This window comes from Indicator indicator, chromosome 1 (assembly GCF_027791375.1).
Source record: "Indicator indicator isolate 239-I01 chromosome 1, UM_Iind_1.1, whole genome shotgun sequence".
NCBI lineage: Eukaryota > Metazoa > Chordata > Aves > Piciformes > Indicatoridae > Indicator > Indicator indicator.
Genome location: NC_072010.1, coordinates 20,890,441 through 21,012,336, shown reverse-complemented (window position 1 = coordinate 21,012,336; position 121,896 = coordinate 20,890,441). Strand labels below are relative to the sequence as shown.

At 39.4% G+C, this 121,896-nt stretch overlaps 1 protein-coding gene across 1 annotated transcript; it reads right to left on the bottom strand.

The window, feature by feature from the left end:
- Positions 1-20,233: 20,233 nt before the first annotated feature.
- Positions 20,234-64,271, bottom strand: TNFRSF19 (TNF receptor superfamily member 19). Its single transcript, XM_054388797.1, has 8 exons — positions 64,206-64,271; positions 62,655-62,765; positions 51,797-51,975; positions 48,588-48,673; positions 25,095-25,259; positions 24,010-24,135; positions 23,172-23,274; positions 20,234-20,627 (listed from the first exon to the last, which is right to left on the bottom strand). The coding sequence occupies exons 1-8, from the start codon at positions 64,269-64,271 to the stop codon at positions 20,234-20,236; spliced, it is 1,230 nt and encodes a 409-aa protein (XP_054244772.1).
- Positions 64,272-121,896: the final 57,625 nt, after the last annotated feature.

Here is a 121,896-nt window from a genome sequence, read left to right as displayed (position 1 = left end):
CTAAATATTAGGGCAAATGATGGGGTGGATGAATAGCTTTGGTTTTCTGCATGTGGGAGAAAAGTCCTCCTTATACCAAATCATCTGAGCCAGCTTTAGGCCCTCACTTTTAGACTGCTGCTACTTCTCACCACCATCCACTGACCTGTAAACTTTAAGTAATTAATCTTTTAGATTAGATTTGGCTTAGTTTTCTTTCTTTGCTTTCAGAACCCCTTCAGGAAAGGCATATGTCAGTTGTTGGAAATCCCCCAGATAATTTAACCCCACTTATGTTAACTTACCCTACAGAGGAATCACAGAATGTTAGGGGTTGGAAGGAACCTCAAAAGATATTGAGACCAAGCCCCCTGCCAGAGCAGGATCACCTATAGAAGATCATACAGGGACACATCCAGACAGGTCTTGAATATCTCCAGAGAGGGAGACTCCTCAACCTCCCTGGGCAAGCCTGTTCCAGTGTTCTGTTACCCTCTCAGTGAAAAAAATGTTTCCATGGAACTTCCTATGCCTCAACTTCCATCCCTTGCCCCTTGTGCTGTCCTTGGGCATCACCAAGAAGAGCCTGGCTCCATCCTCTTGGCACTCACCCTTTACAAATTTATAAACATGAATGAGGTTATCCCTTAGTCTCCTCTTCTCCAAGCTGAAGAGCCTCAGCTCCCTCAGTCTCTCCTCATACAGAAGATGTTTCACTCCATTAATCCTTTTTTGTGGCTCTGTGGTGGACTTTCTCAAGCAGTTCCCTGTCCTTCTTGAACTGAGGGGCCCAGAACTGGCCTCACCAGGGCAGAGTAGAGGGGGAGAAGAACCTCTCTTGACCTACTAACCATATGCCTTCTAATACACCCCGTAACGGCATTGGCCTTCTTGGCCACAAGAGCACATGGCTGGCTCATAGTCTGCCTTCCATCCACTAAAACCCCCAGGTCCTTTCCCCCTTCACTGCTCTCCAACAGCTCAGTCCTCAACCTCTACTGATACATGGGGTTGTTCTTTCCCAGGTGCAAGAATCCCGTCTGGATTCAGGACACTGCTCTCCAGCCCTGCCATCCTGTTAGTGAGGCTAATGCTGGGAGAGAAAAAAAACCTGTCTCTGTGTGCAACTCATCCTCCTGCCTCTTATTTGCCTTTTTTCTACCCATGCCACTAATACCACAGCCTCCTGTGCATTGCTTTATACAGATGCTAACAGAAAGATAGGCAGGACTCTGGCAGGAACCACATGCATCTGTCTGTCACCTTCTGCATGCATTAGTACTGCTCTAATGCTGTAATTGCTATTAAAAACACTGAACAAGCAATGTAGAGAATAAAAAAGACATTTTAACTGGGAATCTGATTTCCAGAAATACTGGGGACATTCAGTTCAGAAGTACTGCGGAGAACCAGGAGATGAGTGTCTTAGGTATTGTAATGGGACTCCAGAATGCCCTAGCTTTCACTTGGGTTTTAATGATGAGGATTATAATTGATGCACAATTGTGAAGATATTGCAGGTGCTGTTATATAACTGTTTGATTTTTTTTTAATTAAGATCTATGGTTGATGGAATGAAATATAGTCTCATTTTTATTTCAAAGTATCTTCTCTCTCCCCTCTGTCTCTCCCCTCTGTTTCTCCCCGCCGTCTCTTCCCTCTCCCCCCCCGCCGTCTCTTTCCTCTCCCCCCCCGCCGTCTCTTCCCTCTCCCCCCCGCCGTCTCTTCCCTCTCCCCCCCCGCCGTCTCTTCCCTCTCCCCCCCGCCGTCTCTTCCCTCTCCCCCCCGCCGTCTCTTTCCTCTCCCCCCCGCCGTCTCTTTCCTCTCCCCCCCCGCCGTCTCTTTCCTCTCCCCCCCCGCCGTCTCTTTCCTCTCCCCCCCCGCCGTCTCCTCCCTCTCCCCCCCCGCCGTCTCCTCCCTCTCCCCCCCCGCCGTCTCCTCCCTCTCTCCCCCCCCGCCGTCTCTTCCCTCTCTCCCCCCCCGCCGTCTCTTCCCTCTCTCCCCCCCCGCCGTCTCTTCCCTCTCTCCCCCCCCCGCCGTCTCTTCCCTCTCTCCCCCCCCCGCCGTCTCTTCCCTCTCTCCCCCCCCGCCGTCTCTTCCCTCTCTCCCCCCCCCGCCGTCTCTTCCCTCTCTCCCCCCCCGCCGTCTCTTCCCTCTCCCCCCCCCGCCGTCTCTTCCCTCTCCCCGCCCTGTCTCTTCCCTCTCCCCCCCTTCCCTCTCTCCCTGCCCCGTCTCTTCCCTCTCTCCCCCCCTTCCCTCTCTCCCCCTCTCTCTCTCTCCTCATGTGCTTGTGGTACTATGCATTTTAAAAATTCGTTTTGATAGATGTTTGATTACATTATATTTGGAGAATAAATCTTATGAGGAGGGACTGAAGGAACTGGGGCTGTTTAGTTTGGGAAAGAGGAGGCTGAGGGGAGACCTCATTGCTGTCTACAGCTACCTGAAAGGACATTGTGGAGAGGCTGGTGCTGGTCTACGCTCACAGGTAGTTAGTGATAGAACAAGAGGGAACAGCCTCAAGCTACAACTGGATAGGTTTAGACTGCACATTAGGAATTTTTTTTTTCTTTCACAGAAAGAGTGGTCAGGCATTGGAATGTGCTGCCCAGGGAGGTGGTTGAGTCACCAACCCTGGATGTGTGTAAAGGTCATTTAAATGTGGTGCTTGGGGATAGGGTTCAGGGGTGGGTGAACTTAGTAGAGTAGGGTTACCAGTTGCAGTTGGTGATCCTGAGGGTCTTTTCCAACTTGAATGTTTCTGTGATTCCCTTCTTAACTTCTGTTAAATACTGAGGAGTGCTTGAGTGACTTCAGAGCCCAAGGAGCTGCTAATGCCTGAGCTAGGTCTACAGGTGGGACTTTGAAAATGCTACCCAAAGTGACAAACTTGAGTATGTCTTAGAAGTCAAAATGTATGAGCATTTGCCCCTTAGGACAGACCCAGTGTTGACACAGCTGCCATCACACCCTTATTATTTTTGCTGCTCTTGTAGCACCACTCTGTGCCTTGTTGACAGTCCCAAGGGATTCACAAACTCCAAACTTGTCTTGATAGTTGCTTGCCCTTCTCCCACTTTGCTTGGCTGTTGTGTACATGTGATCTCCTAAACACAGAGAAGAATGTAAAGGATAAGGTGTTGCAGACATGCCTTGTAGACGCAGCCTGAATGAGCAGCTTGGCTGGCTGCAGTATGCTGCTAGCATGCTGTGGTCCACATCAGACCAGGAGGTGTCCCATCTGTTAGACTGCACACAGCAGATGAGTACAAATGTGTCTAATAGTATTTCTGTAGGGGCAATATACGCAGGCAATGAGATGCAGTGGCTAAGCCAAGTTTTTCTCCTCCAATCCCCAGTGAAGGCAGCATTTTCCTGCAGATCTGCATCATTTGTCCAAAGGCTGTCTGCTAGACCACTGCCAACAGGCTGACAGCACCTGCCTGTGGGATCGAGATGTGGTTTCAGCTGCACAGGTGGCCAACAAATTACTGTCCATGGATGAATCTTTGAGCAACTGAACTGTGAATAAAATAGTTTGCAGTGAAAGGAGGCACTGGTTCTGGCAGTGACCACTGCTTGGATAAAGGTAGGTGTTAATATGCCTGGAGGTCATTTGGGGCTATTAGTAGTCCTGGAACAACCTTTTGCAGGGCACGTGGCAGCCAAACTGCTATTTTCCCACTGTTCAGGAGCACTGAGGTGTTTGGCAGCAGCTGTGGCCTCTACATCTTGCTCCACTTCGAGAGTCATCATCAGTGGGGCTGCTGAAACACTATCCCTCCTACAGGGACTGGAAGATGATCATAAGAAGCTGGGTACTGGCGATGTGGAGGGCCAAACAGCAATAATCAGTGGATTTTCTAAGAGAGAGCTGTACCTGGCAGATTGATTTGTGTCCAGCATGGTAGAGGCTGGACCTGTTCTCAGTGCTCAGCAGTGCACCTGTAGTGTTAATGCCCCAAGTCTGTTAATGTCTTCCATGGCATTTCCTGTTGGCCAGAGTCTGGTCTGCCTCTTCTCTGTCTCCCAAAATCCACACACAGGAGAGACACCCAGTGTGAGTGCTCTGACCTCCTGTGTCCTGACCTGCAGTAGTGAGTGGCACTCCAAAACAGCCCTTCCCCAATCTTGCCTTCAGGATATGCACAGATGTGTTTGGTGGTCCTGTAGCTTGTCACTTGGTCCAACATGGCAGAAACCCAGGGGACCAAATGGTAAAAGGTGTGGAAGACCAGTAGGGAGCTGGAGGGGAAGTGACTGGAGCAGCGGTGTGCTGGAAGCCCTGAATATGGGAGAGTGAGGGAACAGGATAACTAAACCACATCAATGTTTTAGGGCCAAATGGGCTAAGTCAGGGTGAGTGACTGGCTTCGCAGAAGCAAGTGTAGCAGGGAGGGAGGCTGTGTGTTGGAGTAAGGACAGAAGCAAAGGGAGAAGAGTGTATCAAAAGCTTGTGTCATGACATGGCCTTGAAACAAGAGCTAGGAAGGTGGGGCAAGTGCTGGAAACCAAAGTATTGAGGGCAGGAGATTTGCAGTAGTGCCCAGAATGAGTAAGGACTCTTGGAAATGATGACTGCAGGAGGAAATGAGAATTAACAGTCCTGGGCTGCTGCTCCTGGTTACTGGAAGGTCTCTACTTTTATGTTTTAATGCATGCAAAATCTTCTGTGCCTGTACAGAACAGTGTCCAACAAAATGTATTCATTTTAAGATAACGTCTTTTCTTCTGTTTAAGGCATGGTCTAGGTGGGTCAAGGCCAAAGAACAACTGTCTAGGATCACGTGAGATAAAGCTAGGAAAGTCCCCATCCCAAGCTTTTCCTTTGAGTGTGTCCTACCACAGCTTCATTACCTTCAAGGCAGATCTGCAAAGTGCTTCTGTGAAGCCCCATGCAAAGTCTATATGTATCTGTAATCCGTGGCTGGCAGTTGGAAATCTGGGCTAATTTACTAAGAGGTGTGTGTCTTTGAGGGGGTTTCCTAGCTTCTGCATATCCTTTTGAGCTGGTCAAAGGTGTAGGGAAAGCATCCAAACATTTCTAGTAGGAAAGGTAGTAACTGGGATTGACTTAAATTTGTTATAATGTCCAATAAAAATATATCTGCTTAGTGCAAAAAAGCATAGGGAAAATGGTGCATGATTCTGAAGTGAGCGTGCTTCTTCACAGTAACCCTGACATCCCGAATGATAAATGTTGTTGGCTTGCATAGCTGGAAGTTTGCAGTATTTAAATTGTAATTACAAGCCTGAACTGTTTGCTACAGAGTGGTGTAGTGAGATCAGGCAGCAAAGGAGTAGGCAATTAGAGGTCCATTACAGCAAGCTGATCCTGGTAGAGATGTAGTGGTCACGATGAACATGCTTGTTGCAGGCAGGCACTCTATCAGCTGTCATTCTGAATTCAGAAATGAAGTGTGTCTCATGGTTGGTTTGAACTAAAACTTACACAGCACAGCTGTGTTCATTCAAGAAGGACGTGTGTCTTAGCCTCAAAGGAAGGAGTTTAACCCTGCTGAGGCCAGCCAGGAATATGTTGAGATCTTTTATTTTGACTGGAGGCATGCAAATCACCTGCATACCTGAGTCAGAGTTACTGAAAAACTGCTTTTGGAAGGATTTTTAGAGAGTGAACCCTCTGACATTGTCCTCATGTGTTCCTAGATGGCATGATACAAATTTTACTGTTTTCTAGGATCTGTTTACCTTCTTTAGCTCTTGTTTGAGCAGTGTTGTACGTTCTGCATCACAACTTGTCTGCTCCTCCTCTTTGTATTCGCTGATGCATCTATTTCAGTTTCCCATGCCTTCCACTCCTCAGTGCTGCGCTCAGTTGGGCACCAGCTCCCAGGCTGCACCAGCTGAGCTTGTCCTGCTCTCTGCCTAGTGGGAATCCCCACCCTTCCCTCATTCAGATCAAACACCCTCCCTACCATCTGCTTCTCTGCAGCAATGTGGCTCTTGGCTGAGGTCTATGCCAGTACCCTCACAAGTGCAGAGCAGCATCTCCTGCCTGCCAACAGCTTCCTTGGGTGCCTGAACCCATGCTGAGCCATGGCACAACTCCTGGTGGACTAATTCAGTCTCTGAACAAATGCCATGGAGCTGTCTGGGGAAAAGGGAATCTATGCTGTGACAGAGAAAAGCAGAAGCTCAGGCCTTGCTTTGTGCTGATGGACCCCGCACCACCTCGGTTTTCATGTGCAGCAATGCTGCATGCAGCCACGGTGCAGCCAGGAGGTGAGGCTGTGCTCTTCACTCAGATCTGCATCAAACATGTATGAAAAATGAAGAGAGGACTGAGGCATGTGGGTCTGCAGACCACACCTGGGATGCATGCTGCAATCAGTAGGTTAAGGGGCAGGTAGCATCATTTGATTTCTCTGTTCAGCACACTGATTGACAGATGTGCTCTTCTTCAGCCTTTGAAGGTGCCTTGGTTAGAAAAGTGTTCACTATCCTGCCCATTAGTGCTCCCTGTGCTCACAAATATTTAAAAGGAAAGGGAACATGACAGATACATAGTGAGTCCCAGGACCAGTTCTAGCAAAACCAGAACTAGGTTTTGACTTGCTCATGTCCCAGCCCTCCTAGGACAGATGTGCTCTCCAGTACAGACCACTTACTGCAGCAAGTTACTGCAAAAGTTTTTGTTCTTTAGCATTGCTGAAACCAAACATGGCAAATTAGTCTCTAGTTGCAGCAAATTCAGGGGTGAGGCTAAGCTCAAGTGATTTATACATCCTTAGAGACTCTGTAAAGTTCTTCCTATTTCACCAGTATTTAGACCCACACTTGCTCTATATGCATCTGTGCCCTTCCTCTACTCATCAGCTCTAAATTTAGCCCACTCCATCTAGTCCATTTAGTCCACTCACGAGGCTGGTGAGAGGCCTCGAACACAAACCCTATGAGGAGAGGCTGAGGGAGCTGGGGTTGTTTAGCCTGGAGAAGAGGAGGCTCAGGGGAGACCTCATTGCTGTCTACAACTACCTGAAGGGAGGTTGCAGCCAGGAGGGGGTTGGTCTCTTCTCCCAGGCAACCAGCACCAGAACAAGAGGACACAGTCTCAAGCTGCACCAGGGGAGGTTTAGGCTGGAGGTGAGGAGAAAGTTCTTCACAGAGAGAGTTGTTAGCCATTGGAATGTGCTGCCCAGGGAGGTGGTGGAGTCACCATCCCTGGAGGTGTTCAAGAGGGGATTGGACATGGCACTTGGTGACATGGTTTAGTAGTCATGAGGTCTTGGGTGACAGGTTGGACTTTGATGATCCTTGAGGTCTTTTCCAACCTTATTGATTCTGTGATTCTGTAAATGAGAATATAGGATTTACAAGGCCAGTCTCAGCATCATCTTCTCCTCTTCATACATCATCTTCTCCTCTTGGGTCTTTTCCGGGGCACTCTTCAGTTTCTCCATTGGGCAATGTACCAGCAGGGACTTCTTTAGCCTGGCTTGAGCTCAGGGCTCTGCAGAAAGCTGTCTCAGCCAGTGTAAGCATGTCGGCACCCTCTGTGGATCTTACAAAGAGATGATGGGTCCTCTGCTGTGATCCTGCAACAAAAAGCTGTTACCAAAAAATTCCTATCGAGAATGGTATTGGAAGATCTTGCAGCATGATGGTTGCAGCATTTTTGAAAGCCCCTTGTAGGCCCTTGTAATTTTCCCTCTCCTCTACTTCCTTTGCTTATATACAAGAACAGAGATATTCTTGGATACATTTGCATATGTTGTGTTACATCTTCCAGGTTCCTGGTATTAAATCCACAATTGTATTTTCATGTGGCAATGGGGGAGCAGGTCAGCTAGTGGAGGCAGAAGAATGGAGGTTAAAAAAAAAAAAGGCAAAGGAATCCCTGAAAATCACAGCAGGGATAAATAAGGCAGAAGAGCAGAGAAGACCATAAACCAGGAGGAGATGGGGCAAGAGCTAGAGATACTCCTTTCCTGATTGGAAAGAGCCTTTGGTGCCAGTTGGGTGTTACTATTTGTGACACTGTGCAGGGGGTGGGGAGGGCAAACCCTTCTGCACTGTAATGAGGGGTAAGCACTGAATGTCTACCTCACCAAATCAAAATGTTGTGCATACTAAGAAGGTAAAATGCCTGGTATGCTTGAGGGGCAGGGCCATGAGAAGAGTTTTCCTTCCTACTTGTCTTCCTGTGCAGCCCTAGATGATTTAGCTAACCTTTTCATACACAAATGGAAAGTTTTCTGGATGGCTCTCCTGTGTAATTCTTTATGCAGTTGGGTTTTTTTTTTCCTCTTGTTTCTGTCTCCTTTTAATGTGTGTGTTTTGTTTGATCTACCCATAAGCTGTGATTTCATAACAGATTTGTAAAGAGTGGGTTGCTGGTGTGGGTTGGGGTTGCTCTGGTCAAAGAGGTGGTTTGATTTTTTTTTTTTTTGTTTTGTTTTGTTTTCCTGGCTCACTTCCTGGGCTGGAGGACAGAGCAGCAAATAGAAACACTGGAAATGTCATGAATCAGCATCTGAATCCTGGGCTGTCTTCTGGGTGGCATTAGGGGAACTGCAGGGGAACTGCATTTCTTTTCCATGAGAAAATTAAATTAGAGTCTTAATGGGCAGTTCTGAAAAATGCAACGTAAGCAAAACTGTAACAGTTTTTTGGTGGTTGTGCTCTTTTGATTGTTGTTTTTAGTTGGTTGGTTGGGTTTTGTTGTTTTTTGGTTTTGTTTGGTTTGGGTTTTTTGGTTTTGTTTTGCTTTGTTTGCTTCTTTGCTGTTTGTTTGTTTTGGTGGAAAAAAAAGAAAAAAGAGAAAGAAAAAAGGAAAAAAGAGGTAATTGGGATAAGAACAGAGATTATCTTACACTTAAACCCTCCACCTCTTGAAGCATGAAGTATAACAAGGCCAAACTGCAAGGTAAAGTCTGCTCCCCAAGATCAGGTAAGAATTACAGGAGAGCTTACTTCAGAGCTGCAGCAGCTGTAGACCTTTTACTAGATGCAGCTTGTGCAAGCAAACATTAGAAAGCTGATCCAAGAAGGTCTTGAGCCTTAAATTTTTAGTTATTTTTGGTTTCTCTGTTGCATGATAGTTTCTTGTTACTTAACGCTTTCAGTTCCCACGGTCACAACACTGATACGTCTGCAGAAGGTGCAGTATTGTCATCTTTAGGTGGGTTTAGGCTTCAGATTACTTTTACAGCTAACCTTTGCACAGCTGGGAGGCTTGCAGAGGGAAGGCAGCTGTAACAGGCTGCAGTGTGCTGGACATATCAGCGATGCCCCCTGCTCTCCTCTGGCTTCTGCTGGTGTGGCTATTCTCCCACTGCCCCCAGTTCACCTACTGCAGAAAGGCAATAAAAAGACTTCTCTAGGAAAAGAAAGCATCTGGCTGTAAATGCAACAAGACCTCCTCAGTGGAACTCTGTGTGTTAGGAAACATCAACATCATCTGGCAGACAGATATGTTCAGGAATCCCTATCACAGCACTTGCCAACACCTTGAATAAACTCCAGTGCTATCTATTTGTTGTTGAAAGCCATGGGAAAAGTAATTTATAGCATTCTTGAGCTCTTCCCTGCAGATCACATAGCCTGTTTGAACTAACAAGAGAGAGGGCTGGACCTAGAGCCCTTACTTCTAACCTATTAGTAAGTATTTTTTATGTAAAGGGTTTAGAGTTTCTTCTCCCTGAATCCATCTGTCCTGCTAGTTAAAAACAGTGCAAGAAAGTAACTCTGAGGCAGTTCTTGACCATACAAATGGAATCCTCCTTGATTAACCTCCAATGTTCAAAATATCTTTTAAAGCTACATCTTAAATTAGTTTTGAGGGTTTTGGTTTATGGAGGGTTTAACATGGAGGGTAGCTGCATAAACACTTCTAGAGTTTGCCACGGAGTGAAAATCTTTTAAGCAAGGAATTATCATTTTGTATTCTCAAATACCAAACCCAAGCAAACAAACAAAACCAGACAGACCCCTCAAAAAAAAAAAAAAAAAGGTGATGAATTTTGTCTAGTTGTAACTGCAAGTGTTATTTGGTACAATATGCTGTGTCTGTTTTGGTATCTCACTCTGAAAGACATTCTTACTTTTGCATGGGTGTGGTGTCCCCTTTTATTGCTGACCATCCTAAGGAATAAGGTTTAATAAAGCTGAAGCTGTGATAAATGAAGACAACTATTGTGTCCAACAATATAAACCAGCATCAGGCTGGACAGCAACAGAGAGAACTAAATGGCCTGGTATTTGCTGTTGAATTTTCTTAGGTAAAAGTCAGCTACCATATATTGCAGGAGTCAAATGTAGATATACAAGAAAATGAGGATGATTAGGGGACTTGAGCATATCCCCTACAAAGAGAGACTGAGAGACCTGGAGCTGTTTAGTCTTGAGAAAAGAAGACTGAGAGGAGATCTCATCAATGTCTATAAATATCTGAGAGGTGGCTGTCAAGTGGAGGGGGCCAAGCTCTTTTCAGTGGTGCACAGTAATAAGACAAGAAACAATGATACAAATTTGAACATAGAAGAGTTCACCTCAATATGAGGAGAAACTTCTTTACGGTGAGGGTGACAGAGCACTGGAACAGGCTCCCCAGGGGGGTTGTGAAGTCTCCTTCTCTGGAGACTTTCAAAACCCACCTGGATGCATTCCTGTGCAGACTACCCTAAGTGATCCTGCTCTGGCAGGGGGGGGGGGTTGGACCTGATGATCTCTTCCAACCTCTCATGTTCTGTGATTCTGTGATTTTGCAGTGTATGAAAAATTTGGTGGCACAAATGAGGTTATTCTGCTGATTCTAGATCTTCCTCATTTTACTTCAGCCAGATGAGTTCACATGAGTTTTAAGTGACCATGAAGTTTGAGAAGGTAGCTGTAGACTTTGGCTTTTAAGACATGATTAAGTTTTGATGTAATGATCGCTTTTGCTATTTTTGGTTACGCTAATAGCCAGACGTTTTATTATTATTGTTATTCTTTCCATAACAAATAACCTCCACCTGTTTTGGTCAATATTGCTTTTTAAACACCCACTGTATTGAAGCAGGCACATGTACAGAGCATCTCCATTCCTGCTGAAATGCCCCAGCAGCTAAAAACCCTTTGAGCTGCCACTGCACTCTGATCTCCTCTGATAGAGCCAGCCAGGACCTTCAGATACTACTGACACCAGCAGAGAAATCGCATTTCCTCAGTGAGTATTCCAGTGTGTTACTGCTGCTTGAAAGAGTCCAACACAGAGGCATGAAAATGATTAAGGGAGTGGAGCATCTTCCTTACGAGGAGAGACTGAGGGAGCTGGGTCCCTTTAGCTTGGAGAGGAGACTAAGGGATAACCTCATTCATGTTTATAAATACATAAAGGCTGAGTGCCAAGAGGATGGAGTCGGGGTCTTCTCAGTGATGCCCAATGACAGGACAAGGGGCAATGGGTGGAAATTGAGGCATAGGAACTTCCATGGAAACAGGAGGAAAATGTTTTCACTATGAGGGTGATGGAACACTGGAACAGGCTTGCCCAGGGGGGTTGAGGAGTCTCCCTCTCTGGAGATATTCAAGACCTGTCTGGATGTGTCCCTGTGTGATTTTTTTATAGGTGATACTGCTCTGGCGGGGGGCTTGGTCTCAATGATCTTTCAAGGTCCCTTCCAACCCCTAACATTCTGTGATTCTGTGACTTGCAACTCTAAAAGTCCTGGAAAGAAGCCACAGAACACTGACTGCAGGTCCTTATCTATGTATCTATGTATCTATCTATCTATGTATCTATCTATGTATCTATCTATCTATCTATCTATCTATCTATCTATCTATCTATCTATCTATTTTTAAGGCTTCAACGTTGATGCATGAAATGTGTACAGCACTTGAATTTTTGGACTGAAAGGCATTAAATAAAAATTAAATAAATCCTTTACTACTTAAAAAAAATTGTCAATTAATTTTGTAACCTCTGCCACATGCTGAATAAATGCTTGCACAGTGTAAAGGCCTCACAGAAATTGGCCTGTGGTTTTCTGTAATTTCCTCATGTTTAATAATTTAGGAATAAAATTACTAACTGGCCCACTTCAGGTTGCATGCAAGATGATTGGTTCTTTTAAATTTGGCTATTCTTTTATTCTACTGTAGAATATATCTTCATGGACACATACATTCTGTACTTAGGAAATAGTTATCATCATGTTCCAATGAACTGATACAGACCTTAGGCAAATCAGGGTGATTTCTTGAATTCCAATGGTTTATTTTTCCCCCCAAGACATAGTCCTCTTGAACTGATGATTACAGAGTAGATTTTGTTATATTATTGTACTGGTTTTAGGGCTATGCCTTTAAAAATTTTCACAGATCTTGAGCAGAAAGTAGTATACTTAGAATGTCTGCATGCTGAAGGGCAGGTGAATTGTTCATCCACAAACTGAGACTGGTACCTGAGCAGAAGAAATGGAAAAATTCCATGAAGATTGAGGTTCAGGTAAAAGCACTTTCTAAAAGCTGCCCTTTTTCTGTGTGTGTGTGCTTTTCCACCAATGCTTTAGAAAAATGTCATTTAGAACATTTCAACAAGCCAAATCTCCCTTTGTCAGGTCAACAACAACAAAAAGTTAAATCCAACTGTGATAAGGAAGGATTTAGAAAACTAAATTATGGTGAAAAAAATAATCTCAGTCAACTGATTGTGCTGTTGAAGCCATGGCACTTGCTAGAAGCTTCAGTATGCCTTCAATCAGCCACCCTCTCTATCAGTATGCTATTAGAAAACATTTCCTCTGATCCCATCATTGATTGCTGTTGTGGAAACCAGCAGGGTCACTAGCAAATCCACCCACTATTATTTTTGTCCTATTGAAAGTACTACCTTATCAGAGGGAATCAAAATGGCTCACGTGCAATGTGAAGAGCAAGTGGCTTTTACCATCACTCACACCAAAACTAAGTATGGATTAAATTGCACCCTGCCAGCACAAAGTGTGCATTGTGTGGCTTTGCTCTGCAGTACCCAACCTCATCTTGCTCCATGCCTGATGAAACACTGCATACTCCCTTCAGTGCCCTTTTCTTAAAACGGGCAAAACAAAGCAGCAGTGTCTGCACTGGAATGTGCTGCAGGTAGTGATCTAAACCTCCATCACCACAGTCAGCCAGAGGATTAATTTAATGCATGAAGGTTGTTGCTTGGAGGGACTTCACAGGAATGCAAACCAAAGGCCCTCAAAGAGCCCACAACAAAGGGAAAAGCCATATGAGCTCAGACTCCTGGTAGGATGAGGAACATTGGATTAAGAGCTTGGTCTACCTTGTGGAAAAGGCAAGCAGCTTTTTGTACTGAAAAGCAATGCAAGCAGGGAAAACATTTGGGGGGGGTGTTTTCTTCTTTTAACCTCTAGAAAGATGTTTGGCTAGAAAATGGTAGCCTTGCTACTGACATTTATATGGTAACAACTGATAGGCTCAAATGTGTATGCAAGGTTTATGATCACACACATGATGTGTTTTGAGTTGTATTTTGTTTCCCTCCCCACCCCCAATTAATTTTTTTTTCCTTTATTTTTAATTTTTGTCAGAGGAACAATCTTGCAATCTGAGCTGTGCCAAGAGTCATGAAGCTACCATTAAGGACACCAAGTGAACTATCAAGCATGCCAGGTCCTGCTCTGCAGACCTAGAAGCATTTAAGTGAACCAGAAGGATGATTGGGTGGGCTGGGGGTGTGGAGTGCTGCCATTTTTGACAGTCTCAACAGGAGACAAGTAGAAGACTACTCAGGAGTGCAGCACATGGCCATGGCTGTACAATGAAGCCTTGCTGTTTTGAGAAGGTGCTCCCTGGGTAAGCTCTGAATTGCATACTTAAAAAGACTGGAGAAGTAACAGCTATACAGAGACAAGAACCAGTGTGAAAGCTGCTGGTCTGAACTAGCAACAGGGCAGCTTTCAATTTCTCTCAAACTTTCCCATAAAAGCTACTAGTGCTACACACTCCCCCACACAAACTACCTAGTTTGTTTCACCTACCATCCTTACCTGGATTCAGTTTCCAGTCAGGGCTTCATATGGCTTTACCAAAAGAAGTCACATAATTATATGCAATTACCAAATTACTCCTCAGTCCTCTGCTCAAACCACACCACCCCTTCCTTAGTCATTTAAATGGTACAGCATCCCATTGGAGTAATATTTTCCTGGGCTTTTTTGATATATAAACCTCCTGGTCCAGGTTTGAAAAACATCCTGAATAATCAGAGATCTTCTCTCCAACTATTCTCTAATTCCCTCTTTTTCAGCCAAGGTTTGCAACCACTATTGGCTGCTGCAGTGCAACACCAGTGCAGGCTCTGTTAGTACTAATCAAGGGTCAGGAGGAGGGCATCCTTTTCTGTTTCACAACTATTCTCATTACTTACTTATCTATCTTGTCTTAAACAGTCTTCTGTGTGGAGTATTTGGTTTTCTTTTCAAAGGCAGCAATCTGTAGTGCTTACCAGCTTTTTTTTTTTTTTTTTTTCCCTTGAGAAGCAAACTTCTGAACAGGTTTTAAAGCATTATGATTTTAAAGATAGATATTAACTTACTGCTTTGTCGAGGTGGTTGTGGTTTTAAGACTGGATGTCTTAACCGTGGAGTTGAAAGTCCTCCAAGCACCAGAGAGGTGCAGAGAGGTGGACACCAGAAAAAGTGTAATCTTTCTTATTTAATTCCCATGATCCTGCACCTTCTTTATAAACAGGCATTTCTGTCAGTTCTGCCCTTTTCCCCCTCTCTTTTCCCCATGTGCTAAGCTGGTATCTCTCTGGTATTTATGGGCGTGTTGAGGGTTTTGGCCTGACTAATTTTTGCTGTGTCATTCAGGCTTGGATAGAGAGGTATGGAGTGGGGGGGTGCTGAGGTTTGGGGTTTTGGCCTGGCTGGGGGCGGGAGGAGGTTTAGGATGATGTTGGCCTAGTGAGGTCTTGGTAAAGCCCAGGCTGGAGAGAACTGGGCTGAGGCAGAGTATGAATTTGTGCATTTTGTATGTTTTTGTACTGTTGCATGTAGTTGTGAATAGTACTTCCATTTAAATTTCCAATTCTTGCCAATCTTTACTTCTTGGGAAGGGGTAAAATAGCTTCTGTCTGCTCAAACCCATGACAAAGGTCTTCCAGCCTGAAGAACAATGCTAAACAGCAGGCATCTGAAGAATAAGATGTAACAAATTAGACCATAATTTCAATCCAGTTAAAAGGTTATGGAATTTAAAAAACACTAAAAATTGCTCACTAACTTTGCCTTGAATGCTATCATTAATTTGTGGCCTGTGGCCAGCAGGTCAAGGGAGGTGATTCTCCCTCTCTACTCAGCTCTGGTGAGACCCCACCTGAAGTACTGCGTCCAGTTCTGGAGCCCCTATTACAAGAGGGATATGGACATGCTGGAACATGTCCAGAGAAGGGCCACCAGGATGATCAGAGGGCTGGAGCACCTCTCCTATGAGGACAGACTGAAAGAATTGGGGCTGTTCAGTCTGGAGAAGACAAGGCTCTGAGGTGACTTTATTGTGGCCTTCCAGTATCTGAAGGGAGCCTACAAGAAAGCTGGGGAGGTATTTTTTTAGGCTATCAGGTAGTGATAGGACTAGGGGGAATGGAGTAAAGCTGGAAGTGGGGAGATTCAGACTGGACGTGAGGAAGAAGTTCTTCCCCATGCGAGTGGTGAGAGCCTGGAATGGGTTGCCCAGGGAGGTGGTTGAGGCCCCATCCCTGGAGGTGTTTAAGGCCAGGCTGGATGAGGCTCTGGCCAGCCTGATGGAGTGTGAGGTGTCCCTGCCCATGGCAGGGGGGTTGGAACTAGATGATCCTTGTGGTCCCTTCAACCCTGACTGATTCTATGATTCTGTGATTAATTTGACATCAAACCAAGAGTGGTTCATAGAACATTTTATTCACAAGTAGAAAAAGTATTACAAAACAATTTGTACAAGATTTTAATTTACATTCCTTAAAGGAGTATTTAAAACAGCACTACAAGTCCCTAGACATGATACATGGGCAGTCTAAATGCAGTGGTAGTGTACGCTTGCTATTGGCATGTACAACATTGCTTGCCACAGGCAATATAAAAAAGACCAATTTGGTTAAATTAAGGAAAAAAAATATATACACAATATACACAGATATTTAAAAAGCATTCTTTAAATTTTCTCCTCCCCATTTGCTCTCAAGGTATCTGTCACACATTTAAAGAAAGGAGTATTTTTCTCTAGAGTTGCCAGACAAACCCAATGATTCAAAGTGTAAATTCTCTGGAAAAACATACTTGCTGTGGCAGATACTGGCAAAACTTTTGAACATAGCCTTTTAAAGAACTGTTATTAATGAAGAACTGTTATTAATGAAAAGTTAAATCTCTGCATGCTCTAAAAATATCTTGCCCTATAGTGAAATGAACATTGGAATTTTTTTTCATTTACAAAGTAGATACAACAAAGCACACATCTTCTCATGCACATGTAGTGAAAAATAGCATTTTGTCACTTCTTAAATGCATGAAATTATCCAAAGACATTATTCTAAGCTATTATTGAATATATACTTCAAAAGTACTTAGCTGAGTTATTCTACTCCCTGTGTAACTGTGTATTATTATGCCAGTGACCAAATGGTGGTTATGTACTGCTTTAAACCAAACCAAACCAAACCAAACCAAACCTTCTGTAATTTCTTCACTTTCTTTGGTTTGAATTTGGTAACTGTTATTCATGATTTTTGCACACATGAATAATCTCACTGGTTGTATCTGAAGTGCCTTACTGGCTTGGCTGCCTATACTGGCTTTAGCTCTTCTTGTACAGGTGCAGCCTTCTACTGGGTACTTCAAAGCAAATCCTTTTTCCATGATGGAATATATGAATACTGTCCCACCATTCCCATTGCCACACAAACCATGTGTGGAAAGATGAGTAAGGTTTATTGCAAATTTGCATCTGTTTTGCTGATTGCTTTTGCCAAGGCACACTGGGTACTTTAAAGAATAATTGCTAGAACCCACCACTGACAAGTTTGAGCCTGTTGAGTGTAATGAATCAGTAGAGGTTACTGGGATTGCACAGAAGTGAAAACTATTTTAGGGATAAAACTGGCTGCAGAACAAATGGTATTATGGGATGTGGTGGAATTAACTGAAGTTAATTTTTTTTTTTTTTTAATCTTAACAGCAATGAGGGCAGAGAGTTGATAATTTCCTAGGCATACAGGCAGCTCTGAGGATTCAGTTTAGAGGTATTTTCTTAAAAAAATATTAATTAATTTTTATATTTTGTGTGGAAAAAATAATCAATTTAGACAATCTACAGTGAGAAGGGCAGAGTGACATAAATGAAAAGACCCACCAAATGGATAAGCCAGGTCACCACTCAGCTTGACCCTGATAAAGAATGCATTACTAAAATATATTAGTAATAGTCTCATTGTATGACTACTTGCATGGCACACCTGCTATAGTTTTTGGTGTGCCAGCTGATTACATTTATTTCAACATACAAAAATCACATGCTAGAACAAGTGCTGTATTCCAATACTGAGGCTACCAATTAAAGACAATGTCCCTATCTATATGTCTGACTTTCATGAAACTAAATCTAATTTCAAGCTAATCTCCTGCTATGCTTAACAAAACAATGCCCCCTCCCACAGATGTCAGAACTGGATGGAGAGGACTTCAATCATAGATACTGTAACATGCAAATTCTGTACCTCCTCCAACTAGCTTATTGACTATAACATAATATATAATAAAAGCTTCAGAGGATCAATAGATGATCCTTGCATAAATAGAAATGCTTTTTTTTTTTTTAATGTCCTTCAACAGCAGGAAACTGAGTTAAAATTAGAACCAGCCAAAAAGAAATCCAAATGCATGCATAAATCTGCAAGCAGAATAACTGGCTTGTCTCACACCTTCTGACAAGTGTAGTGGTATTGAAAATAGCCACCTAAACACACTGAAGTATTTGTATTTCTGGATGTAGTTATATACACACTCTGATGGAGTTTTTGAGAATCTGAGGGAATAAAAAGTTCTTTTTGTTAAAAGAGATGCAAAAGGTAATAAATCCATTTTCATGGTTCTCCCAGGATGCTCCTTGAAGTTTCACTTTACAGCTGTTATGGCTCAGATGCAGCTGCTCAGAAGGTGTGAAATGATGCCTTTTTTTTCTTCTATTCCAGCTGATATTGAAACCATGCAACATTTAAGACCAGACTATGCTTGCTGAGGAACAGCAGAGGAGCATCAGGGAAGCATTCGGCTTTAGTGTTGAGCAAAATAGCTTCCTAAAAGAAAGTGATAAACAGTGGTTACATAAACTCTGTGTCCACTTCTGTACTTGGCTCAACACTAAAAACATACAGCTATGCTTACTGCTTGTTGTAACAACTCACCGAAACCTGAAGACTGTACCTGTGTTAAAATACTCATTAAAAACCCTTATATTTATGTGCACAGAAATAAAAACATGCAGCCTTCTGGTTTTATTACATTATTATTTACTTTTCAATACAATGAAAGTATGGCCCTGTGGAAGACTGTATGTTCTTCAAGACCATCCTCCCCAAGTATTTCAAGAAGATAAGAAAGATGAAGGGCAAACTCAAGAAAATCAGGTGGACTGAGAGGAAATAATTTTCTTGTATTTGTGCAGTTGGTGAGAATTAAGCCCAAAAATACGTCTCTGCTAAGCCTCTCCCTCCAATGTCTCCATCAAGAGCTGCAGCATATATAATGGTGCAGTGTGGAGTATGAATAGGGACAAATTGTACAAAATTAATCAGCAAGGTCTATTAAAATAAAAAAAAAACCTAAACTAAAACCAACCAAAGCCTCCCAAAACAACCCCAAACCTAACCACCCAAACCATCTTGCTTATTCAGAATTATACACAATTCTGTATGTTAATACATAATAAAAAAAAGCTATCAAAGAATACAGGAGTTTGAAACGTAGAAAGGATTTCTAAACACACACACACACACGACTCAGTCATAAAACGTACAATTCATATATAGTAACAAGTTGAGTGAGATGCAAGTTAATTTTTATAGTGGTATTTTGAAATTCTGTGTCTCCTTTCATCTAGAAAAACTGCTGAAAACATCCCCTAAAAAATTAAGGCTTAAATTACAAAGCTATTGCAGTTCTGTATTTTCAGACTGTACATATTTTTTGTCAAATTTAATTACTTTCCTTCTCATTTAAGAATGGTATGAAAATGGCATGCAAACCAAATGGAAGAGGATCAAAGGAAGGTAGTTTTATTTCTACAGATGACAAAAAAATTTTATTAATTACAGATAGCATAGTTTTCTTAATTAAATTTGGTGTATTATTTATTATTAGTATTAGTGGCAACTGCTTCTGTTCCTGCCTCTGTGTACCTGCACAGGAGGCTACTGCAGCTTTCCAGCCACAGCCTGCACAACCCTTGAGCAACAATAGCAGTATACATGCCACACTTTGGGATCCTTTCACAGATTGGCTAACTGTTGCTGCAAGTTATTTCCAATAGTAGAATATGTCAGTTTAAAACCACAGACCACAGCTAATATTAAAATAGATACAATGATGAAGCAGTAGCCAAGTGACTTTTTGTGATGGTTAGAGTGTTTATCTCCTCATCTCATTTTGACCTCAGACCTGCATTTTGTCTGAATATTTATAGATCATATTATATTTTATGGTCAAACTTATGGAATGTTTCATCCTATGACATGGGAATACGAATGGCCTTAAGAAGCATTTGAAAGTCTCTGTTCTGTTTCAGCCACTGCTGTAGGAACTTCGCAGAAAAGGCTTTGCAAATATTTTTGGACTAACACTTCCATATCTTTTAAGCTTTGTTCACAATGAGCAAAGTCAAGTCCTCGGTTTTTCCCTCATAAATAGGGACCAGCTTCACATAAGAGCTTGGTCATAAGGCTATTAAACTGAGATGTTTTTTTTTTCCTGCAGAAATGTAATGAAAACACCCCCCAACCTGATTAATGCTGCCTGGTGTTCAGACTTACCCCTGTATTCTGGTTCACATTTTCTCAACATTACAGTTTGATTAATTACACCTTTCAAATTCAGTCAATTATTTCAAAATGTGAAACCACTGGATCTCTTGTACAGTTTTTATTTCAGCAATAGCTAGATGTAACCTATGGAGAAACAAAACCCTTCAACTCTTTTTTTAATCTAGCTCTATGTGACTTAAGTGCACATTCTTGCACCTTTGCAGTTATGTTTTTTACCTCTTTACATCAGTCTGTAGAGTCATCTGCTGTTTCATTAGGCTTTGGCTTCAGCTGGGTTTCAGCAGCCACTGAGTTCTGAAGTGATGAACCTTCTATGCATGTTCTACGTTTGGGGATTTCAAAGGAGTTTGCAATGCTCCCTTCAAGAGACTTCACTGAAATAAGTACTTCACTTAGATCGTGGTTATTATCCAACTCAGCAGGGGCTGGATTTTCAGTCTCAGGGGTGCAGGGTTTTGCAGATCCCACAGCCAGTTCTGAATACGATCCATAGAAAGAAACACTGTCACAGCAAGCTGAGTTTTGCATAAGAGGCCAAGCATCTGAAATGTCTCCACAGGTAGAGTGTGAAAGAGAACCAAGAAAGGCAGGAATCATTTCTCCAACAGAATCAGAAGCCCTGCAAAAGGATAAAAATCACATAGTTTCAAAAGCATTCCAGAATATATTATCAATATTATAATTATTGTCATTAATTAATAACTATTGGTATTTCAGGACAGTTTAACAGGGTTGTATCAGCGTTATGTATGTCTAGAGGTACCCTGTACAAAAAAGTTATTTTCAAGAGCAATAGAGTTTGTTTCTCATCTGGAAATGAAGAAAGTTGTGGAGAACGTTACTAAAGGTAAAGAGGATGTTTAGAGCCCTTCACACTGTGAATTGAGGGGTTTAGAAAACATGAACTACAGCTGGGGCTATCATCTAAAAAAACAGAAACATGATAAACAACATGATAGTACCATTCAGATACAAAGACAGTTTCAAAGGGGAATGAATTTAATAGTTCTCGATGCATAATAGGAGCATTAAACCCAAGATGTAACAAGCTTAAACTGCAGCAAGAAATATGTTTGAGAGGACTGTGGAATCTAATAGATGTGAAAGTAAAGAGTTCAGACTGGGAGAAGAGAATAGACAAGAAGACTCCTTCTACCTCTCTGATTTCATACTGAACATGCATTCACTTCAGATTTTTCAGTTTGTCAGTCTAGCCTTCAAAATGTGAAAAGAAGTTTTTCTTGTATTCTCTTCCACATGGCATATTAATCACAGAATTCACAGAATGTTAGGGGTTGGAAGGGACCTCCAGAGATCATGGAGTCAAACCCCCCTTCCCCACAAAGCAGGATCACCTAATGCAGGCTGCACAGGAACACATCCAGGGGAGTTTTGAAGTCTCCAGGGAAGCAGACTCCACAACCTCTCTGGGCAACCTGTGCCAGTGCTCTGTCACCCTCACCATAAAGAAGTGTCTCCTCATGTTGAGGTGGAACCTCCTGTGTTCTAGGTTGTACCCATTGTTCCTTGTCCTATCACTGGGCACCACTGAAGAAAGGCTATTGCCTTCATCTTGATACCCACCCCTCAGATATTTATAGCTGTTGATGCGATCTCTCAGCCTTCTCAAGACTAAACAGCCCCAATTCTCTCAGTCTTTTTTCATAGGAGAGATGTTCCAGTCCTGCAATTATCCTCGTAGCTCTCCACTGGCCTCTCTCCAGCAGATCCCTGTCTCTCTTGAACTGGGGAGCCCAAAGCTGGACACAGTGCTCCAGGTGTGGTCTAACCAGGGCAGAGTAGAACCTCCCTAGACCTGCTGGACAGTTTTCTTAATGCACCCCAGGATGCCATTGGCTCTCTTAGCCACAAGGGCACACTGTGTCTACCAGGACTCCAAGGACTTTCTCCATGGAGCTGCTTTCCAGCAGGATTACCCCTAGTCTGTACTGCTACCCGGTATTATTCCTCTCCAGATGCAGCACTCTGCACTTGTCCTTATTGAACAAAGGACAAGGATTTTTAATTCCCAAAACAATTATTTTTATTTTATGGGGAAATGGAAGACAGTGGAAGTAGAAGCTCAGTATTGTCTAACTCAAATGTATCGAAGGTGCACAATGATACTGACAGGTCTGAGCATACTATACATGTCTATGTCTATTAAAAATCCAGTAATGCCTTGGTATATTAAAGTCAGAAACAAGTATTAAAAGATATACAAAAGGTATACGTTTTATTTCCAAAGATTGTCTACAGATGCATAAAACTGTAAAGGCCTCATTAAATCTGATACACAGAGACAATTCGTGTGACGAGACCCGTTCCGCATCAACATAACCTGTAACAGATTTTAAGTCACCTTACGTACTTCCAAAACATGATGCTTTAACAGCTTTGATGTACACACAGAGCATTTTAATAGATGAGGCCAAAAGTCAGGACATTGCACCACAATTGAAGGAAATACACTCTTTTGGCAAAGGAATTGAAGCAAACTATTTCTACTGGAAGGAACCACGGTATCTTTGATGTCCACATAGCACGGATATGACTTTTAAAGCTTTAACCAAAAGATTCCTCACAAAGTACACAACTCTCCATCTGTCAGCCTTGGTGGTATAAAAGGATAACTCAAGCTTATTGGCATTTGAACAAGTTATACAAAATTTAGGTAATTTTTATCTTGCATTTAGTCACCTTGCATAAACAATACCTATGAAGAAGCTGCCTTTACATTTTTAGTTACATTTGACCATAAAAACAAACCAGCAGGAGACCTATTTAAACCTCCTATGGAAAATAATTCTATAGCTAAAAGAAATAAATACATCCTGTGTTAAAAGCTGTAGAAGGGAAACTCTGAAGGATACCATACAACTCTATTTTTATTCAGTGGATTGGGAGGAACTAATAGTCACAATGTGGTAGAAATTATGAAATAGTAAATATTTCAAATCTCACAGTTATCAAGAGCTTCTAAAGAAAGAAAACCTCATGCCACTTCACCCCAGATTCACAGGTTTATGCAGCACCTTGCTAACCCACAGCAGAAAAGGCTACAGTTCAAAATCCTTCATTCCACTTCAAACAGCTATCGTATCTTCATTTGACTACATAAGAAATATTTAATGTTTGACAGACATTGAGAAAACTAAGTTACCTTTCATTAAGAGTAGTCTGTGAGTGGAAAGCACAACTGTGACTGCTGTGCTCCATGCTGCAGGTTTCATCACAACACAGCGATGGAATCAAGTGAACTGGTCCTAAGGAATAGAAATGATTTTAACAGTGCTAAAACTCTGTGTAAGCTTAGGCTCTGTACTCTTTCAACTTTGAATATTAATTTGCCAGTTACATTAAAATATATGGATTGAGGAAAGAGATTTCTTATTGCAAAACCTGAGTTCTTTAATTTATTACTTTGAAATGGAACTATACTTATAAAAGACATAGTGTTCCTCCAGGAGCAATACAGATGCCACACATGAATGTCTACTTTGTAAATTAATTTACTTTTTAATTAGATACATGCGAGAGGAAGTACTACATTCTGAGTTAACATTAGGAAGGCATTTAAGCCTGTGCTCTTTTATGTATTTCTTAATGTCATAAATACATCTGCTTTGATACCACTCCACAAAATCTCAGTGACTTGAATTTTCAAGTTCTAATTTTTAGAGTTCATATCATGTTCTTAGATGCCATCTGGTAAACCCCTTAGATCAACTTAAGCCAGATGCAGTGCTCTTTTTATCAGAAAGTGAGACAGACATTTAAATATAGTTTTTAAGTGAAGGGTCAATGGAATGAAAACAAAAAAAAAGTTAAACATAACTAAAGAGCTACTTAGAAATTCTATGTGCTTATTGAGTAATTTAGCCAAGGACAAAAGGTATTTTGACAATGTTGGTTCTGTAGTTAAAGTTAAATGTTGCAACTCAAGTGTTAGATGAACATTCATCATGCCATAAAGTCACTTTTAAGTAGACCTAACATACCACATGTCTGTGATGTGCTTCTCTGGCACTGGCAGCAAGTTCTGTGGTTATATTCATTAAGCTGTGGTCTATCAAAACAGGACAATTCGGAGCCATTGTAGTGAATGTCTTGTGACCTCAGAGACCCTTTGGACAAAATGGATAAAAACCATACATAAGTAAATTAAACTTTTTCTTGTTCAGAGCCTCCTGCCTTCATAGAATGCATAAATATCATAGTATACAGTATTTCCATACATTTTCCAACTGAAAGATCCACAATGATCATGTGGTTCATATAATGCAAACCACACACTTTGTAACAAGCCCTACAACAGCTGGTTCAACTACAGCCTCTTGTAGGGAGATATCTGCTCTTATTTTGATGATGATTTCATTACATTTTCTCAGTATTTCCCATCTGAAATTTTCCACATTCAGCTTTCAGCCACTGGGATTTTGTTTGAGTTATCTTAAAGACAGCAGTCTTCGTTATAAATGGGAACTAGAGTGCTTTTGACTTTTGCTTTATTTAAATTAAGGGTCAGAAAAATGTTTATTTATAAACAATGTCTGAGTTACATTTCTGAGCTGTTACAGATTACTTTTTAAAATCTGTAACTCTAACTCGCCTGGGCATTTAATTAATCTTGAATATGCCCATCAAACCAAAATTGTTAATGACAGATCTGCTATGTATAATGGCCACATTAATTATCTTGATGAGCTAAGTTGTTTCACAGTGGCCTGTGATGTGCAGATCCTCCAAGCTGGTAATTTCATATTGTCACTGCAACTCTGTAATGACATCCCATCTTGGATCTAAATGGTCCACATTTATCTGTTCAGCATCCAGCAGAGTACGACACAGAGTTAATGCAGCTGGATTATTTCTGGACATCTACACAGCATATTCTCAGCAAGAAGCTGGAACATCCACACTGAACTGGCAAAAATGTATAGATATGTAGTCTTGGCCTTCTGCTAACATGTTCACCTCAATGGTAAACTTGCTTGAATGCTGTAGAAATTCCATTTGTTTACCAACAGAAGGATTTGCAAAACTAATACTGGTATATGAATATTAGCAGTAACTGGAAACTTACAGCTTGGTTTCTTCTCCATAAACTGCCTCTTGCAATAGATAACACAAAGAATAAGAAGAGCCAAGAGCACTGTTGCAAGTGCACTGCATATAACAGCTGCTAGAGCAGTGTCTCGAGGACTGGAAGCAGTTGATGGAATCTTTACAAGGTTTACCTTGGTGGTACCTGAAATGAAATTAAATAAAAATTGAGGCAAACTGAAAACATTTCAGGAATATACAACCATGTAAATGAAAATCTGGGAAACAGAAGATGTTTGCACTACAGGAACATAAAAAAAAAAAAAAAAGATAAAAGGATGTTCCATCTGCTAATGCATAAACATAAGTTGTACATACAAAGAGAAAAAAATTAAAGCATATTGCAAAATGAGTGGTAACATGTGGAGATGCACAAACATATTCTGACTGTCCACAAGAATGGAATCGGATCTTCACCAGGAAAACAAAGACCTCTCAATTTTTAAAGATGTCAGATGATTTTAATATGGAGAGCATTTCCTAGTGGATAGTTGAGAAAGCTATCCACTAGAGGGAGTCACACATACATGAACTTCCTTTCATAAGGAAAATTTCTGAGAACTGAGACACCCACAGAAGTCCAAATGCTATCGAAGGTAGCATTTTACTTGGTTGTGCATGTCATAACACTATGGTCATTTCTAGGATCAATCCTAGGACTTCAGTTGTGCTACTTTGCTTTTTTATCCAGAGTTAATTTTTTTAACAGAGCCAATATCTCTAGGAGAAACTCAGCAGATTGACTTTACATCCATATCAGTAATGGCCTAAGCAATGTTTCAAGCCTTGACAAACACTTGTTACTTATACATAGAAAGTGAAAAAGTCTCCAAAATGTAACACCATTTATTGAAACTACCTTAGGTTACAAATGGTCTTTAAAAATTAATCTCATATAATCATTTAGGTTGAAAAAGACCCTGAACTGTTCACATAGCACTGCCAAGTCCACCACTAAACCACAGCCCCAAACACCACATTTAAGTCTTTCAAATACCTCTAAGGATGGCGACTCAAGCCTTTTTCCTGGGCAGCCTATTCCAATGTTTGACAACACTTATGGTGAAGAAACTTTTCCTAATATTCAATCTAAAACTCCCCTGGCATCCTCTCATTCTATCACTTGTTACTTGGGAGAAGCAACAAAACAGTAAATATTTCTCTGACATCAATTTGGAAATAAAACAAAGACTAAAACCAACCCACAAACCATATTAAATTATAAGTTAAACATGCCTATTTCCCTGTGAAAGTCACTGTTAAAAACCTAAAGAATATAATTCCTAAGAAATGGTCCACATAGTCAGAATTGGGAGAAATAAATCCAAGGGAAAAAAAAAAAGACACACAAATGTATTTAATAAAGACTGTTTATGTAAATTTTAATATAATATAGTTGCTAGTAAGCAGAGGAATATTAAAAAAAAATAAGTGGAGAGGTCAGATCATGGCTGTTGTTCAGAGGAAAGAATGTTTAGTTGTTGATTTCCTGATTTCAATGTGAAGGAAAACAAAAGCATGAAAAAAAGGCATCATTGTACTTACACCTGCCTGACTAAAGATTATCTTCAACCTCTAGTATTATGTGGTATCAAAAGTGTAGAAAGCAGAGTTATAGCAGATCTTTTTTATATGCTTTAGCTTGTCAAATTTGACAGAGTGGGGCTACTGGAAAGAGTCCAATGAAGTGCCACAAAGACGACTGCGGAATTGGAGCTTCTCCCCTGTGAGAAAATGCTGAGAGAGCAGGGACTGCTCAGTTTGGAGAAGAGAAGGTTCAAGAGGCTATCTCACCAATGGGTATAAATCCTTGAAGGGAGGATGTGCAATGGGCACAAACTGAAACATGAAGATTCCCTCTGGAGATCAGATCAGGAGCATCACTCAACTGTGAAGGTGACTGAGTTCTGGCACAGACTGACCAGAGTGTTTGTGTACTCTCCCTCCTTGGAGATACTTAGAACTTGTCAGGACGTGATCCTTGGCAACGAGCTCCATCCAGATGATTCTGCTCAAGAAGGGGTTTGAACCAGATAATCTTTATAGGTCCCTTCCTACCTAAACTATTCTGTGATTCTGAATTATTAAAATACAGTAGATTTCAAAATTCAAGTCAATAAAGAAATCTCCTACATGAAGTAGAAATACATTTTCACAGAATACATCTGGTTGGAAGAGACCTTCAAGATTATAGAACGATCTGGGTTGGAATGGACCTCCAGAGGTCATCTAGTCCAACCTCCTCTGCAGTCAGCAGGGGCATCCTCAACCAGATCAGGTTGCCCAGGGCCTCGTTGAGCCTCACCTCGAATATCTCCAGGGAAGAGGCCTCAACCAGCTCCCTAGGCAACCTGTTCCACAACCCTCATAGTAAAGAATCTGTTCCTAACATCCAATCTATATCTGCCCTTCTCTGGTTTGAAGCCATGGCCCCTTGTCCTGTCACTTCAGGCCTTTGTAACAGTCTCTCTTCATCCCTTGTGTAGGCCTCCTTAACGTACTCGAAGGCTGCTATTACATCTCCCTGGAGCCTCCTCTTCTCCAGGCTGAACAACCCCAGCTCCCTCAGCCTATCCTCATAGCAGAGGATTCTTTTTGTGTCCTTCCTCTGGACCCGCTCCATCAGATTCACGTCCTTCCTATATTGAGGGCTCCAGAGGTGGACGCAGTACTCCAGGTGAGGTCTCATCTGAGCAGAGTGAAGTGGCAGAATTCACCTCTCTGGATACGCTAGATCATTCAGTCCAACCCTCAACCCAGCACTGAAGGGTCAACACTAAACCATGTTCCTGAGCACCAGGTCCTCATACCACTTGAACGCCTGTCCTTGTAGTGAACTGTTACCATTTTCACTATCATAGCAGAGAGTCTATTATTCGTGTCACACATAACATGAAAAAAAATTCCAGTTCAGGGTCTCAGGTACTTTCCTCTTAAGTAATTATTACCTGTCCCTCTGTTTGTTTTTGTACAATTCATACTACTCAAAGAGCTAAGTTCTATGAACACTTTACCAGATCTTCATTGTTATTTGAAAGAAAAAGCAACCACTGTCATAATCTTTTTCTTAGAACTTGGCAGCAGCACTGCAATCTTCCACTGAAAACTTTTCACTCTGTTTCTGAATTCTTGCAGCTGTAGTTTGAAGTTTACCGTTTTAGCAGACTGCAGAAATTGCTGCATTGTATGTAAAGTTACAGGATGAGATTCTCTGAGAAGCAGTAAAATTATATTGAAAAAAGCTGTCCATACAGCAACGTGTGCTGGCTTTAGTGTGAAAACCAAGAACTATGCTTTGATATCTGGTTTTCAGTTTTGGTCAACTGCTTGATCTAATCTTTGGGAGGTTAAATATAGTCTGGACAAACGCTTAAAAATAAGACGATAAAAAGCAGATCAGAATATCTTCAAACATGTTTCATGTAATTATCTGTATGAATGCACCTACCTAAAAAGTACTAAAAAGTTACCAGGAATTAGGCCTCCATAATTAGTAGGGAAAAAAAAGAATTACTCTTTAAAGCAAAAATTAACAAAAGCACTGGAGGTAAAGCTGCTACATTTTTGGCTCTTCATTTTCTCACAAAAAATGTATGATTACATATTATGGGAAATCATAACTTAAATATTTCTTTATCAACCCATCATCAACCACCAAACTGGAAATACAGTGTTTTATTTTACACTAGGATGGCAAAACAAAACCAAAACCAAACAAACAAACCAACCAACCAAACAAACAAACAAAAAAATTTGAGCCATCTAGTTATTTAAGATTCGTTTGAGTTAATGAATTATTTAGTCCTTAAGTAAGCAATTTCTGTTCCTCAGAACGTCTACCACTTATCTTTACCTTCAAAGAACTTTTTGGAATAGATGCTGTGGGCAGTCCATGGTAGTGCAGCTCTGATGATAATGATTGTGATCTTCCCTGCAGACACCAACATTTCAGAAGCAGAATGCTATTGCAGAAGTGGCATTGCTGACCTCTGCTTTCAGTGCTACTCAGACACACATGCATTTTCATAAACTGTCTTCTCAGGCTCACAGATCAATGGTCCCATTTCAGCGAAACAAGAAGGAGCATTTTAAACTTTCAACTTGTTTTTACCTCTATTAAATGATTACATGATTAAACATTAAATATTAAATACTGTGACCTGGATGGGACACACTAAGAAAGGAGGAAGGAAGTGCACACCATTTTATGATTTTGGAAAGCATGTGCATATTATGCATCACAAAAATTAAAAAAGCAAAAATTATTTAAGAAATAGTTGCAATATACTCTGGAAATGTGCTAGCACTATAGAATAATTACCCAAAATACCAAGATGTCACTTTTGTAATTTTGAGCAGCAAGTGTAATACACATTCTTCCCTCAATTACCCAACAGTGCATTATAACGTCAGTATATGCATAAAAGCAGGTAAAGTTTCTGTTAATCCAGGAGGTTTAAATAGCAGTAATTCAGATGACACTGAACATATGAATCCCAAATGCATCACCAGTAACTTTTGCCAAATAGAATAGTTGCTTTTTCAGACTATTACACCAAGCAACCAGAGAGCACTAAATGTAAAAGGACTTCCTTTATCACTTATTTCATACTTGGATTTTTTTTTCTTTTTCAGAACCATTACTACTTACAGTCATTACTAGAATCAGAATACCTACATGAAAGCTTTCTGCAGTAGACTAGCCATGTGAAAACAGAACTTACAACATTTTACATGTCTTCCCTGGATATAATAAATAATATAATAATGATACAACAATTTCGAAAGTTGAAGAGGATGAACAGTGGACTATGTTGGAGTTTTCTTACCACATGTTGGAGGTTTCTTACCACATGTTAATCCAAAGAGGGTTTGCAAAATAAAGCAAAGCTAATCAAACTCCATGGTAATATTGGACAGAGGGCCATCTTTTACAATCAGGATTGAAAATAACATATAAAATAAATCAAAATGTTAATTCCTGCAATATTGGCATTTCTGGTCATGAGAGAGGAAAGGAGCATTTTCCTACTCTAAAAAGTGTTTTCCCATTACCTTTATGCTGACGGGCGCAAGTCAGTGGTATCGACCTTAATTTGACATGAATTAAGGGCTCAGACATACCCTCAAGTTATGATAATTTAACAAGTTCCTGCCTGTCAGCTGAATTGCATTGGCTATCTGCATATGTGCTCTTAATCCATGGAAAATACAAGGTAATGTGACGTGTCTTGAAACTCCATTTCAAAAAAGCTTAAAAATTGTTTATGTTCATTTCAAATGAAAGAAGGCAGTATCTTTACCTACTCCTCATCAAACAAACGTATGTATTATGTATAAACATGATGTATGTACATATAGCACCAATACTAGATATATATATATGTGTAATAAATGTCTAATATGTAGTACCAAGAATTAACATCAATGTCAATTATGTTGTGCTGAGTATATTTGGGTCTTTACCGAGCAGCTGACTGCCTGTCTTCTGATCTTTCAAGTAAGAGGTAAGAAACTTTATTGAATATTGCTGTTGGGAGACTGTGGTAAACTGAGAGTCTCCCAGCATCTGTGAAAGGAAAGCCATTTGCATGCATGGCCTACACCCAAAAGTTCATCATGTCAAACCACATTTTGAAAAATGTACTCCAAATGCTGACTTTAAAACCTTAAGTTTCCAAGTCTGTGCCCTACAGTGTTTGGTTTTATTTTGCTGGGTTTGTTATTTTTTTAATAAATGTACCAGAAAGCCCTAAGGGTGAAAATGACTGTTCAAGTATTTATCCATTGTTTGGAAATCCTGAGAAATGTGCTTATAAATTAAAATCTCTGGAATTTTATTTGTTTCCAAGACCATTTCTCTTGTGCAGTGCATTTTCACAAGCTCCAACCACTGACAGCCTTTTGTATTTAAAATGGAAGAACAATTAAGTGTGCATGTGAATTTAAAATGTATATGAACTCCACGTTACTGGATACACACTGCTTTGTCTGGAAGGCACAGTCAGCCTCTGCAACATGTTTTTCTTTTAGTAATTGGTATTACTATGGTCATCTAAAAGGCAGTGATAAATAGGCACCAAAGTAACATTGTTTTATACACAAAACTTTCAGCTTTGACAACTGTCTAGCCATATTAAAATACATGAGAATAAAGCCCCAAAATCACTGAAACCCTCAAACAACCTAAAAAAACCCCAAAAAACTCTAAGAGTAAGCAAAAAATCAGAGGAAGTGGGACAAAATTCGTGTCACTGCTGAACTACCTATTCTTCCTCCCAAAATGTAATGGAACTGGTTATCAATATGAAAAGACAGTATGTCTCCTCCATATACCTGAAATACTTAGCATGACCTAGTGGCAAAAAAATATATACTGCTCTTAATCTGACTGTGGTGCTGTCTGCAATTACCTGACTTTTGCTTCCAGGAGCTCACTTTGCACCTCTGACAACTGAGGGTGTCTAACAACTATTTTGCAGAAAAATGCAGTTTCATTCCCAGGTGTTTTCATGTGTTAAACCAGTATCAGATGAAGTTTGTGTCAGAATATAAGAGACTGCTGGGTACAGGAAAAAAAACTCAAAACAAAACAACAACCCACAACAACTATTTGCATACTTCACTTTTAACCAAATTCTCTTCCAGACATGTTTTGGGAAAAAGTATTCTAGCATTTTCCTCTTCTTAAAATCCAACTATAGAATGCATCCACCCCACCCAGGCTATGAATTTCAACAGAAGATGAAAGTAGAAAGTATCTGGTTTGTATTCTGTATGTGCAAAGCCTCAAATCATCTTCAGGACTACTCAGTTATAGAACAAAGTATTCTGAGCCAATTAAGTCTGCTTATGTCAGTGTTCAGTTCTAAAATGCTTATACAAGACATTATACACACAAGCAGAAGATCTTGCACTGCCTAAATGCACAGCATTTTCAAGCAGGTAACTACTGCTACTACGTTTTCTAAAAGAGAGGGAGACTATATATCCTTTAGAATCTAATTATATATTCACTTAGTTAAATGACAGTGGCATGTATGCAAATATGAGCAGCATGTCTGAAGTTATTTCCCAAGTGCATGGTCTGAAGTATGCAAAAGTTAAAGGACTTCCCTTAAGGGAAGGGACTTTTTACAAAGGCTTGTAGTGACAGGACAAGAGGGAACAGATTTAAGCTTGACCAAGGTAGATTTAGACTGGATATTAGAAAGAAATTCTTTACAGCAAGGGTGGTGAGACACTGGAACAGGTTCCCAGGGGGATCATGGATGCCCTCTCCCTGTGGTGTTCAAAGCAAGGCTGGATGTAGCCCTGAACAATCTGGCCTGGCAGAGGGTGTCACTGCTCATGGTTGGGGGGTTGCAACGAGATGATCTTTAAGGTCCCTTCCAACCCAAACTATTATATGAATCTATAAAACTTAAGCCCTAAAACCTATGATTTTTAAATTCAGGGTTTCTAGCTGGGAAACTAGAGACCTGTAATACACCACACACTTGCTATACACTGGAAGTAAAAAATTACAGAAGAGAATCTGAAATATCTGTCAAACTGAGTAACACAGTGCCTAGAGTCACTGTGCTCAGGCCTACAGATGTAGAAATTTGGAGAAGAATACTGAAGTCTGTTTCTTCCAATATATTGCTCAGAGTGGCTGAGAGGGGCTTCCATCTTCTCTTAAAACACTCCTGAGAACAAAATGACTGTGGTAGTTTTTAGGCTATGCCTTTACATTTTTTTTCCCCAGATCCTGAACAGAAAGTAGTAAAATGTAAATAAACCACTATTGGGTGTAAAAATTACAATAATGATAATTCTAAACAACCCCATCGGAGACTTAAGCTAGTAATGTAAACAGTCTCTCTTCTTGCTTCCTCGGGCTGGGAGATACTAACTGGCTTTACTGACCTTGGCTGCATTGCTTTTGTTGTGACTGGTATTAACTTCTCTGCTCTGTTTCTTGTCCCTTTCATTCGGGGGATAAGGGGGAGGCACAGGGGGAGAAGCTCTTGCAGTTCCCCTGGTCTTTAACCAGGGGGGTTCTTGTGCTGTTTATTAATTTTAAGTACCTGTAAATATTGTAAATATTGTGTATTTTGTACATATTAATTGCATTTCATTGTAGATTGTAGTGTTGCTTGTAAATACAGCTTTCATTTGCTTCCAACTGAGCTGGTCTGGCAAATTTAAGGTTGGCAGGGGAATTTTCAACCCACCACAATGATCTTTAAAATTAAATTGAGGGGTCTGCAATAATGAACATGACTTATAACACCTTTTAGATGCCACTCTTGAAAAATGAGGTAATGATGAGGTTTCTGTCTTCTGTAACAAGCTTAAGAGACCCTTATCAAGAAGATAGAAGGTTCAATTGTCTCCCAAGCCACCTGGATGGAGGTTGTTTTAACCAGTAAAAGCTGCATTTTCTCTCTGGTGGAACTTATTCAGTCGTAGCCTTCAGTAGAAGCACTAAAGACCCCTCTTTGCACAGCAACAGTCACATGAAATGTATGATGCAGCAAAACTAAATACACCATACTCAGGTTTGCCCACCATTTTATTTCCTGTTGTTAATTATATTAAAATAGCACTGATTTAGGGTAAATTCTCCAGACACTGCAAATACTTCTGAATCTGTGGTTGTCGCTGGTTTTTTAATATTTTTTGTGTGTTTTTTGTTTTTGTTTTTTTGGGGTGGGGGGTTGTTTGGTTGGTTGGGATTTTTTTTTTTTTTTGAGGTGGAGGTAGGTGACATGGTGGTTTGTTTGGTGGTGAGTTTGTTTGGGTTTTTTTTCCCCAAGAAACAACTAACTGTTAGCCATTTCCACATACTGTGGAGGCGGGGTGGGAGAGAGAGTGGGAAATACGTCTGTATTGTGGAAAACTGAGCCTATTTACTTAATTAAGACTGTTTCATAATACTTACACACAACTGGGCTGAATTATGGTTTTGAATTAAGGTTGCATAACCAACCCTACTAGTATTTTCTGATTTTTTTTTAAATGTTCAACTTTGCAACCTCAGCATCTTTTAAAAATGCTGGACATTTGTCAGCACCTTATTGCAATACTGCAAGTATCAAAGTAAATGCCATGATTTACTGGAAAGAAAGCTACCTGCTGTGCAACAGTAAGCATGCACATGCAAACTACATTAAAGATGAAAAAACTCTAGCTTTGAAGTCAGAAATAATAGCAGCTTACAAAAAGCAAGTTTTTTAAATCACCACTTAACGCTTTGGGGATAAAGTCATATAGAACAAAAAGCCACTGAGTACAACATCCTTGTTTTGTTATATTTTTTAATCTGAAACATAACATCTCCACTCTTTAACAGAAGTCAACAGAAATCAGTCATAGAATACAGAAGATATTCTGAAAAGTTAAGTTCTGTTAATGAGATTCATCTGACTGAAGCAAGTATCTGTTTCAGAAGGAGTCACCTGAAGTTTCTCTGCACAGGGAGAGGGGAGAAAGGTTCTTCTAGGGTGTAATTATTCTCTTTTTTCTTAAACACTTCCCCTGATCATTTCTCTCCAATGCATAGAGCAAGTGAGCCTAAGGTCAATAGCTTGTAGATGTAGCCACTATAGATATCAACAGTCATGAAGGTAGCAGCCTACTCTAGGTTAGTCAAGTACAGAGGGTTTGAATGTCTTCAAGTATTCTGACTTTAATTTCTGTTTCAGTTCGTTAATTGTATAACAGACAATGCACTTTACATTACTTCTGTTACAAAGATATGTCAACAACTGCAAAATTGCTTTGCATTGGCAGAATCAAAGAAAAGCCCAGCAATAATTTGTAACTCACATTCCATGTGGAATATAAAATAGTGTGTAGCAAGTAAGCTCAGACATAGAATTAAAGACTTTGCCTATCCTATATTTTAAATGAAGAAAGGATCTATGGGAAATAACATATGCAACAAGGTAAATAAAACCTGTATCAGAGTGACTATATAAGAAGGAATCTAAGTAGGGTCACAGGCCTCAATTTGGGCACATTGTAACTTTGACCAGTTTTCTCAGAAGGTTGCTTCAGTTTGCAAGAAAAAAATTAAAGAATTTTTAAATTGTTTTATTTATCAGGAGTAGATAACTAAAAATAATCCACACTAAAATCTCAATTCTCCTCCTTGAAATTAATTAGCAAACAGGTAATGGGAAGATCAAGTTTTGGGAAGACAGAACCATCCAATGTTGAATTTGCAGTCTTCATCTAACCTGATACTGGCATCCAGATGAAATGAACTTCAGAAACCTGAAGGTCTATAGTCAGAGCTATTCACTTTGGCCTCCCTTTCTAAAACAAGAGCCAGAAACAGAAATCTCCAGAGAAGGAATTAATCAGAAATGGCTTGAGACACTGCTTAGTATTAGTCATTGAAGCTTACTTACCTGGCTAGCCAGAAAATCTTGCGGTACCTAATTCTTTCCACTGATTGCCAGTGGGAGTTTGGGCTGACAACTGTGAAGTATCAACTTTTATATGCCTAAATTAGGGTGAATTAAGTCAATCCTAAGTTTCTATATGCAGATATGGTAACTATAAATCACATTCAGTAGCATGTATATAACAATTGCACTACTGGACTTAAAATCAAAATTCACTAAAACTGATAGATACATCCCTTTATTTAAGAAAGCTGCAGCAGCTAATCTTTTTAGAAACAGCCTATACCTCAAAAGACACATGTACTTGCCACCCAAAATACCATGTAAGTTCACTCTATGATCTTTGTAAAAAAGACATGGCTAGCAGTGCATGGGTTTTGTACAAGTGAAGCAGTAAGAGAGTGAGAATGTAAGGCCTATCACCCAAAAAAATTCAAGGCAAGCAGAGAAGAGGACAACTGGAAGGACACAAGTGATCAGCAGGAACATACTGGAAATGGGTTAAGATGCAATAGCCTTAAAACAGAATTCTGTGGTTTATACTTTTTTTTTCTTCTGGTGGTTGTTGTTGTTAAACAAGAAAAATATTTAAGAGGAACACAGAATAACTATTCTGTAGCCAAGCAACACAGCCAATAGTATCTACCAGCACAAAACAGAATAAACAAAAATGAAATAAAAAAATTAAAACCAAAACAACCACACACTATTGTGCATTTGGTTCATACTATTTAATACTCACACATCAGTCACAAATTGGGACTTTCTGTACCCAAAAGCCATAGCAGTCAGCATGTAGGCACCAAAACTGTTGAAGTGGTGCCAATGCAACCATTCCCGCCATTGTAGGAGATAAATGTAAACTAGGATTTTCAGTCTGAATACAGAGCAAAAGCAGGTTACTAAATTCATACATTTCAAACAGTCACATGCTTCTGTAATTAGAAAATATCAACAACATCTAAAATAAATAAAAAAAACAAACAGTACAAAGCTGTAACTCCTACTATTACTTTATGGTTTGGGGAGATAGACTGGCGGAAAAAAGTTAACTGGAGAAATGTTTTGCAGCTTTATTACAATATATGCAGTGCTGGAATAATTTGGATCAGCCTAACGGCCAAGTTAAAACCAGAACTTTGCAAATCCACTTTGTACAACAAACAGATAATTACTTAGAGACACTGCAAGATTGGGCTAAAGGGCCAGCCACATTACTAAGTACACAAAAAAAAAAAACACCAAACCCATAGGAAGTAATACTTATTCAGTACAGGTCAATAATTAGCCCCTTCTCTGTAACTCAGGAATTTCAAGTTCACTTTAATCTAGTGTAATTGAGCTAACCAGCTCTTACATTAAAAAGTAATCATTAAGTTAAATTTCTTGCAGACATTCTGTACCTAAAACAAACACGCAGTACGCCTCTGGCAAAGAAGGATACTAATTATAGGATTGACTCACAAGATGAAAGGTTGCACAAGTTACTACTAGAAACAAAAGTATGGTAAACTGGTTTAAAAAAACAAAACAACATGTTAGAATTCTCATACTCGGCAGTTAAGATGAAAATTTCACTTTCTAACTGTACTTAACAGTGTCAAGAAGCAAAACTAAATATGCTTGTAAACTTCATATTTTAGATGAACAAACTAGAAGTGAGTACTGCAATTATAAACTTCATCATGCTATAATTGAGGAGTCTTTTAACCTAATGATGCAAGGTCTTCACAATGAATTTTTGCTACATGAAAACACAAAATCAAAGCATTTTGCTCACTTTCAGCTTTCTTTTCCTATATAAAATACACTCTTAAAATGGATATTTAAGGATTTGTTTCATAGTCAGGCGCTGAATCACTAACATCACTCTTACTGCAACAATTCATTCCCTGAACTAAAAGGAATTGTAAAAGAAACACATCACCCAAGGCTCCAGACATCTGTGAGGAAGGATATACAAAGTTCAAAAGTAGTTTTATATTTCAAACTGAAGCTTTCATTGGGATTAGCAGATAGGGTTGCCAGCTGTGAGTTAGAACAAGAATACAAATTCTGCCCTGCATGTTATTGTGTACTGATTAGATACAACCTTCTGAATGCCAGATGGGCACCACTTATGTAAACTATTAATAGTTGCATGAACTTGTGCTGTGAATTCATGAAATAAATGAAATTTGATCCAATTCATTTTAAAGCCACAAACTGAAAAGGCCACCTTAATTTCAAGCTATAAATATTTTCAAAGAGATTTATTTTAGAATATTGGGTTCTCTCTGAAACATATCAATACATGCTTTAGTAGATAATTAGTGCAATTCTCATGCCCAATGTCTCTCAGCTCTGTCAAATATCACCTCAACTTCAGAGCATCTACTTAAAACTTTGAGTTTGTGATCATACGTATTTATTAATTTTTCAGACATTATAAACCAATATTCCCATACCTAATATATTCTATGATTTTCATTTGTATGATGGAAGCCATTTACATTCACTCACTCTGAAAATGTAACATCTAAGTAGGAACTGCTAATAATAATCTTCCAGATTTTATGTTACAAAATATGATTTTTTTTTTAAAGTTTCATACTTAATGTTCACATTTTCCTGTTCCCCTGCCAATCATAATAACTGAACACTTTCAAGAGGTCCAGAAATTACCATTATTTTCCTTTCTCTAGATTTTCTGCTGAAGAATGTGTGGTAGTAGCTTATGCTACCCCATTCTCAGTAAATACACTATTAGATCACTTGGTTTTGCAAAATCAGAAAATCCCTTGTCTGAGGTTTTTGTTACTCTGTCAGCACAAATAGAAATTAGTCATAAGGGTTAAAAGGATTTAAACCAGATGATACATGACAACATTATACATTATAACTGCATTCACAGAAAACCAAACTGAAGATGACACAATTCTAATCTTAGCATGTATCTCAAGAAGTGTCATCTTTAAAACACCAAGTTCTGTAATAACATTTGAATTTACAATTCTGAAATTATTTTTGGCAGCCAGAACACCTACAGGCCACTGGCAGCATTCAATATCTTTCAAATATGTAATAGTTAAAAATTATTAAAGGCAAATTCTCTGTTCTCAGAAACCTTGCCTTCAGTGGCCAGGAAGGAAAAGTGGATTTCCCTCTGCAAAAGGATACTGAACTACCAGGAAGGAAAATTCTTTCACCAATCCAGAGACTCATATGACACAGGCACGCTCAATGACAACCAAACACTCTGCTAGTTGTGCAGTCAACAAACTCAGTTCAGTTCAATAGAGGTAAATCTAGAACTTAAATGACAGGGTACGTGTGACCGTGAGCAAGAACATGCTTCTCATCAATAGCCTCAGGCATGGCTATGGGGTCAACTGGCACAAGGGAGGGACATGAGCCCTCCAGTTCTGGAAGAAGAAATCCTATGGCAGCATCCCACCTTTGCTTGCACGAAGTAACAGCAAGAAAGAGCCAGAAGGGGTTGCTTTGGGTTGGTGTTTTCGCTCTGTTGGAAGAGCTACAGCATACCTTAAGTCATCAGCCACCAAAAGAAGCAGTGATATTCTCTGACAGTAGAGACAGTAAACCAACTCATTAAAAAGTACAAATGTCTTGATTGGCATGTTGAGATGAAATGAATATTCTACCTCCCTATTTGTCACTTACTAGCATCAACATCTTTTTTGCACAAAATCTATATATATGACTGCCCTTAAATCAAAAGGAAATGGTATTATTTACAGATTCACATAAAATCCCTAAGCTTTACTTCTACCAGGACAAAGAGAAGTTACAATACTGTTCATTTACTGAAAGATGGATGTTTTTTCACTGTTGGTGTATCAGTTTGGGCACCCTTCTTCCACTAAGTCCTACCTCAGGCAGATTTCACACTCTTCACTGTGGAACTTTCTATCTATGTTTTGATCCAGAAGACAGTTTCACAATCCATCTTACACAGCCTTAATTATGACAACACAAGTGAACTCAATCTAACAAACCCTGTTTTGCCAAGGAAAAACCTCATACTATAATAATCATATGTAATAAAAGGAAAACTTTAATAATTTCCATGGAAAATGACACAAAGAGGTAGTAAAAACACATCCTCTGTAGAGTCTCCAGAAAGAAATGCTATCAAAAAATATGCAAAAATCCAAATTTTGTTTGGCTTTGCATGGCTACTGCAAAGTCTATGTTAGGGAACCATACCTTGAACTTACATGTGCCACATAAATACTTATTTGTATCTCAAGGGCATTTTGTATTTTTAAAGTATATTCACGTTTTTCATTACAGAAGGAGAAACACAATCATAATCAAAGAATGGGAAAAAAAAGACAGTCATTTTCTCAATGAAAAGGTATGAAGCACACACAAGTTAATATAGCAGAAAGATCTTCTAATGATTCTTTTCTGCAGATTCATTTCCTGATGTACAGGGTTACTCACTACAGTGCAGAAAGCAGTGTATTAAAATTATAAGCCATATTTTAGAATGTATTCCTGATTCTCCACTTGAATTTATCAAGTGTTATCCCATTATTCATCAATCAGTTTCTGGAAAACTATGGCAACTTTGTTTCCTGCCAATCATATTTTTCTTTTGGAGGAGGCAGCTGATCAGAGGTAAGCTTTCTGCTTAAGTTTTTCTTCTTTTTTTGGATATGCATTGATTTTTCCTAAGCTTTGCAGAGACTATATAGAGCTGTATTCAACTTTAAGTTTTCATTGGATGAACAGACCTCCTCTAGGATGGTGAGTCTTAACACATCTAGCAATGCATGGGTAGCAAGAAGCAAAACAGAGGATGGCCCATTATTAGAGACTAAATAGCAGAATAACTGAAACAGGAAGTCTGACCTAGTCACCTGTACTTCACATAAACACATAAAGCAGGAAGTAGGTAGCAAAATTTGGTTGATTAATTAGTCACTTCAATGGAAATTCACTAATTTACTGCTTAAGTTTTACTTCAAAATACAACTCAAATAATCAACTAATTGAACGAATTTTTATGCAAGAACAAAAGCATTATTAGCATACTTTCATTAGCATATCCAAACAACAAAGACAGCAAACATGCTGTTCCCCTCTTTTTGAAAAGTTACGAGCATTAAATTGGAATTTAACTATCACTTGTAGTTGCAGTCAGAATGGAAGAATAATGAACATTTATGAATGATGTCTTTATCTTAAGAACAATCGAGCTGTATGCAAACTTATTAATTTGATAAGGCATAAATTGAGGATCACAAAAGGCACAGGCTCTGCAGTGCTAGGCACTGTGCCATCTAGGTTGCATACATTGTGCTGGAAAGCCTACTTGCAATGGAAGAATCAAAAAGTAAGGACAAGAAGCCAAACATACAGGTAGCATAAGGGAATTCTGGACTTGAAGTTATGAAGAAAAAGACTCCCAGTCAATATCCCAGCCTGCTCTGTTGAATTTTGCATTAGAAGGCACTATAGAACAGATTGTCCAGAAATGATTAGCTTGTAGATGCTGATGGTTTCAGTGCCAGGTGGGCACCTCCTTGCAATCCTGCAATGGTGCAAATGTTTTGGGATGACCACTGAAGAGTACAGAGAGCTTTTTAGGTGTCTTAGATGTGATAGAGAATGGGGATTGTATTCTCCAATTAGGTACCTCTTGCGAGCATCCTGCCTAGTCCATGCATATGTATTTCCTTCCATGGCAGTCAGGGGAAAGCAGGTGAACCAGCCACCTGGACCCATAATCAGTGGAACACTCCTGAAGAATATAGTCAATATATGGATGTAGGTCCCTTGGGCTTTTAAGCATTTCCACAGGTAGCTGTCAAGGAGGACAGTTGGTGATGCAATTTTGCAATCAGGATCCTGAGCCCATTTGGATATACAAGACTTCTAAATAATTCAAAGGCTAATGTTGCTTATGCTAAGCATATTTCTAAAGCATTCACTATTATCCTAGTTCCTTTACTTTGTAGCTTCAACTAGGTGACTTGAAATTTACTTAGTGAAACAAAATTTCACTGTGCAAAGATGTTTAAGTTAGATTTGAGGTAGCACAACATAATTACTCTGCTTACTGTTATTACAAGAACTTCAATGAAGATCAGGAAATTTCAAGAACTCAACTGCTAAAGTAGTTCAGATTACTATTCTTCTAAAGACTCAAAAGATAAATCTTTCATAACAGAGGACATGCTACACTGAGCACTGAATCAATTTATCAGAACAGCTCTCACACCTACAGTTTACAGTACTAAGCTGTATTATGATAGAAAATCTTTGTGAAAAAACAAATTTTCCTCTTAAGAAGTAAACTGCATTTAAGTATACTGCAAGGAAGCAGACAAAAGTCTAACAGTATAGACTGACTGCAAGCCCTGAGACCTTTTGCTCCCAAAATTTTGTTTCCTTGGAATAGTGTCTGGCTACACAGAAATTCTGTTGGGTTTAGAAGTAGCATCTCCTTGCAATGTCATTTCAGCATGTTAAATTTTCTTCTATGGAAAATTAATTTGTTCCCTTCCCCTTGCATTGTGTTTTGGTGCACATTTTTTTTTTCCAGAGCAGAGGGAACAGTGGTGATAGAAATGAAAAAAACACTTTTGACCAGTTCTGTCTAGTAAATATAAAACAATTAGTGATAACAACCTACATAATGAAGTCTTTCTACAGACACAGGCACAGAAATGAGAGGTACAGACAACATGAGTTAGTGAAAATAAGTTGGGGATGTGTATGTTAAAGAAGACTCTACCCTGAGCTAGGCAAGTTGAAAGTTTTGGTATGTGATTAAACAATGCAATGAATATGAATAATAACTCTCAAACACTACAGCTAATTGTAGTGGTAACATCTCTGTTATTAAAAGAAGGAAAAATCTGCCGCCCTCTTTGCTTGCAATCTTTTGTTTTAAGAGGGGAGCCCAACATGTAAAGCAAATTCAGAACAGGAAGAAAAGGAGCTGTTTAGATCATACATGACTCTTTTCTCAAAGATGCTTCTGGGTCAGAAGCATCACAATTATCAAGGACACAGACTTGAAAACACTTAGGTTTTTCTAAGTTAAGGCTCTCTGATCTATGAGGAATAAAATAAATAAAATGCAAAATTTAATTTTATAAGACATGAATAGCAATTCTCATCTCTCTGAAAAACCTAGTCTGTTTCAGCCTTCCTGAAGGTAAGTTACTCTATCATCAAGTCACATAGGAAAAACACCAGACTGACTTTCTAGATTTTCACAAAAGGGAACATTTTAGTTATGAGAAAACGGAATGCTGATGTCCCTGCAATGAAACAGTGCTGATACTTGTAACTCAGTGATGCTATTAGCTGTACCTAATTAGCTATCACTCCTCAGGACTTTTGAGAAAAGCTTATACAATACTCCAGCTGTTTTTGGTTACAGTGTCCCACACAGCAAAAAGGATTATGAGAGATGCTGTAAGATAACTCCAAATCAGAAAAAAAAAAAAAAAAACACAAAAAAAAAAAAAAAAAAACCACCTGCCTTAAGATGGACATATACATTGAATAGAACCAAGTAATTCAGATTGGTTTCACTGGTTACATACTTTCAGCTGCCAGTTGCCTCATATGCACTTAAGGAGCCTACCTTCAAAGGCTGCTTTGCATTAGTAGTATTCTGTATAAAGCAATTAAACACAAATTACAGAAAATCTTAATGGCTGGAAGAACATTGTGGAGTCTGAGAGCTTTTTAAATCACAAAATTCTGTAAACAAAAAGAAGAAAGCAATATGAGTAAATTAAAATTTCACTATGTAAACAGAAGAACTAACATGGAGTGGAATATCTGCTAAAAATTACTCTCAAATTAAACTGCTACGTTTAATGAAAGAATGTAAAAAAAAAAAATCTAGCAAAGCTAAAGCAGTGAGAATTTTTCTCTTTTTAACACTAGGCAAGAGTATTTTACAGAATGCCTATGCAGCTAGAAAGCCTCCAGCCACCTTCTTACTTTTAATCATGTATTTTGTCACCCTACAATATTCCACTGCAGACTGTAATTTCTACTTTTTTTTAATCTTTCTTCTGAAGTACAGTCCTTGCATACACCAAACACCTATTACACTCACATGAAAGTTTACAAAATTACAGATCCTAATCTTGCAAATGTAAATAAGTAGAAGTAAAATTCGGTATAAATCCGTACTAGCTACTTTAAACACCAGGAAGAAGGAAATACCATCAAATTTTATTCTTTAAATAGCACCTTTCATTAGTGAAACTACACACCTTGTAGATTTAAAGACTGAGACTCAGTTGCAGTTTAGAACACATTTAATTCTCATAAAAACAATTCTGTCAATATATGGAAGCAAACTAATAAATCTACAGAAGAAAACTGTAAATACAGCTTTGTGATCAGTCCTAGTGAAGGTAGTCAAAGTGTTGTAGAAATTCCTGAAAGACACAGAATTTAAACCAGAGAAGATGCGGATGCCTCTCAAGAAAATGCAACGTTTTCACCATGATCTACTATATGTATTTTGTCTCAACAAGCTGCAGTCTTTACTTTTATCCTTTATCTCAGTAAAAACTGTTTCTTTTCTAGTTCAAGACATTCTTTATATTTGAAACCACTCTCACTGAAATCAGCATCTCAAAACATGGAAAAAAAAAACGTAGCAATTTTACACCTGAGTACGGGTTTATTTCAAATGCACATTATAATCAAACTGTAGATATTTCCACTGCTGTGACTTATTCAACAAAACATTTCTGCTTCATTGAAGCAAAGAATGCATTTATTTCCTGGAACATGTAGAGGCTAGTTTCCCAAGCTCGATATGGGATTGTATCCTGGCCCCGTACAGTCCTCCCGTTCCCTCCACCTCCCCCCACAGCTTCCCATGATCCTTGCTTTATGTCATGAACAAACAGAATGAGTTTGGCTGGGCATACTGTGCTATTATTATCATAAAAATCACCCCCAAACCCCAGAAATATCAGTGCAGGAAAAAAAATATCAAACAAAAAAAGATTAAAAAAAAATGAAGACAAGGCTGTTCCTTTGGTGGCAACTTGGCTGTAAAATACTCTTGGCAGCTAGGTGTTCGTTTCCTCTCTTCCTTGACTCTCACAATTTATTCCAATTTAGCTGTTTGTACAGCCAAACTGTAGACTGAATTTGTGCATATCAGAGGAATGTCACTGACTGTAGATGGGTTTAGAAAGAATAGTAATGTGGAGGTGCTAGGAACTACTCTCTAATACAGCTCAAAAAAGTTCAGTGTCACAGGTTCTTCTGCTTAGTAGAAAGACTGTCCAGAGGCTAACGGATTCTGGTGACTCTGATGCTGTTCTGTATTTTGAATTGAACAATACACCACCACTTGTAGGAACAGCTGACATAGACAAACTGATATAACAAATCTACAACATTGATTTTAATATGCCATCTTATGACAAAAAAAAAAAAAAGAAGAATGGTTCTTAATGGTTTTTGTTGTTGATTTGGGATTTTTTGTTTGTTTGGGGGATTTTTGGTTTTTGTTAGTTGTTTTTTTTCTATTTGCCAAGTTAGCCTAACTGAAAACACAATGCTTGCTCAAATAAAGCTTTAGTATTTTGGAAAAATCTAATCTTTACCCCCAGCCTTTCCCACCTCTCTCTTTCACGTGTGTCGTTACCACAAGTGTTTTGGGGATTAATGAACTCATCAGATTGGAAAATAACCTAAAGAAGAAAGGTTTTTTTGGTTTGTTTTTTTTTTTAAGATAAATAAATAAATATCATAGATAGATTCGCAGTCTGCCTCACTGCAGAGTTTCATTAATAGTTTAAGCATAACCACTGGGGCAGCACAACAGTGGCCTGAGCAGGCAGGAGAGTGAACTCTGCAAGTATAAATTGATGCTGAGAAAAACTGCACCATATCTACACGACTCTTTCTCTGTTGAACAGATGCCAGTGTGGGACACTACCGAAATTACATTTTTCATTGGTTGGATTTCCCAATTCAAAGGACTCGTTTTCTGTCATTCAGCTGAGAAACAAAAGCCTTCAGGTGAGAAAAGTGAACATTTAAGAAACATGCTTTAATTTCTAATGTAATGTCTAGATGCTGACCCTATATACAGGATTGATATTTGCAGCTTATTTGAACTAAGAAAATTAAAATTTAACTATATCATTGTATATTTAATTTTCTGACATCCTAAAAACACACAGAAGTTATTGTGTCCCTTTTAAAGTTTACACAAAGGTGATAGTAATTCTCCTGACCTCCAATACTCTCTTTACTTGTTCATTATAGAATCCTTTTAACTTTGCCTCTAGCACTTCACAAACTCACTTTTTCATGAGTAAATATTTAAACCAGATCTGTTTTAAAACGTCTACAGAAAGAAAGAAGATAAAAGCAAGTATTTAGATTTATAGCTAACCAGGTAATAATCAACTGCTACTAGTGCTGAAAGAACTTCATCTATGTCTCAGCTTTAACATGAACCCTCAGTCCAGGTAGGGGGGTTGTGTGCCTCTGTGCCCTTTTGGTAGTATTCTTAAGCAAACAAAAGATTGCCACACACCTCGCAGGACAATTAATTCATTGAAACAGGACATTTAATTTTTTCCTTTTCATCTGTAATATGTTAGCTGCGCTAATATTTGACTTTCTGCTTCACAGTGGAAAGAAAAAAAGGATAAGAAAGGCAGAGAATTAAAACTTAGTCCTCTGTTCACCGAGAACTTGCCCCATACACCTAATGGTTTGTCTGCATTTAACTTCAAGTAACGCAGTCTTAAACTTCTTAACTATAAAAATATATTCATTCTTGAAATAAGTAGCAAACATTTTCAGCATTAGATAAAAAAGGTTGCTTTCACCATTATTTATATTACCTTCTAACATCATGGTTTTGACTGAAGCCTTAAAACTATGATCTCACCTAATGATGTTAAGTAAAACTCAAACAGATTTCAGTCCATTTACCTACTGTTGTAGGAATAACTTCCTAGGCTGCCTTGAAGCAGGCATGTACACCCTTCTAAACTGACACATCTTATGCTACAGACCTGAAGAATCAAATATATGGATTTGAACAAAAGCCTTCTGAAAACCACATTGACATAAGGCAATCCTACTTCACAGTAGGATTTTGTTATTTAATTAGTATGTAAATAAAGAACATTTTAATGATTTCAAACATTTTAGCATTGCTTCTGTAAAAGGTGTAAATACTTGCCAGTTCTCAGAACCTGACAACAGAAATTCGAAAACAAGCAATTGTTAACACTTCTGTTTTTTAGACAAAGGCTTTGTCACAGTCATGAGATTAGGGAACAAAAAAATTCTCTAATCTGGATTTACCATTGTGCCAGAGAAAATGCTCTTTTCCATGAGGCACTACTGCCCACTTAAAATTAGTAGCAGCTTCCTAACAGCTCAATTTAGTATCTAAACTTAGCCTCACTTACAAAAGCCAAATCACTGTAAACCAAACAATTCCAAGTTATTTCAGAAGACTTAGTAACCATTCTTTCACCATCTTTCAAAGACCAACATCTGTGATTTCAGAAAAGATGGAAATACATGAATCACTAACTACAGTCAAAGTGGAAAGATAAAGGAGGCAATTTTTTCTTCCCTGTCTTTGATTGTGCAAGAGAGCAGAAATCATGCTGGAACAGCAGGCTTTCTTAGACGGGAACAAACAAGAAAGATGGGAAAATGCATAAAATTAAGAAGCAAATCACAGAATAATACTGTTGCACTTTGGATTTCACTGACTTTTTTTGAAGAACATAATACTTAAATTGATAACTCTATTAAAAAGTGTATATATGAAGTTGCCTGGCTTCAAACTCTGTCTAGAAATACCTTCTGCAGCTCAGAGGTACATAATGGAGCTCTCTCAAACTGTAAAACAAATGCAGAGAAACCCAAATTTATAAAAGGTTTCGCTATTAACAATATTGTGTGACAAATCTGGATTTGTAAACTTATGTTCCAGAGGACATTAAAACTAGGATAGAATTCAACCAGAGAAGTTTGGCTCATTTGAAAAATGACTATCTAAGCAATTCCTGACATGCTGAAAAACCTTATTTCATTAAAATTACTAAAATATAAAACTTTCTAGAAGTTTGATTTTCATACCCAATAGCATATTTGCTGTATTTATTTAGTCTTCCTTTTTAAAATCATGCTAAGAGACAGCATGTCCTTATTAAAGTAGCATGACGCATTTCAGAAACTTGACGATTCCTTCTTTCTATGAACATGTGTTTGTGTTTGGAATAAGGGAAAAGCAGCCCTCCCAAAACATAACTTCACAGTTGCAGAAACAAACAAGTAAACACAAGGTTTTTTCTCCAGATCATGTTGGATCCCTTCTGTTTTTCATATTATAAAAGTAGACAGAAATAAATGCAAGAATAATTTGCTCCCTTATTGAGTTAAAATTTTGATAGGGTGTAGACCATCAGCAGTCTTGGAAGTAGTAAAAAGGCTTCTGTAGTAGTGAAATGAAGAGATTCTCTCCTTTTACAGAGATTCTTGTCCTCTCATTGGCCAAAAACAGAGAAAGTGATTATTCATTTCCTTCTTATTGTATATAGTTCTATAAAGATATTTATCTATACTGTTCTCTCTCACTGTAACCTTAGTTAAAAAGTTATTTTTAAATGTATCAACAAATTTCTTCTCTTGGGTGTCAGGAAAGAATTCATACTCAATGAGACCTACTTGATAGTAGTTAGAGGGTCTAGGAAGGCTACCTCTCTTCTGGCATTAACACAAAACAGAAATTAAAATTAATATGACAACATTGGAAGTGGACTTGAGGCTCCCTTATCATATGTTATGACAGGAATGTTTACCCTCAAGTGACTGGTCATATGAGAAAACTTTGCAGTGGGACCTGCTGAACTGTATTAACAAAACCATTTACTAATAAGAAAATAAGCCTTTAAAAGAATCCTTCATAACTGTAATTTTTTTGCCAAGCTTTCAAGTTAAAACAGAAGACATTCTATAATTTAAAAAAAAATTAAAAAAAAAAAAGAGAGAAGAAGTGAATCCCTCTTCAACAGAAAGAAAAGAGCACTTACAGTGAGGTTCATAGGGAGGAGGAGGATCACCACAAGGAACACACTCCATGTCTTGAAAGCCTCCAAGCTTGGTCTTCCTATAAAACCTAGAACATAAATGAATGCAAACACAGTTAATCAAACCCAATTATTTTTCCTCACAACCTTAATTAGGTGTTTTAACAAAATCCTCTGTACTGCAAACTTTTTTTTTGTCATTCTGTGCCCCAATGCAAACCATCAGGTAGTAGAAGAAAATAAAAGTAAACAAAAGTACATTAGATATTAATAGAACTCTAGATCTAAAGTAAATTAAAGAAAAGTTCTAAATCTGTTAGTCCAAATGCAGTCAGTATAACCTTATATTCACATAAGAAATACATACTTCTGGAGATTTCTGGCAGAAATCAATATCCTGTTTTTCATTTACATTATGCAAGCTTAAATGTTTAAAAAATTCAAAAGCAAACTGATAAATCGACACAACCCTCCTGAAAGAAACAAGATATTACAAGGCAATTATCACCACTAAATATATATAATGGGTCAGATCCATTTCTAGTTAAAATCCCTAAGATACCCTCTAGCTCAGAGGAAAAAAAAAAAGAGGGGGAGAAAACAAACCAAACCAAAGTTGTCAGATGCTGTGTGGCAAAATCTTTGGAAAATACAATTATTTTGGTATTTTTGTAGAACACCAAAACCATAAAAGTGGTGTTTCAGAACTGTTTTAACAAACCAACTTTGACTTTTCCTTCTCCAGGAAGACCTTCACTACCAACCAAAATTACAAGGTCTATAGACTGCGAATGCAAATTAAAAAAGTGACCACATAAAACCCAATCCACATTACCCAATTCTCCACTTTATTTTCATATTCTCACTTAGATGTGTCTGCTTTAAAAATTCCACATAGTGAGAATTTCAAAGCATGAAAAAATGGATATTGCAAACAAAAGTATCAGTTAGATGGTCTAGATAAGTAATAGCAATGGGAGGACATAAGCAATATTGGTGAACAATAAAAGAAAACAAAAGCTAACCAGTCAGCTACTCATTCTTAAATAAAATAATGCAAAACCATTAAAAAAAAAAAAAAAGCAATCTTATCCAAAGAAACTTTCTATTCTCAAGATTGTTCAAGAAATTTACTATTAAGTACTATTTACTTTACAATACTATTTACTATTGAAGAGCTTACTGCCTACAGCCACAGAGAGAAGCCTACACTCCTAAACCAAGGAACAAGAGCCATACCAAATGAAAAAGTGGAACTTTAAAGTGTTACAATTCAAATTTGTGCAAGTATGACATCCTCTACAGAACTTCTCTACAACAGCTCGCTAATCAAGAGATCTCGTCTGTCATTCAGCCACCAGTACTAAGCCAGAATCAATAGCTGTGGTTTGCTCAAGATGAGTGTGTGAATTGTCTTCTGTAGTTCAATTTTACTGATGTTCAGTTATGAATACTGAAATGCCATTACACAATGAAGACTATCAGCTTTCCACCTGCTCAAGAAACCCACTCTTTAACAATGTGAACAGAAAGATTCATAGACTGAAGACTTACTGCATTAAATGTGTTATGATTTGGTTTTAGTTGACATGCTCACTGTAGTGTTTTGAAGCTGAACAATAGGGAACGGAATGTTGGAAACCCACGCAAAACAAACGTGATTGTGGAGAGGCAAAACATCAGCTAAACCATTTGGTTTGTCTAGCTAATATCCTCCACTTGCTTAGGCAGCATCTAAACTGATGGACAGGTACAAGTGGTGGTGTGTTCTACAGTTCTATTTCTCAAAACATCCAGATCCAATGATCTGTGACTCCCCTACCCATGACTTCCTGTTCTCATGTTTCCAACTTTCCTGACACGAAATGCAGGTCGTGGTAATAGTTCTCATTTTAACACATATTCAACAAATGTATCTAGAGTACCTTCTAAGAATTCCCAGGTCCTTCAGTTTAGATTTACTCTTAATTCATGTTTTATTCTGGCTTGGTTTTTGTTAGTTTTTTCTAAGTTTAGCTTGTATTATTTAATATCACAAGAAGAAAATTTTCTTACTACTGACAGCCAAATAAGCTCTACAATACATATATATCACTATGCAGTAAGAGCATGAATCAATCCACCATGTGGCTGCATGTAGTATCAAAAGTGGCTGTAAAACCTAATGCCTGGGGCTGCACCTGTATAACTTCCACTAACATTAGTTACTAAAGCTTTACTAAGTTCTTTTAAATTCTGAGTTAAAATAACTGTAGGAGCTTCAACAGCCTTCATGTATTTGATAGCTGGTATTAACAAAAATATAAAAAAATACAGTAACATGACTGAGAAATATACAGGAAACAAATGTATGAACTTTTAAACATCTCTGAAATACATACTCTGAAAATACTAAGGCTGTAACACCTGCAAATCAGTTCTCATAACCAGCTCTACCAATTAAAACTACCACTCTGTAATTCAAAATAGCATCAGAAATGCCTTTTAATAAATCCACAGCAGGTATATAGAATAGTAGAACCTGGCTACAATGTAAAGAATGCCTTTTGGAGATCTTAACACTTCATACTACAGAGAATATTAGCAACAGAGAACTGGGAAGACTGGACAACAAACTAAGGTCTTGATTTCTAACAGCAGTTTCAGTGAGTCTCCCCACCATTATAATTTATTCCAAAATAATTATGTATGATTCTCAGCCAGGATCATGCTCTACAATTCTACCAATACGATGAAGAAAATTCAACATCATAATTGACTATCACTAGTTTTTAGACCAAAAGTAGCGGTGGTCAATTAAACTCTTGAATTTTCTTCATCATATTGTAAAAAACAAAACAAGGAAATAATGTGATCAGTCTTCAAGAAGATAACTGTTTTCAAATGTTTAATACTTTATAACAATGAAATAAGTCAGCAGTAACACTCAATATTTTTGAAGTGTTTTGCTCAGACACTGCATTGAAAATACTCTCCTAAATCAGGCAGGTAATTATCAAACCATTTTTATAGATGAAATAATTAAGACTGCAATTTTAAAAATTACATGCTCAGATCATACACTAAATTGTTGGCAAGGCCAAGATTAGAATGTAAAACCTTCATATATACATAAAGGATACAAACATTTATCTGGAAAACATGAACAAGCAAACAGCAATGCAAATTAGTTTTTAATTTGTTCAAGCTGTCATCTTCAGAAAAGGACTTACCCTGGTAAACAGTCTCCACATAGTGCATTGCTGGTGGCAGAACAGTTGGCCTTCTGAAACCGGTTAACTAATGCACAATCCAGACAAGGCTTGCACTTCTGAAAGCCCCAATCTTCCTTGAATCTGTTTGGCCTGCATGTCATGCACTGTGCATCCTCCCCATATCCAAAGCCGCATTCCTGTAGGGATTAACAAGCAGTAGCAAGCTATTCAGCCACTGAAAGCGTGAACAAGAAGAGAATGTTGGGATAAAATGAAGACCTAGTGTAATTATTACCGAGAGTAGATCTTTCTAGAGACAAAAGCCATCCTTTCAGCAAGTTCAAATGTGTCTTCCACTGCTAATAATCTCCCTTACTTGTATAACTAATACTTAGTCATCCACTTTATTCATGAAACCACTGTGCATTTGAATGATAAAGGGCTTCAAGGACTCCCACAGTTTCATTATTGCTAGCTTATGGCAGAATTATTGAGCTGTCTGTTTTTAAATTAGGTCAGTCATGTGAAAGTGCAGAAACTGGGACAAGTGAAGTATAAAGGCACTTACTCAGTTACAAAAACAGCAAAGCAGCACTTTGATATTAAGGTTCATAGCTAAAGTGAACAAAGTTAATTGCCAAAGAGAGTGAACCGATCTTCAAAGGCTTAGAATTTCTGTTACCAAATAAAACAGAGCTGGTTAATGACCATTAGCTAGGCATGAAACATTGCTTAGCCACTAAGAATTTCAGAAACTCAATCTGCTCCACTTCTAACAGTTCTAAAAGTGCTGGAAAAGTTTAATAGCTCTGTAGAACACAGGGAATCATGGTATTTTACTACACAAGGAGTATGATTATTGGTTATTTACCCCAAATTTAGCTCTTTGAAGAAAGTATTTCCATTCATTTGCAAAAAGACATCTAATACACCTGACAGGTTGCAAAGAGAAATACTTCAGTCAATAATATGTAATAGTTCAGGGACTAAATTCTACAAAATGGCTATCAAGAACTATGAATTTATTTCAGTTTTATGTCACTATTTCTTACAGCTGAAGTTACTAGGAGTTGTTATTCCATTTTCTTATCTGAATAGTAGAATAAGATTTCTGCAGAACTTTTTAGTTAGATTTGATGCATTAGTGACACTACAACACACAAGAGGAATACAATAAATTGCTGGGAAAGACATCCTGGGAGAAGAGTAGGTGGGAAAAGCACAATGTGGGCACCTCCTTCTCCAGTATGCAGCCTCAGTGGAAGATCAAGGCATCTTCCCAGTGGGAAAACTAGGAAATCTTTAACTGGGGCAACCTAAGTGAGGGTTTCCACCAATTACTCCCACTAAACATACATATTTGATGCATATAAATAACTTTTTCCAGTCACCCACCTAAGCAAATCTGCTGCAGTAAAGAAAAGACTTTCTCAGTGCAAAACCTTGGAAAACATCTATGGAATAAACTTTGTGATTGGGTTGTCTAATATGTATTTCATAGTGCCTCTAACTTGCAGTAATAAAGTAACAATAAACAACATCAGATGCATTTTTCTAGCCATTCTAAAAATTTTCAATTACTTTTTTTTGCTTGTTAAGAGTATCTTCACTGACTTCTCAAGAAGACCAAGTACTTAAGTACACAGAAAATCTACAATTCTTAAGAAAGCAACAGCAAAAATGTGTTCTGTGTCTCTAGATCCAGGTAATTTAAAATACATTTTAATTGTCATTGCTGTTGGATTTTTTAGGTATGTTGTTTTTTGGGTTTTAGCTGAAATGTAGTTTCCTACTATTGACTATTATTCAGATTAAGGAGCACTCAGGCAAATCGTTGCACTTAGTAATAACTGAACAACAACAACAAAAAGGAGCATATTACAGTTTCATGCACACACGCTCTTCCTGTGAGATCCTGACCCTGACAAAGCTGGTAGACAAAAGGAGATAAATATTTCTTTCTTTTTTTTTCTTAAACTTATTTCAGCCACAGAACATGCTTTACCATTTTAAAACTACCAGTTTCTGCTATGAATCAATGCCGAAACAATGAACTTTCTAGCAGTTCTATTTTATGACACTTAGAAGTATTGTGTCTACTTTTACACTCCACTTATGCAACTCTGAGACTGTATACAAAATTACATAATTACCACAGGTAACTGTAACCAGATTGACTTCTGCTCAGACATTTTGCTCTTTCTAGGTCTAAATAAACTTTTTCATTTAATTTCATTATTCCTTAGCATAGTCTAAAATATCTACTCTTTACTCTATTTAAATCATCCAAACAGTAGTGTTAAAGGTTATATTACATAGCTCATTAAGGCCATGTATATTCAGATCTTTTGATAAATCACTTGGAATTAGTCCCTCCAAAGTCCTAGTAAACTTTCAAATATAAGGCTTAAATTAACTTAATTATAAGTTCTCCTTTCCAGACTACCTTTGAAGTTTCTGATCAAAACCAAACAAACATCAGGAAATAAAGTTAGAATTAAATGCCTTCAACTCATTGGCCCAAACTACCAAAGCTTGAGCAATTTGCTTCTAGCTTTCAGGTCTGTTTTGCTATAGTTGGATGCATGAACACATTTTAGAGGTCCTTTGTAACATGGAATTATTTACTTTAAAGTTATAAACACGGTGTATGAAATACAAAGAAATCTTTGGCCCAAAGAATTTAGTCTCCAGTCTTTTCAAAGATGACTTCCAAGTCCTTCCTAGAAATTCTGCAGATGTAATCCATAACAACTTCAACTTCATGTATGTGCTTTTTATGTTCACATAAAATTTGAGGTAGCTGGCTGCCTGGCAGGTGCAAATAAATAGTTAAACTTGTAAAACAGGCAGAACTTCAAATATTTCTGTACTCATAAGTAACCACATTCTGAAAGATACGATTTAGACCCTTTGAAATCTTGGACTTTAGAATTTAGCAATCCAGCAAAGATATAAACCATCGACTGTTCATGTGCAAAACTGATGTGTATCAGTTTTCTTGGTGCTCTATTTACTAAGTTGTCATTATACAGCTGATGAAATCTGAATAGTTCCCAACTCCTCTCACCCCTTCCATCCTCCCACTCATAGTTTTAAAAGACAGCTCATCTCCTGTGGCAGTTCACTTCAGGACTGCAGAAGAGAAAACTTACAATCTCAATTTGTTACATTTAAAAAAAAAACAACAACATTTTGTGCAGAAAAAAAAGCATGAGTAAATATATATACTTGTATCTCCTACAGTGTAGTATACTACAGAGTGCAAGCTCTTAAAACCACAATACTGATTCAGAAAATTAATTTTTAAAACCTCTCCAAATTCAAATGCACTTCTACCTCCTGGACACTTGTCCAGCTTTCACTATCAAGGTATTGTGACATCTCATTAGCTTTAATGTATGCATCCCCAGCACAACTTTGTTTAGAAGTGGGTTTCACTAAGGCATCAAAGGAGATGACTGGTCAAGGCCACCTAGGAAACTGCAGTAAATTAACTCACAATTTAGTTTCAAGATAAAAAATATTAAATGCATGCAATACTACAGACACCTCTGAAAGGATTACCTTGGCAGCATTAACATTTTCTTTCCATGTATACTAGCCAAACACTGAAGCAGACAGAATGCCCAAACGTATAGCAGACTATAGAGAGTAATAGAGTTAGGTGGTATGGTTTTTCCCTAAAAGTTGAATGCAACACAGAAAATAAATGAGCACTAAATTAGATTTTAAATATTTTTTCAATTAAAATAACCTCAAATTTAATAAAAAAAATGCTGTCTGGCATTATTAAGATCATAATCTGCAAGTACATTTTAGAATTTGTTTCTGGCTCCACTGATTATCCACAACTTAAATGTCCCTAGACAGTACAGCACAGAGAGGTTCCACTCAGGCTCTGATGTTTACAAGAATATTTGTATCTTCTCAAGAAAAAACTCTCAAGTTGATGTTAGGTCACGTAACAGGTTGCAACAGTACACTGGTGCAGGGAAACATAGTTTTTAGTAATACCTTTGAATATATAGCACTCAGTTTTAGCTTCCAAAGCACCATAAGGCTGTGAATCTGTCTCATATAAACCTCAATGATCAGCTGTATCTATCGGCAGAAGTCTGATCAGGACAGGCTGCTACAGCATGCTGCAAGCATGTCTGACCTAACTGCTGTGGCAAAGTGCAAAGTTAGTTTCAGAAGTTTTATGCTCAGCGTTTAAGATTTAACATGCCTACATGCAGCTGCTCCAGCTTCCAGGAGACTGACACAGAAACGTGTTAGCCTCTCTTGAGCAAGAGATAGAGCAGGTTTCCTCACAGCAATCTCACTTGCTTTGAAGTTATAGTGACTACTAAACATGGTAGCATAAACTCTCAGTAACTTCACTGGGACATGTCAGACAGCACTTCAGCGTTCATGTTCTGTATGAGGACTGTTACATTTAGTAGTACCTTCTAATAGTACCTCCTGTTTACTTCACAACTTCTGTTCTGAGCCCAGATGCAGGTCTCCATCATACACCTGGTGCAAGAAGCGATTTATAATACACAGTCCAGCCTTAGCAACCATCAAGCTTCCTCCATCTCACAGAAGAAGTCTCTTGGTGACAGTATTTATCATCATGTATTTGGTGGCAATACTGGCTTAAGGCACTCCGTTTCATCTCTGCATTTTCTTTCTTGTCATACATTGTTTTCAACGGTATTGACACAGCTGGTTATGTGGTTGAGCTATAAATCTGACCATGGGACTGATCCAGGTTAAAATTTATTTGTTTGATAGTACACCCTAAAGACTACTGTATCAGCATTGCTGCACAGGTAGGGCATTGTGGGAAAATATTATTATTGCCACAACTGTCATTTCCATGTTTCTGAGCTACAGCCTCAAATGTTGACATAAACAGCCTAGAATTGTAGTTAAAGTTCAGACTTGCAATATAAGCTTGATTTGGGTTTAAAAAAAAAAAAACAAAACTAGGATAGCTGAAAAGCAATCTGTATCTAAGCATCATTAAGCTACAGAGAGTGACAATTTATTTATTAATTTTAAAAAGCAAGCATATTATTGTGAAATAACTGTACTACAACATTTACAGGAAAAGGCTGAACCCCAAACTATCTCCGTTTACTTTTTCTGCATTAATTGTGATTTACACACATTTAAATTATATATGAGGTTTGACTGATACAGAAACACATTACTATTAATACAGGACAAAAAAGGCTCTTATTATTAAGCCACACTAATGACTACTCAGGCACTGGCAGCTTGAAGCCACTTAGGGAATGAAAGATATTAAACCACTTGCTTAACTACAAGATCCTTTGCTTCCCTCTAAATGAATGAGAGATGAAATAATATGAAACGAGCCCTATGAAGCAAACAATACCTTCTGAACTCATATAATCATTTTAGTCTCCTACCACAGAAGAAAGCACTGTTTAAAAAACCCCCAACAAAAAACAGACAAAACACAACTCTAAACAAACCCCCACATGCTCCAAAGCAAGCAGTGGTTCAAAGGCTTTGCAAACATTATGAAGGACATGTTTATGAGAAGGAAAGGTTATATATAGATTTTTCTTCTTAAAAAAAATGGACAAATAGAAGCAAAGAGGAGAAACAGCTTTCACTCCCTTTGCCATCAATGCTGAGTTATTGATACAATAACGAAGTTGGCTTGCTTATGATGGCAATATGTTGAAAGTACTTTATAGAAAATGCAATCAACATAAGTGATCAATGGACTTTAGTGCTAAGTTAATGCAACATCTGCAGTGCTTATGTTAGAACAGTTGACAGGGAATCAGAAAAATTGAGGGTGTACTATTTTTTCTTATTTTAAGGACGAAATAATTACTTCACAAACATGCTTGAAAAAGTGAGCCCCACTAAACTGCAACAGCAAAAGCTGAAAAGAATAATCTAGAGTTGGAAGTAGTTACATGAAATAAGGCTTGGGGTTTTGTTGTTGTGGCAGTTTTGTTTGTTTCATGCTATAAAGGTGTCTGCTTATCTTTGCTGACAGGAAGTTCAAGCCAATAGACTGAGCACTAGTTTCCAACTAAAACACTTGTCATAGAATTATGGAATGGCCCAAGTTGGAAGGAACCTTGAGAGAACATCTGGTCCAACCTTTCATGGGACAGAGAGCTGAGCCGATCTGATCCAGCACCTTGTTTAATTGCATTCTAAAATCCTCCAGGGACAGGGGCTCTACCACGTTCCTGGGGAGGTTTTCCAGTGAATAGTTCATTGTAGAGTTCACTGTAAATAATTTCTTTATCATATAGAGATTAAACTTGTCTCCTGGTACAACTTCCATCTGTTGCCCCTTGTCTTGTCTATGTGTTGCACTGTGAAAAGCAAGCCTCCATCCCTCTGTTGGACTCTGTGGCCTCTGTATACTCCGCCAAAAACTTCCTGCAGTACCATAGGGGCAAGTTAATTTCTGAGGGTGTCATGTATTGAATAAGAAAAGGCAACAGCATCTCCCTAACTCAGAAAGTTATTGTGAAGTGCTCACATATTATAGCAACAAAGGTCATATATATAACTTCATAGTTGTAAAAAAGTATATATACACATACACACACCCCACCCCTACTCTGCAAAGGTAGTATTTTGTTCTGCACATTTATCCATACTGTTCATGCAAGTCTGTGGTATTTCTGAGTGTATTTGGTGACATGGGAACAGAATGGACTGTTACATAGAAACTGATTTAATTGGGTTTTAACCATACTTTAAGTCACCTGTGCAGCCTGTATTAAGATTCTTAAGCCTAAGATTTACATGTCACTGTCTTTCCTTAAGTGTTTGCTTAACTGGGTTTTATAAATCCACAATAAAAATACTACTGAAATTTAAAAAACAAAACAAAACACAAACCCAAACAAACATATAACAATTAAGTGACATTTTGGTTTTGATGTACATAATGCACTGACAAAGGCAAAAGGAAGAAAGTACATGTACAAATGTACTAAATCCTCTAAACTAGTTGCTGGTCAATTCAGTGGCAATATATTTAATTCATTGTACCCATCTGTACCATAGTATTTATCTTCATTTTTATCTTGAGAACTTCAAATTTCCTTGCACAGTGTTTCTATGAAACACTACTCTACTATGAACAGTACTTAGTTTTTGAAAGGAACACAGTTCCTATTTGTGTATAGTCAGTAATAACAAGACAGAAATCTACATGTCTAGATAACCAAGGTGAAGTAATTTCTCATAAATAAGAGTGAAGCAAGAGCTCTATGGTCCTTGACAATGGATCTGCCTGCTTCAGCTTCCTCAGCAGTGTAAGTTCTACCTGAACTGAGTTTCAAGAGAATGAAACAGGGACATATTTACATCAGCCACTTATACAGTACACTGATGTATGATCCCATAGCTGGCCTTCTGCATTCAACAATACAGGCTGAGTTTTTTTGTTAGTAACATAAAAAGGAAACCTTTCAGTCTACTGCTTAAAACACTTTGAGGTGAGAACCGAACAGAAATGGAAATTGGACACATTATTTGTTATTATTTGTTATTCAAGTACAGCATAATTACATCATTGCTTTCTCACATGTTGAAGGAAAAAAAAACATCAAGCAAATAAAACTCCCTCTGTGCTGCAAATCACTTCAAGTGTATCATTAAATCCTTTTTTCCTTAGCATTCTGACCTTTGACTTAACATGCTTTGTTGCTTCAAGCTGTAGTTCAGCAAGGCTACACTCAACTGCATTTCATTAACAGCCAAAGCATCACATCCTTTGCCATGATTCAGACAACTGCACCTCTATTTATAAAGGAAATTATGCTTCCATACACAATTATGTTTGAGCAAAATCTAGTTATTTCAGTTCTAGTGTAGCAGCAAAAAATAGTATTTGAAAGCCTCTTAATTCTGAGAGATGTAATTTCCCATACATTGAAATGAACCAAGCATTCATATTTTCAGGAAAACTAGTTCTAAAAATGAGAAATATCAGACTATGAATAAAAATAGTTGAAACAAAAACATACTATGAAGAGTGTACTATTGCAAGCTACAACCTTCCTATTTTAGTTTAGCATTTCTTTACTAAATTGAAAATGTGTTGATTGATGGCATTAATTTTTATGCTTTTGGTTTTTTGACAACTAGGTAAGCAGGCTACATCAGTGCATATAATACTGCTTTAATAGGACCTCTGTTACAGACTGACATATTTATAAGTGCCTTCATAAATTAAAACACCTCCCAGAACCTTTTCAATCCTCAAATTTAAGACCAATCTGAAAACAGCCAACCAAAAAACCAAACCAACAAAACACACACAATAAAACATCCAAACAAAACCACATCCATGCTGTTAGTCATTGTCAAATCTCTACTTCAACCATGTTGTTTGTATGACTAAACCCTAACTAATACTGCCTGACACAGAAAGCAATCCCCATAAAAGTGTGAAACTAACCATTACTGTTAACACACTGAAAACCAGCTACATGGGGTGGAGAGACAGGGAAAAACGTGTCACTCAGTTTCACTAAATCCCTTCAAACCACCCACAAACCACAATACTTCTGCATTTTTTTCAAGAGCTGAATATAGTAAGAAATACAATGCCACAGACAAAGCTTCTTTTTCCCTGTTGTTTAAACACACGTACACACCAGACTTTGTAATGTTTAGTTTTTAAAAAAAATGCAACACTGAATTCCCTCTTAGATATGCATAACATGCCTACAAAAGCAACCCTGAAAATTAAATGTCACTCCTCTTAAATAATATTCTAAATTCTGTCTTTTTCATCCTTTTTACTCTATCAGTAACAAAACCAGAGATTGCCCTTCTATATGCAAAGGCATTGGGCATTGCAGCTAGCTCTCTGGTGTCTTAGGGTCCTAACTATCAGGGATCAATTAGACTGCACTGTTATGTCTAGGCCACAGTTTTACACTCTAACAATGGGCAAGATGTAGATATAGTAGCTGGGGAATGAAGAAAGAGTTGAATGCTTATGCATGAGACCTGTCAGATCTGTTCACCAATCATGATATCACTCTCTTTTTTGCCTGACCCATCTTCATACCTGTAGCATGACACACGTGCTCCCACAAAACGTTCAGTGTCACCGTGATGCATAACTCATTCTGTTGTTTCTCCCACCTCCAATAACTGAGTTAGTGAATCCCTCATGAAGTTCAACAACACCAAGTGCAAGGTCCTACACCTGGCTGGGGCAATCCCAAGCACAAATATAGGCTGGGCAAGGAGTGGCTCAAGAATTGTCTCAAGGAGAAGGACTTGAGGGTGGCAGTTGACAAAAAATTCAATATGAGCTGGAAATGTGTGCTTGCAGCCCAGAAGGCCAACCATATGCTGGACTGCATCAAAAGAAGTGTGACCAGCAGGACAAGGGAGGTGAGACTCTCCCTCTACTCTGCTCTCATGAGACCCAACCTGGAGTACTGTGTCCAGTTCTGGTGTCCCAAAAAGAAGAAGGCCATTGAACTGCTGGAGAAGGTCCAGAGGAGGGCCATAAAGATGATTAGAGGGCTGGAGCACCTCCCCTATGGGGACAAGCCACAACAGCTGGGACTGTTTGACCTGGAGAAAATAAGGCTCTGGGGAGACCTTACAGCATCCTTCCAGTACCTGAAGGGGGCCTACAGGAAAGCTGGGAAGGTCCTTTCCAACCTAAACCATTCTATGATTCTACAAATCCTACCATATACCTTCTTCCCTCCCATTTCAATATCTTCCTTCAATGTTTTCTGCTCTTGTTCATACACAGCACCTACTTTCTCCATGCTGAAGGCAACTAACATCCCTTTTGTGACTTGCATTCAGACTTGGAATTTTGCTGGAAATTTTGCCAAGTCAACTTTATAGTACTACTGTATCCCAGTTCATAACCTCAATCACCATTCACCTTGAATAATTCATTTCTGCACTCCTAAAAACCATACTAGTTCCAAAACTTTTACAGGGATTTGAAGGAGGTGCATGTCTAAAATACAGAACATTTATATAAGACTCAATAATCATCTTTCTTTATACACAATATTAATAAGGATTTCTCATGTGCTGTCTATATATTACCTCGTATTTTTCCGGCCTCAACCTTCTCGGTTACTTCACATAGCATAAAGATATGGATTAGGTTCATAACATTTTTAGTAAGTTGTAAAACAAAAAAATTGAGCCTCATTTGAATCCAGGTTCCCAACACAAAGTGCTCCAACCACTGAGTTAATGAAAACAGAACAATTATCTGTCATCCAGTCACCCTAAGGAAACCTTAGTTCTCACTTGAATCCTATTCTGTGTTTGTGCTTAAGCCCTAACTTTTATTCTAAACCATTCTGTTAAGACAAGTTATTGCATAGATGTTTAAACATAATACATAGTGGCAATGCCACCTAGAATACAGAACTGATTTTGAAAGTTTGCATTGTAAGAATCAAGCCTTCCCTGCCATTTCAGGGGTCTCCAGCAATCGCTATTTTGAAACTTGTACTCTCCTTTACACAGTGAGGTTATTCAGTCTTAATTCCCTGTAGTGCTTTTCCCCTCATTGTAGCACTACCTTTAAAAAAAAAAAATCATTTTAATTTGAACATCCCATACTCAGATCTTCTGATGGTACTGCCTACTGTATTAATGGCATTGTCATTTTCTGAGTGGAGCATTTTACACAAAGAAAACCAGAAAATATGATACTTGAAAAACTGTAGAAAGGTCAAATAGCCCTTCCCCCAACCCCATAAAAAGAAATTTCCAACTAAGTATAGTTATCTATTATAAAATGATACATAAGAATAATATATAAGTAAATGCCTTTATTGGAAACAAAGTAAAACTCAAGAGAGCATTATTTGCTTACCTTCGAGAGTTCCATTCCAGGTCCACACTGCTTGCAGAGGATACAGTTTCCACTGTGGTCCCTAAATTCTTGCTCTCTGCAATCTCCTGTCTCACAAATTACCCTAGTTAGCTTAAAAAGAAAAGAAAGGAAAAGGTAAACATATTGAAGTAATCTATAATTACATACAATTTACATAAACTCTAAATCCAAGAAATAAATTCAAATAACTTTCTTAAGAATAACTTTCAGCGTTATCAAAAACAAATTATGGCAGTGAAAAGTAATTTAATTCCAAATATGGATAAATTGCCTGAATTGTAAAGGTTATCAGTGCTCAGTGACTTGTAAGAATGTTTCAATTCTTAGACGACTTGTTTGATATTTGGCTCTTGTGGAATGTTAAAACATTTAATTGTTTTAACATGAGTTTAAGTTCCTTCACCTTAAACAACACTATGAGAAATGCACATGATCATTTACTAAAGCTACAATTTTCACAGTGGTAAGCTACATAACATTGCATTGTATTGTTGTTTCATTTATTTGTGGTCTTGTAATTTTTCTAGTGACACTATTACAACTGAATACAATCAATTTCTTTAAACATAAATATTTAAATATTTTAAAATAATCACTCAACCTTTTTGGATACTTAAAAAAACCCAACAAACAACACAACAAAACCAAACCCACACCTGTAGGAATACTATTTATTCTAAACTTCACTATCACTTCATATTGAAAGAGACAAATGGAAGACAATCTAATTTCCACCTTCAAAGGCATTTAAGTACATTTTCTGACCAAATCAGAAACTAAGGTTATGAGAAATATCATAAGCCTTAAACACCTCCAGGGATGGGGCCTCAATCCATTCCAGGCTCTCACCACTCTCATGGGGAAGAACTTCTTCCTCACGTCCAGTCTGAATCTCCCCACTTCCAGCTTCATTCCATTCCCCCTAGTCCAATCACTACCTGATAGCCTAAAAAGTCCCTCCCCAGCTTTCTTGTAGGCCCCCTTCAGATACGGGAAGGCCACAATAAGGTCATCTCAGAGCCTTCTCTTCTCCAGACTGAACAGCCCCAACTCTTTCAGTCTGTCCTCATAGGAGAGGTGCTCCAGCCCTCTGATCAACCCTCATGGCCCTTCTCTGGACATGAGACACTTCTGATAGCTATGAGGCATTAATTACCCTTAGCTCTAGAGCTTGCCTCTGCAAGCCAGAGCTGAAGTACACTTAGTAGGCAGCATAATCGTGTGCTATACTATGTTCAGTTGATAAACTGAATGTTCCAAACCCCTAAGCTACTATATTCACCTGTACTCTTTCCTAGTCCTTCTTCCATGAAGGAGCTCACAAGGTAAAATTTTTTCAATTGCATGAGAGGAGTGGCAAGAATTATACAGCTCACTTTTAAAATTGATAAAATGCATATGTAATTCTGCATATTTAGTTTAACACTTTCAGTGTTAGCAGTAATATGTAAGCCAAAAGGCAACATTACTGTGTCCAATATAATCTTAAAAACATGTATCCTGAGGAAAAAAGAAAAACTTTTAACTTACCAAATATGCTAGTAAAATTATAAGCTTCTTCATTTTATCTTCTCCTTGTAATCCTTTAGCATCCATTTCTTACAATCAAGCTTTTCTTTCTAGGAAAATAAAAATAAATAAAATAATAATAACAATAATAAAGCCGCCGTGATATTTTGCAGTGTTGTTTAAACAGCACAAGTCACATGTCTACAACATTTAAAGTCATTCTACATGTTGAACTATGGATCTGTTACTGCCATTGAAATTTTTCAGATGGATTCCTGAACGCTAAACAAACACATGCTTTAAAAAATGTTTTGCAGAAGACAAGGCAATGCACACAAAGTCTCTATAGCCTTATGTCATAAGAGACAGCTATCAATCTGGATCACAGAATATCAGCATTTGTGAATCCCAAATCCTTCACATATCTTTCCCGTTTGCTAGACGCCCAACTGATCAACAGACAAAAATCAGTTTCTTCACATATACCACATATCAGCCAAGACACAGTTGATCATGAGAATGTTCCTTCTGTATTGCAACATGGAGCAGAACGGACTTGCCTAGCAGTTAAAATAACCTCTTTTACATCATTCTGCAGTGAATTGGAGGCATATGCAGGATGTACTTCTACCACTTACCTACAGGATATTAACTTGTAAAGATGTGTTATCATGATTGTTTACGATCTGCTAGGCAAAGACTATTACAGAAGACATTTCCAACAGCATAACCAAATCCCATCCTACCTCGAACAATTTTTATCTCAGAAAGAAGAAAGACCATCCATAAAGCCTTTCACAGAAGTCAGTGCCTTTTAAAAGAAGAGGTAACAAACAAGTGATTTAAAATATATAAAATGGGGAACTATTTGAAACTGCCATGGAAAGGAAGTTTTCATTTGAGATTTGGGGTTTTGGTTTGGTTTTTGGTTTTTTTTTGTATTATTAAAATCAATGAACTGTACCCCCCAATCATTAAGAATATTGTGCTTGGGCAACAGAATTTTTTTTCTGTTTACTTTCCTTTTGTTTATTTGAGGTTTTGTGTTTATTTCTAGTGTCTTACTGTTTGGCTTTGTTAGTTATGTGGAAATGCAAGCGTAACTTTTAGTTCAGAAATATAAACTATGTAGCAGCAATAAGAAGAAAAGAATAAATCAACCCAGCCTACATAACATTCCATTTGAATTTGATTCCATTCCACATATATGACAGTAATAAAATGTCATTGCTTTCAGCCAGGTGAGAAAAACACTCATAGAATTGCTTCAGTTGGGAAAGATCTCTAAGATCATCAAGGCCAACTGTCCACCTAACATCACCATGGTCATTAAACCATGCCCCAAAAAGCCACGTCTACATTTTTTTTAACACCTCCAGGGACTGTGACTCCACCACCTCCCTGGGCAGCCTATTCCAACACCTGACCAATCTTCCAGTAAAGAAATTTTTCCTAATATCCAACCTGAAGTTTCCCTGGCAAACTTCCCATTTCCTCACATTTTGTCACTTGATCATAGAATCACGGAATTGCCTGATTGGGAAAGCCCCAAGATCATTTAGTCCAACCAAACCTAATATTTCCCTGTACACAACTCTGAGACCATGTCCCTCAGCTCCTCATCCAAACATCTTTTAAACACCTCCAGAGATGATGACTCCACCACTTCCCTGGGCAGTCCGTTCCACTGCCCAATGACCAAATTTCAGTGAAGAAATTTTTCTTAATATCTAATCTAAACCTCCCCTGGAGCAGCTTAACATCCTTTCCTCTCATCCTATCATTTGTTACCTGGGAGAAGAGGCTGGTCCCCATCTCATTATGACCTTTCAGGTAGTTGTAGGAAGCAATGAGATCTCCTTTCAACCTCTTCTTCTCCAGACTAAGCAACCCCAACTCTCTCAGCCACTCCTCATAGGACTTGTGTTCAAGACCCCTCACCAGTCTCAGTACCTTTTACTGGACATGTTCCAGCATCTCAATGTCCTTCTTGCAGTGAGGGGCCCAAAACTGAGCACAGTATTCAAGGTGCAACCTCACCAGTGCTGAGCACAGGAGTAAGAGCACTTCCCTAATCCTGCTGGCCACACTATTTCTGATACAAGCCAGGTTGCTGTTGGCCTTCTTGGCCACCTCTGAGCACACTGCTGGCTCAGGCATCTAAAGGTCCTTTTCTGCCAAGCAGCTTTCCAGCCACTCTCCCTCAAGTCTGTAGAGTTACATGGGGTTGTTGTGAGCAAAGGGCAGGACCCAGCATTTAGCCTTGTTAAACCTCGTATGATTGACCTCAGCCCACTGGTCCAAGCTGTCCAGATTCCTCCGCAAAGCCTTTCCACCTTTGAGCATATCAACACTCCCATCCAATTTGGTGTTATCTACAAACTTACTAAGGGTGCGTTCAAATCCTTCTTCCAGATATTGATAAAGATGTTAAACAGAACTGCCCCAGTACTGAGCCCTGGGGAACACCACTTGTGACTGGCTGCCGACTGGATTTAACTCCATTCACCACCACTCTTTGGGTCTAGCCATCCAGCCAGTTTTTCACTCAGTGAAGCATCTACCCGTCCAAGCCATGAACAGTCAGTTTCTCCAGGAGGATGTGGGAGACAGTGTCAAAGGCTTTAAAGTCCAGGTGAACAACATTCACAGATTTTCCCTCATCCACTCAGGAGGTACCCTATTGTAGGAGGCAACTGTGCCCTTCATGAACCCATGGTAACTGGGCCTGGTTGTCTGCAGGTGCTGCATAATGGCACTCAGGATGATATGCTCTGTTACCTTCCCTGGCACTGAGGTCAGACTGACAGGTCTGCAGTTACCCAGATCCTCCTTCCATCACATTTGCCAATCTCCAGTTGGCCAGGACCTCCCCATGACTGCTGTTAAATGATGAAAAGTGTCTTGGTGAGCACTTCTGGCTGTTCTCTCAGTACCCCCATGTGAGTGCCATCCACCCCCATAGACTTGTGCATGTCTAAGTGGTGCAGCAGATCACTGACAAACTCATCTTACATTATAGGGGCTTCATTCTGCTCCCCATCCCTATCTTCCAGTTCAGGGTGCTGGGTAACCAGCAAACAACTGGTTTGGCTACTAAAGATGGTATTAAGTACATCAGACTTTTCCTCATCCTTTACCACTATGTTCCCCCCTGCATCCAACGTAGGACAGAGATTCTCCTTAGAACTCCTTTTGCTGCTAATATATTTCTAGAAGGATTTCCTGTTCTCTTTAACAAAATCAAAATAATTTGCAACTCGGCTTCAGTACTCCCAATCTTCACCCTGCATAGCCTCACAACAACATTGGAGTCCTCCAGAGTGGCCTGCCTCTTATTCCAATGACCAGAAACTCTTCTTCTTCCCCTAAGCAGCAACCAAACGTCTCTATTATGTCAGGCCAGCCTTCTTCCTCAACATCTTGTCTTTTGGTACACAGGGACAGCCTGTTCCTGAGGTTTAATGTTTAAAACATTTCTGGTCTACTTCAGTGCTTAAGGACTTCATTGCACTGCTTTAAAAGACCAAGTAAGTAGCTTTTATCATTTAACAGTAGAAGAAACTGACTGAGAGGATGGAACTCAAGCCATAAGGAAAGTAGCATAGAAAAGCAGTAAAAATAGCTGCAAAACGCTTTACAACATGGAAATATAGCAAGCATAAGACATTTCAAAAAATATACAATGAGCATTAACTAAAATTAACATACCATTTCACTGCATGAATTCTAATCAATAATAAGAAAGCATATTTCAGTGGTACTATTGATATCTTAAGATAAATTGTATTTTAAAGTGTAAAAAGAGCTAAAGTCTGCTGAGAAGAACAGAAGAGGCAAAGAGGAACATCAGCAACCACTCTCCAGGAAAGCCAAGATTACATATTTATGGTTATTTCTCACTTAGTGATGGTAATAGTCTATGGGCCACTGGCAATTATCAGATTACTTGCATGTCAATGGGTAAAAATGAAGATACACTGTCAAGTAATACAAATACATACAGATATAATATTTGACATTCCTTGCTTTTTAGAGTCGGTGGGGGGGGGGGGAAGACAGAGGAAAACGAAATTGAAAAATTTCATAATGTCTTCTAGATAAATCAAATACAACAATCTTATGAAAAAAGTACTGTAAAACAAATAGGAAAATGGAAAAGAGTCAACAAACTAAAAGTTAGCAAATGCACAAGGTTGGCATGAGAGGCTGACAATGCTAGTGCAGGGAAAGAGGGCATGTAAGATCCAAAGCATACAAGAACAAAACAGTTTCTAGTAATAGCAGAAATCAAATAGTGGACAGAGACAGTAAAAATACTGTTAAGGGAAGTCAGAAGTTTCAAGAAACATTTTCTCATCTACGTTTGGAAAGAAACAAGAGAGCCGAAAACATACATACAACATATCTTGTGGCTACATAGTAACTGAACATTTGCCAAGTAAAAACTGATTAGTCAACACACAAATTTGCAATTCAGTAAGCTTGAAAAGCTATCAAGAAAGATTTAAGCTTGCTGCTGGTCAATTTTTATACTTTGGAATGCTGCAGAAATTCATGAGTGGTAATATTATGAAAAGATTTTGAAAGAACTAACAATAGTAATAAAATACACATCTCTGCACAGTATTATAGAAAAACAGTACTGCAAAACAAACGTATTTCAGAGAAGACAAAATAATGAAACTAAAAGTCTAAAAGACAAATGACAAACTGTTTATATTAATTCAAAGAATCATGCTAAACCAAAAAGGATTTCTGAGAAAAATCCCCATTGATTCTTGACTTTATATAATGATATTGAGTGGAAAATTAAATATTTATATGCTTTCTTAAATGCTATAGGAAACAAATCTTTAGGTAGGTGTGCAAAAGAAATAAAGCTGTTAATATAACCAAGATGCTTAGAACTGAATGTCAAGTAACTATTTCAAGTTGTATGCATTTACAGTTACTATATTCCTTAATATTATTGTTAATAAAACAAAACACATCACAGTTCTAATTTAATTCTGACCATCTATATTTAAAATATAGGATTTAAATTTTAAAAATAGGATTCTTTAAAAGGTTAAAAGTATAATTTATTTCAAATTTTAAGATTTAGTTTTACTGCTGAAAACAGATGTGTGACATATCAAAAAATAATTTAGTATCATCATAATTGTATATTTTTGTATATACTGATGAACTGTACTAATGATCTAAAATATTGAGCTGAGGCATAATCTAAACAGTCTGTATTTTTTATGAGCACATCATCTGAGCAATGAAAAAATAGAGAAAATTAAGAACACCCTGATTAACTGGGCAGCAGATTCAGTACTTGCCATATTATGCCAATAAAACTATAGTAGCTTTATGTAATGAACTCACATTCACCCTATACACTTTTTCCAGTATGCAATAACCTGAAGATTTAATGTAGAGGAAAAAAAAATAGCATATAATCAATTTATTAAAATCAATATTGAAATAGAGCTAATGATGTATTTTTATACTTGTAATACTCTGGATTTACATTTGAAATAAGAAAAAAAACCAAGCAGTGTTAAAAATATTGCTGATTATGTTGACAGCTCATCTTTCAGTTTTGGAGTTGCCATATCTGTTACAAGATGATCTTATAGCATGTAGCTCAAAGATTTTTAGAACATAGAAAGCAGAAGGAGAAGCATGATGTACTGAAACACATTTTGTTGACTTAGGTGCAGAAATTTTATTGCACCTGTGAAATATTTTCTATTTATAAGAAAATCTACTGCCTTTATAATACTCTTGCCAAATGCAACACCCTCAAACATCAGGAGTTCTAAAACAGAAAATTTCTAAAATCAAATGGTTTAGAACTGGCATCAATCTATCACATATTTCTCCAACTCATCTCCACATTTTACTGAGCTTCAAATTTGTTGATTGATCATGAGGTGCACGATGCAGTTACTTAGATTTAGGTTTACAATGTAATATGAGATATCTTCTAGCTAATTTTAAAATCAACAAATTCTCCAAAATAAGTTATAGTAGGTAGGCCTTAAACTTCAGTGCACTCCAGTAGGTTTGGTAGCATCAAAATACGTTCAGCTCATTTCAGTAGACATGTATGAATGCCTGTGCTATTGTATCATAAAATTATATTTATTGTCCCAATTCCTACCAAAAAAACCTTGAAAGGCCATACACTGGCTATAACACATAAGAAAGACATGAACTGGCGTACATAAATAAACAAAACCCCCCAAAACAACCGCTCCCCCCAAAAAAAAAAACAAACCCAAACCCAAACCACCCACACTTACAAGTGCCACCAAAAAAAAAAAACCAAACCTTTTTCTTTACATTTTGGTAAAAATAATGCAAATGGTTAAGGCAGATTAATAACTCATTGTATTTGAAAGCAAGTCTTGACAGAGACTAACTGTGCCAGTTGCTTGTTTCCTGTTTCTGTCTCCAGTTTGTTAAAAGCCCTGCTTAAAAAGCAGACACTGCAGCACTTAATAATAGGTTGCCATTGGGTAAATTTGTTCTCTCAATATCAAGTGGCATTACACTGATGTCTGTTGGACACATGCCATTCACCTCATATGCATTCAAGTAAGAAGTAGCTACAAGAAGGTTTTGCCTCTAAAATATGTGCAACTAAACATAAGTTCAATACATTTAAAGATTTATTGTTCTTCCTCAGATACTGGTATTTACAAGGCTGAGTCACATTATCCTCAATTTTATTAAATGAAATAAAGCTGTGGACAGTTCTTTTGAGGCCAGTAACCATTCCAAACAAACCTTTTTAGGTTAACAGTAATATCAATGCCCAAAACTCAGGGAAAAACAGTCATCATTGGTAATGTACTGAACTCATGATACAGAACTTCCATTAAGAAATGTGGTTGCATAGTTATAAGGTTGTGGGGCCAATTCTGCATATGCATAAAGAGAGCAATAAGAAACAATAAATTAGGAACATGTAATAAATGTATTGTGAAATTAAGAACATCCAGCCTTCTGGGGTTCTAGAATCTGCTGTTCTCCATAATTTACTCCTGTGTTTACTTGCTTGCCCCAGCAACAGTCATTCTATTTCAGTGTCAATCTGTTAGAAAAACATTTCTTCCTTCTCTTCAAAAAAATAGTTTCACCATGAAAGATCAGCTCAAGACTCAAGGCATCATGAGGCCTACTAGCAGGTTTTTCATACATGTTAAGCATCACAACTTTGAAGTCGCTATCATTCATCTTCTAAGCAAAACTTTAGGAGTGAAGGATTCCAACATGGAATTCACTTAACTTTTCTAGACCTTACAAGTTTATCATATTTGATTTGACGTTTATACTTGACAATCACTTTTCATCCTCTGCAACTCTGGCAAAGAGTACTCCGAGAAGTTCTAGAAGAAAGAGGGATGAAAATATAATCATCTTATCTTGCCAACAGAGGTCTCTGGCATCCAGTTAATAAAATCTCAGCTCCCTTCTTCCCCACCCCATTTCCCCACCTGCAGCTGTCAACTGCATGCAATAAAATGACAAGGAGTGGCAGATGGCTTTAGCAGAGTCAGTGCCTCACGGGCAAGAAACAAGAGAAGGGAAAGTACTTACGCTGCTGCAATGACAAAGACAAAGGGAACGAGTTAGGGACAAGAACTTCCACTGCAGAGCTACATATTGTTATTCCATCTCATACTTCTAGAACATCTTCCCTTTGTATCTTGCCCTTTGTGAAGTAAATGAGGTCTTGTCTGACCACATTTGCTTCAATCGCTCGGAGAAGGACTACGTGCAGAAAAAAATTTAAATAATACTGTCAGCTAGGTAGCACTCATCCCATTAAATATTGTATTGAATAAATCTATTTTTTTCAGAAGCTACCATACATTCAGTAGTACAAAATTAGGTAACTATAAATTTATTTCTAGTTTTGTAAAGATACATATAGCAGATTAAAGTCAGAACATGGCTGGTGGTAGAAAATATTTATATCTATTTTAAGGGCTGAAGCAGGAGAGAAAAGAAATTTACACATAGCCAGGAAATATTTGTGCTCCTTCCAAGTACCATATGCTTTGAGTTATGTTAGCTGAAGTACCTGACTTCACAGGAATGGTGATAACACCCTGAAGAAGCATATCTGCAGTGTCTTCACTATCACAAACAGCATTAACAGGATACATTATATTCCAGTGTGTCCAGGAAAGTATACTATCAGCAGAGCTTGAGAATGAACTCTAATAATTCATCCCTGGTGTTCCTACTTATAAACAACGTTCCAAATTCATGCTGGCAAAACACCGTAAAATAGTTCATCACCCATGTTCTTTAACATATTCAGACTAACATTAATTAGAAACTATAGTAAAATACTATAATAATGGTTCAATGTGGTGACGTTTTTTCTACACTTAAAAGTTTTCAGAGGATCATAAACTCTTATTTACACAAGAACTCCTAATCCCATTGAAGTTGGTGAGACTATCCATTAAAAAAAAAAAAGGAACAAATCTGTACTTCAGCATCAAACCATGGTAAAAAAACATCGCTCCTTTTGTTTAATACATCTCACTCAACTTCTAGGAGACAGTAGTTTGAAGATGGAACATCAGCACAGAGCTGCATTTGTACATATTTGTGCTTAGAGAGGTGAATAAGCAATACAATATAATGAGAATGCCACTCTCATATTTATATTTCATTTACGCCAAAGTACACTAACAGCTATGTTTCAAAGTAGTTTTTAATAATCACAAAGCATTGGGCTGGTTAATACAGTAACTACTGCAATGATGCAATGCCCTTGTGTTAGAAGCCACCCTTTAGCAATTTTGGACAGCATACAATGTCTTAAAAAGTACAGACATGAGTTACTTTCACTCTCACTATTCTCTTTTATTTAGCTTGAAACCTCAAGCTGTGGAAACAGAAAAAAAAATTTATTGCCTCCTTAACTGACAATTCAAATGTCTTAATACTGAATTAATAAAGAAGTTTACTTTCATTTAAAAAAAAAAAGAAAGAAAGAAAACCAAACCAAAACAACAACAAAAAAACCCCCACCAAACCAACCTTTGCTTATATGGCCAAAAGCTTCCAGGTAGCATACCTAACTTGGTTTACATCAGATGGTGAAAGGGCACTTGAAAGACATTATACAGAAGTTAAAAAAAAAACCCTACCTACAAAGTAAATTCATTTCCCTCTTTTGCTCAGATTAAATGTTACTAGACCCTGTTTGTTAATTTGACAAAAGCATTCATTTAAAGTAGTTCTAAGTATAATCACATCACAGGTATTATCAAGATTTTTCATGAATATCAGGTAAAGCTTTCATTTCAAGGTCAGATTAATGGAGAGAGACATAAGGAAGGGAAGTCAAACGACCAAAAGTTTTTCTAACAGAACCATAATTGTGGCTTTTCAACCTCTAACCACCCAAGTGAAAAAGTTACCAGCTCCTGCTCCTTCAACTCCAGCTCCAAAATTGTTTGAAGCAAACAGCAAGTTATTTATGCAATAGACACAAGAAGGACTTGTGAACAAGAAAGCCCAGTTCTCAATGGCTTTTTGTTCGCCTCACTCTGGGGCGCGGAGTTACCCTCGGATTGTCGAGACCTGCAGAACCCAGCAGCATCAGCTGCCACCTTTTTGCTGCGCGGTGCCCTTCATGTGGGATCATCCCACTGTGGGATGACTCGGGGCAGAGGGGCCGATTAGTGAGCGGCAGAGCCTAACCCATCTCGGGGAAGAAGGGATCCAGCGGGGCCCTCCACTCCGCTTTCTCTCCTCTTCGCCCCCACAGCCTGCGCTCTCAGCGGAGGGTCATTCCCATCATCTTCCCGTCCGGCCGCAGCGGGCCCTACGCGCAACAGGAGGGCAGAGCGGGCCGGTACCAAGCGTCCAGCTGGACTGCGGGTACTCCGTACTCTCGGGTCAGCGCTCAGGCTAGCCCTTGCCCCAATGGGTGACGAAGGAAAACTGCGCGGAGCCCCGGGGACTCCGCTGTTCACTCTCAACAGCCGCTCCGCGCACGCTCGCCTCAGCACCTCCGTCCTGCCCGCAGAAGGGGACGAAGAGCACCCCTCTGAGGAAAAGGAAGGGCCAGACACGTTCCGAGGCTGAGGGGATTGGTCCCCTCTGATCTCCCACGCACCCACCTGCCACGCCGCGAGCCGCTGGCGGCCGCTGGGGCTGAGCGCCGCCCGCCACTGACGAGCACTAACGCCGCAACCCACTCCCTCCTTCACCTCCTCTCCCTCCAGCTTCTCCCGTCCCGTCACCCTGGCAACACCGCGCCGCTCCCCTCCCTCCTCCGCCGGAGGGGCCGGGCTCAGGTGACCGGAGGCAGCCAATCAGCAGCACCGCGGCCCACGTGCCCCATGGCGAGGAGGCGCGCGCCGGCGGAGGCAGGCGTGGCAGGGAGAGGCGGTGTGGCCGAGGTCGTCAGGCCTGGCGCCTTGTGAGGGGTGGGTTGTCTGCTTTCCTCCCGCTTCGGTCTGCTTCCTAGCGGGACAAGAGTGCCTGGTGGCCTGTGCCTTGTACTAGTGCTGCAAACCAGAGTGAATCACAAGCGAGGCACCCTTGTGCCAGGATGATAGCTGAGGCTTTGCGCACCTAGGTGTTCGCTGCAGGCTGCAGCTGCCAGAGTGTCTCCAGAGCCCCCGTGTGCTTTAGGGATTGCAGCCTTGGTGTTCCTGATCTCTCCCAGTAGGAGCCCTAGCTTAGAAGTGCTTATGGCCGCCAAGCCCCGGACCGTTGACTGTTGCGAATAGGACTGGGCAAAGCATTTTGCAGCAGGTGTAGGAGTCCTGGTAGCTCACCAACATCTTCCCCACCTATCCTGCGCAAAGAACATGATGGATGCCCCTTGATAATGGACTGTGAAATTCTCTACAAAGTAGTTCAGTAGGTTTGGGGTTTTTTTTTCTAGCTCAAAATCTGAAATATTTTTACATTCTGCAGGTGACAAGTTACCCAGCTATGAGTGTAGTGTCAATACCAAATTCAAGTTCAGACATCCAGCTCTTCACAGAGATTAAACTTTTTTATGTTCACTCTAAGGGGTATAGTTTACTGCTACATACTGTGATGTAAATTACGAGCTTCCCTGAAGTTAGTGATGCTCCAACACTGGTGAAACCAGTCTTGGAGTCCTTGGTGAAAGAACTGCTACTGCAGGGGGTTGAGGTCATCAGTTTTACTTTTCTAATGAAAAGGTTAATGATAGGACTACAGTCTAAACAATCGTATGGATACACTGGGAGTGGAGGTTCTAAAGAGATTGAACTAACGGATATAGATGGCAGTAAAACATTTTAAAATAAACAGAAACTTTGGGAACTTCTCACAGAGATAAAGTTTTGGAGTTCACCAGCTGCACGGACTTTTCTAAAAACAAGTAGTGCTTGTTGAAATACAGTGAGTTGTCTGGAAAGAGAGAAATGATTGCTGCAAAATGAGTTGTTTCCAAATTTATTTTTTTTTAATAATTAAGTCAGAATTTAAAGGCATTTTCATTTAATTGTCTTTAAATGGGCATGCAAAGAGCTTTGCTTCAGGATGCTTGCCAGAAGGAGCTCTGTAAGGGTCTGGAATTTCAGTGGGGAACAGCAAGCTAGAGTACAACGGCAGCACATCTGTTGCGAATGGCAGCTGCTGCACAGTACCGGGCATACAACATCCTCTTGCTATTTGCAGACAACTGGTTTGTATGTTATCTGTTTTCTGTACACATCAGTGAAATGTATTGCATAAGTTTTTCTTAGCGGATTCATCGTGTGTGTTTCAGATACCCATTTTAATATAGACAAGCTAATGTTAGACAAGTGCATTAAAACATCCCACAGATCTTAAAGTGTTGGCTAAACACTGAGGATTACCATATAAAGAAACATTAAGGCTCTCATCAGACAGGGGGTTACTATGCCAATGAATTAAGATCAGCAAGACATCCATAACACTGAAACTTAAACATTCAGCCCCTGTTGCAGGATGTGAAATATTTCCTCTAAACGTAAAATGGATGAGTTATTGCTGTTCATCACTGAAAGATACTGAAAACTGCAGGGTTTCTTTTGATTTAAATCATGATGCTTCTTAGTTGTTAGAGCAACTAGTATAGATGTAAGTGTAGAGATTCTCACTACAGTGAACAAGAAAGAATTATTTGGGAAGTAGTTTCAGCTGACCCCTTTGATAAGACTAAATTACGTGACATATCTGATATGGAAGCAGAAATTGTACAGCAGTAGGAAGTTGTTATCTGCATATCTCAGATGCTAACACAGTTCCCCCAGTCAGCTGTGAGACAGATCTACTCTTGTTATGACAGCTGTTGGAAACTGATGTCAGTATAACTGTGCAATGTCTTTTGATAGTCTTAACTATTACAAACGTTAAAATATGTTTATGATATTATCTAAGATGCACTGTTTGGAAATGGCTCTAGTTATAACCAGAAATTGTTCAAGATATATTAATAAATAATTATATACTTGTGAGTTTCCTAGTCAAATTTGCTTGAGAAAGCATTGTGAACTTTTTCTTTATGAAGACTTAAGCCTGAGGATTAATTAATGTTTATACAGCACTTTGTAAAAGCAAAGTTGCAAGTGCCAAGTATTGTTATTATTTAATCTTTAAAAGTCAGATCAATGAAAGACTAAACTGTCAGAGAACTGCTATTTAAAATAACAAAAATCCTGAAAATCCTCTCCCTCCCATACTTAAATATATCCAACTGTGCTTTTATTTCAGTCTCACTTATATGCAGACAAGCAAAGATATTTTTCACTTTAAATGGGTTAACACCCATCTGTGCTTAAGTATGTGGGAAGACTACTTAGAATCCTAGGGACTTTCTGCAAAATGAAAAGAATTTTTGTTTCTGAAATGCATTTCTAGGGCCTAAATATTGCAAATATTTATATATGAGAGTCCTACTTAATCTACCTAATTAACTGGTGTTACTTCTGTGCACAGCCTTATCCGTTTGTGTGATGGGTCAGATCTGTATAGTGATAGTTGAATTATATTAGATTCACAAAGCTATTTTGACTTCTGAGGAAAGAGAAGCCTTACATGGTTTTAAAAAATCTAATTCTCTTTCTACTTTTCTGCAAACAGAGGTTTAGAAAGTTTTCCTCAGGAAATAAATGTACATGTTGGAAAACTAGCAACAAGTAAGAGAGGACTGGAAAGGTGGAGAAGCTAATTAGTGAAGTGTAGGGTTAATAAATAAATAGACCCTTCTTTTCAGTGTTACAGAAAAATGTTTTAGTACATCATTGTCATTTAAGGAAAAATACTAAATTCTGTTTTATCTATGCCTTAAAAATACTCATCCTTGAAAGCTATACACACATTATTCATGCAGAGCTAATTACTTTCCTTATAATGTAATTGAGTTGTTAAGTCAGAATATGAATTAATTGGTGGTATAGAAAAGTAAATGATACCGAGTCAGGCCTTGTTAATCTATGTCTGGCATATTATCTGTTGATATTCAGTAAACTTAAAATTTATATATACAAATATACTCTTAATTAGAAGAAACAAAGTTTACAGCATGACTCATGAAAGCTGACTACATTTATCTGGAAGTGTTGATAACTTAATCTTATTCAGATGCAAGCCAACTGTTAAAAATTGAGTTTGCATGTTGCTATGGTGGATACTAAAATATGAACATCTTGAGGGCCCTGTGGACAGATAAACCTGTTTAAAATAGCTTTCAAACAATATGTAACAGCTATCAGTTTTGCTGACTTTTAGTTGTAATTTGTTAGTAAACAGCTGTAGTTAAAATTTGTGTACACTTACATTTGGATATAAGAATATAGATATAAGGTCAGTATTTCAGAAGAACTCACCATCCACAATTAAGACTAGATTTTCAAAGAGCTCCATGTCTGGAATGCTGAACTTCTTTGCAAGTCTGTACCAAATTATGAGTTCTGAGTTCTTCTGAAAATCTAAATTATATTTTCATACCTACAGAATAAGCTTGAGTTTTTTTTAATAGACTGGTTCCAGCTGCAGGCACAGAACACTCATGGATTTGTCCCAAACTCATCTGAAAATCTGGCCCTTTAAAACTGCAGCTGTATAGTAAATAATCCTTAATCTTCTGATGATGGTTCCTTTATAATGAATTTCTGGAGTAGATGTCTTAAATTTTCCTAGGCACAGTCCATGTTCATAAATATAAATTTGAAGAACAGAATAAAAATTACTGTAAATAGAAACTATCACTGGAATAGGAGCAAAACTCCTATGAAGTTCAGCAAACTCAGGTGTTTGCTGTAGACAAGTTTAAGATTTCTTTAATATCTGTATTAAAATGCCTTAAAGGAAACTTCTGTCATGAGGGTAAAATATTAGTTTCTTTTCATATGGCACAGTTGAAATACAACAATTATCCTTTTGTATATAAGGATATCATGGTATACACTTATTTCTAATAACTTATGTAAGATGATACTTTTTCATATCAAGTATGGAACTATTAGGGTTAAAATTGTTGCTTGAAGAAAAACACAGTTTATTAAACACACAGAGCAAAATATAGTATGCACACTGTGTAGTAAATATGGTTGGTCTTAGAAAATAAATACTCCCTTAAGTCATGTAATATTTGCATTTGAATATAACTTTACAAAACTATAGACAGTAGGAATGAGCATTGCACATCAAAATCTTATAAACCCACCCAAACAGAGGAAAAAAAAATTTTGCTCCAGTTTTCAATTGTCTCTGTCTTCTAGTCTATTCTCAATATAGTGCTGCCTAAGAGTTGCAAATAAAAATTGCTGCATAAATTATATATAATCTTTTGAACTTTATGCACATAGTGATGTGTAGTATTATTGTTTACGTGGACTTTATAATTTCCTAAAGTCTTGCAACACAAAACTGCAGAAAAAAAGGACAAAATCCAGTACCTGTTATCTGATGAAGTTTTCCAGTGCCCGGTCTTTCTGCAGCTTGATTTCACACTGCCTGAGCTTGTGTATTAAAGGCTTTTACCTCCTTAAAAAAAAAAAAAGAAAGAAAAAAAAAAAGGAAAAAAAAGTATGTCAGCACAAGCCCAGACGAAACTCCAAATCCGGGAAAATAAAATTAACCATGCAGATCAAAGGCAGACGAGCACTGAGACCAAATGCCTGTAATCTGATCAGTGATCAGTTGCCATACATCAAAGGCAGTGCTTTGGAGAGGAAAAAGAGCTCCTTTTCCAGCAGGTAGTTGCACTCTTAAATTCTGCCTTTCAGTACTCCGTTTCTTTTGTTGAAAATCGATCACTAGCTTCCCCCCCCCCCTTCTTTCCTTTCTTGTGCTGGGAGAATGCACACAGTTCTGAAATGCTTAGAGTTGAGTGGCTGGATCTGTAGCTTTTGAGTTCCCAAGCTGTGTTGTGGATTGTGTGTTGGAAGCTTTCCCCAGTGCCAGCGGGTTCCGCTTTATCCCTTTCATCTCGCTGAGCTGCAGATCCCATGACATCATTCAATGCTGTGGGACTGGTTAGAGAGCTATAGTACAGCCTGTGGGGGAATACAGCTAAAGAGCAACAAGAGTTTGCATGATTTTCTAATCAGGTTACTCCATTGTAACAAACCCAAGGCTCACTTCAAAGTTTTCATTAGACTGAAGTTTCCTCCCAAGAAGGAGAACAGTGTGGATATAAGGTTTTCTTTAAAAGGTGCTTTATATTTTTGTCTGCAATGGGAAGTTACAATTTTCCATAAAGTTCTGGAAGTCAGACATGTAGGTCAGTTTGCTAGGCAGCTGTAATACATGATAGAAAACTATTTTTGCTTGTCTCTTTATTGAGGCTGGGAGAGGAGGAAATTGTGTATTTTGTGCACTGGAACTGTTTTTTGCACTGGCAAAACCAAGCACAATGGAACATGCTCTTAGTCTGGGGTTCATGTCCTCCCTGCTACTTACTGCGTGGCCTTTTGCAAATCATTCTATTTGAGCCTGACTCATCTGTGGCTCATGGTTCCTTTACGTAAGGGTGCTGTAAAGCTCCCATAAGTAACTCACTGAAAGTTTTCAGTGCAAAGCCATTTTTTAGCTGGAGTAGATTTGAAATGGTCACCATTGTGCTGTCAGGAGAAAGAGGCTTTTGGGGGGAGTAAAAGTATATTGACAGACATTCTCTGTGCTGGTGCAGTTCATAGATTCAAGAATTGTTGGAAAGTCTTGTGCAGCCCTGGGAAGCAGGGGAATCTTCAAGGGTGCTGTGACTTGCACTTTTGATGCAGAGGAAATGCAAAAGAAATGTACAACTGCATTTCATTTTCTGTCATCTGATGCAAGCTTAGCTTTTGGCACAGAGATTAATTCAGCCCTCTGTATTTCAGCTGTTAATAAAACATACAAATATCAAGCAGGACAGCTTTTGGGATAATCAGCCATATCGAAGATATCACTGAAGTTCTCATAACATACCCTGTGCTTTGAGTGTACCACATGTGCAGATGAAAGTGATACAAGCCTGTCAGCTATAGATTCCTGCACACTGAGTAACCAAGAATTCATTTAAAAGGCAGAAATAAAGAGAGGAAATATGCTAGTCATGGTTGCCTTGATTATGAAAACCAAAAGCAAATAATCAGTAGATAATGGGTATCAGAGAGTCAAGTGCGAGAGTGAAAAAATAACTATCTTGTTGAGATTCCTCACTCCATGCCCCGTTTTCAGGCTGCAGCCTCCTCCCTCCTGCCGCCGGCCACTGCCAGCGACAGTGTGTGTGTGTCCTCCTGCAGCCGGGGGACCTGCCGGGCCCTTCCTGCCCAGCCAGCCTGCGGCTGTTGCCCATTGCCCGGCTCTCCCGCCCGGGCTCGGGCTGCTCAGGAGATGCTCCTGCGGCTCTCGGTGGGTGAGGGAGCCTTCTGCTGGCTGGTTGATGTACTGTGGGCAGCAGCAGGCCAGTAGTGAACACTGTGCTTCATAGGGATGGTGATTCACATTCCCAGAAAGCTTTGATACATCACTTTTAGGGGGTGATAAAGAATAGAATAGAATTTTGTTGCTAGTTGGGCATAATTTAAATATAGTTTTGGATTATCTATCGAGGCAGTGCTTTGGGGGATGTTATGGTAGTTGAGATAGAGGAGAGGTGGTGCAAAGGAATATCATGCAGGTAATGGATCTGACTTTCAGGAATACACTGCTGGAAAAATATGTAAACTGTAAGTTTTCCCTCTTGCTCTGTTTTACAATTCCATCTTTTACAAATAAAAGGCTGCTTACTTTGATTTTAATTTTAACTTGTGCTCTTCTGGCATACAACTTCTCTCTTCTCACTGGAAGATTCTTTTGGTAATGGGCCATTTGCTGCTTCCATGGTAAAACTAGAAATGCTTATGATGAAATAAAATTTATGGATGTACAGAACTGAAGGAGCCCTTTTCTGTTAATTTCAGAGATGCTTTTCTTTAAGAACAATACTGTTCACAGAAAGCACCTTCTAGTTCTCTGGATTTTAAGTAACAGTCCTAATGGACTGTTACAGGTCTTTGATCTTTCTTTTGTACATATGAAAAAGAGAAGCAAGGTTAATTATTACCGATTTAACCTTCTAAAGCTTAAGCATTACATTTTGCATTTATGACACTCTTCACTGTGAAGCCTGGCAGCCTGAAGAATCTGATATTTCCTATTCTGAGGCTTCCCCAAAAGTTCATCAGAAGTGTATAATAAGAACAAGTTGTCTATATAATTCAGTATTTTTCCAAAGGCTGATAATAATTTTTATGCTTACATAAAATTAGGATGATACGTATATATTGTGATTTGTATAAGGCACAGAACAGAGGTACCAGAGCCAGAAACAGAACCTATGTAACCTGACACTGCACTTACACCTTATGATCATCAGCTCATGCTTTCTCTTGTAATCACTAATCCAGCAAATCATTCAAGCAAAAGTGGTCTGATTAAAATCCATTAGACTACTCAATAGATGTTTGATTCTAGTCACCAAAATTACAGGGGTAGGATCTGACCTAAAAATACATAAACTGAGTATCCAGATTGCACTGGTATCTAAGAAGAATATTCTGTATGAAACCATACAGAGGGGTGTGTTGGAAGTCCTGCAGAGGGAGATGCTATCTTCCTAATTTATTGTTAAACTTTTCTAAACACAGTAAGAATCTTCCTTGAGAAATATTTAGTGGCTTTACCGTTCTCTTTTTTATTATGTGAGGACCTCAAGATCTTAAGGAGGTTGCTTCATTTTTCTCCATAAGGTTAGGCAAGAATTAGACAAGTTTCAAGTTTGGCAGGCTAGATCCTACTTTAGAAATTTTTAGGTAAACAGAATGAAGCCCAGGGCTCCTATTCATACCAAAACTGCTTCAATGGGTCAAAGCCATCAAAGATCGTCGGTTGATAGAAATGAGAGTTTTCTGGAGATGTTTTTCAAATACAACTAAATCTTAAGAAAAATTCTTTGTGGAAGAAACACTCAAACCTCTCAAACAACTGACAGTGCTTATACAAACCCTTGCCCCGTGTTTAACAAAGCTTTTCTAGTATTCAAGTTGTGCCTAACATACTTGAGTCATATAGATCAAATGATTTACCATGTGTCCTGGGTTCAGCTAGGATAGGGTTAATTTTCTTCAGAAGGAGCTGGGAGGCACCATGCCCAGGATGGCCAGTTGAACAGCCAGTGGGACCATAAACCTCGTGCCTATATAAAGGGGAGGGTGGGACTGGGGCAGGCCTTGGCAGTGCTTGTCTGGCAGTGGGTTTTGGTGCAGCAAAGTGTGGTCTGCATGGGATGACTGAGCTGCATTTTATATTACTTCTTTGCTATTGTTGTTATTTCTGTTGTTTGTTTGTTCTTTGTAGCACTCTGTGAAACTCCCCTTATCTCAACCTGCAGGGTTTTTGCATTTTTCTCCCAATTTCTCCTTCTTATCCTACTGGGGAGAGGGGGTGGGAGGAGCAGCCAATTGTGTGAGCAGCTGCATGGGGCTCAGCTGCATCTGGGCCTAAAACCATAACACATGCTGCTTTATATACATGCTATCTGCCACACTTCATTGTACATCTTTGGCCACCTTTCCTCTATTTCAGTCCATAGGAGCTCCAACAGACATTCAGAGAAGTCATGAATCATCATAGGAAATGCAGTGCCAGCATTACAGCCTGCTTACTGGCCATGCAGCCATTTTTCTGTGCTAGCCACAGCCTTTCTAAGTGTGGCAGAGATTCTGGCTATCCTATTACAAATGTCATACCAGCAGCATCAGTGCAGTTGCAAGCTTTAGTCGTGCACATCTAGTGGGGCAGCTGTCCCTGATGATCAGCAATGAGCTGTTGATTTATAGACGTGGAATACCATTTCCAGAGCCTTTTGTGGCAGGTCACCACTGTCTCTGAATCTCTAGTTGTCAACATAGACCTCAGTTGTAGTCAGAAGTGTTGACCATCACCCTTTTCAAGTGTTAGGGGAATATTGTTCCATGGGGTTAGTCAGTCCTGTGGTCAGGAGAGGTGCTTTAGAATACCCAAATCCGTCCTACTCCATAATCTGCATTGCCATCCTGATGAAAGCTGACACCCTGTTTCACATGGGTGTTGTTAGGCCAGGTATTGCTGATAGCTACTCTGACTCTCTGCTACAGTGCTTGCAGGCTAAGAACTTCAACTGCAGCACCTTTAGACAGAAAAATGAAGACCCTTCGGCATTTCCTGAAAGACTGGCTTACTGTTATCACAGAGTATGTTATCATCAGATTTACCATAAACTGCAACACTGTGCACAGTTATTGCAGAGCAACTTGTTCTAGCTAGTTAACACTAGCTTCCTTTCAGCCAGTCATCTGTTCTGCAATGGGTGGTCTTTGATCCCATGACTTAGGCAGAGAAAACAATTCTGGTTTGCGTGTCTTTGGTCCTTAATTTTTATTGCTATTTACCTGGGTAAGGTTTTTGGTTGGTTGGTTTTGGTGTTTTGTTTGGGTTTTTTCGTTTTTTTAAATCTCCTGTGGCTCTTCATAGGACCCAGCTGTGACTGGTTCCCTTATGAGTACCCTAAGATGTAAGCAAAATGGAGATTTTTAGTTCTTGGCTCACCAGTAGAATCACTCTCAGGGAAGCCTCAAGGGTGTTCCTGCATCAGATAGTATGGAAGGTTGGGAATTTGGCTTTGAGGTTTTCCTGAAGGATAATGTAGATGCACCCTGTAGGAAGTATTAGTTAATTCACCTGTCACTGGCAGTCAGAAATTGTTTTTATTTTGTTGTGGTTTTATTCCTGGTTCTATCACATGGGTATGACTGGAGGCAAGTTACTTTTTCTCACTGGGTTAGAAACTGGGTGTCAATTATAGTAAAATGAAATCAAAGGAGCAATGGTGGTCTATGCCACATGGCCATCCAGTCCTTCCCCTGTAAAAGTATTTGAGATAACGCAAAACAATTCTCTATGAATTCTAAAACAAAATAATCGGGTTCTGAAACTTCAAAAGTTTCTGTATTTAAAGCATTATTGAAGAATAATAGTAAGCATCTTAGGAGCAATAGTGTGCTTTTCACTTTACTGTGCAGTGAAGTTTCACAGTCCTTAGCTGTCCTCACACACATCTGAGAAGTGAATCAACGGAAGAGTTGTCTCTTTGTAATTTTCCCTCATTGTTCCACTGAATGAAAACGTAAAGTTTCCTCCCTCTTCTACATTGAGTTTTTCACTCGTACAGAAATGGTCCACTGTGATTTTCTACCTGTTAGGACAAATGAAGCTCTGCACTACCATGCAAACTTTAATAACTTAGCATTCTTTTCAGTGGTGCTGGTGTGTCACTGAAGTGACTTCCCCCAAGGCTATTTGAGCTTGAGCAGCAATACTGTTCATGTAGCTAGAACTGGAGATTGGATGGTCCACGAGGATGATCAGAGGGCTGGAGCACCTCTCCTATGAGGAGAGACTGAAAGAATTGGGGCTGTTCAGTCTGGAGAAGAGAAGGCTCCGAGGTGACCTTATTGTGGCCTTCCAGTATCTGAAGGGGGCCTACAAGAAAGCTGGGGAGGGACTTTTTAAGCTATCAGGTAGTGATAGGACTAGGGGCAATGGAATAAAGCTGGAAGTGGGGAGATTCAGACTGGATGTAAGGAAGAAGTTCTTCAGCATGAGAGTGGTGAGAGCCTGGAATGGGTTGTCCAGGGAGGTGGTTGAGGCCCCATCCCTGGAGGTGTTTAAGGCCAGGCTGGATGAGGCTCTGGCCAACCTGATGTAGTGTGAGGTGTCCCTGCCCATGGCAGGGGAGTTGGAACTGGATGATCCTTGTGGTCCCTTCCAACCCTGACTGATTCTATGATTCTATGTAGAAATGTAGTAGTCAAGACTCTCAGCTAATACTTGTAGTTTCCTGTGAGTTAAATTAGTATAGACCTGGTAACAATATAATTCCATTTTTCCTGGTTTGTTGTTACTTTAGCACCTGGGAGCTCACTTCAGCAGTTCATGTAAAATCTTGTGATGCCTGTATCAAACTTTATGCTCCAAAGTACACATCCTGCAAGAACAAATTCACATTTCTGAGCAAACTCGGCTGCATATGGAGTGACTGCAAACGGTGGATACTTATCCTAAGTGCCTGGAATTAGTCAGTCAAAAGTGATAATTGTCTTCAAAAGTATAAAAAGGGGGGTAGAGAGTTGAGGTTTCTTTAATTTCATCCCTGCAGCAAAGTGCTTGTCTGTCCATATCTTTAAGCAGGAGACAGTCAATAGGACTTAAGCATATGTATATTTCTGAATTGGGGCCTAGACCATGTGTTATTTGTGGAGATTCAAACATAAAGAAAAAAGTCCTCAGAAGATGATGTAGTAACTGACTTAAAGATCAGCAGTAGTGTAATTTTTAGATGAGTTTCACCTCCTAGAGAAAAGTAGATTTATTCGAAGAAAGACAAGAAGATGTACAGATTGTCACCACTCTTGAATATGCAGCTTTGATAAATAGCACTGTCATTAAGAAGACATTTGAACAGAATCAATCTCAAAACAAAAAGCAAGTAGATCTAATCCCTAAGCAACTGTCTGCAGCCCCAGTTGCAATACATCACTTTTCACATATTCTATGAAAGAGTTGACAGATTTTATTATTTTCTTTAACTTTTTTTTTCCCCAGGTTATAGATGATAAAGTATACTGTCCCTGCATTATACTGTATATAAGAAACCAGCCATATTAGCCACAGCCATAAAAATGACAAAAGAATAAGGAAGAAGATAAACAAAAGAGTGCATGTTATAAAAAGGACCAGGTTCAGCTGATACATGCTGCCAGCTTTTTTAAAGCAGATGTTCTTCTTCTGACACTCATCTGGTTTTAGTCTGGAGTTCTGTATCTGGTTTGACACACATTTCCTAGTTCATGATTTGTAAAGCTTTTGTATATTTTCTCTAAATGCGTTGTTGCACTTTTCCTCACCTTAAAACTCATCATGCTCTTCCAAAAAACAAAGAGCTATGAAAACAACCTTAAACCAACAGACTATAAAGACTACACAAAGATGACTCAGGAAAAGCAATCATGGGTTCTAATAATACCTTCAAAGTAATAATGTAAGTGATGAAAGGACAGCTTTAAGATTTGGTTGGAAAGAGTTCTGAAAATCTAACAGATTTTTTTAATCAAGAAAATACTGTGACAGCAATTTATCTTAGGATTGTCAGGATTGGTGGCTATCAACTAATACACATAATTCCTTACTGAAACACCACAGAAAAATCATTTCTTAGAAGTCTATTTATTCTGTGGAACATGACCTTGATGACAGCATTTTATTTCTTGATTTATTTCTGTGTGATGTGCGTGGTCTCAAAATGTCAAGCTATAGAAACGTGGCTCCATTGGCATATGAAATATTCCAGCTTCTGACCTATTCTAAATCCTTTGGTGTCAAACTCATACTTTTATCATGGAGTGATGTGAACTTTATAGAATAGCTAAAAATACGAGAAATGTGATAATGCCCCTATTGTCCTGCAACTTAACATGATTCTGTATGAAGCAATTCCTGCCTTTGTTTATCCTGGACTTGGTGACTTGTTTCATTTGATACCCACAAGTTCTTATAATAAAATAAGCAGGAAGAATTTGTTCCATACCAAGATTTCAATTTTAAGTTTTCAGTAATCTTTCCTTTTGCACCCTTGAAAATACCATTATGAAACTACTGTCTTATTTGGCACTTAGTGTTATTACCTAGCAATTGAAGGGGTCTGTAAGATGAGACACTGAATCACAGATAGAATCATTCAGGTTGGAAAAGAGCCCTGGGATCATCAAGTCCAACCATTGACCCTACTCTAAAAGTTCACCCCTAAACCATATCCTCAAGCAGCGCATCTAAACAACCTTTAAACACATCCAGGGATGGTGAATCAACCACCTCCCTGAGCAGCCTATTTCAATGTCTGACCACTCTTTTCTGTGAAAGAATTTTTCCTAATGTCCAGTCTAAAGCCTACCTTCTTGCTGTTTGAGGCCTTTCTCTTTGTTCTATCACTAATTACCAACATCTCTAAAACATATTTTCAGGCCTCCTCTTCTTCAAACTAAATTGCCCCAGCTCCTTCAGTTGCTCTTCATAGGACTTATATTCTCCTGTCCCTTCACCAGCTTCGTTGCCCTCCTCTTCACTCTCTCCAGCAGCTCAACGTCTCTCCTGTACTGAGGTGCCCAAAACTGGACACAATAGTCGAAGTGTTACCTCACCAGTGCCTATTACAGGGGGACAATCATATCTTGGATGTTCCACCTGATCACAGCAAATGCAGGTACTATGTCTTATGCCCCATTGGACTCCTGTCCAATTGCATGTTCATGCAGCAATATTCATAGATTGATAGATTCATAGTATGGTTTGGGTTGGAAGGGACCTTCAAGATCATCTAGTTCCAAACTCTCTGCAATGGGCAGGGACACCCTCCACTAGACCAAGTTGCTCAAGGCTTCATCCAAACTGGCCTCGAACGCCTCCAGGGAGGGGCCATGTATGACATCCATCTCAACCTGTTCCAGTGTCTCACCACCCTTACTGTAAAGAATTTCTTCCTAATATCCACTCTAAATCTACCCTCCTCAAGCTTAAATACATTCTGACTCATGCTATTACAACAAGCCCTTCTAAAAAGTCCCTTCCCAGCTTTCCTGTCAAGGTCCTTCTGCAGAGCCCTCTGTGGTGGTTTGAAACTGTCTTTTTAATTTTTCCTTGCAAAGTTCAGAACAGAGAAAGTGAAAGAATGTAAATAAGTCACTATTGGGTGTAAGAAAGCAAAATAACGATTGTTCTAAACACTTCCATTGGATAGATAGAAATGTTTAAGAACTATTACCCAAAACAAAGTAGGCATTCTGCACATTCTGTGTTCGGCAGTGGGGGCAGTTGCTGGGCTGTCTGGCTGCTGTTTCTTCTTCTCTTCTGGCTGAAGATAACACACTGACCTTGGTAGCTAAGTTAACAACTTTCTGCTTAACTAACTCTGCTTCTCTGTCCAGGGGAGTCAGGGGGGGAAGCTCCTGGGAGAGGGAGGCCCCCTTTGGGAGGGTCCCCTTGGGGGAAGCAAAGGGAGATCGATTGTGCTTTTTCTGTTGATTGTATATATTTGTGAATGTTGTGAATTTTGTATATTTGTACATATTCATTGCATTTCATTGTAGATTTTAGACTCTGCTTGTAAATACAGCTTTTCATTTGCTTCCAGACTGGGCTAGCCTGGTTATTGTCGGTGGGGGGGGAATTTCAGCTCACACCGACACACTTTTTATTTTTGGCGCCCAACGTGGGGCTCGATTGCTTGTATGATTTATTCCTGCTCAGATTAGGAAGCAAAATGAAGCTGTTTTGGGTTCTGAGTCATTCTATTTTATCTATTATCAGTGTGATTGTCTACAGATGGGCCATTTCTTGCATGATAGACAAGATTGTGAGATATGTGGCATATAAGTCGTTTCTTTGGGTTAAGAACAAGTTACTGAATGTTGGTGAATTCTGTTGTAGTCTTATTGGGCTTAGAAGATATGGTAACTCAACTATGAATCTGCTAGCAGACACATTTGAGTTTGTTACTCCTCTTACAACTACAGAGGGTCCTTGGAACCAGTGGTACCCTAGATATCTTGTGCTAGCCTTAATTTTGTTGTTTCTTGGAATAATCATATGGCTGCTGATAGCACTGTGTCAAGAAAGACGTAAGGCTACTCACTCTTCCAACCTGCGTAGATGTAAGAAGAAACATAGGAAAGCTCAGAGAGGTTTGGAATTGGTTTCTGATTCTGATTACGGTGACCAGGAAATCACAGTTCAGGTTTGTGAGAAAGCTGCCGATAGTTTTGACTCAGAGCCAGCAGCAGTAGCTGCGGGACCTTTGCCAGAATCTGAGATAACAGACTCGGGTACACAGGCAGACATAGTTACACAGACAGACTCGGCGACACAGACAGACTCGATTACACAGGCAGAGAGGGGTACACGGGCAGACAGGGGTACACAAACAGACACAGTTGCACAGAGAGAAATGGATGTGCAGACAGACATAGTTACACAGAGAGAAATGGATGTGCAGACAGACATAGTTACACAGAGAGAAATGGTTGTGCAGGCAGACATAGTTACGCAGAGAGAAATGGCTGCGCAGACAGACATAGTTACACAGAGAGAAATGGTTGTGCAGGCAGACATAGTTACACAGAGAGAAATGGTTGTGCAGGCAGACATAGTTACACAGAGAGAAATGGATGTGCAGACAGACATAGTTACACAGAGAGAAATGGTTGTGCAGGCAGACATAGTTACGCAGAGAGAAATGGCTGCGCAGACAGACATAGCTGTGCAGGCAGACGCCATTAACGAGGCACAGTCTCCTCCTCCTCCCTCTGCTGCCCAGACAGACGCAGCAGTGTCTGCAGGATCTCAAAGCACACCTCCTACCAACCCTGCACAGACTCCCTCTGCTCCTGCTAACCCTGCACAAAATTCCTCTACTCCCTCCAACTCTGCTGTGAATGTGAAAGCCAATCCAGTAAATTTGGTGGCCACTGTAAGCAGAAAGCGCAAAGGAGCTGCAGGAGGAGATGCAGATGCTGCAGGAAATGGTGCAGATGGAGATGAGGGTCCTTCTACTCAGGGTCCCTCTGTTAAGAAAGATCCTTCTGGTGAGGAAGAGAAGGTTAGCCTTAAAACTCTGGCAGACCTCTTGAGACCCCACATGGATGATGGAGATGTAGACCCTGCTGAATTAGCAACTGCAGGCAGTGCCTCTGAACTCAAGGAAATTCAACGGAGGATTAAAATAGGATTATGGGGACAGCGACCTCAGGATGATGATGATGATGATGATGATGAGGATGACATACAGTCAGCTAATGCACCCAGACAGGAAATTAGACATGTGAGGAAGGATTACATCAGAGGAGATAATGAGCCAGTCCTGTCTTGGCTAGCCAGGTGTTTTGATATGGGAGCCCCAGCATTGGTGGTAGGTGACAAGTCGGCCTCTCAGTTGGGGATGCTCTCAAAGGATACAGGCATAGACAGGCATCTAGGCAAGTGCATTGGTAAAGCTTCTCTGTGGGCACGCCTCCTACTGGCAGTCTCGCTGAGGTACCCCAGCAGAGATGATTTACCATGGAACCCTAAGCCTTGGACCACAATAGCTGAGGGAATCAAGCGTCTGAGAGAGTTTGCTGTGAGAGAAGTAATGTATGGAGATCATAAGACTCTGAATCCTGATGAAATTCCTGTTGGAACAGGCCTTGCCAAAAAGCTCATTAAGCTTGCTCCTCCTAATTATGCTACTATTCTGGCAAGCAGGATTGTGGCAAGAAATTATGGTGGAGTGCCTCCCACTGTTGGCTATTTCACTGACCAAATGAGGCAATTGGAGGATAGTCTTGCACGTACTTCTTTGGTTTCAGCCATTGAAACTTTGTCTGGAGAAATGAAGAATTGCATGAAAGAGCTGAAGGAGGAATTTAAAACCTCCATATCCAACTTGATGAAGGGGGATGATTCTGATTCCTCTTCCTCCAGATGGATACAAGTTTCAGCTGTTAGGAACAGACGTGCTCCAAGGAGGCCATTCCAGAACAGGTCAAACCAAAACAGACAGCAGAGGCAATCATGTGGCAGCATCTGGATAACTCTACGTGATCAGTTTGGTGAGAACATGAACAGATGGGATGGTCAACCAACTTCTGATCTTTTCAAGAGGTTACGGGAGCTGCAGAGGGGCAGATCCCGAGGTAGCAATACCAGGAGGGTAGCTGTCGCTTCCTCAGTTTCCCAGAACAACTCTGATAGCTCCAACAGTGATCCTAATTCTGGTGCTGGACGTTGTGCCAGCTGTACATGTGGATGTAATCCCCACCATTAGGGGTGCCCTGCCTTCCGCCAGGGGGAGGTAAGGGATAATGGAGATAACAGAATCTATTGGGATGTGTACATCCAGTGGCCTGGCACTTCAAAATTTCAGAAGTACAGGGCCTTGGTTGACACAGGAGCTCAGTGCACCATAATACCATCAAATTATCAAGGGGGAGAATCTATAACTATTCAGGGAGTCACTGGTGGATCTCAAGAGTTGTTTAAGATAGAGGTTGACATAAGTTTAACTGGGAAGCAGTGGAAGAAACATACTATTGTAACAGGTCCTAATGCACCTTGTATTTTGGGAATTGATTTTCTGAGAGAAGGGCGTTTTAAAGACCCTAAGGGTTACAAATGGGCTTTTGGAATAGCAACTGTAGAAATTGATGGAGGAAAATTGAAGTTGTCTATCAGACCTGAGCTTTCAGATGAATCTGCAGTTGTGGGACAACATGAGATAGAGGATGTAAAGCTGCCGGTTGCTTCTCAAACTGTGCATCACAGACAATACAGAACCAACCGTGACTCTTTGGTGCCCATTCAAAACTTGATTCGTCAGCTGGAGAATCAGAAGGTCATCAGCAAAACTCATTCACCTTTCAACAGTCCAATCTGGCCTGTGAGAAAGCAGAATGGAGAGTGGCGTCTGACAGTTGATTTCCGTGCCTTGAATGAAGTAACTCCACCCATGAGTGCAGCTGTACCAGACATGATGGAACTCCAATATGAGCTGGAATCCAAGCAGGCCAAATGGTATGCTACCATAGACATTGCTAATGCTTTCTTCTCTATTCCCATAGCAGAGGAATGCAGGCCTCAGTTTGCTTTCACCTGGAGAGGCATTCAGTACACATTCAATCGTTTGCCCCAGGGGTGGATTCACAGTTCAACCATCTGCCATGCAGTGATCCATGATGCTTTGGAGAAAGGTGGAGCTCCAGAACACATTCAGTTCATCGATGACATCATCGTCTGGGGTGAGACTGCTGAAGAAGTCTTCGAGAAAGGTAACAAAATCCTTGACATTCTCTTGCAAGCTGGTTTCGCTATCAAGCGAGACAAGGTGAAAGGACCTGCCAGAGAAATCCAGTTTCTGGGAGTGCGGTGGCAAGATGGTCGCCGTCACATCCCAATGGATGTGATAAACAGAGTCTCCACCATGGCAAATCCCATCAACAAGAAAGAAACTCTGCGCTTCCTAGGCATAGTGGGATTTTGGAGACTGCACATTCCTGGATACAGTCAGATTGTGAAACCTCTATATGATGTGACTCGAAAGAGAAACAGTTTCCAATGGGGTCCTGAGCAACAAGCAGCCTTTGACCAGATCAAGCGAGAGGTAGTCCAAGCGATGGGTCTGGGACCTGTCCGAACTGGTCCAGACATTAAGAACATTCTGTACACGGCCGCGAGTGACAATGGTCCAACCTGGTGCTTATGGCAAAGAGCTCCAGGGGAGACACGAGGACGTCCTCTTGGTTTCTGGGGTCGTGGCTACAGAGGCTCAGAGGCAAACTACACTCCAACAGAGAAAGAGATTTTAGCTGCTTATGAAGGAGTGAAAGCTGCTTCTGAAGTGATCGGAACTGAGTCACAACTTCTTCTAGCTCCTAGATTGCCAGTTCTGAATTGGATGTTCAAAGGCAAAGGTTCTTCACCACATCATGCAACAGATGCTACCTGGTCTAAGTGGATGGCTCTGATAACACAGCGAGCTCGAATGGGAAATCTCGAAAGGCCTGGTTTGGTGGAGGTGATCACAAACTGGCCAGAAGGCACAAGCTGTGCTAAACCTCCAGAGGAGAGAGTAACTCGTGCTGAGGAAGCTCCTCCTTACAGTGATCTGTCTGATGATGAAAAGAGATATGCTTTGTTCACAGACGGTTCCTGTCGTCTTGTTGGGAACAAGCGGAGATGGAAATCTGCAGTGTGGAGTCCAACGCGCAGAGTTGCAGAAGCGAGAGATGGAGAAGGAGAATCCAGTCAATTTGCAGAGGTAAAAGCTGTCCAGCTAGCTCTTAACATAGCTGAACGTGAGAGATGGCCAAAGCTTTATCTCTACACCGACTCGTGGATGGTAGCCAATGCCTTGTGGGGTTGGCTGAAAGACTGGAAGAAGAATGGCTGGCAGAGGAAAGGAAAGCCAATCTGGGCTGCAGATCTGTGGCAAGACATTGCTGCTCGCATTGAGAGAATCCCAGTGAAAGTGAGACACATCGATGCTCACATTCCTAAGAGCAAAGCTACTGAAGAACAACAACACAACCATCAGGCAGATCTAGCTGCAAGAGTTTCCCAGGTGGACACAAACTCTGATCCTGATCCTGATCTTGACTGGAAACACCGAGGTGAGCTGTTCTTAGCTCGGTGGGCCCATGACTCGTCAGGACATCAAGGCAGAGATGCAACCTACCGATGGGCTCGTGACAGATCCATTGACATTTCCATGGATGCTATCACACAAGTCATCCATGACTGTGACATTTGTGCTGCTATTAAGCAGGCAAAGCGGATCAAGCCCTTGTGGTACGGTGACCGATGGTCCAAGTACAAGTATGGTGAAGCCTGGCAGATTGACTACATCACTCTACCTCGTTCTCCATCTGGTAAGCAGTATGTGCTGACTATGGTAGAGGCAAGCACTGGATGGCTGGAAACTTATCCAGTTCCTCATGCAACTGCACGTAACACCATTCTTGGTCTGGAAAGACAAATCCTGTGGAGACACGGAACTCCAGAGAGGATTGAGTCAGACAATGGAACTCATTTCAAGAACAATCTTGTAAAAAACTGGGCCAAAGAGCACGGCATCGAGTGGATATTCCACATTCCCTACTATGCACCAGCTGCAGGGAAGATCGAACGCTACAACGGTTTGCTGAAAACCACTCTCAAAGCCATGGGGGGTGGATCTTTGAAAAACTGGGAGAAACATTTAGCACAAGCAACCTGGTTGGTGAATAGTAGAGGTTCAGTGAATCGAGCTGGACCTGCCCAATCAGATTTGTTGCGAAAGGAAGAAGGTGATAGAGTTCCTGTTATCAGAGAAAAGAATCTGTTAGGCAAAACTGTTTGGGTATTTTCTCCTTCAGGAGAGGCCAAACCTGTCCGAGGGGTGGTTTCTGCTGAAGGTCCTGGTCACACCTATTGGGTGATGCAAGAAAATGGTGAAATTCAGTGTATTCCACAAAGAAATCTAACTTTGGCTGAAAGAGGTTAAATTCAGAGTGTTGCGCAGATACAGCATCGCGCCCAAGAGGAGAGTTCATGAGATCTACGGTGCACGAACCCTGAGAGCCCTGAGTCACCTGAGAGTCCCTGTTCCTTCCTTCGCTCCATCTGCGAGGAAACAAGCTGTTTGCTGTTTTTCCTGTGATTTGACTCTTTTGAATCATCTACATCTGAGATAGCCGGAATGGACTATGGTCTTTATTCACCTATTGTTGTAGATATTATTTTAGATTAGATAAATGATAGTAGCAGCCAATGGAATTGTTTAGAAGGGGTGGACTGTGGTGGTTTGAAACTGTCTTTTTAATTTTTCCTTGCAAAGTTCAGAACAGAGAAAGTGAAAGAATGTAAATAAGTCACTATTGGGTGTAAGAAAGCAAAATAACGATTGTTCTAAACACTTCCATTGGATAGATAGAAATGTTTAAGAACTATTACCCAAAACAAAGTAGGCATTCTGCACATTCTGCGTTCGGCAGTGGGGGCAGTTGCTGGGCTGTCTGGCTGCTGTTTCTTCTTCTCTTCTGGCTGAAGATAACACGTACTGACCTTGGCAGCTAAGTTAACAACTTTCTGCTCTAACTAAACTCTGCTTCTCTGTCCAGGGGAGTCGGGGGGGAAGCTCCTGGGAGAGGGAGGCCCCCTTTGGGAGGGTCCCCTTGGGGGGAAGCAAAGGGAGATCGATTGTGCTTTTTCTGTTGATTGTATATATTTGTGAATGTTGTGAATTTTGTATATTTGTACATATTCATTGCATTTCATTGTAGATTTTAGACTCTGCTTGTAAATACAGCTTTTCATTTGCTTCCAGACTGGGCTAGCCTGGTTTTAGTCGGTGGGGGGGGAATTTCAGCTCACACCGACACACCCTCCTACCCTCTAACAGATCAACACCTGCTCCCAGCTTGGTTTCATCTGCAAACTTACTGATGATGGACTCAATCCCCTCATCCAGATCATTAATAAAGATTGAACAGGCTTGGGCCCAACACTGATCCCTGGGGGACACCACTAGTGACAGACTGCCAGCTGGATGTGGCACCATTCACCACCACTCTCTGGGCTCAGCCCTCCAGCCAGTTCCTAACCCAGCACAGAGTGCTCCTGTCCAAGCCATGGGCTGACAGCTTGGCCAGGAGTTTGCTATGGGGGATGGTGTCAAAGGCTTTGCTGAAGTCCAGGTAGACTACATCCACAGCCTTCCCCACATCCACCAGGTGGTCACCTGGTCATAGAAGGAGATCAGGATGGTCAGGCAGGACCTGCCTCTCCTAAATCTGTGCTGGCTGGGCCTGATCCCTTGGCCAGCCTGTAGGTGCTGTGTGATTGCACTCAAGATGTCCTGCTCCGTAGTCTTGCCTGGCACTGAGGTCAGGCTGACAGGCCTGTAATTCCCTGGCTCCTCCTTCCAGCCCTTCTTGTGGATGGGTATCATACTGGCCAGCTTCCAGTCATCTGGGACCTCACCAGTGAGCCAGGACTGTTGAAAAATGATAGTGGCTTGGTGAGATCATCTGCCAGTTATCTCATTACCCTAGGATGGATCCCATCCAGTCCCATGGACTTGTGGGGATCCAAGTGGCTCAGCAGGTCTCTAACTGCTTCCTCCTGGATTACAGGGGTACTATACTGCTCCCTGACTCCATCTGCCAGCTCAGGAGGCCAGTTGTCCTGAAGACAACCTATCCTACTATTGGAGACTGAGGCAAAGAATGCGTTTAGTACCTCTGCCTTTTCCTCGTCTTTTGTTACTATATTCCCCTCCATGTCCAATAAGGAATGGAGGTTGTCCTTGCCCCTCCTTTTGCCACTAATTGTCCTTAAAAAAAGGGAACTTGTCATCTGCAAGTTCCCTCAGGACGTGTGGGTGAACATCATCTGGCACCATGGACTTGTGCACCTTCATGTTCTTTAGATGGTCTCAAACCTGATCTTCTCTTACAGTAGGCAGATCTTTGTCTTCCTACTCCTACCTTTGTTTTCTGGAGTTTGGGTAGTGAACACTGATGCAAAGTAGTCATTGAGCACCTCAACCTTTTCCATATCCCTTGTGACTAGGCCTCCTTTTTCCTTTCAGAGAAGCCCCACATCTTCACTAGTCTTCTTTTTGTCACTGATGTACCTGAAGAAATTCTTCTTGTTCTCTTCTATGTCTCTAGCCAAGTTTAAATCTATCTACACTTTTGTTTTCCTAATGTGATCCATGGATGTTCAGACTTCTTTGTAGTCCTCCCATGTGGCTGGTTCTTGCTTCCATTGCTTATAGACTCTACTTTTTTGCCCAGGTAAGTCCGGGAGCACCTTGTTCATCTCTGCCAGCCTCCTAGCATTCTTGCCTGCCTTCTTCCACTTTATTGGGATGCGCTGCTCCTAGGTTTAGAGGAGATGGTCCCTGAATATTGACCAGCTTTCTTGGGCCCCTCTTCCCATGACACTGTGCCAAGAAGATCCCTGAAGAGGATGAAGTCTAATCTCTTGAAATCCAGGGTAGTGAACTTGCTTTGCACCCTCTTTGATGCCTTGAGGATCTTGGTCACCCTTCACTGGTTTCTGATCTCTCACCAGCCCCTCCTTGTTGGCCCTCAAGGACAAGGTGCAGCATAGAACTTTTCCTTGTGGGTTCTTTTACCACTTGGAGGAGGAAATTATCATCAATGAATTCCAGGAACCTGTGCCGATCTGAAAGAAAATAATCTGGAAGCAACAGACATAGGTAGGTATAAATATATGGAGATATCAAAGGGATCAGCGTCCTGTGCGGGAAGTGTCAGCAGGTCAAAGATAGCAGCCTGGCAGCCTGCTGCAAAAGGAAAACTCTATTATTTGGGGGTCTGGAGATTTTGTAAGCAGGAGCTGTGTGGAGATGCAGTCTACAAAAGGTTGCAGAATGGGAATGAATCTGTACTGTAATGATGGGTTACCTACTGAGCACCAAGTGTTTGCAGAAATTGTAGGTGCCACTACTATAACAGTGTAACAGTTTGCAGCAATCACTCCTCCTGAACCTGTAGCATCTGGCCTTACACTGCCCCTGCTTTTCACTTGCAACCTAGAAGAGGTGTTGCTTGCACAGCCTCCCTTCTCCAGCAGAAAGAGCAGAAGCTGGAAGCTCTTTGTGTTCTCACATCATTTTCTCTGAAACACTTGTTTCTTCTCAGAGCAGACTGAAATATTCAGTAGAGAATCTGTATGTCCTAAAGGAGAAGAGGATGACATAATGTGGCACTGTGAGACAGGAGAGCCGAAGGAGGTGAATGCAGAGGAGATCTCAGTGCTCTAAGAACCGGTCTGCTTTGCAGAACTTATTTTCAGTCACAGAATCAATCATAAAATACCAGGTTGGAAGGGAACTCAAGGACCATCTGATCCAGCCTTTCTTAGCAAAAGCAGAGTCTAGACAAGATGGCTCAGCACCCTGCCCAGCCAAATCTTAAAAGTATCCAATGTCGGGAAATCCACCATTTCTCTGGGGAGATTATTCCAATGGCTGACAGTTCTCATTGTGAAAATTTTCCTCCTGTGGCCCATTGAAATGTCCCCAGGAGTTATTTGTGCCCGTTACTCCTCATCCCTTCCATGTGACTCATTGTGAAACGAGTCTCCTTCCATCCTTTCATCCTTCCATCATTTAAATACTGGAACATGGTGATAAGCTTTCCCCAAAGCTTTCTTTTCTCAAGGCTGAACAAACCCATTTCTCTCAGTGTTTCTTCATATGACAGCCTTCCCAATCCTTTGATCATCTTCTTGGCCCTTCTCTGGACCCTCTCCAGTCTGTCCACAGGTTTTTTTATATAGCAGGGAACAAAACTAAACACAGCATTCCAGGAGAAGAGGTTCAGACAAAAGTGGCTACTCTGGAATGGCACTATTTGTGCAAAAGGTTTGGTAAGTTTGAAACACTTTAGGACTTCATGATACTTGTTTGATACTGGTATCAGTGAAAGATTCAAAAAGGATCACTTACCACTACTACAGGAAAAGGAAATATGTGAAGGGATCTCTGGGAATGGTTTGTCTTTATTTCCTTCCAATCTTTGCCAAATTTATTTACTTAAAGTGAAGAAGGCTTGGTATTTCATCAAATTCAGTGTGTCTGTCCCCAATACAGTGTTTGTTTAGATAAGGAAAACAGAATTAGTCAAACCAGTTGTAAGTACCTGCTCTGCGTAGATATATCATACTCATGTTCTGGTAAACTGCAGCTCTACTGACTTTGGCAACCCCAGTTATGCAGTAGGCTTCCTGCAGCTGTAGTTTTTGGTCTGAAGTGCCAAACAAAATTGTGCCCCTATTCAAATTTCTTCACAGAGTCTTATGGAAGAACCTGCCTGAACTCTCCTTTCACATGCTGTAAAGTGTAACATGCCAGCATCCTAAGTTAAATAAAGCATGTAAGGTTATGCTGAGTCTTAGTTTGCTGCATGACCTGAGTTAGAGCCATTGGCCAAGAGCAGCATGTTTCTTGCAGTCTCTCAGTATGAGGCAGAAGGGCCAGAAATGACAGCAAGAACTTCAGCTTCACCTCTGGAGGCAATGAATGGCTGATGGGAGAACATGCAGACTGTGTGTGAACTTGGCATTATATCAACACCAGGTGCTGATTTTAATAGCTATGTGATCTTCTGTGCTAAACAGTAATTGGAAGCAGGTTTGCTGATACCAAGTTGTCAGACTACATGCAAGCTGCCATCAGTTCTGTCGTGCTGAACAGGGGTGTCAAGCACTACCTGGAGATATTTTGGTTGGAGAAGGAAGGACTGTGTTGCTGGACAGTTATGAGACAAATATTCTTGTGATTTATCCAACTTGTGTGAGCGCTACTAATGAACAAGCACCTGACTGGGACAAGGGAACAGCTACTACAATCAGTTGTATATCTGTAGCTTTTGTTTCCCTTCCTAGCTGCACTTGGTAAATATACATGAATAATTCAAAAAGACAGAATGGTTATTCTTTCATTTTATGCATCTTCATAAGTCACAGGAAACAACAAGCAAGCACTCTTACATTGGTAAGGATGCAATGGGAGGGCATTGGATATCTCTGAGACCTGCAGACAAAGGCACAGAACAACTGTTCATTGTCAGTTCAGAAAGCACAACTTTTTTCTAGTACTCTACCTCACAAAGCTGTATGCTGTGCCTGGTAGAAGATCTAATTACTCAAAGCCTAGTTGCTTGATGGTGTTGGAATTTTGGCTGACTGAAAACAGAAAGGTTTTGTTCTGTAAACCTCTCTGAATAGTGCTGTGCTCAGTACTGTTCATGCTATTCATCCTGTCAGGAAAGAGCTTTGGCCAGCAATGTGTTCAAGATACGGTTTGATGACAGGTGTGGCTTCAGGAACTCTCAGGACACCACTACTGTCTGGAGCAGTGGAAGGTGCTTTTTCTGAAGATATAGAGAGGGGATAGATGGATGTATCAAATACTAGTAATTGAGGCATTGTTATATAGTTGCAAATAAACTCCTGTTTCCTAGGCTCTTTTGGTTGATGGGAGTGTGCAGACACAGGCCAAAAGCCATTATGCAGCAAGCTCAGTTTCATGAAATCTATCTTTTCTTGATGATAGCCCTCTCATTATTTTAAGAACGAATGCCAGTGGAAGATGTTAAATTGCTGGAGGAGACCTCTAGCGCAGAGGAAGTCGATGGTCAGAAATGACAGGTGAACACAAATGAGCATGTGTTGAAATGTGCATGAAGATGATGATAACCTGCAGTTAAGAGGTATGCTGTGGTATTTAGGAAAATGCACAGAGGTTTACAGAATAGTGCCACATTTTCATGCCAAATTTATAGCAGAGCAACCTTGAAAAATACCTGTAAAACCTTGAACAGTGCTCCATTTATTCAGAGAAATAATTGCAATTAGTAAGTGCTATAATAAAGGCTTTAAATTCTGCAACAAGAAGTGAAAGATTTGGATGTATTAAGAATCACTCAGGATCCTTAGTGGTGTAAATTGCAGTGTATGTTATTTGTCCTGTGATTTGCTGCAACTTTTTCAGATTGCTTTAAAAGCTTATTTTTTAGGCATCTGTGGAAAAGTGACTGAATTTTCAGCAGTTCTGGGCTGTACTAACATGCTGTGTAGATTAGCTCTGCACATCTGCTGTTCTTTCAGCCCTACTAGTTCAGATGTTGCTGGCCAAGACCACATCGTGATTTTGTGGGGGTTCTGGCTCCTTTGGTGGGGAACAGCTTTGCCTGCATGTCATGCTCAGCAGGAAGATCATCCTCCCACCCCAAGCCACAACCTATGCACGGTTCCTGAGGGCCTGTCCACATGGTCTGGTGTCACCCCTGAGTCATTGGATCAGTGAGCACTGACTGTCTTTGGTTTGGGCTGTCTGGTGGGACAGTGGTCCTCTCTGAGTCAAGGAGCAGATGCTGCCTTTCATCTTGTAAAAAGGCATTATGCAGCATATTATGTGCTGCTTGGTTGCTTTTGCCTAACGCATAGGGACCAGCACGTTGCACTGCTTTGGACTGGAACTGAATCAGTATAAATAATTGCTCTATTTACTGAGTCTTAATTCACAGAAAATCACTTTAACACTGTACAAGCCTTGCTATTTTGATATTTGCAGCTTTGATGTGTCTCTTCGTCGTGCATGCTTTGAAAATAGAAATGCATGTTAGAGTAAGACTGTACAGAAGAAGAGTATATGCTGAACATTTTGGGAACCACTAATCTCTCTGGTTTAAAAGGCTTTGATATCTACCTTTTAATTAAGGATCTGCAAATAGCAATTTTCAGCCCTATTTCACAAGAAATATAGCTCTGTTCAAAGCTGTCTTTTTATGGCATGATGTGATTACCTCAGCTACTCTTTACAGCTAGGCTCTTTATCTTCTTGCTGAAACGATGCAGAAACTTTTTCTGAAAGACAAGGTACTGTGGATATGATTCTCATTTTTCTGTTGTTATATCTTCATCTTTTGTTAATAGTATTTTGCACTTCCAATAAGTGACTTAATTTAACCACTGCCTTCTGCAGAAGCTCAGGATTAAACTCTAAATGTTATTTACCTACCCTTAATTATAAAAATACATCAGGTTAGTTTGTAATTAAAGATAATGATAATGTTGTTGGATGCCTCGTGGGAAGATGTTTAAATATTCTATGACCAGGGAGATACAGAAAGGAGGGTAGCAAAGATAGGAGGTGGGGTGTTTTTTTCCCCCCCTCTGTCTGCTGGAATGGAGAACAAAGATAAACCCCTGGCAAATTTGGAATGTAAATCAAATGCAGGAAGACAGTAGCAGTTGTGGATCTACTGCATGCAAGAGAAGGAAGGGGAACACTGAAAAGCACAAAGAACTCATGCAGATTTTGAGGCCTACCTTCAGGAGGTCACCAGTCCTAGCTAACTGCTTGTGTTCTCCTGATGGAGATGACAGAAAGGGGCATCAGGAGATTCTAGCCAGATCTATCTCTTAACTTAAAATGGGGTTATGAAGGTGCCAGACTTCACACAAAAGTAGCCAAGACTTTGTTGTAGGTCTCCTTCAAAGGACTCTTCTTTCAAAGAGGTGTAACAGACCATTGGAGCTCCTAATTTGTTAAGCCACTATTGCTTTATCAGCACTCTTAAGTAGAACGGGGCACTGCTTGGATGACATCTTCGCATCCTCATGAGTGAAGTCAGTATCTTCTATAGACAAATGCCTGCATGTCAGGAAGACTGCTAATACATTGGAGTCTTGCCAAGCTCAAATATCTCTTGAAGAGATTGTTTTTTGTCTGATAGTCAAGTATAGTGAAGTTTTCATATATCTTTGATAATTATGTCATTACAGGAGGGAAGGAATAAAGAAAAGGAGGGCCAGTGTAGTACTACTCATTCATAACTAAATATTACTGTGTTGACAAGTCAATATATCCCCTTAAAATATAAGTGAAAAGTGTACCTTGAACATTACTGTTGTTTCAAACTATGAATGTTCAGAAATGTAGTTAGCTTGGATGTACTTCAGGAAGTTTTAAATTCCATCCCATAAACACTCTGCTTGGGGATGACTTTCCTTCCCTACCTAGTTAGAGGACGATAAACCTGAACTTGTATTTTGAAGTTTGCAACTTTTTCATTTCCTTCCTCTTCATATGTGTGTTTATTAGTAACAACCCCATGCAGAAATTATTCCGTCCTTGTGTTCTGTTTACATTTGAAGTATGCTGATGTTTGTGGGTGACAACACAAGAAGGAGAGAATGAGAGAAAAGAAGGTCTTTTACACATCTGTAAAGAAAGAATTAAAATCAGTCTGTTCTGTCTGCTTGGGTTTAGAAAGCAATTTGATGAACTTGTGGATAACTTTTGCTGAGTTTGAAAAACTCGATTTTTTTTTTTTAAATCTGTTACAGCATGGTTTTATCTACAGATTCTAACTATTTTAGAAGGCAGTAATGTTTATTGCTGATATTACATTTAAACTCTTATTTGTAATACTCTCTGCATTGTTTTTAAGACATTTTTGACAGAGATGTGGCTGGTCCTTTGTGAATTTCTGGTAGGGAAAATGGGGCCGTTAGTCATAACTGCCTACATTCTTTAAGTTCCCTGAATACAAGGAACCAGAAAACTGGCTCTAGAGAGATTGGAAAGGGCAAAGGAATGCAAGTAACACCTTATCAGAAAAAGTCAGAGCCTTTCCTTTGGTGAGGGTTTGCCCCAGCAGAATCAGCTAGAAATGCTTTTGGGGCTTGTGCTTTTGGGGCTTATGCTTTTGGGGATTCCTGTGAGGCTACACCATAAGTCTGCCATCCTCAGAACAGGAAAGCTGCACCATAAGCAATAACAGCCTGTGGACAGTCCCTTTACCATATAAAACATTCTTTAATATTATAACAAGGGAGGTTAGGCGTATGTTGCCGTTGGGAGGTGTATTTGTAGTACATGAGGGTATCCTGAGATGACTTTCATCTAACTAACAGCAAGATCAGGTAGCCATAACAGTGGGTCTTGAGCAGCACTGCCTTTACATCATGCTATATGAGGATATGTGAGTACTTGGTCTTATATGTTTTGCTGAAGTCAGTGCTGCCACACCTTTATTGATGTTTCTCAAACTGGAGAGATTAAAGCTCTCCTGACTCTGCTTATGTAGCCTATAATTGCACCTCACTGCATTGAAAGCATACCTAACACTGCAAAAATTATTGCACTGAAGTTTTAAAAAGGAGAGGAGTAAATAGTCGTCATTCTGTGTGTAGCATAGCCACAAACCCACTTTTTAATGGCTGTGTTGGCTTAGCCAATGCTTATTCAGTGTTATATGGCAGACAACTTAAGCACAGGCCCACCCCTTTTCTCTCTGGCAGTTACAAAGAGCCTTATGCATATGTCAGTGAATTGCTGTAAGGGACAGAAATACCCTGAGAAGTTTAGACACAGGCCACAAAGTCTTACCATGTATTTCCAGCTGAACCATTTCCACCAATAAGAAGGAGTTTGCTGCAGGCATTGCAGAGACCCATTTCCTCTTTATGCTATGGTGAGGGTAAGGCCAGCTTCAATTGCCACAAAGTCTACTGTGTAAAGTGCCAGTATTTGCCTTTAATGCTTGTGGTGTGTCCTCCAAGTAATTAAAAATTCCTTTGTGACCGTTAATCACATTTCACATGTCAAATTGTTGCTGTTGCTGCAGGTTTATCTAACAGTGACAGCTATAGTAACTGTAATGGGTTAAATCTATTTGAAGCCAGTGGTTTGGACATTTTGACTTATTATAATAACAGCAGCTGCTAGATTTTAGTGTTATGACATACTTTGACTTACATTATTTTGTTTTGTTGAACTTTGCATTTACAACAGGCATTAGCAACTACCACGACTTAGCAGAGACACCACAAATTCTCTCATCTCTCAGCCTCTGTGTAAGGATATCCTCTTTCAAAATTAGAGGGAAATGAACATGTTTGGGTAAGCTGTCTGAAAGACTAAGAGGTATCTTACAGATATTCCTCAGTAAGTAGCAGAAAGACAGAACAGAATAAAGAAAACTGTGGTACAAGATGGCAAAGAAAGATGTTGCAAAAAGCTTTTGGGCTAAAAGCTGTCTGGTGCAGGATTTGCAGCTATAGTTCCCGCTGCTTGAACGATGATGTGTCAGGAAACCAAGACCTTGCCCATTTTTCATATCAATGAAATACCCAGATCTACTTGAAAAATTCTTAATATGAAAAAAAAAAGTGGGCAACTGTCAGAACCAGTTAGTAGGTATAGCAACATTGTATGCTGAAAACAATATGAAGCATATTCCTTTTTTTATATTTGGGAATCATTTTCAGTGCAATAGGGAGAGAAGGAAGAAAGGAATCTTCTTCTATGACAAGGTGAAGAGAAGGCTCTGGAGGGACCTTATAGTTGCCTTCTAACACCTGAAGAGATCCTACAGGAAGGATGGAGAGGGACTTTTCTTAAGGGTGTCTAGTGATAGGACAAGAGGGAATGGTTTTAAGCTGAGGGAGAGTCGGTTTAGACTGGATCTTAGGAAGAAATTCTTCAGTATAAGGCTGGTGAGACACTGGAACAGGTTGCCCAGAGAGGCTGTGGATGCCTTCTCCCTGGGGATCAAGGCCAACTTGGGTGAAGCCTTAATTAGTGGAGTCTAGTTGAGAGGTGTCCCTGCTTGTGGTGGGGAGGTTGGAGTAGATGATCTCTGAGGTCCCTTCCAAACTAGGCCATTCTATGAATCTATGATTTTGTTAGTTTTGCACATAGCATAGAAGTTGGAAACATAGTGACTTAAATAAAGGGTAATTAAGTTCAACATCTAATTTTTAAAGTTATCTTGCTGTCTTTTTTGATCATTTACTTGGAAAAAGAAAATTCTGACATTTGAAGACTCCATCTACTTGCAAAAATACATAAAAGTTCTGCAAACAAGTTCTGGACTTGTTTGAATTTTGCTGGAGGACTTCTTTTGCAAGTATATGGAGTCTTCAAATTATACTGTGAACTCTCCACCGTATTCACAAGGATAGGACTGCAGAGTTTTTTCAGAGAGTTCCTTTTCCTGACTTCTATCTATTCACTGTGTGTAAACAAGTGATAATGAGAACAAACTCTCCTTCCATTTTTTTTAGTACTCTCACTCTTCCTTTCTCATTGAATTGGTCTTCATACGCCCTGATGCTGACGATGTCCTGCTGGGGTGGCACAGCCCACAGCCTCCTGCAGGGCATTAGCTGGTGTCAGATGCTTCAAAACAAAAAAGTGAAGCTTTTTAAAAGATCACAATGGGGGGGAAAAAAAGTACATAAAAATCCTCACAAAAATTTCTGAAAACCACAAGTTGACTTGTACTTGACATCAGAACAGTTGTACAGTTCACAGGTAAACCCATGAAATCTGTCTAATATAGAATCTCCAGATATTTTCATTAAATGCAGGGATTATGTCTGGGGGCTTCTTTTGTAAAAAAAAAAAAATCACTTCCTGAAACAAGATACAGTATGCTGTAAATTCTGACTTAATTTTGATCCCTTGGTTTACTACTGTCTCCCCCCCCCCCCCCCCCCCCCCCCCCGCCACCCCCAAAATGTAACCAAAATAGGAATTCTTATTTAGGTTAAATGCTTCTGTTCATAAATGAGAGCCAGTGAAAGACACAGACTGAAAACAAAACAAAATGAAGATGCTTATGTTTATTTATCAGATGACACTGAAAAAGGCAACACATATGTTGGAAAATAAAAGTATATATTATAAGTGTTTTAAATTTAGTGAGTTAGGACACTTTAAAGTATTTGAGTTACAAAAGGTAGACAGCAGGGAATTTTTCTTTTTTTTTGTCATTGTTGCCATAATATACTGAAGTAAACAGAAGTATCACTACACTAGAAAGAAAATTTTATTTACCTGCTTTAAATTTTAGATTTCCTAATGTAAATTTTTACTTCAAAATATTATATGTTCAGTGTACTGAAGCATGTTTTCACTTGCTGCCTGGTAAGTAACTACTCCCCTGTAGGAGGGCAGGAGAGAAGATACCAAGAGCAGAATTAGAGGGCTCTTCAATCAGTATGAACAGTCAAACCCGTTCCCATGTTTTAAGCCTTGTACTTCCTGATAGATTTCAAAGTCTGTTTTGTTCTGCCCACCCATAGTGTAAAATGTGCTCTTACTCGTTAAAATTTCTGAATATTACAATTGATTTGTGTGATTTATGTTCTCTAAGTGCTGCTGTCTGTTGGATGTCATTTGTTTGGCAGAAATCTGTAGCTACCTGTCATGGCATAAATACAGTTTTCTACAATATCTTATGTTGTACAGCCTTATATAAGCTGAAGATATGTCATGGTTCTAGGCTTTATCTTTATATTTTAATTTACTATTCCAAGTCTTGTGCCAAAATAATTTCCTGCAACTTTTGTCTATCTTGATGCAAATAATTGTAGTTCTCCCTTTTACATGTATCCTGCCTCTTTTGCATGCATATATAATTTGGTAGAAGGTAGAAGTGTGTATAATGCTCCATGCATACACCTACCTTTTAAGAATATTTTATATGCACATGCAGCTGCTCTAAGCTCAGTAATCTTAGGCAGGTTTTTCTGGGTTATAAAAATGCCCTAGATTTCTCCTTGGTTAGGAAATGTGTGTGAAAGTCTCCTAAAAAAGTTTGTGAAGGTGAGTAATCTTTATTTGCTGTTCTGCTATTTCAGAGACTCCCTCAAAAGCTGGGCAGATGTCCCATATCCTCCCTCATTCATTGTGAATCACTGTTTCTGTTTATTCCGGGGTCCAGACAGGTGCCAACCCTGCAGAAATGTGCCAGCCAGCTCAGATACTAGAAACAGTCTGAATGTGCAGCCTGGCACAGGGAACAGGACAAATTAGCCTGGACTGAGCTCTGCGCTGCCGTCCTATGTTTCTATTGGGGTCCAAAGAAATTATCTGCAAGAAAGATGGATTATCTTTATTTTACATAGCAGTCTGCAGTGCTGGTGTACCACTATCTGTTGAGGTACAAGGGCATGCCATCTCTGTGAAAAGGAGAACGATGTGCAGCTCCTCTGCATCTTTTTTATGTGATGCCTCTAGGACTATGGAGGAAGCTCAGCACGCTCCCTTGGTCTTGACTTTTGCTGTGTCGGCCACCTGTGACAGTGACGCATTCTTCTGTGAATGTCTGAGAGAGGGGTTAGTGGCAGAGAGACTTTCCAATGTCTCCTTTCCAGAGGAGGCAAGGAATGCTTTGGGTGTGGAGTGACAACGGCCACATGCGAGTAGTTGCCTGAAGGCATTGAGGTGGTGCAATAGTTTATGTATTTTAGAAGAACATGTTCATTTAATGAGACCTTGGCTAGCCTGATATTAATAGTGGTTTCATTTCTCTTACCTTTTCCCACCCTACCAAAGAGCAGTGATTAAGAACTATTTTTTTTGGTTTATTGCTTTTTAATTTTGCTCCTTGAAGTGGTGAAACTGGATAAGATACATGAAATGCATGATGATGCCTGCACTTTACGGCTCCTTAGTTCTCCAAAGCTGCACTGAAGCTAAAAGAATCAGAACCAAAAACTACGTTGGCCCTTTGAAACCATATTTGTACAAATACTTCCATATATTGCAGAGACTGGGGTGAGAAAGCTTGTATCCTCTCAGATGCAACTTGCAAGCAACTTTTTATGCCGAGGCATGCAGCTGTCAGCAGTGCTGTCCTGGCATGGGACAGACAAATAATGTGGCCTCTGGTTGCAGGAGGGAGTGAAGAAACAGAAGATGGGGAGACCCAATACCAGTAGGAAATGTAACACCAAGCCCTGTGCTCTGTGCTCCCCCGGGTTATGGCAGGATAGATGAATTCTCATTGCACTATTACCACTTTCATCCTCTGAACTATGCCTGGAGATTCCCCTGCTCTATAGATCTCAGGGTATGCAGTATGTGTCATCTGACCTTTGCTCCTGTGAAGATTTTAAATGCTTACAGGAAAAGGATAGCCATCCTGATGGCAAGTCCTTAAAATACTATCACACAGAGGAATAAAAAGCTGTCTTGTTGTGTCCTCTTGAAACGCACAACACATTTTCCTTTTGATCGTATATTAATAACACCACGTTTTCATTTGTTTCACTGCTCTAAGTCATGTCCTGAGAAAACAATTTTAATTTGGTTGCCCAAAATATCAAATCTGTTCAAAGGAAAATATTCTTGAGCACAGCTTCCTTGAAACTAGCATTTGTGACTATGGGATGGTAAAATGTCAAATGCACATGTGCACATACAAATATGTGCATGCTTGCAGAGAAAAAGTGCCATGTGGCAGGATATTGCTATAATTTATTTCTCTGTATACCTGTCACATTGTTCTGCTTATAAATGTTTGTGCCAATTTCAAAAAGAAAAAACTTGTGTCTGATTTTTAATTTTTTTTATTTTTTTTTTTAAATCTTGAGGAGACATAGAAAAACATCAAGAATGAGAGAGAAAAGTAATATTACAATAGGTGAGCACACTGGGTGTGAGATGCAAGCAGTTAACAGAAGACTGTTAATCTATTTCCAAAGTAATAGAAATGCTGAAAAGTAAAATAATGATCATAGAACAAGAGCACACATCCCTGTTGATACAAAAATAGCAAAAAGAGCCAATCTGTTCTTACTGGCATGCAAACAGCAAATAGAACTTCCTGATTAAATACAAAAGCAATTATGGTAATAATGCTTCAAATTGGTGAGCTTTTTTAGGTGAGGATTCTCAGTTTTACAAAGGAATAGGTCAGAAGTAGTCTCATATGAACATCATTGGAGGATAAAAGCCTTCATATCAAAAATATCCATTCAAAATCTGTTGGCAGATACTGAAAACAGGACCAGATGTGTAGATTTAGAGCAACTGCTAGTCCTTGCTGGGGTGATAATTTACAGACAGGATTTGTTGTGGAATTCACCCCTCAATGCAGAATTGTTGTCTCCGTTCTGAGGGTGTGTCCACACTTGTGAAGGTACTGGAATGTATTGAAATAATTATTCCAGAATAATTTGGTAAATTTCCAGAGAACCTCCCAGCCCTATTTTTCAAATGTTTCTGGCCCTGATGTTTGAGAAAATATGTGGCTTCATTTGTATGGTTGTATGGAAATAGAGTTGTCTTCCTGAGGTCACAGAGAGAGCCAGAAATAATAATGTTGAGAGATGGGATCTGCCTTGTACCAGGCTTGTTTAAACTTAAAAAGGCAAGTCCACAGAGTGGTAAAGATGAAATACAGATTGAAAGATGGAATAAATACTATTCACTGTCAGATAGCACAGAAACAGCATTACTGAATGTATACTTCACCTTCTTCTTAAAGCAGTAACCTGAATTTTAAGGCTCCATGAAGCAGATTTCTAGCAATTTACACTCATGCACTGCAAAATTTGGAGTCCTTCCTGAAGAAAAAAAGAAAAAAAGTGCCAGTGTTCTGTAGAGTACACGAAGGCTCCAACAGAAGCAACACATTATGAGCTGCACTTCTTGAGGCCTCAGTAGGAAGATTGTCTTGCTTTATAAAGCTACATATGCTTTCACACACTGCTGTAGCTTTTTATAAGAACCTTATACCCTACAAACACTCATGCATGAATAACTCTTGATAAAAGTGACATACTCATGCAGGGTCAGTTAGGTATGGGGAGAAACACTGGCCGACTCAACAGAGTGCCTCAGGATGTGGACTTTATATTATATTGGCATCACATAGTCCCCAGAAATTAATTTATCTTCCACTTCAATGATGTAATTTGTTTTATTTTAAACATCTGCACATATGGGAGAAGTTATCAAAAAATTGTAGTGTAGGGAGGTGGGAATAGTGATTTACTAGTAGAATCGATTGTAATCTGTGGGATGGAAAATCTGTAAAAGCATCCATTTCCTCTTTCTCACATCATGTTCTCTTCTATAAACTCTCTCATGTTCACTCTGCTTACTTCTTTTTTTTAAACTCTTAATTTTTATAACACACTTGATTTAGATTTTTGAATGCTGTCCCTACGTTCATTCTTTTCTCTTTGACTTACATATTTTTTTCAGATAGATAAGTAAAAGATAATCCATCCTTCAAATACTAGGTGTACCATTGTTTTATTTAGGTGTATTTTGTTTTATTCTTTAAAAATCAGTGCTAGAGTCTTGTGGTGTGTTTGCTTCCTTCTATTAATTGTGTACATATTGATCTCAAGTGTGTGCAATACTGTAATGAAAACCTTTTTGTGAAAAGTTGAAATTCAATTCACATACAAATATATGAATATTCAAAATATTTTTTTTTTCCTAAGGGACATTAGCTTGTACATGCCTTCAGAAATGCCATTTGCTCAGTACTGTCAGCATCAAATAGCTCCTGCTGAATGTTGGGCTAATCAATTCTTGTAGGCAGGATTCATCTCACTTACCTTCAGCTATCCAATGCTGGAGGCTAGAAGAGTTATTTACATTTTCTTAGTAGCCTGAGGAGACAAATAAGGGCATTCACAGAGGGTTGCATCCTGCTTTCAACAGGACACCTGAAGCAGATCGGTGTCTTGGCCTCCAGTGGTACTGATCTTTGTCTGCTGCTTGTGTGTGGGGTGTAGGGTTGACCAGTGGAGACACCTAAGGCACCAAACTCCCAAATAGATTTAATTAGGTGAAATTAATATACCCTGAGAGTCTAAACCAGTCTAATGAGCCTTTGAAAGTACTGGTACTTGAAAATAAGTCCAAGATAGCCCCAAACCAATGAACTATAAATCAGACACAGAGAGAAGAGAATTACATGTCTGAAGGATATCACCAGGAAAAATATTGTCTCTGCAGTATATTTTCCAAATACTGCTATCATGCTTACAGAGAAGCTGGCCATAAGCATACAGTACCTGTTTAACTATTTAGCCCCTCTAATAATAATAATCTCTTATGACAAATTTGAATTCTTTTGTTCAACTTCTTCTATTCAAAAGAGTTCAGTGAGACCAGAGGCCATCATTTATTTACTTACTCATTTTCATAGGAGTTGTTCTGATTTGGTTATTCCGATTTCATGAGAATAAAAAAATTCTCATGAAATAAACACTATTTTTTAAGTGACATTTGCTAAGTGAAGTTTTGGCCTCTATTTGCCAAGCTCAGTTGTTCTGGTTCGGGGTTTGGTTTTGGTTTTCTTTGTTTGTTTGTTTTCAACTAACAACTTTTGGTCATCAGGCAAAACAGCTAGTTCACTTATTTAAAATTCTTCAAAAACCTGGGAATGAAGCAATCCAGTCCACGTTTTAAGGGACACTGAAGTCAGAGATAGTCCTTTTGCTGATTTCATTAGACTTTACTTGAGGGTCTAAGTGATTGGTTTGTCTTAACTTGTTCCTGTCTAAAGTATTTAAAATTCATGGAATTAGCAGAAAGTTATTGCGGGGATTTTTATGTTCTTGTTTCTAAATATAAAATTGCTTTGATGTACAAATATTAAAAAAATATAATCTAGAATAGTCTACAGACTATGCTATGAAAAAGTGGTACTTTTCATTTCAAAACCCCAAGATGCACTAGTTAAAGACAGTTTTGATGTATTTCAGATGTCAAAGTTTTCAGAAGTCCCAATGAATTATAAGACAAATGTGATTTATTTGCAGCCCTGATTATCTTAATAGATGAAGATAAAAGGAGATTAAAAACCTGTAATAGACTCAGATATATAAAGCTCACTTCGACTTCTTCTGGGGGAAATAAAAAAGAAATACCTTTAAACACTGAAAGGGTGCATTTGCCCATGCTATTAGGTCTATCTGAATATTTAGCATCAAGATGGTCTGTGCAAGAGACAACATAAAAGTGATTCTCGGTGCTCTTACGTGAAACTTGATTTTGACAGCGAAATACCTGGGGAAGAAGTAAATGATGATAGGGACAGTTCATGAATTCATGATCATGTGAATGCTTTGGGAAATTTACTATAAAGAAACGTTTGAGCACCCTGTAATGTCCATATGCTGAAAGGAGTACTTAGGCCATAATTACAGGAGGGCGCCTTGGCAAGGAGACACTCTGGAGAAGGTCTGAGTATCATGATGAGATGCCATGAACATCTATGCTGAGTGAGTCTGTGTGGATAGGCTCTGTGGGGCCTTTATGTGTGGTTGTAGAAATAGTGATCTGAAAACAACAGGCTGAAGAAAGAAAAATTACATGCTGAGAAGTAGCGTGTTAAAGTCTATCAGGAGCCTCAGGCATGACCCTCTGCTCCTGCATAAACCATCACGACCCACCTCCCAGTTGCTGCTCCAGCCTTGCAGCAAGGACTGATTGCAAACATGTCTGAATACTTGAATGGACCATTGTCACCTATTAATAAGAACAGCTTGATGCTACTAGTAGTAGCAGTTAAATTCATAAATGGTGTCCTGATAGACATTGGTGTTGTCATGTGTCTCCCTGTCTTGGTCCACTATGCAGGAAGCTTTCAAGAGGGTTTCCATCTTCGGATGTGTGAATGAGGGAATATAGACTAAAAGTTCAGGCTGAAATACTGACCCTGGCTCCAGATGGTTGTAGAACTCAGAGGAAAGAAAAAAATGCCAGGGTCCCATTTCTACATGTCAAGAAGGTGAAGGGCTGTGGACCAGAGTCCGCAAAAACTTGCCTTGGGGTGAGAAAGTCAACAAACGTGTAAGCACCTATATCAAAACCAGAAACTCATTGTGAAGAGGCTTTTTGAACTCTAAACCAAACTAGGCTTTAATAACATCCAGTTGGTGCAGGATGAAACAGATAAATGTAAACTACAAATAAAGCACACATTTTAATAGAGATGTTAATTAAATTCTGGAACAGTTTATCACAAGTTGTGGTAGATTTACCATCACTGGAATCATTTAAATTAAGTTCATATGTGTATCTAGAGGTCTCCTCCAGTTGAAAGGGAAGTTAATTCAAGGCAGTCCTGTGGCCATCATTATCCAGAGAGTTAGGTTAGATGATCTCAGTAGTTTCTGGCCTGGTTAAATGTTAATCTAACAAAAACCACTTTGTCTGCATAGAATGAGATAAATTAGCTATAATCAGAAACAAATAATGCATTGCAACCATTTCAAACAAAAAGTAGCCTCAGAGAGGGAGCAGGGGCTGGGCAGGTGGCTGGGGATCTTGCAAGAGAGACAGTTAAAGATGTAAAAGGAACCAGGTATGTAAAATAGCAAATTAAATAGCATGAAAATGGAAAGCACTGAAAATATTTATCTTCTGAGAAAAATCCATCATTTTAAAAATGTGTATAAAAATGATTGGAAAGAAGAGTATAAATCTAAATACAAGACACAAGAAGATAGAATGCTCAGAGATTATGTGTGATATGTGGTAATGGGAAAAAATCAGTATATTAATATTCAAAAGCATAGTCTCTCTGAGCAAAGTGAAAATGAGTTGCATTAGCGTTGAGACACATAGAGGACTAAATGATGTATAGAGTGGCAATGATCTTTTGCTCAACACAGATCACTGATGTCTATAAATTATTACAAATGGTGTTTACAGAGGAATAACAGATAAAGGTAACATGTTTTTAAAATCTGATAGAATTCCTGAATGGTTCCTTAGCCAATCGGCATAATATGTAATACTTTTCAGTGCATTTGTACTTGGTTAGATTGTAAGGTCATGCAACCCTTGAATTATCTTGTGTGCCATGTTTTTATTTTTAATGACGTGTTTTCATAGAAATGTATTTTAATACATTTTCTTACATCAACCTATATATATTAGAGTATCTTGTAATGGCCTTATTCTGATTTAGCAGCTTGCTTCCCAGTGATTGCCATTAACATAACAGTTATCAGTCACAAGGGCATGCAGAGCTGGCATAGCAATGAACTAAGGCATCCTAAGCTGTTTTAAAAGTGTCTGTAACCAAGGAGACTGCAAAAATACCCCAAAGCAGTACTCCAAAGTAGCACAAAGACTCATGTTTGCTGTATAATTGGTTACTTGCACTGTTCTGTAAAAGAGCTGCTTATGATCCTGGGCTGTACTTGACACTCATGGAGAGTTTGGTTTAGTCCATCTTACTGGCACCAGGCTTGCATGTGGGAACCCCTGCTTGTAGCTGGGTCATGACTCCAAGTTGCCCATCTGACCCCACATCTTCTGGGGGGGGTTGGGGATTCACTTGGGGAAATAATTTTCAGTCTGTATCTTGGAACATACTCGAGGTGTCCCAAGACAAAGTGAGAACGAGGACATCCTATATCTGGAGGTTGCAAAGGAATCATTCTCCAACCCACACTTCTGTGGAAGAAGTTTACAGCAACTCAGATGCAAAGCTGGAATTTTCTTTTTTCTAATATAATTGTTGTGTCTTTACATTAATTTATAGGAAAGTTTTAACTGTAGCACCACTTAGCAAACCTTCACAGTTGGATTTTAATCCAGGCTCTGGATCAAAGGCACTTCTGCTTTGCAAAGGAGAGCAAAATATGTCTTTGCATAGCAGGCAGACTGGTAGATTGCACCCTGCTGTGGCAGGAAACATAGCCCCAGGAGATGACCAGCCTGCCTGTTAACTGAGGATGTGTAGTTTGGTTTTGGTTTTGTTTTGTTTTGTTTTGTTTTGTTTTTTCTTTTGTTTTGTTTTGTTTTTTCATGAGACTCCCATGCAGCAGCAGGGACTCAAGCTCTGAAAGTGGTCTGTGGCTCCTGCAGCTGCATCACCTCTGCGGAGAGGTGGCAGCTAGGGAGGGTTGTGACTGGTTGTCACTGCCACTTCCCTCTTCGTGCCTCAGCCATGCTCTGCCTCAAGGCATGTGCAGCTTCTTTCTCCTAGAGAAATCAGACAGGACTGCAAGTTAAACAAGCTCAAATCAGGGTTAATTCCACTGGTCTTCACTTCAGCCTTGTGCATTAGCAGACAGCATGTGGTGGTCAAAAAAGCTACCAGGGGACCTCTGTAGCTTGAAGAAGTGTGTTCCCCTTGCAGTGAAGATCCTGAGGACACAGAACAGCCTGAGTGGCACCTGTCCTTGTGGTTTTGCTATATGTAGAGTTAGACTTGATCAGATGTGATACTGAGGGTTAATCTGGCCACTAAGAAGCCTTGGGATAAAGGGAGCAGAAAAGTGGCTGATATTAATTTCCTGCTCCCACATCTTGTCTGTACCAAATGTGACCATAGTACAGCCTAGTTTTATACTGAGACAAACACACGCCTTGTCTCTTCTATGACCTCCAGATTGTATTTTAGCAAATGTTATGGACTCATCCCACAAAACCTTGTTGTTTTGTAGTGGTCATTTGTGCCTGCAGGTAATACCTCAATAATTTATTTTCTCCCAAAGATTGTGGTTTTGGACTCAGGAGTATCAGTGACTCAGTGGCCTCAACTTCTCTCAGTGATTCTTCAGGGACAACAGCATAACTAACAGCAAAACACATGCAAAATGAGAGGGCAGAGCATAACCTGGGGAGCAAGCAGGGCAAGTGCACAAAAATGTTGATTCCTTTTAAAATGCAGATTAAAACAGACATGCAAAGGGTTAAGTATTATACAGTGATAACTATTTCACAATTGCAGCTTTTTGTGTGAGAACATATCAGAGGGGGAAAAAAGTAAAAACCATTCATTTAAAAACCTGTTTTCTTTATCCTTTGCCTTTGTGCTAGTTTTCAGGGCATAATGAAAATACCCTTTAAAGTTCTGAGGTTTTAAAATTAAGTAATTAAAAAGAATTATAAACACAAAAAGTCAGGCACTTTAAAACATGTGAAACTAGATGACATTTTTATTTGCATCTCACTCAGTTTGATGTTTTGGGGTTTTTTTTTCATCAAATGGGTCTGGGAAAAAAATCCGCAAAGACCTTTTCTGCATACTGGCAACAAACAAGTTAAAAAGAGACTGCATTGTGGAAGGGAGGGCTGAAAGAAAAAAAAAGAAAACTGAAAAGCTGAAAGAAGGGAACATCTTTTCAGTGTGCATTCTGATCTGCAAATGTTGATGCAGATGCCAAGTTTCTTCTAATTCAGAGCTTCACATCTGAGTCTTTTATAGATGCATTGTTAAGCTCTTAAAGAGGATCGTATTTTCTTACCTGGACTGCAGAGGTGAAGTTAACATTCACTGTATTTTTCATTACAACTTATATTTTTCGCATTACACTCCACAGATTCTTTATTAATTCCATCTCTACTTTTGCTACAAGTTTTTATACATGGTGACAGGATTTGCAGCTGCAGTAGTTCACTCAGACATACTAAATGTACCTTCTGCAGTCATAACATTATATAAATCTCATCACTGAATGGCATAATTTGAATTGGTTCCGCCCCCCCCCCCCCCCAAAAAAAAAAGAAGATGAAACAGTAAGAGATCTTGATCTAAGAAGAAATAACAGTATGAACAAAAATGCAAACAAAAATTGTGAAAGAACTTGGGAAATCCAAACTTTAAGTCTGTCTCACTGTGGTCAAGATGTGGATGCATGGATGAGTCACCACAGTGGTGTTATCCCTATGGCTGGAGCTGGTTTCTTCTGCTTCCTGCAGAAAGCTCTCTGTGTACCAAGAGGGAAGAGAAGAACATGTGGAAATGGTCTGTGAAGTTCGGAGAACAGGAGAACAGGCTTTCACAAGAAAAGGTGAGAATTGAGTGCTTTGTGCTCCACAGTTTGCTCCAGATGATGCAGTTTCTAAAAAAAAAAAAAAAAATCTATAAGGGTTATAAAAAAAAACTATAAGGGTTATAAAAATCAGAAGTGGGTTTCCCTTCATAAACTAAGCAATGTAAATTCCCTGGGAGAAATCTGTGTCAAGAACACAGCAGTTTATTCTTCCCCAGTCTGGGTTTTCTTTAGCTCTCACTGACTTTGTCCTACAATATTCTGTCAAAAAACCTGTGAAATCTTAGTGCTGTCAATTGTCAGCCTAATTTGGGATAAAATAATTCATGCATGCATTTTTCACCACCTCCTAGCAAACGAACTTGTTTCCAGATGTCAAAGGCAGCTATTTGCCCCGCTATTTAATGCGTCCAAAAATTATCATGAAATCTTTATTAAAACATGTAACTACCATTCTGGGAAATGTTCAGCTCCCTTTCACCACCTTGCTAACAATTTATAAATGGTTTTGAGTGAAGGCAGTGCATGACAGGTTGGAGAGTGTCATATAACAGGGAAATAGCCATGTGTCTGAGAGGGAGATTGAATTCAGCTCTCAGAAGTTTTTGCTGCAGTTTCTATTCCAGTTCAAAACAATGAAATAAGAGATTAAGGGCTAAAATTAAATCTAATTAAATTAAAATTAAATAGTGTTTGTGCTTGTTTATTTTCTGTGTCCTAAAGCTTGTGAGATACTTTGTAATCAGAAGTGCATCGTCTCATGTTAGAGTGGCAACTGAGTCTTCAGATGAATAAACAGCAGCTTTACTTTTTTATCTTTTAATCTTGCTCTTGACTAGTACCTGGAAGTTCCACCATAAAATGAGTAATAGAGGAAAAAAATGTGGGGAAAACACACAAATGAAAAGATGTTTCAGCATATTTTCTAGGTTTGGCTCACGTTGTTTCTTATTATGAATAATTCATTGTCTCTGTTTTTGATCAGATTTAAGACACAGTTTTAAGGTCTGCAGCATGGAAATCATGTGAACATATCTGAGCTAGCTTTTTGTAGATATTGCATTCAGTTTGTAATTTATGTTTTTCTCGTGTCCTAAAAGCAGAAGAGGCATCTTTTCCCTGATTCACCTCTGCTGACCCATGAGGTAGAAATTACACCTACTCGTGCCAGCATGGGCCAAGTGAGCCCTGCAGGGATTCACCTGAGTGCTTCTACTGCCTTCCCACCTCCACAATTTCTGGATGAGTGGAGCATCCGTATTTGGTGAAAGCTCCTTAAAATCCCTCCACTGAATAAAGAACAGGGGAAAGGCCTAAGCCTTTTGCACTCCAGCCACCCCACTTATGACCTTGTCATAGCCAGTCCTGCTATTGTAGAGGATCTCATGAGAGATGGTTGCTCTCCAGCAAGGTTGAGTCAGTCTCCAGGTGTCCCTAAGCAGGTTAAATCTAGGCAGAGATTCTCAGAGAGCTGTAACTAGTTGCCTATAGTCTGCTCGGTTTCACTGATGGTCAGTGAAGCAGGAAGTCTGTCCCAGTATGTCCATTCCAGGTATTAATCCTTTTGCACAAAAGATGGGACAAGAGAATCCAACATTATAATGAAACTAAAACAACTAGGTTTTTTGTTTGTTTGTTTGTTTGTCTTAACAAAAGGACATCCATATACATTTTTGTTTCTGATCATGGAAACACCTAATTGACCAGACGTAGTCTGTGGGTGAGGCTTATCCTGTGAGAAAAGTGTGTTCAAATGCTTTTGGACTCGTGGAAACAGAGAAGATGGGTCTCACATCTCTTCAGGAGTGCATCAGTAATTTTATTACATGATACAATGGATGTAACAGCATCATTTACATAAACACATAAATACAGAACAGCTTAATTTTGCAAAAGCCATGTAGCTGTGGGCTTTTTTTGCTAAAGTCCTTATTCTGTGTAACACTTGGATAGTCTCTTCAGCAGAGGTGTGCAATTTAAAAGCGTGAGATAGGACCATGGGACAAGGGACATACTTATACAATACCAAATAGAAAACAAAGAAATCTAAAAGATCTCATAATTTTTGGAGTAGTCCTGTGGTGTACTGTTATTGTGCAGAAGGCATCATTTGGGTGATATTTTAGAGATTTTGTAGTGGTTTTGAGATAGCATGTCAAGGAGTCTCTTAAAGCCATGCTGGTTGAGTCTGAATCGGAGTTGGCTAGGAGCAGACCCTGCAGCAGGGTGCTTCACTGTCAGGCCCCCAGGGAGGACATTGAGACCTGCACTTCTCTCTGCGTTTCTTGATGGTCCATTTAATTGGCTATGCAGTCAGTGCACTGCCGTGTAAAGATCCCACTTGTAGATGATTCACACTCCAACAGGTAGTGTGCACACTTCAGCATCTTACTTTAGATTATGAATTTGATTCATGCCCCAGCACCTAAACATTTGTGAGGCATCATGCCATAGTGGTTCTCCAAGCACTGTGCTCTTCTCCCAAGTTTGACATTGATGGGTATTAAAATGACATAGGCACAACAGAACTGCTGAAGACACTAATGAAGTGTATTATGACCAGTCCTGTATAGCTGAGTTAGTGCCCTTGCCAATATGATTTTTCCTTTAAGTCAGTTGTTAATATTTCTTCATGTTATGTTGGACAAATGTTCTTCTCACAAGTGTGGGCAACTTTTACCTCAGGCACAGGGGCTATATATTAATTGCAGCAATAAAACCATAAGCTGAGAAGCCTAATACTGTCATTAGGTATAACCCATTTGATTTTACTTTTTTTTTTTTTACAGAACCTGTATTACAATTTTTAAAGCCTGAGGGCTGAATCACAATATAGAGTATCTAGTTTCGTATACCAGATAAGTGCTTAGAAAAGATTAAAATCAATTAAGCTATTGTAAAGTTTTAAAGTTCAAAGAGTTTGAGATCTGTAAAAAATGTTTAGATGTAATCTTAACGCAAAGACTTAGGCACTTACGGCTTCATTTGGAAATGCGGTCTACAGCACGAGGTATTTCGTCCTGTCAGTCTTGGCTTGGGATCCAGTACAGTAGTGTATTACCAGGAGATCTTATAAACCTCAATGCTGAATTGCAGGAACCTCGTAGCTGAAGTGGCATTGCAGCAAAGACCCCTTTTACTTTCATTTCATCATCTTAGTCCATGAAGAGATTGAAATATTATATCATAAAAGCATCTGATAAGGATTGGTTTTTGTTTGGTTTTTTTCTTGGAAGCTTCTGCTCCACTTAAGTCCAAGGAACAACATGTCAGGGAGCACATAGACCTCAAATATTCCTACAGCAATATTAGAAGCACAGCACAGAGACTTTAGAGGAAAGTAGCCTGCAGCTCAGCATTTGCAGACTTAGACCTTCACTTCTGCTGTTTCAGTCTGCCAGGCAAGCTGTGCAGCTGTGGGGATCCCTGACTTCACAGAAACACACACCCCAAATGTCACTGCTTGAGTCTGTAGCATCATGCAGCAAGCTAAGAAGCAGGGTTCAGACTGTTCTGGTAAGCCTGTGAGCTGCTTTGAACAGAAGATCCTGCAGACACTTTTCCTGCAATCTTTTCGTCTAACACAGGATGATATATATGTATCTATATACCTATATATATCTCCATCTGTGCCACAACTGAATTTCATCCATAAAGACTAGAGAAAGAAATAATGGTTTACAGGTTTATATCTGTATTCATCTTGAGAGAATTTGTGTTCATGAAAAAGAAAGAAGCTAAGGCTTTGTCTCAGAGCTAGCTGTGCTAAATTCATTGGGAAAATAGTCCTGAGAGACTGAGAAGGAATGTATTTACATAGATACGGAGAATGGAAAACTACAGACCTTTATGATGTGCCTATATTGGCAAACGTGAGCTCTTGTGTCTCTGAGTTTGCAAGACAAGGACCAGCTCAAGACTAACAACCATGCAAACATGTTAGTGTAGTATGAGCTGCTTAATACTGCTTCCCAGCAAAAATTATTACTTTAAACTCAGGGCTCTGATAATACAGAGAGCTTCAAGGTTTGCCAGGCTTGGGAGATGGGTAGAGCAGCTGTGCAGCTGTTGATACCAAACTGCACAGACAAACTCACAAGCCCTCAGTACAGCTGCAGGAAAAGTGTTGGGATCAGCTTTACTTTGATTATTATTTTATGTCTACTTAAAAAAAAAAAATCCCTCATTATTATATCTGTACTCCTAGCCCAATGTGTACCTCAGGGGATGCTCCCAGCTCTCTGGGATGTCAAGAGGCAGAGAGAACCTTGAGCAGCCAGACAGTCAGGTTTCATGCATGGTTTGAGAGCTCAGAGAAGATGTGCCTACAGCTGAACACCATGTGCTGCAAAGCCCAGCACCCTTTTATCTTTACTTGCACAGAATCAGCTGGCATGAAGCCATAAGGAATTCTGGGAATGAAGGCAAAACTACAAAAATGTACAAATGAAACCATAAAATTTGTTTTTTTTTTTTCTTTTATAATAGTTCTTAAAATCCATTTGTTATAGCA

Excerpts from the sequence above, each read along its gene's own strand:
- TNFRSF19 (XM_054388797.1), bottom strand. The coding sequence starts at position 64,271 with ATGGATGCTAAAGGATTACAAGGAGAAGATAAAATGAAGAAGCTTATA. Across the intron at positions 23,275-24,009 it reads AAGCACATCACAGACATGTG|GACCAGTTCACTTGATTCCA; the intron begins GTATGTTAGGTC and ends TCTATTCCTTAG. Across the intron at positions 20,628-23,171 it reads CAGACTACTCTTAATGAAAG|GGCTTCTGATTCTGTTGGAG; the intron begins GTAACTTAGTTT and ends ATCCTTTTGCAG.